Source organism: Xenopus laevis, chromosome 6S, assembly GCF_017654675.1.
Source record: "Xenopus laevis strain J_2021 chromosome 6S, Xenopus_laevis_v10.1, whole genome shotgun sequence".
Taxonomy (NCBI): Eukaryota; Metazoa; Chordata; class Amphibia; order Anura; family Pipidae; genus Xenopus; species Xenopus laevis.
The window spans coordinates 95,164,394-95,287,263 of NC_054382.1; the positions used below are offsets into that span (position 1 = coordinate 95,164,394).

General features: G+C 38.9%; 2 protein-coding genes across 7 annotated transcripts; one reads left to right on the forward strand and one right to left on the reverse strand.

Moving 5' to 3' along the window:
* Window positions 1–13,394: 13,394 nt before the first annotated feature.
* Window positions 13,395–69,204, forward strand: ttc39c.S (tetratricopeptide repeat domain 39C S homeolog). Of its 2 annotated transcripts, XM_018223671.2 has the most exons (14): window positions 13,398–13,718; window positions 45,151–45,199; window positions 47,326–47,451; window positions 49,019–49,133; window positions 51,107–51,452; window positions 53,290–53,458; window positions 57,264–57,357; window positions 57,746–57,853; window positions 58,701–58,810; window positions 60,514–60,637; window positions 60,843–60,940; window positions 62,863–62,967; window positions 64,334–64,372; window positions 65,695–69,204. In XM_018223671.2, the coding sequence occupies exons 1-14, from the start codon at window positions 13,582–13,584 to the stop codon at window positions 65,782–65,784; spliced, it is 1,710 nt and encodes a 569-aa protein (XP_018079160.1). In that variant the 5' UTR covers window positions 13,398–13,581; the 3' UTR covers window positions 65,785–69,204. The 2 variants fall into 2 exon arrangements, with proteins under 2 accessions (XP_018079162.1, XP_018079160.1); XM_018223673.2 differs by lacking the exons at window positions 62,863–62,967; window positions 64,334–64,372; window positions 65,695–69,204 and adding an exon at window positions 61,222–62,111 and having other exon boundaries at window positions 13,395–13,718.
* Window positions 69,205–72,711: 3,507 nt separating this feature from the next.
* On the reverse strand, window positions 72,712–114,346 carry LOC108719724 (oxysterol-binding protein-related protein 1-like). Of its 5 annotated transcripts, XM_041567851.1 has the most exons (15): window positions 114,102–114,345; window positions 109,161–109,297; window positions 104,468–104,624; window positions 91,918–92,021; window positions 91,544–91,619; window positions 88,108–88,242; window positions 85,354–85,451; window positions 84,268–84,450; window positions 81,881–81,988; window positions 81,707–81,796; window positions 80,956–81,082; window positions 77,852–77,968; window positions 76,791–76,914; window positions 75,991–76,081; window positions 72,712–73,896 (listed from the first exon to the last, which is right to left on the reverse strand). In XM_041567851.1, exons 5-15 carry the CDS (start codon window positions 91,598–91,600, stop codon window positions 73,794–73,796), a joined length of 1,233 nt encoding a protein of 410 aa, XP_041423785.1. In that variant the 5' UTR covers window positions 91,601–91,619; window positions 91,918–92,021; window positions 104,468–104,624; window positions 109,161–109,297; window positions 114,102–114,345; the 3' UTR covers window positions 72,712–73,793. The 5 variants fall into 5 exon arrangements, with proteins under 5 accessions (XP_041423785.1, XP_041423784.1, XP_041423782.1 ...); XM_041567850.1 differs by lacking the exon at window positions 91,918–92,021 and having other exon boundaries at window positions 114,102–114,346; XM_041567848.1 differs by lacking the exon at window positions 91,918–92,021 and having other exon boundaries at window positions 109,132–109,297.
* Between the last annotated feature and the right edge of the window lie 8,524 nt (window positions 114,347–122,870).

Genomic DNA, 122,870 nt, shown 5'->3' on the forward strand with positions numbered 1-122,870 from the left:
TGCCCGTGTATGGCTACCTTTAGTTTGGATCAAACAGATTAAAAGGATATCTTTTTAAAAAATTTGGATTACTTGGATAAAATGGAATCTATTAGAGATGGCCTTTCTGTAATTTCTGGATAATGGGTTTCCAGAAAACGGATCCCATACCTGTGCTTTGCATTTTCCACATAGGATTCTTAATGAATGTTCTATCTTTCACATTTATAGCAAGCCGGAAACAAAATGATGTGCAGCTGGAAGTTGACAAGCAGTCAAAACAATCTGTCGTGCCTAGCTCTTTAACTCACAGCAACCCTGATGCTCGGTTATTGTTTTGCTGCCTTCCAAGTAATTTTATTGCTGACACTTAACTTGCCCTTTAAGAATTTTGTCCGTTTTTTGTGATCTATAATCTGGGACAATACAGGGAGTCCTCAAATTACATACACCATGCTCGGTTATTTATTGGCGGCCTTCCAGGTAATTTTATTGCTGACACTTAACTTACCCTTTAAGAAGTTTGTCAGTTTTTAGTGATCTATAATCTGGGACAATACAGGGAGTCCTTGAATTACATACACCCCACTTACATACAACTCATACTTACATACAGAGGCTGTTATAGTAATGTACTGTGGTTTTCTTGGCCTTTATTAGCATTTAGCTTTAATAAACCACCTGCCCCAATCCCCTCTGGTGTGTGTTGTCTACTGCAGAACACAGAAAAGTAAAAATAAATATGCACAGAAAGGTAAAAATAAATAACATGTTTCAACTTACATACAAATTCAACGTGAGAACAAACCTACAGACCCTATCTTGTACGTAACCTGGGGACTGCCTGTACTCATATTAAATAGAAATATTTAATTTCCTTCTGACAATCAATTCCATTCCCAGTACAATAACATTATGTGTATGCTTAATACAAAAAGAAAACATCTCTCACCTGCTTTTTTTTCCCTTTTCCGCCAATTAGGAATTTACATACTAACTTGAGCAAAGTTTTTCCAGCCCAACTAAACTAAAGCAACCATCGTTTGTTTACTTAAACAGAGTTGTATCAGTAAAATATGCTGATTGGTTGCTTAGAGTAACATAGGCATATGTCACCCATATTACAACTAACAAGGAAAGTCTCTAAATGTATTAGAACCAGTGTTCAGTGCCTCCAATCATTGCAGTGCTTGGGTCCCCAATCTGATTCCAATGAGGGCACTATCTGCAAGTTGCATGGTCTCCCCTTATCTGTGTGGTGTTCCAGCCACACTCCAAAAATATACAGGCAACTTAATTGGCTCCTAATAAAACTGATATATATATAAAACTGAAATGTTGTGTGTGAATATAATAGAGACATTAGATTGTAATCTCCAATGGGGCAGGGACTGATGAATAATGTATTATTTACTCCAGTCTGGCTGTTCTCTGTACTAAGTACCAGATTGGAAATCCAGCGACCTACCATAGTTAAGTTCAGGGCACTATTGTAGCCTGCTCACACCATTGCTCCCTAACTTGGGGTGGGGTTGGGGACTCGTATGTGCCTGTAGAAATATGATACAGCTCAGAAGAAAGCTGGCAGTGTTGTGTTTGTGGGGCGCATGCAGGTCTCTGTGCTTCTTTTTGTGGCAATTCAGTGCAGGGTAGTGTGCAATAAACATGGCGGTTGGAATCTGCATTTTGCACTTTGCACCCTGCCCTGCACTTTTTCACAAACTATTATATGGTATTCTATTATAGGTAATCAAACTATTATAGGTAATCTGTGTAATGCATTTAAATATGTCAGTGCTAAAGAAACTGCTATATTGTTTTCAAGTCTATGGGATACAAGAAAACAAATAAAATAGGCTACTTATTGATCACTGCAGTGGATGATTTAAATGCACAGTATTAACAGTTGTCTGTCTGTTGCAGATGCTTTGGTAGTGCCACAGCTCCCTGTGAAGACTCCGTATGTTGGCTGCATGAAAAACATGAAAGTCGATGACAAAAATCATTAACTTCAGTAAAATGTCTACATTTTCTGGTGCTGTAAGTCTTAGCAGATGTCCTGCTGTTTAGTAGACATGTCTCGCATCACGTATTCATCCCTTAGCTAAATACGATCGATATGGAAACGCAGATCCCTGCTGCTGTGTTATAAAGGATAAGTACACCTTTAAAACAAGTGAATATAAAATTGATGAGAGTGCTATTCTAAGCACTTTTGTAATGTACATTCATTGTTTATTTTTCTTTAATGACAAGATATTAAGGGTTACATGTGTGGTGTATTTTGTTCTAACAGCACCAGCTGGTCATTTTCCCACCAGTCTGACCAGCAAGTAGTCAAGGAAGTTGTCAGGCGAAAGAAAGAGGCTGCTCTGATGTTTTTCTGCTTAGGAAAAAAAATATATAAACCTTTCTCACATCTTTCCTAAGCAGAAGAACATCAGAGCAGCCTCTCTCTTTCTCCTGACAACTTCCTTGACTACTTGGTGGTCAGACTGGTGGGAAAATGACCAGCGGGTATTGCTGTTGTAACAAAATTAATTTATATTAACAGTAAATATATCCCTTAATATCTTGGGAAAAAAAACAAACTAAATAATGAATGTAAATGTAAGTGTGCTTAGAATAGCACAATCATCAATTTTACATTAACTTATTTTAAAGGTTTACTTAACCTTTTATGGATTTTATTGTACAAGGATTAACAATAGCAATTAGACTTGTCATTTGACACAGAAATGGTGCTTGTTTTTAAAGACTTATATGTATATACAGTATAACATCTCAGCTCTGCATCTCACTATCCAACCTGGACTGAAGTATCATATTAAGGCAACTTCAAGCAATAAAGATCACTTCTACTGTTATACAGTAACTCCTCTTAGCCTCACTGCACAAATGCAACAGTGCTTTCATTTAGTTCCATCATATAGATATATAGAGAGAGAAAAAGAAGGAATTATTTCCTAAGATCCTTTGGTTATCTAGAATATATATTTTGTGTCATGGCTGACAATCTTAATCAGTCACAGATGCATAAACTCCTTAGGTCATGTATTGTTATTTTGTATAAAGAGGGACTCCTGGTAAGAAACGGATGTATCCTGTGCATCCTGCAGTCTCATTTGGAAGCTGTGCGTCTCCATTAATTAGTGCAATTAATAGATGACATGCTGTTAACTAAACATGTTTAATGTTCTCCTGCACTGAGCACAGAACCTTACAATTTCACATAAACACAATTAATAACAAAATATATCAAGTCACAGATGTTGGTAGGGATGAGAGTAGCTAGGAGTCAACAAAGCAAAATCATTCCATTCTCCCTGTAGGCATTTCTTATAGCCCTTGGGCTGTAGTAATGTCCTTTATGATATCCAGATAGCAGCATAGTCACATTTCTGTTTGTGTTTTTGCTGACAGCCCCTCATATCTCTTATTAACTTTAACTTTTTATACCCATGTTCATAATGGGGAACAGGTGACAGAACCCCATTGTTTAGGGCAGTGCTCCCCAACCAGTAGCTTGTGAGAAACATGTTGCTCACCAACCCCTTGTATGTTGCTTCCAGTGGCCTCAAAGCAGGTGCTTATTTTTAAATTCCTGGTTTGGAGGCAAGTTTTGGTTGCATAAAAACCATGTGTATTGCCAAACAGAGTCCACAGAGTCCACATATGGACTACTAAATAGCCAATCAGCAGGGCCGCTCCTGCCATGAGGCAAGGTGAGACCCATGCCTCAGGTGGCAGTGAGCCGGCAGTTACAAAGGGGGCAGCAAAAAGCCACCTCTTGTAACTTTAATAGCCGAATTTCCGTGCTTTAACCCGGAAATTCGGCTCCGCTAGTGCAGAGAGCGCAATTGTGCTCAATGCACTAGCGATGCTGCCCCCTTTTTACCTGCTCCAACACTGATTTTTAAGCGCGGAGCAGGAGGGGGCGACATCTGGGCTGCAGCCCCAGGATCGCCGCTGCCAATCAGAGCTCATAATTGGCACCCCTGGAACTTTTTCATGTTTGTGTTGCTCCCCAACTCTTTTTACACTTGAATGTGGCTCATGGGTAAGAAAGGTTGGGGACTGTTTTTTGTAGAATCTTATAGGAATTGATGGAAAGGTCCCTGTATTGTGGATGGTCTATTAGTAGGAGTATAACAATACAGCCACATGGTTATTAGTTATCTCCATTTAGAAGCACATTTGCCAATAGATATGTAATACAGAGCAGGTTGTTACACCTGTGGGAGGATTGCCATCTGCTGGAAAGATCCTTTGGTGTTTGTGTGGCAGATAATAGTACCTTACGTGCAACTTAGAGTTAGTCTCTGCTGATAAAGCATTGGAGCCATAAAGGTTTGTTCTGCTCATCTAAAGCCTCTAGTTTGTGGTTTTAATAGTTGTAGGGTGCAGGTGCCCTTTTTAGGTTCAATATTTACTGAAGTTCAGCATATGAAAAACATATGAGCAATTCAGCCTTACTTGTTTTAAGATTTGAAACCACAGAAAAGTGCCCACCCCTATCACTCCCTAGCTGAGCTTTATCATGGAACCAGGAGTATCTGTTGTCCCCAAATCTCACTCAGTCACTGGTTAGAGACCTTAAATAGATCTTAACTTTTTTTGCCATATTTTAATAAATAATTAGTGTTGTATCTTACCTGGTAGGGGCAACTACAGTAGTATAGTATGGGGGATGACTATTGAGCATCGCAGGAGCACTGTGTGTCCTCCTGAACTTCTTTTCCCCATTTTATTGATGAAATGTGTTGTTTGTGAATGTGGTAGATAGAGTTCAGCCATTAGATTTCTTGGCTTATGACATTTTATATTGATATAATTCTATGCTTAGTCTATTGGCCAAGACAGAATGGGCTATTCTTTTTCTTGTAAACATATGCAACAATTATAGATTATATGAGAATGATAAACAGGTAAAGATCAACAACTAAATATATATTTATAACTACCTTTATTTGAGTTCAGTTTTTAGTCGGTCAGGATTTTAGTAGACAGGATTTTTTCTACATTATTGTTATAATGGTAACTACTAAAATAAAGCACTTGTGCAATGAGAGAAAAATACAATTTTTGTAGTTGAGCATGTAGCATTCCATTATGCTAAAGCCTACAGGGCTAGAGACAAAGATCTCAGTGGTTGAATAGAGGTCATTTTGGGGTATTCAGAGACAGGAGCTACAGGAACAAATAGTGCTCACGTTTCTCATTTTTCCAAACTAACAGCATCCAAGGTGATGACAATATCATTTAATGGCCACTCTATAGAAAGCACACAAACCACTTTCACTATAATGGCTACTGGTCAACAAGAACTTCACAAATGGGAAATGATATGAATGTTAGAAGGTGGTTGCTACCTGTACATTTATACATATTATTGGCCATTAGTTATAACTGAGGAATGAACAGTGTCACAGTTGTGACATATGGGGATGTATAGCAAAACATTACAATTTTTACAGGAAGATTAAAGAACAAGGAAAAGCTTAATCAGTTAAGATTCCCCTAGTGATTATAATCACAAACCTCCTGGTTGGCTGGCCCAAAATACAACTCTATTGGGTGTTGAGCTTTCAGCCCCGGGATCCTCTTGGCTATGTACATGTGCAGTAGGGCAAGAGTTTGCCCAGGCCCAGACCAGCTGCAAGGGTTACATGGGAGACCAAAGATGGCAGCACTGGACTCACTAGAATAATACACTGGCAAATATATATAAATAATACAAAGCAGCATAGCATATTGGGCCCCCTACGAAAAAGGGTTAAAAAAATAAACACTTATGTGTCTTTAATTCTTATCCCATTGAATAAAGTAACATTTCATCTTTGATTCTGTTCCGCCTCGTTTCTGTGAAACCAGCCTTGCAATTGTGTGTGAAAGAGTACACAATGTATTTTTTGTGTAAATGCAATTAGACTTCCAGAGGAGCCAAAACTGCCAAAAAGACAGGAATGGGTATAAAATGGGTAAAAAAGCTATGATATGACCTCAGAAAAAATGTCTAGTCTCACCACAATACAATTATAACAGATATCAAGATTCTTTAATTATATGCAAAAATTCTGTACAATTAGCCATATGTTTTACACACAATGCAACATTGTTTAAAAACCTGTTTCATGCAGGTATAGGATTCTTGTATGCCTGCTCCAACAATCCTATGTTAGAGTTGTGCATCGGGTCAGGTACCTGCGGGTAGGATTTTTGAGTACAAGTATAGATGCTAGTCTGCAGGTCGGGTTGCAGATCTCATCTATATTTGTTATCTTATGTTTTATATTAATATATTGTCTATATTTTATCCTTCACTTCTGGGTTGCAGCAACAGCACTTCCTGTTTAATGGTGGTAGGCCGGTTGCGGACTGGGCCAGGGAACAGATCCAAGCGGGTAAATATGCAGATTGTGGTTCGGGTTGTGTGCTGCGGGTTCGGGTCAGTTCCAAGTCTCAAAAATTGGTTCCACACATGACTTTATCCTATTTACCCGAGCATGGCTTTTTGGTTAAAAATGTAAAGTTTCTAGTCCCTAATGAAAGCTCAACAACCAGGTAACTGGATGGGAATGACCTACCTCTTCCTGACAGCCAATGCAACCCATCAACCCTGGATGCCAAATAGCATGATTACTACAATAGAGAGAGAGAAAGAGAGAAAGAGAGAGAGAGAGAGAGAGAGAGAGAGAGAGAGAGAGAGAGAGAGAGAGATAAATCCTTCCTACAAACAATGAATGTTCTATTCTACAGAGTTAAACGTGTGGGTTGTTTCCAGTGAGAGGGATTTTGAAATTGAATGCCCATGTGATCATAGCATACGTATATGGAATAATGTCCTTTGCATTTATTTAACCACTATAATTTTCTAAACACAAGTGTTAGCAGATCCAGTGCGTAATAACAACTCATCTTGACAATTTATTGGGTGATTCACGTGTTCAGTGCTTTAGGCAGAGAACAAGCGGAACAACAAATGGAGTAGAACAGAACTCCGGATTCAGTGCAAACACAAGTAAATACATGCAGCATTTTAAATTAAAACATAAAGATACATTATTATTGCAAAATAGTTCCATATTTCTTTAATACTATGGCTACTTTGTTACTGGTTCAGATATGATGTAGTTAGATAATTCAACCAGAGCTCCTCGGGCTCATATATGAACACAAGCGGAACTATAGATTCACAAAATGCAGAACTGACTGTGTATTGAGGCTAATCAGAAAGATAACCATCCATACATGCTCTATAGCAACGTAAGGTAAGTGCCAATGTGCCCCTTACAGCATGCTCTGATGAATAAAGCACAAATATACACAAGGGAACTCTTGAATTACAGTCAGTCCGGGCCTGACAGGTCTTCAATTAACCATCTATAAGAAACAGCACACAGGGCCATTTTGAGTGTTTTTGTCAGGGGCATTACGGCTCCAGAAACAGAGAAGTCTGGACCAAGCAGGGAGCACTTGCCAGGAAATCCAATTCACGGTAGCCAAAGGATTAGGGAATAAACGTGATCGGGTTCAGGCAAAAGTTCAAAGGCAGGCAGCACAGGATCAAGGTCAGAGTCAAAGCTAGGGTCAGAAAGTCCAGAGATCAATTAGTTATGAATTTAGGAACACCAATATTTGAGACCTCTAATTGGGCATTAAACCGGCGTCCTTACCATCCTTTTATTTTCAATTTTCACCCCAAGCGTGGCATCAGGACGCCGTCACACAGAAGGGGGGCTGACAGTAACAAGCAGTGACACAGAAGGGGGGCTGACAGTAACAAGCAGTGACACAGAAGGAGGGCTGACAGCAACAACCAGGGACACAGAAGGAGGGCTGACAGTAACAAGCAGTGACACAGAAGGAGGGCTGACAGCAACAAACAGGGACACAGAAGGGGGGCTGACAGCAACAAGCACTGAGGGGATGGGAGGGCTGAGCAGCAAACATGGAGGGAAAGGGAGTGTGTTTAAACTTTCATAAGCAGCCAAATTTTGTAAACTTAATATGGTAATTAGGAGGTGTGGTCAAAAAATGGGCGTGGCCAAAAAAATGTGTCCCTCTTTCTTATTCTGAAATGTTGGGAGGTATGCTGGCTAATGTTTGACTACATATGTTCTAGCACCCGTTAATTTAACGGGCTTAATGTCTAGTATAATATAAAACACAGGTTTGCAGAAGACCCAAATGTCACATCATCTACTGAACAGTAAATGTTCTATGACTTGTATGTAGAGTTAATCACCATGGCAAATTTATAATCTGCCCTCTTTCAAAAGCTGGTGGCAGAAGGTGATATTTCTGTAGTGAGAGCAATTCTATATTAGTGTAAGGACAAGTGATATTAATACTGTTATTGGTACTGATGGCCTGTGTGTGATAGACAGGCCACCCTGCAAGTCATACAACAACCTCTCAAACATATTTTCAGTTCAGATTGCCCCATTCTGATCTCATTGGTTAGTACGTTGGACAAGGATGGATTGCAGTGATCATCGAATAATGTCAAACAGTTCATACAAGTTGGCCTTGTAACTGGAAAGGGTCAGAATGTCAGTCACATAATGTTATTACTTGTTTAATATGAAAATCAAATAAAACATTTTCAAAATAAAAAAAAAAAAAAAAGAATGTCAGTCAGCTGGGCCCTGTTCCTGATGATGGGAGACAAGGGTGCTACTCCCATGGGGTGAGTTGAGAAACACATCTCAGGCAGCAGCAGCCCCATATATACCAGGGGTGGCAAAAAAATGCTCCTGGTAACTTTAAAGGAATTGTTCAGTATAAAAACTGGCTGTGCAAAATAAAAAATGTTTCTAATATAGTTAGTTAGCCAAAAATGTATAAAGGCTGGAGTGACTGGATGTCTAACATAATAACCAGAACACTACTTCCTGCTTTGCAGTTCTCTTGGTTCCCACTGATTGGTTACAAGGCAGTAACCAATCAGAGACTTGAGGGGGGGTCACATGGGTCATAACTGTTGCTTTTGAATCTGAGGTGAATGCTGAGGATCAATTGCAAAATCACTGAACAGTTATGTCCCATGTGGGCCCCCTTAAAGCCACTAACTGAAAAACAGGAAGTTGTGTTCTGTTCTGTTAGACATCCAGTCACTCCAGTATTTATACATTACATTTTTGGCTAACTAACTATATTAGAATTTTTTTTATTTTGTACAGCCTATCTATTTACCCAGTTTTAATTTTTACACTGAACTTATTTTAAGAGCCGAGTTTCCAGTTATTAAACTGCAGAGAGAGCTCAATTGTGCTCCAAGCACTAGTGATGCAGCCCCCCCCCCCCCCGGGATCTGCTCCTATGCAAGAATTGTAAGCACTGGGGAGAGAGGGGGAGGCATCACAGAAAACATCTCAGACAGCAAGGGGCAGAGAATCACCCCTTGGGGTATGTGGGGTTGTATGTACTAGCTACTGTTTTAATGTGAATTACAATAAATTAATATTTTTTGTTTGAAGAGGCCTGGGACTTATATCGTTTTTGATATAAAAATTTTTTGTAAGAGAATCACCCCTGACAGGAGGGTAAACCTCTTTAATATGGTCATTGCTTTTCAATTGTCTCATCTGTACAGAAAAAACAACAAAACCTAAATCACTTGGGTGCCAATTTATTAGCAACTACCTAATAACTAGAAGTATAAATCTTTTATCACAGTTCACATGCCTGTTCTTTAAATAACTGGCCCAGGGTTCTTTTTGTGCATGTGCCCAGCATTAATTGGTACAAGGGAGGGGATATCAGGGACCAGTCACAGCATGGTGATCTGAGCACAACAGGAATAGTATCCATGGACCAGTTTATTTAAATGTAAAGGCACAATGGCTCAATATAAATAGGGAGACATATGAAAACGATCCCCTACTCTTCTTGGCATTACATATATGAACCCTTTATTATTGATACCTTTAGAACAAGAAGATCTGACAATATGTTATAGCAATAATATATATACCCATACAACATTGCAAGAAACCCAGTCGCCATATATATATATATAATACACAAAAGCCTTGAATATCCTGTAAATTATATCCTTATAAACGGTGAGTTCTGATGTCATCAGTTATAAACGGTGAGTTCTGATGTCATTTCTGTCACATGACTCACTGAAACTTGTGTATTATAATAAATAAAGTACCCCCAGTTGCAAAATATGAGGATATTAGAAGTTACCTCGGAGTTCCATGACCTGTATAAAAACACTCGGCCTTTGGCCTCGTGTTTTTATATGGTCATGAAACTCCTCGGTAACTTATAATATCCTTATATTTTACAATAGGGGGTACTTTATTCACTATAAATATATATATATATATATATATATATATATATATATATATATATATATTTAGATATTTGTTTATCTATTTTTATTTCTCTTTTCTTTACCTTTTTATGGTTTGTTTTTCTTTTTTTTATATGCTTATGTAAGCTTATCCTATATGTTTGAAAAAAATGAACAAAACGTTTCAGTGTTAAAAAAAAATAAAAAGGGAGAGTTTTAAAGCTAAATTGCCCCTCTTGTTGTTGTGACTATGGCCTTGTACCAGATACAGGTACAGCTGACTGGACCCCACTGCTGGGACTACAAGTCAGATGAAATTTCCCACTATACAGTCCTGCTCTACCTTCAAGGACAACGTTGTAGTTATTATGGCTTATTCTTCCGCTTCTTATTCTTAGTGCCCCCATTTTTCTAAATGCTACTCCTCCTCTTTCAGTTTTAGGGGTACAACACCCAAACTCTCCACATTTCTATCTATAGTGGAGCAGTTTTTTTGGGGCACACTCCAAACACCCCTATTTTTCCATTGATAATTGACAGGGAAGATTTTCAAACTGCTGCCAATCTAATGGCTTTGAAGCTACACTCACCAAACTTGAATCACATAGTCACGGGGTCACCCTAAATGAAACAGCAACATTTGTTGGATGCCCAAAAGTGGGAGGAGCCAACAACAGGCAATCATATTTCACCCATTGACTTTGAATGGGGACATTTAAATTGGTTTTGAGACTACACTCACCAAACTCGAATCACATAGTTATGAGGTGAACCGAAATGAAGAGTTGATATTGGTTTGATGCCCAAAAGTGGGAGGAGCCAACAACAGCATTAACTTTGAATTGGGAAATTTAAACTGCTACCATTCTTACATGTTTGATGCCATGTCTGCAAACTGTACACAGTTGGTCACTGGGGGACTAACGTTAAAATTCACAAAAAGTGGGAGGAGTCAATCAGATTTCATTGAGTGACTTCACATGTTTTTTCAAACCAACATGAAGTTTGCTCTGAAACTTCCCTTTCTAGTTGTGACTGCAACGGTCCATCAAAATGAGATCAGCAGTTCATTTGTGTCCTATATGATTTCATTTGCAAAGTAGTCTGCTGGTTTTTCTGATGATGTGAGGGTGAAAAACGCAAGTGTTGTTGTCACTAAACTCATATGCTGGAATAGAGGCATCATTCCCAATTGTAATATATGAATGAAATGGTGATACCCTGCTGCCAGGTGTAGGAAGGAGGGGAATATGTTTTGTAGAAAAGGTGGTAAATGTTCATGTCCAGAGCAGGATTCAGAGGAGGAGGCCCCAGTAATATAGGAAGGCTCATTGGCAGGTCAAGATTCTGTACATTGGACATGTCTAACCTTCCATTCCCCAGCAGCTGCTCTACTTCTACTAGTCTCACTGGTGGTGGCTGGATTTCAACAACAGCTTCAGGCTGGACACCCCTGATAAAAGTATTTTGAAACTATAATATGTCCTTATAGCTAGAGCAGGGGTGTCCAAACTGCGGCCCAGGATGGATATGAATGCGGCCCAGCTTGAAGAAGAGAGAAAAGGAAGGGAAGGGAAAAAAGAAAGAAATTAAAAAATAAATATATGGAAATACAGAGAAAACGAGAGTGAAATAACACTTAGGGACAGATTTATCAAGGGTCGAATTTCAAAGTGGAAAATACTTTGAAATTCGACCATCGAATAGAATCCTCCGACATTCGAATTTGAAGCCGGAGGATTTTATTCATCGTACGATCGTATTCCGATCGTACTCCGATCGTACTTCAAATCGTACGATTTTATCGTATGATTTTCCTTTGAATATATAAAAATTGCTCTGGAAGGTCCCCATAGGCTAACATAGCACTTCGGCAGTTTTAAGTTGGCGAAGTATTGAAGTTTAAGTTTTTTTTAAAGAGACAGTACTTCGATTATCGAATGGTTGAATGGTCAAATAGTCGAACGATTTTTACTTCGAAACGAAGTAAATTTGAAATAGTAGTATCCTATTCGATGGTCGAAGTATTCAAAAAATTACTTTGAAATTCAAACATTTTGCATACCAACATTTTGGAAGTAAAAAGAGGGACAAAAATTTTTTTCCCGCATGTAGCGCAGCAATTTTTTGACCACACCACTTTCTGTGGCCACACCCCCTAATTACCATGTTTGTTTTACAAAATTTGGCAGGTTATGAAAATGTGAAAATATTTCTCCTTATCTAAACTGTGTTTTTGTGTCTCAAAATTGTTACAAAGTATCTTATTTGCACCTGTTAGCTGTTCTGGGCTCTCTGCTAAAAGCCAATTAAGTGAGAAACTTTGTTTCTTTTTCTGGCTGTTCAGTGCAGAGAAAAGAGGGACTTTCCAGTACAAATGAGGGACTGCGGGTTGAGCTGTCAAAAGAGGGACTGTCCCTCCGAAAAAGGGACAGTTGGGAGGTATGCATTTTGTACTTCGAAAATTCACTCGAACCTTAGTAAATCTCCCTAAGTGCTCTCTAAGTCCAGACACATTAACCACCTCAGTCTGTCGTCTTGTTAGGAACAGGCTAACTATGCCAGGTTGTAACAATTATTAGTAATAATAATATAACAATAATAAGTCTGTTTAATATCCAGGTGTACCATGTAGCTCCATCTGGTTACCCAACTGGTATTGTAGTTCTGTTCTGTGTTTATTCTTTACTTTTACTAATCAAAAGTGTTTGTGTATTTCATGTGTGGTCCCAGACAATTTTTCTTTTTCCAGTATGGCCCAGGGAAGCCAAAAGGTTGGACACCCCTGAGCTAGAGTGTCCCCCTCAAGGATCCCTAGCAACCAGGAGCCGAGCCATGTTATACCCCCCAGACAAGGCAGAATGTTATAAATAGGAAGCAGCAAACTGAGTCTGACTGAGGCAGGTACATAACTAGAGGCTCAGTGTGGAGATAAACAGGCTGCTCATGCCAAGAGGCAACTATAACCTCATCAATTGCATTCAGCCCTTCCTGTAGGAACCTCGCCAGTCGCCATCAAAGCCAGAGACGAGCTGAGGCAACAGTCTGACACACAGAGAAGAGCAGCGACAAAGAGAACTACAACCGGCACCGCCCCTTCCTGCCCCTCCCCCACCCAATCAGGAGCTGCGCTTAAACCTGTCAGGGAGTCACAACGAGTGCGGCTGTCAACTCGCGGGAGGATAACAAAGAGCGCAGGGGGCTCCTCCTATAGCGGGGCTGTCACTGGCTCACACGTACCGGCACCACAAGCAGCTCATCCACCGAGAGCCCGTGCCAGCCCCTGCACCATGGCCGAGCAGCACCTGCAGCACTCGCACGGGGAACGACTGGATCCCACAGAGGATGCGGAACTGGCGCTAGTGGGGATCAATATGCTCTTAAATAATGGCTTCAAAGAGTCCGACCAGCTGTTCCGGAAATACAGGTGAGACACAACCTGGCGAGGATCCTCATTACAGCCCTGTCACTATTATGTGCACTCATTGTCTCCTGCGACTCTGTCCTGTCACTCCTTTCCTCCGTGTCATTACTACTACCCCCCACCCTCCCGCGCGCTTTGGTACAGCCGAGCCCCGGCCCTGCTGCGCCTGACCTTTATGTAGCGACTAGCGACCTGTGCAGCAGAGCATTGCGCCTCCGCTCATTACTAAGGCGGCCTGCATCTGCAGCAACTACAGTCCTGTGTCGCCTGGTATTTATACCGATGAGCCGGTCCAGTAATACATCTTGTATTTACACTTAGTGCTAATAAGCCGTATGGCTCCACTGCTCCCATTCATGCCCATTATTCCTGTACTTATTATTCCTGTACTTATTCCCAACCAGCCTGTAGATCTGTATGTATGGATCTGTAGCTATTACTAGTTAGTCCAGCATTTATATTTATACCCTCTAAATCTGCGCTGATCTCTATTTCCCATTCATGCACATTATCCCTGTAGTTTTGACTGACCAGCCATGCAGCCTGCATCTGTAGTACTTAACCAGCCATGCAGCCTGCACCAGTAGTTATTAACCAGCCATGCAGCCTGCATCTGTAGTAATTAACCAGCCACGCAGCCTGTATCTGTAGTAGTTAACCAGCCACGCAGCCTGCAACTGTAGTAGTTAACCAGCCACGCAGCCTGCATCGGTAGTAGTTAACCAGCCACGCAGACTGCATCGGTAGTAGTTAACCAGCCACGCAGCCTGCATCGGTAGTAATTAACCAGCCATGCATCCTGCATCGGTAGTAGTTAACCAGCCGTGCAGCCTGCAGCTGTAGTAATTAACCAGCCATTCAGCCTGCATCTGTATTAATTAAACAGCCATACAGGCTGCATCTGTAGTAGATAACCAGCCATGCAGGCTGCATCTGTAGTAGTTAACCAGCCATGCAGCCTGCATCGGTAGTAATTAACCAGCCGTGCAGCCTGCATCGGTAGTAGTTAACCAGCCGTGCAGCCTGCAGCTGTAGTAGTTAACCAGCCGTGCAGCCTGCAGCTGTAGTAGTTAACCAGCCGTGCAGCCTGCAGCTGTAGTAGTTAACCAGCCGTGCAGCCTGCAGCTGTAGTAGTTAACCAGCCGTGCAGCCTGCAGCTGTAGTAGTTAACCAGCCGTGCAGCCTGCAGCTGTAGTAGTTAACCAGCCGTGCAGCCTGCAGCTGTAGTAGTTAACCAGCCGTGCAGCCTGCAGCTGTAGTAGTTAACCAGCCGTGCAGCCTGCAGCTGTAGTAGCTAACCAGCCGTGCAGCCTGCAGCTGTAGTAGCTAACCAGCCGTGCAGCCTGCAGCTGTAGTAGCTAACCAGCCGTGCAGCCTGCAGCTGTAGTAGCTAACCAGCCGTGCAGCCTGCAGCTGTAGTAGTTAACCAGCCGTGCAGCCTGCAGCTGTAGTAGCTAACCAGCCGTGCAGCCTGCATCGGTAGTAATTAACCAGCCACGCAGCCTGCATCGGTAGTAATTAACCAGCCATGCAGCCTGCATCGGTAGTAATTAACCAGCCTAGCAGCAGCCTGCATCTGTAGTAATTAACCAGCCATTCAGCCTGCATCTGTATTAATTAAACAGCCATACAGGCTGCATCTGTAGTAGATAACTAGCCATGCAGGCTGCATCTGTAGTAGTTAACCAGCCATGCAGCCTGCATCGGTAGTAATTAACCAGCCATGCAGCCTGCATCGGTAGTAATTAACCAGCCATGCATCCTGCATCTGTAGTAATTAACCAGCCGTGCAGCCTGCAGCTGTAGTAGTTAACCAGCCGTGCAGCCTGCAGCTGTAGTAGTTAACCAGCCGTGCAGCCTGCAGCTGTAGTAGTTAACCAGCCGTGCAGCCTGCAGCTGTAGTAGTTAACCAGCCGTGCAGCCTGCAGCTGTAGTAGCTAACCAGCCGTGCAGCCTGCATCGGTAGTAATTAACCAGCCACGCAGCCTGCATCGGTAGTAATTAACCAGCCATGCAGCCTGCATCGGTAGTAATTAACCAGCCTAGCAGCAGCCTGCATCTGTATTAATTAAACAGCCATACAGGCTGCATCTGTAGTAGATAACTAGCCATGCAGGCTGCATCTGTAGTAGTTAACCAGCCATGCAGCCTGCATCGGTAGTAATTAACCAGCCATGCAGCCTGCATCGGTAGTAATTAACCAGCCATGCAGCCTGCATCGGTAGTAATTAACCAGCCATGCATCCTGCATCTGTAGTAATTAACCAGCCGTGCAGCCTGCATCGGTAGTAGTTAACCAGCCGTGCAGCCTTCAACGGTAGTAGTTAACCAGCCGTGCAGCCTGCAACGGTAGTAGTTAACCAGCCGTGCAGCCTGCAGCTGTAGTAATTAACCAGCCATTCAGCCTGCATCTGTATTAATTAAACAGCCATACAGGCTGCATCTGTAGTAGATAACTAGCCATGCAGGCTGCATCTGTAGTAGTTAACCAGCCATGCAGCCTGCATCGGTAGTAATTAACCAGCCATGCAGCCTGCATCGGTAGTAATTAACCAGCCATGCATCCTGCATCTGTAGTAATTAACCAGCCGTGCAGCCTGCATCGGTAGTAGTTAACCAGCCGTGCAGCCTTCAACGGTAGTAGTTAACCAGCCGTGCAGCCTGCAACGGTAGTAGTTAACCAGCCGTGCAGCCTGCAGCTGTAGTAATTAACCAGCCATTCAGCCTGCATCTGTATTAATTAAACAGCCATACAGGCTGCATCTGTAGTAGATAACTAGCCATGCAGGCTGCATCTGTAGTAGTTAACCAGCCATGCAGCCTGCATCGGTAGTAATTAACCAGCCGTGCAGCCTGCATCGGTAGTAGTTAACCAGCCGTGCAGCCTGCAGCTGTAGTAGTTAACCAGCCGTGCAGCCTGCAGCTGTAGTAGTTAACCAGCCGTGCAGCCTGCAGCTGTAGTAATTAACCAGCCTAGCAGCAGCCTGCATCGGTAGTAATTAACCAGCCATGCAGCTTGCATCTCCAGTTATTGCTAACTAGCTCTGTATATCTTATTTATAGCTATTACTAACCATTGCAGGTTTTAGCTATACATTTGCCAGACTTATAGCCAAGCCATGCAGTTTATATTTGTAGTATTTACCAACCAGCCATGCAGCTTTCATCCTCTGGTATGACTAACTAGCTCTGTATAATGTATCTGTAATTATTACATAGTTGGTTAGGTTGAAAAAAATACTATCTAATGTATAAGCCTGCATGACTGATTCAGGAAGAGAATGCCACATCTTCACAGCTCTCACTGTAAAAACCCCTTCCAAATATTTAGACTGAACCTCCTTTCTTCTAATCGGAATGGGTGACCTCACGTCAGCTCGAAAGACCTACTGGTAAATATTAGAGAGATTATTATGTGATCCCCTTATATATTTATACATAGTTATCATATCACCCCTTAAGCGCCTCTTCTCCAGCGTGAACATCCCCAACTTGGCCAGTCTTTCCTCATAGCTAAGATTTTCCATACCTTTTACCAGCTTAGTTGCCCTTCTCTGCACCCTTTCTAATTCAGTAATGCCCCATTTGAGAGCTGGAGACCAAAACTGTACTGCATATTCTAGATGGGGTCTTACAGCCATCCTTGCAGCTTTCCACTTCAGCTATTACTATGCAGCCCAGTATCCAGCCATGCCCTAATATTTGTAGTAATTACTAAATAGCTGTGCAGCTTGCATTCATTCCCATGCAGATTGCTTCGGCAGCTATTAGGGCTCTTGTACACAGGAGTTTTTTTCTGTGTTTTTCACACAAATTCTGAGCATAAAAATATGCATATACCGTGTTTAAACACTTTTTTTTAAAACGTATTTATTTGGTCCATTTCACATTAAACCCTCTCTTCTTTTAATAACTGAACACACATCAATGCCAAGAAAATGCAGCATGCTGCGTCTATACAAATACAGCGAAACACAAATGGAGTAAAATGCAACACCGAACGATCATGAGTACAACCAGGCGGACTATAATGGAATCAATTAGTGAATGTGTTTAGTAGTGCACAAACCTGCGTTAAACGCTGTTACTAGCCAACTAGTAGATGAGTCTGAGGCTATTAAAGGAAAACTATACCACCAAAATGAATACTTAAGCAACAGATAGTTTATATCAAATTGAATGACATATTAAAGAATCTTACCAAACTGGAATATATATTTACATAAATACTGTCTTTTTACATCTCTTGCCTTGAACCACCATTTCGTGACTCTATCTGTGCTGTCTCAGAGATCACCTGACCAGAAATACTACAACACTAACTGTAACAGGAAGAAGTGAGGAAGCAAAAGGCAGAAAACTGTGTCTGTTAATTGGCTCATGTGACCTTACATGTGGTTTGTATGTGTGCACAGTGAATCGTACGATCTCAGGGGACGGCCTTTATTTTTTAAAATGGCAGTTTTCTATTTATGATTACCCAATGGCACATACTACTAAAAAAGTATATTATTATGATAATGGTTCATTTACATGAAGCAGGGTTTTACACATGAGCTGTTTTACTCAGTATCTTTTAATAGAGACCTACATTGTTTGGGGGTATAGTTTTCCTTTAAGGTAAAACTCCATGAGGGCTTTTATGGTTCAGCTTTTATCTGATCCACCATGCAACAGCACAAGATTTTGTAGGATGCTACAAAATCTGATCCCCCATGGGCTAGAAGATAAAGGGGTCTGTTTACTAAAGTGCGGTAAATCTGACTTTAAGTTTCCGCATGTTATCGCTGAGAATATTTTTACGCCAGAATATTCGCAGCGACTAAGTTTACTAAACAGCGATGCGCTCAGAAGTCATTGCGATCACTTGCGGTAACTACGTTAAGGAACCAGCTTACGTTAGCGGTAATTTTAGCGAGTTGCGAATTTTCTGGCGAAAAATTACGTTTTTGCGAATATTTATGCTATAAAATAGTCTTGTTTTATGGCGGTTATTATGGCAATTTTTACTGTGACATTTATGGCCAGAAATGCATCTTCAAAACTCATAAACTTTATTGACTGATGATTATACCATCCAACAACATTACCAGAGTAACACCAATCAAACATGTCTGCATCATATAAACCCTTCTGCCAATAGAATCATATGAACAATAAATCATACCAGTCAATCTCTTTGCATCATATAAATGCACAGTTTAATGTAGCCAATCACAATGAAACCAAAAAAGTGTAGAGGCTGACGAATCCTTGGACTGTGATGCCGCTGCCAATAATACACCTCTGAGCTGAAACTGCTGCTGTTGCACCAGATAGAAGCAGAAGCCAAAACATCCTGTCAGCAATAGCTACAGATCTGTCTCCTGTCAGCAAAGAATGATGGGTAAAAAAAAAAACATTATTATGGGATATTTCCTGCCCCTTGAGAATTTTCTGGCGGAAAAAATACTTTTACGCCACTTCATAGGTGGCGGTAAAAGTTTGCGAATATTCTGGCGTTAATTTTGTCTTTAGCACATTTCGCTGTTTAGTAAACCATGCGTTAATGTGTACGTAGCGTTATTTTCAGCGAATGCGATAACTGGCGAACAATTATTCTTGCGCAAGAAAATTCGCAAATTTATATTTACCGCAGGTTAGTAAACTGGCGATAACATATTTGGCGAAAATTCTGTCTATATATTGTGCGAATATTTTTAACGCACTTTAGTAAACGGACCCCAAAGTCAGATGAAGTCCTTTCTTCATGTGATTACATCGGACAGTCAATATATTTCAATGAGAAAATAAAGTCTTTCCAATACCAGCATTACATTTTTTCCAATGGGGCTGTACTCACACAGGCGCGTGTAGGCGCCGAATGCAGATTGAGACGCAACATGCTGCATTTTTCCTGCGTTCGGCGCCTACACGCGCCTGTGTGAGTACAGCCCCATTGGAAAAAATGTAATGCGTCTATTCCTGCGCTCCCCTGTGGCTGAACGCAGAAAAATGGAACGCAGGGGAGCGCAGGTAAAAACGCTAGCCAGTTAGAGCCCTAAAGCTATGATAATTACTGATCAGTCATGCAGCGTGTAGCTATAATGGTTACTGCTCAGCCATACTGCTTGTAGCCACAATGGTTACTGATCAGCCAAGCAGCGTGTAAGCTACATTGATTACTGATCAGCCATGCTGCTTACAAGTGTAAGGACACATTTCCTTAGTGAAAGGGTGATGAACACATCAGGTAGCCTTGTGGTGCAGATGTGAAATGTAAACATTTAGGACATCGATAAAGAACAATTATACACATGTAATCCCAAATAAAACAAAGCATTTAGCAGGCATACATGATGAAAGAACTGGTTCTATGCTGCCTATAATTAAGTGCCTGTGTACACGAAACACACACACCCACGCAGCATTCATCTGTATTAACTGCTAAATAGCATCTCTGCTTGAATGTGTAGTGATAACTAGTAGCGATTATTTACCAATCAACAAAAGTGTAGTTATTACTAACCAGGAAAGCAGAAGGTGTTACTAACCATCCACCTTGCCACACATTATACATGTGGAGCAATTACTACAGCTTTACAATATGCTTCTTTACTTATTACTAATGAAACATACAGCACATTAATTATATGTACAGATTTGCCTTCTGGGTTCTATCTGTTCAAATTGATAAGCTGGAGAGCTACAGATAGGAGGCCCAGGTGTTTTTGTTCTGTTCTAAATCTGGCCTAAACATATGAACACCATACCTTTGGGCAGGTCCGGACTGAAAATTAAAATAGGTCCTGGCACTTCAGGTACATAGAGGCCCAATCAGCCCACTTAATACTGACTTTCTATGGCACCTTATAGCAGCCCCTCTGGCATTTGCCAGAACCCACAGATTGCCAGTCTGGGCCTGCCATTGGGCTTTATATGTGCATTGCACCTTTGCGTTGTTTTGATTATTCAGGCCGCATGCACTGCACTGCTGCCCTAAAATGCTGTAAGCTGGCTGACATATTCCTTGGACAAAAAACAGACATGGTAGTACAGGTATGAGATCCATTATCTGGAAACCCGTTATCCAGAAAGTTCCGAAATATGTAACGAACATCGCCCAAAGACTACATTATAAACAAATAATCCAACATTTTCACAAGGATTCACTTTTTTCTCTGTAATAATATAACAGTATCTTGTACTTGATATAATTAATCCTCATTGGAAGCAAAACCAGCTTATTGGGTTTATTTAATGTTTACATGATTTTCTAGTAGACTTAAGGTATGAAGATCCAAATTACAGAAAGATCTATTATCCGAAGAAATCCAGATCCCGAGCATTCTGGATAACCTGTACTATGCTGGCATCTAAATGGTCAGCAAGTGTGATGTGGGGTCCAGACGTACATGCTGTAGACCTTCAGAAAAGGGTGGTTAACCAATAACTAGATTAGGCATTCATTAAATCCCACATGCCCAAGCACAGTAAAAAGATTTTGGTAGGGTACAGCCTTACGTATTTGGTGACATGTTTCACCTAATCACAGGACAATGATTAAGTGCAGTATAGCAGCAAACACAAAAGACTATTTGTACTTTCTAAAAATGTGGCTAGATCATGCCTGTGAGTGTCCGTTCAACATCTGGCTATTGGCTAATTTACTAATATAGGTGCTAAATAGCACCAATGCAGATATCCATAGCAACCAGTCAGCAATTATGTTGGTTTTGGTAACCAGGCAGTGTAGCACTGTTAATGAAGATATCATCCCTGTTGCTCAGTGGGCACTATATTAGAGATCCCATTGCTTATCATGTATTACAGCTTTTCCTTTTTCAATTTGTGATTCCTCAACGCATCAAGAGATTGGCTCTGTTAGCTGCCCAGTGTGACAGTCCTCCCATGCATGATTTAATTGTGATCACAAGTATTCATTTTAATTGGTTTCACCCCTCACCAGTATGGGCCACTGTATCTTAAAGGAATGCACTGTCCTCTTCCATTCTTATTTCAATTTTCGAGTCATATAAATGAGAGAAGTCTATCTGGCGGGTGCATCCATGTAATGTCATTAGAGACTGGTCACATGCTGTGTGTAATAACTACTAGCCGAAATGTGCAAGTGGCTAGAACTTTAATTCCATGGATGAACCCTAAGGCTAATGGCACACCACTCAGCCCTATGTGTTCTTAGCCTAAAAGCAGATTTTTTGCACCCAGTTGTTATTAATTCTTGCCCATTGGGGCTGCAACTTACTAAAGGTAAAATGGCAAATCACATCATTTGTATCTAATGACTTGCTGCTGAAATTCTGTCTTAAAAGCAAAGGTTCCTTTTATTTTAGTTGTGCCAAGCAGTGTTCGACTGATCATTAAAGGAGACCTAAACCCTAAAAACTAATATGGCTAAAAATGCCATATTTTATATATTGACCTTATTGCACCAGCCTAAAGTTTCAGCTTGTCAATAGCAGCAATAATACAGGATTTCAAATTTGTCACAGGGGGTCACCATCTTGGAAAGTGTCTGCAACACTCACATGCTCAGTGGGCTCTGTTGAGAAACTAAGCTTAGGGGTTGTTGCAAATTATCCAGCAGAAAAATGAGATTGGCCTGTTCTATAAACTGATGCTACAGGGTTGATGCAATTCTGATGCCAGTTGCACTGGTTTCTGTGCGGTCATGTAGTTATTATTTGTATTAATTACTAATCAGCTTACATTGTGCCATATACAGTATATTCTTTGTGTACTGTATATTGTCAGTGGGTCCCTAAGCTCAGTAGGTGACAGCAGCACAGAACATGTGCAGTGAATCAGCAGAAAAGAAGATGGGGAGCTACTGGGGCATCTTTGGAGACACAGAACTTCCCTGCTAAAGGGTTGTGGTTGCCTTGGGCTGGCACTGGAGCCAATAATATAATGTACAACATTTCTAGCATACTTCTTTAGCTAAGCTTTAGTTCTCCTTTAAGCAGCCTCATCTACTGTGAGTTATTTGTGTTTTGAGGTGTAAGGGTTGAATTTGTCAATGTAATTGATCATTATGAGGAACCATGTAATATATATATGGTTATAGAAGGCTGGGGACCCCTGTATTAAAAGGATTGTTCACCTTTGAATTAACTTTTTATATGGACTAGAGTGTGATATTCTAAGATAACTTGCAGTTGGTTTTAATTTTTCAGTATTTGTTGTTTTTGGGTTATTTAGCTTTTTATTCTATTAGCAATCTGAAAGCTTTTTATTCTATCAGCAATCGGTTGCTAGGGTGCAAATTACCCTAGCAACCATGCATTGAATTAGAGAGTGAAATATAGAGACATCCTGAACACAAAGTAGCAATAACAATACACGTGTAGCATTACAGGGCATTTGTTTTTTAGATGGAGTTTGTGACCCCCATTTGAAAGCTGTAAAGAGTCCTAAGAAAAAGGCAAATAATAACGAGAACCACCCTTTTAAGTTAAAAAGCAGTGCTGGGAACAGTCATGTTTGTGTTTACATAAAGCTTAGCACACATGAGCCAATGTAATCCGCCTTTGGCTATTATTTGTTTTTCTGTTTTTTTTTTACCAAACTGCTTAATAATTTTTTTAGGGAAATCGGTACATTTCTTCTTGAATCGATTGGGCGTCGGCATTCCTGCAGTGCCAAGGGTCTTCTCTTTTATGGCAGAGCCCTTGCATTGGTCACATTAGTCCCCACCAAGAAGTCCAAGAATCCTGTGCCACTAGATGAACAGATTTCCCCAAAAGGGAATATACCATCATTTCTTCTTCATTAACATGTAATATATTGATGTGCCCTCTGTGCAATGCCCCTAAAGCTGGCATACAGAATGCCTTCCACAGAGTCAGTAATACTTTGTCTTATCGTCGGTGTGCTGCTATCTCTGCCACTATCATTCCCATTACATATGGACATACTTTACCCACTAAAGATAAGAGTGGCTGTCATAAAAGTGACAAATGCCTACGGTAATTAATTAATTGTATAGGGAAAATTAGCAGACACAAGATTATTGCCAGATGTAATAAATAAACTAGATATCGTCATGCCTATATAGAAGAGAATTATGGTAGGTTTGATCAGTGGAATTACACAAACAAGTAGATTTTTTGGGTGTACTGTTATCACATGCTAGATTTCTCATCAGTATAAACCAGGAGATATTCTGATATGGCAGAGTGTCAGACACATAATCCTGCAGCTGGTTTTACACACTGCCTGTGACTCAGATAACCCTATTGTATTAGAAAAACATTTATTACATTGTCATACCTATCATGTAAGGTTAATAACATGTTTGTGGTCTATCATATTTTCAGAGGTCCCACACATCAACGTTGAAGATTTTGCTTTTTTTTTTTAACCCAATTTTAATGGAGTGGAAAATGTGTGACCAAATTTGGTTGTTGCTGTATTATGACCCATATGAGTCCTAGTTGGTTGTCCCTTCATATATTCTGTGTTTTTTGAATTATGCATGTATATATGTGCAAGAAAATACAACTTTATGCACACCTGCCCATACATTGGAAAAGGCCAAAAATCTTTAGTGAAAGGATAATGTTGGATTTACATAGCTTACTGTCAAATATCAAATGTATGTTGTATTTATGCATATACTATGGGAGTTTTTTTCGTGGATTCCATGACGGCCTCAAGGATCACTGTTTAATGTATGTAGATCTACGTCATTAAGGCGAAAGAAGAGCTTGCTCTACTTTCACCCTGTAATAAATCTCTATTTCCTCTTCCTTGACATTAAAATGCCAGTAGATAGAGATCGGTTGACATTTCCACTGGCAGTGTGTAGTGATTCTTGATTCATTCTTTGCTAAATCTCTTGCCAGTGCTCTTTCCAGTTGAATGCATGGTTGTTGAAGCAGGATTCTGTCATTTGTATCAGCAATGCAGAGAACGTAGAGAAATGGACTGCTAGTTTCCAGCCAACTATGACCTCATTTCAGTTGCAGAATCACTCTTTCTGTTTCTTAGTCTCTGCCCCCAGTACATCTTCTGTAAGGCTGGAATTGCTGATGCTATAGCCCAGTGATCCCCAACCAGTGGTTTATGAGTAACATGTTGCTCACCAATCCCTTGGATGTTGCTCCCAGTGAGCTCAAGGCAGGTGCTTATTTTTGAATCTCAGGCTTGGAGACAAGTTTTGGTTGTATAAAAACCAGATGTACTGCCATACAGAGCCCCCTTATGCTGCCAGTCCACATAGGGGCTATCAAATAGCCAACCACAGGCCATATCTAGCACCCACAGGAAATTTGTCATGCTTGTTTTGCTACCCATTTTTTTGTATTTGAATGTGGCTCACTGGTAAAAAAGGTTGGGGACCCCTGCTATAGACTATAGTTATGCATTGGAAGCAGCATTACCTGTTACTTGCGTATTCCTTTAGGGAACGTAGTGGTGTTAAAGGAACAGTAACACCAAGAAATAAAAGTGTTGTAAAGGAATGACAATATAATCTAGTGTTGCCTTTCACTGGTAAAACTGGTGTGTTTGCTTCAGAAACACAACTATAGTTTATATAAACAAGCTACTGTGTAGTCATCGGGGCAGCCATTCAAGCACAGAATACACAGTAGATAACAGATAAGTTCTGAAGAATCCAATTCTATACTACAGGGCTTAAGTTATCTGCTGTGTATCCTGCACTTCCCCCCCCCCCTTTTTCCAGCTTGAATGGCTGCCCCCATGGCTACACAGCAGCTTGTTTATATAAACTATAGTTGTGTTTCTGAAGCAAACACACCAGTTGTAGCAGTGAAGGGAAACGCTACATTATATTTTCATTATTTTAAAACACTGTAATTTTTTGGTGTTACTGTTACTTTAAATAACTAGCCTTCCTAGCCAACTCATAATGGGGGTCATCAGTATTGTGAGGAACACTGGGGGAATTCTATATTAAGCCTACTCCTATGTTTAACTGTGAATGACAATATATAGTTCATCACGATAGATAATGTGACAGCTAGATGTAATTGCCATTGACAGCTCCCATGCTATAGCTAAAAAGGGTAAACCTTCAGGGGAATGACAGATTCTTCCTGGCTATGTAACGTGTTTATATTTGCTGCTTTAACTCGTGATGTGCAGTATCCTTGTTTCACTGACAGGCCCTTCTTTCTGCTCGGTTTTGGGCCTTCTGACTCGTATGGTTCATCTGATAGGACTGATAATCACTGATAAGGACTGACATTTTCTTGTTGACCTTGCAGTACTCTGATAAGTCATAAAGTATAAATCACATGTTGCTCAATACATTTACATTTATGTTTTTATGATTACATTTGTGTTTTTGTATTGAAATTTCTTAAATTTTTATGGGGACCAAATATGGACAGCATCAACCTTGCACATCAGCTTCTGTAGCTCTGTAAAAAAGACGTTCACCTAGAATACAGTATGTTGTATATAGATAGCATACTGATTTCTATAATTACCATATATAATTATTTTTTTCTGCAAAACTCTTCAATTGTAATAAAACAATGTTACAATTAATATATAAAATATTAAAGAGAAATAGTATATATGTGTGTGTGTGTGTATATATGTATGTGTATGTATGTGTGTGTGTGTGTGTATATATATATATATATATATATATATATATATATATATATATATATATATATATATATATATATATATATATATATATATGTGTGTGTATATGTATATATATATATAATGTGTGTATATATATATATATATATATATATATATGTGTATGTATGTGTATGTGTGTGTATATATATATATATATATATATATATATATATATATATATATATATATATATATATATATATATATATATATATATATATAAAGTCCAAAGGTTTACACGCACACCGATGTTAATATAAATGTTACTTTATTAGGAAGTCATTAATTATATTGCATCAACGTTTCGGTTCGGAATCTAGAACCTTTCTCAAGATGCTTTTCCCTCTAACAAGATGTATTCCAGTTTACAAAATTTAAAACTTACTTACTCCGCCCAGGTACTGACATGGCAGCTCCTGATAGGAGCAGTGTGATTTAGCAATAGTTAAAGTGCTCAATACATATATATACATGAAATCAAAATAAGAAAACAAAAAGAAACAAATAATTCACACTAAATAAACACCATGTATCATATTTTGGAGGACAAAAAGGTGTTAAGGATACAGAGAACTATCGTTTATCAAGAAAGCAATTGAATGAACAATATTCATTTAACCCTCGTGGTGCTAGTGTATCTAAAGTTTTAATCCAAAAGCATTCACGCTGCAGCAACAACCGTGAGCGATCTCCTCCCCTACGTGGCATGGAGACATGATCAATCCCCATATACTTAAAGGTGGGCAAACCATGCCCCATTTCAAGGAAATGTTTAGCAACAGGCTTGGAAGTTTTATTGTCCCTGAACGCCGTATTGATGGCCGACCTGTGGCCATCCATATGGAGCCTCAGCGTCATGTCTGTCTTGCCGACATACGACAATCCACAAGGACAAGTAATCAAATAAATCACGTGAGTAGTGGTACACGTGATATGATGGCGAATCAAATACCGCCGTCCCGTATGAGGGTGAACAAAACTTTTACCTGGGGTCATATATCGGCAAGACAGACATGTAGGACACTTAAAACAACCTAATGTTTTTGAAGGAAGCCAAGTAGGATCAACATTTTGTGTAGAGTAACATTGTACTGGGTTACTTAAGACTAACAAGTCTCTCAAATTTTTTCCCCTGCGATAACCAAACATCGGGGGCTTAGGACTTATTTTATCGAGTTTAGGGTCTGCTTTGATTATCTTCCAATTTGAGCGCATAGCTCGACAAATTGAAGGTGACAGGCCATTGAATTGAGTAGATAATATTAAACTATTGTTATCCCCTTGGTTAGTATTCACTGAGGAAACTCTCTGTCTAGCAAGACTAAGGGCTTTATCCAAATCTTTTTTATTATAGCCTCTTTCATGGAACCGTTCTGTCATTTGTGACAGTTGTATCTCACATTTACTGGAATCAGAGTTGTTTCTTAACACTCTACAATATTGTGATAATGGCAAAGATCGTTTTAAGGCTGGAGCATGACAGCTCGAGGCATGTAATAAAGTGTTACGATCTGTTTTTTTTCGAAACAACGTGTATTCCAGACGAGATCCATGTAAGGACAAGAACAAGTCCAGAAATTCCAGTTCACTACCACATTTGGATGTAAATTTGATAGTATCTGAACATACATTAAGTTCACTTATCATATTATCAAAACTCTCTGTGTTACCCCTCCAAATCAACACAATATCATCGATGAAACGTTTGTACATGACGATATTATGATGAAATTTAGACAAAATGTGGGTCACCTCAAATTGAAACATGAATAAATTTGCATATGCGGGGGCCATTGGGGCCCCCATCGCTGTGCCAGATATTTGTTGGAAAAATTTTTCTTCAAATCGGAAATAATTGTAATTTAGGCACATATTCAACAATTCAATGACAAACTCTATCGGTGGACCCACATAATTGTCTACCTCTTTCAATGTTTTTTCGACCGCAGCGAGACCCTCTTGATGCGGTATGCTTGTATACAAGCTGACCACATCAACAGTGGCCAACAACAGGGACTCATCATCTGGAAAAGTCAGAGAATTGATATAAGCAAGAAAATGGGGTGTGTCCCTTAGATAAGATTGTGTCGACTGTACAATAGGTTGTAACACCTGATCAATATAAATCCCTAGTGGGTGTAGTAAACTATTTCTCGCAGACACTATAGGCCTCCCCGGGGGTGACACCAAACTTTTGTGCACCTTGGGGAGGGCATATAGGATTGGACAAATTGGAAAGTCCTGTTTTAGAAATTCATACAATGGCAAAGTGATCCAACCATTATTGAGAGCAATAGAAAGATAATTATCAACGACCTTCTTAAACAACTTAACAGGATCTGAATCTAGGCGTTTATATATTCGATCATCGGAGAGCTGTTTTAAAATTTCCTCTCTGTAATCATTATAATTGAGGATCACAATTCCTCCGCCTTTATCCGCAGGGCGGATTACTATAGATTTATCTTGACTTAATGTATTAATCGCCAAAGATTCAGCCCTAGTTAGATTGTTATAAGACTTGTTATGCCCAACACTTAATTGATCCACTTCTTGATCAATCGGCTGTTTGAATAATTTAATTGCCACATTCTGCGACGACGAGTGCGGACCTTAATGGTGGATATATATATATATATATATATATATATATATATATATATATATATATATATATATATATATATATATATATATATAATATATATATATATATATACACATTATATATATATATATATATATATATATATATATATATATATATATATATATATATATATATATATATATATATATATATATATATAGTCCGCTCAAAAAAAACCGCATCAACCAGGTCTTAGTATGAAAAATCAAATATTCAAAATTTTATTGTCAACGTTTCGGCTCCATAGATTGAGCCGTCTTCAGCTGTCCTGAAGACGGCTCAATCTATGGAGCCGAAACGTTGACAATAAAATTTTGAATATTTGATTTTCATACTAAGACCTGGTTGATGCGGTTTTTTTTGAGCGGACTATGTGATTGTTGTAAACCAGCACACAGGCATTGGACTATTTGCCGTGTGCACCAGCTACACAGTATATATATATATATATATATATATATATATATATATATATATATATATATATATATATATATAAATAATATGGGAATATCGGCATGACAAAACCAAAATTGCGGTGACTGGGTGCAGTGTTCAATTAGATCCATAAACACATTTTCAGAAGAAACCGCACACTCAGGGCTTATAAAAAATGTAAGTATAGCTTTATTTGGCACATACTAACGTTTCGGCTGCTATCCCAGCCTTTCTCAAAGTACAAATGAGTGTATACATCCACCATGTTAAATACCTGGTTTGGTGCAAACCTACGGTGACCTAACTAACGTACGTGACGGTGTATCTCCGTGTAATTCCCCTCATCCGACGCTGATTACTGCAATCTCCCGTGTTTGTGCAGTGAATTACCAATCAGCTCTACAAAAGCCTGTGAAAATCAAAGCCGCCCCTCTGTATGACTAAATAACGTCTGGCTACTATAGTGAGGCTACAAAGTGCCAGAGTGTTGTGCGTATAGCCTTAGCAACTAGAGACCGGTGTCTGTGTTACATGTTCGGCAATTAACATAATTGCGTTCTCGTCATTAAATTATTATAAATAAACTCTTTTATACTGTACATCACCGACCTATAGTGCAACATTGTATCAGTGTCTTGTGTTAAAGGTTTACAGTGACTAATGTGCAATCCGTCCAGTAATAGGTCATCCTTTAATGATATAAATTTAAGTGTTCCGCTACCTAATGTGTATCCCCATCATGTGTCTCACGCTCCCCCATGCTCGTTAAAAGACACATCAAATAAATAGATACATCTATATTCCCCGAACATTATCAGTGTCAGTGCTTATTTTCAGCTTCTCAATAATACACCTAATCAAATGTAGGATCCATACAGTCATAAAATATAGCAAACGAAAAAAAGAAAGAAGGGAAAAATTAGGAATTCACAGACAGAATAAAAAAGTTTTTTGAAACAAGAATATCAGAGAGAGAAAAAGCTCTCGCCTCTAGAGATCATTTAGACAGGTGTGTAAGTGGCAGATTAGATTTGTTTCCCTTCAATAGTTTACTCAATATTCTCATTTTATCTATTACTATTCCAATCCTATCATTATCAGCACTTTCTATTTTCTATTAATTGTCTGTTTCTATTACGGATCTCTGAACGGTTTTCACAGGTAATATTTAACAGGGGAATAATTATCCTTGTATTACGCTGTGAGGTGACGGTAACTGGAACACATTCAACGGGGTGCTCTCCACCACTCTATCGGCAAACTAGTAGTTGCCATAGCAACCCCGCAACCTATTCCCCTGTCTCCGGGATGTGCTGTGCTCCGGGGCTCCTATCGGTGTCCAGTTCACCTCAATAATCTGGCACTAGGGACTGGTCCACTCAGGTGGTATATCCACCCTCTATACAGGGTTACTCACCAACCTGGTGTTCCTAGATATGTCTCCTTGAGTGCCCGTCATCATGACGCAATCTTGGTTCATCCGAGCCCATAAGAACCCTGTGGATTTTTTCTCTGCTTTAAAGGTCGCTTACTGCTTTAGTGCTGCCCAAGTATCCATAGTCAGACTGGCATCAACTGATTGATTGGAAACTAAAAAATCATTAGTGAAAATGCATAGCCTTCATCGATAAAATTTTCAGTGTATAAAGAAAATCCATAGAGTGGTGGTCCTCCCTCAATCACGAGCGAGAGCCATTCTGTGCAGAACCAACTCAAGGGAAACAGATGTAGAAAAAGGAAAAAGCCTATGAGGGTAGATCAAGAAATAATATAAAGAATGCAGATTGAGAATTATTAGTGGCACTAGATCATACTGGCATCACAGATCAGTAGTAACAATGAAAAACAAAAAGTTCCTTATGATCCACTATAATTATATCAAAAAAGAAAAAAAGGGGAAAAGGGAAAACAGACGAATAATAAAGTAAAAGAAGGTAACTTATGGTGAAATAAAAAGCATTTTTATTGTAAGCGCTCCAGCTGTGTTTTATCTGCCCAATAAAAAAAACCCAGCCGATTACAATAAAAATTATTTCACTGTAAGTCCTGCGAGTGCTGCAACCATCCGAGTTTTTATATCTCTCTCTCTCTCTCTCTCTCTCTCTCTCTCTCTCTCTCTCTCTCTCTCTCTCTCTCTCTCTCTCTCTCTCTCTCTCTCTCTCTCTCTCTCTCTCTCTCTCTCTCTCTCTCTCTCTCTCTCTCTCTCTCTCTATCTATATATATCCACTCAAATTTTTCTTCAAGTGATTTATTTTATTTCATCGACGTTTCGATCCCCAGGGGGATCTTTATCAAGATATCTTGATAAATATCCCCCTGGGGATCGAAACGTTGATGAAATAAAATAAATCACTTGAAGAAAAATCCTGGTGTGCGTCAGCATATTTGAGTGGATATACAATTTTTCTGTTCAGCACCCAGGTATTTGTACTTGCAGTGTGTGCCCAAGCCTGTGTATATGTGTGTGTATATGTGTGTGTGTGTATATATATATATATATATATATATATATATATATATATATATATATATATATATATATATATATATATATATATATATAGTAAAGGGGGCTATAAAAACGTAATAACATTATGTTAATGTCTATAACCTTTGACCTCTTGCAGACTTGGGAGCACTGCTGGGACTTAGATCACAAAATTAAAGGGGAAAATGACAATTTAATGTAAGCTCCTCATACTGAAGTAAGAAACTTTCTAAATACAATGAAAATACCAATGAAAAATTCTGCATTGTTTCTGAAATAATCAAGTTTATATTCACTATTCCTCTCTCCGCATCTGTTTCTCTTCATTCTCTCTTCCTGCAACAGTTGGGTGTCAAATGAATGATCCAATATATCTTATAGGGGGCTCCCTTTCCTAGCAGATGAATTAGAGCTCACTAAAATAACTGATTTCAGTACAATCAAAATCTAACAAATTAACTGCCTTTTGCACATATTCTGTCGAGAGACAGGATTATTCGGAGCTTTTAATAGAGTGAGCCCCAATACATCTTCTAGGCAAAAGAAGATCCCCCTATAAGATATATTGGATCATTCATAGGACACCCAACTCCTAAATGAAGACAGAATGAGGACAAACAGATGCTGAGAGAGGAATAGTGAAGATCAACTTGATTATTTCAGAAACGGTACAGAATTTTTAATCGATTGTATTTAGAAAGTTTATTTTTTACAGTATGCTGAAGCTAATATTCCATTTTCATTTTCGCGATAGTTCCCCTTTAAAAAATAAGCCAATCATGAAAAATTTGTTTAAGGAAAGACTGACACGTGGGAGGGGCTTAGTAGACAAAGACTGATAACCATATGATTGCATGCATGCCAGCATTCACCTTTAAACAGACATGAAAATTGCATGGTGCATGGCTGGACTGAAATCTGTGCAGCAACTTATTTGGCATGGTCCAACAAGTTTACCTAATTCAGGTGTTTGGAAGGAGAACTCTCTGCAAGAAGACAGGGACACTTCAGCCTTAAGATTAACTATGTTGAATATAATAGTATGTGCGTGATTGCCTTCTATTTTGAATTAGTATTACTTGTGTATATATTGCAGGTGCCGCATACTCTTTACTTGCTACCATGTGTTTGGCAGTGCCCGTGAGTTTGTGGCTGGAGACTTCTAGCTGAGTACTGTGGTGCCGGCAATATATGCCCTGAAAGCTCAGCTGCAACTTCTGCAGCCTCTTATGGGAAGCACAGTTTTAATTCATGTATTGATCTCTTTAGTATTCAGAAAGTGAATAATTCAGAAGAGCCTTTAGCACAGGCACTGCTGTCAGCTCTTTTGATCAGCTAAAATGCTGCTAAGGTTTTTATGATAGTCGTAAGTGGAAAATATCACTATGAAAATATGAGCTGCCAGTCAAGGCTCATAACATATTCTGTCTGGACATTTTGCAAAAATATGAAAAATATGCTGACGTTGCAGGCCTATTGCCTTATGGTGAGGGCATGGGTGTGTGCTAATGACTTGCCTGGCAGGCTCTTGCCCACTTGTTTGCTCTCTCTCTCTGGACTTCAGAATAGTATAATGATGTGTTTTATGATGGGATAATGAGCTTTTTGCAGAAGTTGGTTAGAAATGGTTGCTATCTTTAGTTATATTTTAATCAGGTCAGAAGATGGAAGAAAGCACATTTAAACCCTTATGAACCTAAATGTAATAGCAAATAATTGAAATACAATCCTGATTGGTGTCTTTGTCACTCCTTCTATGAAACTGATTGCTCCTAACTGCTCTTTTTTTTTAACCAAAAACAGTTCACAGAATTTGTTGGAAAAGCAGTTTTGGCTCTTTAAATATATTCCAAGCATTCCTTATTGAAACACAATGCATATTTTTCATACCGTAAACAATTAGAAAGGGTCTTTCAATAACTTTAATAAGAAGCTTCCTAGTAGCTGGAACAAGTGTTACCAGCTACTAAAACAAAACCACCCCAGTTCTGACAACAATAAAAGGAAAGAGCAATTCACCCTTTCTTGGTCCTCAGCCTGAAGAGAAGAGTCTGGTAGGTAACGTCTGATGACATAAGGAAATGTCACACAGAGAAATGCCTCCAGCCAATCGTAATTCATCCTCTTAGGGTACTAGCACACAGGTGTTTTATCTGCTGCTGAAATCCATTGGGGAAAAAATAGCCTTTCCTTATAGAATGGTTAAATACGCCCTGGGCACTGTGTACTCTTGTACATATTTATAAAGGTGACGTGATAATTCTGATAAAACTCCATATAATAAAGCTCATGAAGATAACGCTATGTTTTCCCCTTTTGTTACACCACCTGCTACATACGGTAATATGTATTTGAACAACCGAGTATAATACGGCCTATGGCATACAGAGCAAATGTCGGCTGTTTTCATTGGTGCATTTTTATAGCTCCAGGTAATTCATTGTCAAAACCACAAATTGTCCCATACTGCCTTCCTGTGGGGATCCCGTGAGAGCACTAATTTGGGCGCTTTCACTGAATTTCTATTGAGTGAGGTAGAGGGGATTTTGGGTGTTTTGACAGCTGAGCAACAGAAGAAATACTTTTTTTCAGTTCTTTTCAGGTTGTTCCCCAGAAAAAAAGACTTTTTTTCAATTACTTTCCATTATTTATTTATTTTTTACAGTTTTTTCAAAAAAAGTTTAATGTTCGTATCTCTGGTGTTTGAGTCTGGCAGCTCAGTAGAGATGTACGTTTGGGCCGACTTCGCACGCTTTGTCGCGGGCTCCCCCTGCCCTCCACTGTCAAATGCCAGCTTCCGACTTGCGTGCGCCGAAAGAGACAGAAATTGCCAAAGGGGAGAAAGAAGACACGAAGTTCTGACTGTCGGATGAAGACGCTGCTTTCTGCGTCCACATCTGGCAGTCGTGTTGCGTCGGATGTAATGTAATTGTTACCTCCGACTTTTCATTCAGTCCAATTAGAATCTTGACCCCTGCGTCTCCATCCGACTTTTCACGTGCCTTTTGTCGTGCCTTTTGTCTCTTCTAAATACCCTTTATTAAGATTATCAGATCAATTAATTTATATATGAAACTAATGCAAAAACCCGACAGGATACAGTTAACAGTCGAACAGCTGCTTCTGCCCTTAGGGCTCTTACACACGGCCGTTCCGACCTGCGTTCCGTTTTTTGGCGTTCAGCCGCAGGGGAGCGCAGGAATAGACGCAAGTCATTATTTGAAATGGGGCTGTACTCACTCACTCAGGCGCGTGTAGGCGCAGAACGCAGGTTCAGACGCAACATGCTGCATTTTTCCTGCGTTTGGCGCCTACACGTGCCTGAGTGAGTACAGCCCCATTTCAAATAATGACTTGCGTCTATTCCTGCGCTCCCCTGCGGCTGAACGCCAAAAAACGGAACGCAGGGGAGCGCAGGTCGGAACGGCCGTGTGTAAGAGCCCTTACAGTAATTCTGGAGAAACAACTTTTGCAGTTCAGAATGCAGACGCTCAAAACTCCATTGTAGCCCTTCCAACTTTGCATATTACTAGCAGAGCAAATGTTAGAAAACTGTGTCTCACAGAGAGGGGCACTAGCCTTAGGTTTTAATTGGTTGCCGTTTGATCCATTGAGACCCATGCATGCTTACTCCCATTGCTTGGAAGGCACACTTGTGTCAGCCATTCTTTTTTTTATATATATATATATATATATATATATATATATATATATATATATATATATATATATATATATATATATATATATATATATATATATATATATATATATATATATATATATATATATATAATATTTAGGCCTCTGAACTTAAAGGGATCCTGTCATCGGAAAACCATGTTTTTTGCAAAACGCATCAGTTAATAGTGCTGCAGAATTCTGCACTGAAATCCATTTCTCAAAAGAGTAAACAGATTTTTTTTATATTCAATTTTGAAATCTGACATGGGGCTAGACATTTTGTCAATTTCCCAGCTGCTCCCAGTCATGTCATGACAATATGTCAAGCCCCATGTCAGATTTCAAAATTGAATATAAAAAAATCTGTTTGCTCTTTTGAGAAATGGATTTCAGTGCAGAATTCTGCTGGAGCAGCACTATTAACTGATTCATTTTGAAAAAAATGTTTTTTCCCATGACAGTATCCCTTTAACTTCCCTGTCTTCTTGTGACCATTACTTACAGCTCCTGGCAAAAGACACTGGTTAAGGCAATTCAGGTATAATAGACACCTGTTTTGCATTTACATGAGTACCGGTTCCACTTGTTTCAGCCATTCTTCAGAATATTATGGGTGTGTGCCAGTTTGAAGTCTATTTTTAACTTTAAACTTTCTTTACAATTAGCAGACAAACGGCACAATGATGTATGTAATGATAGTGTCTGTACTTGTTAGAAATTACAATGAAATTTAACTTATGTTATTTAAGATAATAGAAGACTTGTGTAGGAAGTTGCTTTTGTTAGGTCCTGAAACTTCTGAAAAATGTGTTGGGCACATAAGAACAGCAGTAATTAGCATTGATTAGTGAGTCGTGCAGGCAGGCGGAACGGTAGGGAGCCTTTTCATAGCGTAACATTGCATCGTGGTCTCTTAAACACCTGCACAGTGATGTGTGTTCCGACTCCCCGCAGAGAGCATCAGTATGGACAGCGCTGGCTGAAAGGTCAGAGACTCAGATGGTATTTTCAGATGTCTGAACCTCTTATTTTAAGCTCATTAGAGCTAATTACAAATGTTCTGAAAGTTGTATGTTACTCCTGATGTATCTCTGGCAGCATGTGGCTGTGTCCTTATACTCCATTCAATGCAATACAGTCTTATTTCTTATTTTTTATACATATACAGCATATATAAAAGGAACAGTAATATCTAAAAATTTAATTTTTTATAAATTAATGGAAATCTAATGTAGTGTTGCCCTGCACTGGTACAACTGATGTGTTTGGGTTAGAAACTCTTCTATAGTAATAGAATAATAATAATAGTCATTCAAAGCTAAAAAAGGAGAGAAGGCACGGGATACACAGCAGATAACAGATAAGCTCTGTAGTATACAATGGGATTCTTCAGACTGATTCATTATCTACCAATTTTACCTTTTAAACACTTTAATTTTCTGATGTTACTATCCCTTTAAATAGTCTGGTAAAAAGACTTGTACTGTATAAGAGCTTAAATAGCACAACGCTGCTAGTATTATTGATTTTGATTAACAATTGCAAGTACAACTCGTTTATTTAATCAAGAGTGAATTTCAGTTACTAATGAGTAGGATGTGAGTGAGGTGTCAATCTGTACTTAATTATTCTCTTATCAATAAATAGTTCCTGTGTGATCTTCTTTGGCGTGAGGAATTGCATCCAGTCTAGCCAGTTTCAGTAATCAAGTACTTTGGCCCTTGAGCTTTCACATGTATTGACAGAGGTCACTGTATTTGATAGTTCAAGCAATCATATTAGATTAGAGAAAAAATGTCTTTGCCTGTTTACATTCATGTATAGGGCATATTTGTTTCCCACTCTTTCATTTTTTATGTTAAAGGATGTTAAATAAGGATTGTTAAAGGGTGTGATTGGATCTATTAAAATAACACGATTATGAACCAGTACTGTTTTATTTAATGTAATGGGGTTTAAAGGAAATATCAACCCAAAAAATAGTTTTTGCCTAATTTAAAAAAAAAACGTACATAATCTACATTCATTACGAATGTTTTTTAATTTACAGATATCTGTGCCTTAATTGTAATTATGGTAGTGCAGTTTGCTGGTTGTTGCTACGATGAGCAAGTGAGATGAGACTAAGCACCTCCGGGTTAATGACAGGGGTAGGTTTGCAAGTGGTGCATCAGGATCCATTGTGAAGAATATATAATGATTAGCATGAGGCTTGCAAAACATCTATTATATACACCAATGGTTTTAAAAAACACAATTTAATCAGATTGGGGACAAATATGAAAACGTTGAGCTAAAATCCAAATCGTACGATTTTTTGAGTTTTCCCCTGAATTGCTATTTTTTTTTTTTTTTCAGATTTTTGTCCGAAATAGACAGCCTAATTTTCGGGCTAATTCCATCACATTTCACAGAAACTTCAAAATAGAATAGGGATTTCTCCCATTGACTTATATACAACCTCGGTAGGTCTGAGATGCCGGATTTTCAAATTTGGACATTTTCCATCTTCAGGGTATAATAAATCTAAAAAAAAATTCTATTTTTTTCCCCACTAAATATTTGGATTCTAAATAAAAAAAAAAACTTAATTTTGAGCTTTAATAAATAACCCCTAAGTCTATTAAAAAATTCTTTAAACATGAATTAAACCCAATAAGATTATTTTGCCTCCAATAAGGTTTAATTATATCTTATTGTCAAGTGCAAGGTACTGTTTTATTATTGCAGAAAAAAAGGGAAAAAAATGCAAATTATGTGATTTAAATAGTCTATGGGAGATGGCCTTCCCGTAATTCAGAGCTTTCCAGATAATGGATTCCATTTGCATCTCTTTCATAGAAAGCTACTTTTTTTTAAAACTTGTTTGTCATTTACTACAGGCAAATATATATTCAAATAAATGGTATTTATATAGAAAGAATGATATTTTCAGATATTTCCGCAGTCTGGCCCAAATGCCTGTTTTGTGACCAAAATGCTTTTGGATATACATTACCCAATGGGTTCTTTAGAAACCTTTTTTTTTTTTTTTAATAATATGAATTTGTATTTTATATTTTTCTGCTCTGGAAGTTTCCCATTGAATTGTCCATTTTGTAATATGCAGCCTTTATATCCCTCCCAGAAGTGGAAGTTGGCAGCGGCTATAAGAGGCCTTTGGCAGCATTAGGAAATTAACCCTTCAGTGTCTCTGAGTATTATTATGGTTTATATCAACAAGGTCATACAAGATTAACTATGATACATGTGAGGATTAGCGTGCGTAGTACTGAAAGGAATGCACGTCGGCAGTTACCGGAATATTTTGCTGAAGTTAGCACTAAATCGTAGATTTTGGGCTGCAGTTTTTGGTAAACCGCAAAAGGTTCCCCCTTTTAAACATGCTTAAAGGAAAACTATACCCCCAAAATGAATACTTAAGCAACAGATAGTTTATATCATATTAAGTGGCATATTAAAAGAAAAAATACCAAACTGGAATATATATTTACCGGTAAGTAAATATTGGCCTTTTACATCTCTTGCCTTGAACCTCCATTTCATGATAGTCCTCTCTTTTGTCTCAAAGATCCCCTGACCAGAAGTACTGCTAACTGTAACAGGGAAAAGCATGGCAGCATAAGACAGAACTCTGTCTGTTAATTGGCTCATGTGACCTGAAATGTATGGTTGGTTTGTTTGTGTGCACCTTGAATCCTAGGATCCCAGGGGGCAGCCCTTATTTTTTAAAATGGCAATTTTCTATTTACGATTACCCAATGACATATGCTACTAAAAAAAGTATATTATTATGAAAATGGTTTATTTACATGAAGCAGGGTTTTACATATGAGCTGTTTTATGCAATATATTTTTATGGAGACCTACATTGTTCAGGGGGTATAGCTTTCCTTTAAGATCGTGAGGATCCAGAGCCGGAACGATCAAAACAGTTCGACTTTTTTGCAGCCTGTCATATAGACGTCCATATTGATTTCAGTTTTCTCATGTTCTTAACTTAGTCTAAGTCTGAGCGGTGACTGAAACCATCAGACGTGCGACAGTAATGGATTAATAATGAAGGGGATAATAGCTTGTCTTTCCATGCATATTTATTTAAAGGTATTTTAAAGAAATAAGTGCATGGTTGGTAAATATAGATCATTCAGGGCAATTTGTGGGCTGCCGGCTCTGAGCAGGTAGTGACTCATTCGTTATTCTAATGTGGTGACTTTCCATAGGTGGTTGGTGACAGTGCGTGCCTTTCTATAGCCTTTCACGTGTTTCTAAAAGTCATTGATATGTTCACAGCTTATTCCCACACTAGAGTCCTGCGCGGGTCCATTTTTTGGAACCCCCTGAACCCGCAACCCGCATTCTTACCCGCTTGGACCCGCTACCCGACCCGCAAGTACCTCATCCGCAACCCGAACCTGCAACCTGCTGACCATCAAGAATAAGGAAGTGCTGTCATTGTAAACCGGAAGTGACATCATCGGAAGTAGGCGTGATCAGAAAAAAGGAGGAAAAATCGATATTGAGAAGACCCGCGGCCGGACCCCCAGAACCGCCGACCTGTGTCCATACCCGCACCCGGAAATTCAACCCGCAGGGTACTGCATGTTTTTGCAGGTAACCCGCGGGTACCCCACCCGCTGCAGGACTTTATCCCACACTAAGCCTGATTGCCAATTCTCACAAATATTACAACTATATGCCTTATTTGCTGGATTTCTCTATCATGTATCCATGACAAAGCACTCAAAAGTACCTCCCCATCCATTAAGATTGGAATCACTACATGTAAAATAGTGTAATTGCACAAAAATGACTGCTGTCACTTTTTTTATTACTCCAATGCATGAGGTGGTATTTTCTGACATTTTGTCACTCACCAAAGAGGGGATTTCCAGCGGGCAACGAAGTGTCTTGTGTAGGGTTGTCGCCTTTTGGCCTGGTTGAATCCGGGCAGGGGGCAGGGCTGTTACGCTGTAGGGGTGTGTTGTGAAAACAGGGGCAGGGCTATGATGTGGTGAATGGAGATTGGTTGATCACCACCTCAATTATAGGGAATCCTGTCCAGTTCTCCTGATTTGGAAAACCAGGCAGACAGTTTTGACCTGGGCAGCCCTTTAAAAACCAGGCTGTCCGGGTCAAAACCTGGACAGGTGGCAACTCTTGTGATCCCTCAACCTAAAAGAAATGAGGGCAACTAATGGATTGTACAACAGCTTAGAAAATCAGTAGCCTGAGCTGCTACACTTATAGGATCCATTATCTGGAATGCTTTGGACCCAGGGTTTTCCAGATAAGGAACATACCATACCGTAAATCTGCTAAAAATACTTAAACATTAAACAATATGGATTTCTCGGTCTAGTTACAGAGAAAAATCAATTTTAAAAATTAGACTTTATAGTATATGGGCTTCATTTAATTCTGGATATCTGGTTTCTGGATAAGGGATCCCATACCTGTACTAGAAAACATGGGAATTCAAAATGAATTGATTTCTGAAATAGAAAGCAGTACAAAAGTAGTCACATATGGTGTATAGTTGTATTATGATACTGAATATCATAGAATGGGGATGAAATATCATTATGGGCAGGACCCCATCTTGTCGAGAAACACAAATCCGTATGAAATAAATGCTGGCTTTGCTTGTCACAAGTACCTCTGGGAACAGCATTTCACCAAAATCTTTGTTTTGCATTGTAACCTTGACCTTGTTCTGTGCGTATATTTGATATGCATAAATCTAATGTATCCTGGCCTTGCAGGATGCTGATGTTTGTACTCACTGCTCTGCTGTTTCTATCGCTAGATAAATAGGCAATTCATTTATAGAGCAATAAAATTCTCGTTAATACCACATAGATGGGTGGAATAAGAAATGTGCAAAACTACAGCAATAAAATCCAGCACAATCCATGTTTGCAAAGCTATTGGGAATGAACTGGCTACTCTTTCAGTGGGTAACTTTCCTACTACAGGTATAGGACCTGTTCTTCAAACTGCTCTGGACCTAGGGTTTTCTGGATAACAGATCTTTCCATAATTTGGATATTTATACAGTATCTTTCCTCTACTAAAGGATCATGTAAACATTAAATAAACCCAATAGGTTGGTTTTGCTTCCAATAAGGAATAATTGCATCTTTGTATTATTACAGAGAAAAGGAAACAGTTAAAAAAAAATGGATTATTTTATAAAATGGAATCTATTGGAGACGACATTTCCGTAATTTGGATTTTTCTGGATAATGGGTTTCCAGATAACAGATCACATACCTGTATATAATAACTAAATAATCCTGTTGGTTTCAAACATAAAATTGGCTGCTGAAAATTTATTTTGCCCAGGAAATATGCAGGCTGCCTTTAGTGTATCTCCCATAGGGGGTGTATGGGGGCAAATTGTTGTGTCTCAGAGGTGGCAGCAGGTGCATTATGATCACACAGGCAGCTTTTACTGAATTGCTCATATTATAAGGTGTATGGTGGGCAAAGGCTTGACTAAGCATTAAGGATGCTCTGAATACACTATTTTAGATTCAGCTGAACCCCCGAATCCTTTGTGAAAGATTCAGCCGAATACCGAATCCTAATTTGCATATGCAAATAAGGGGTGGGAAGTGGAAAACATTTTACGTTGATTCGGACGATCGGATCTTTGCGTCTATGGCCGGCTTAATACTTGAGACACAATGAGCACCTGAAGCTGATCCATGTTAGATGTTAACCAAGTGAAATAGAAGCGTTAACTTTTGTTAGCATGCCTCTATGGCCAGGCTTCAGATTCCTGTGTATATATTTCAGATGTTCTTCTTCTGCAACACTATTGTACAACACATAGAGCCACATCAGTGTATTGAGTCATGACCATGATCGCTAAAAGAGAAGGAAAAGCTAAAATTAAGTAAGCTTAAGGTATGTTAAAGCATTCTGCAGAATAAATATAGTGTTATAGCTTGCACTATTGTGGCTAATCTATTGGCAATAAACTGCTTCGGTAGCTTTCCTTCTCCTTTAAAGCCACTGATACTGATTTATCTGGTGTCGCCTGCTCAGCAGTGGTGTTGCGGTAGGGTAGGATATCACTGTTGACACGTCAGTTCCATAAGTTATTGAGCAGACAGTGGTTTTATCTTGTGACAGTCATGGGTAAGTGCTGAGCAGGTCATAATGAATAAAAAACAGACCTAAAGTGACCTGCAGTGTGTGCAACTGTTATTCTGAGCTGAACCTGCTCTAAAACCAGGGGCGCTCCGCCAATGAGGCGAGCTGAGCCGCTCGCCTCAGGCGGCAGCGCCAGACAGGATTCCAGGGGCGGCAAAAAACCGCTCCTGCACCTTTAAGAGACGAATTTCCGGTTTTTAAACCGGAAATTCGGCTGCGCTATTGCGAGAGAGCGCAATTGCGCTCTCCGCAATCGTGTTCCTGCCTCCCCTCGCCGACAGGTAAGTCGGTGCGGGGGCGGCAATGCCTCAGGCGGCTCCTTCCCCAGAAACGGCGCTGTCTAAAACTGATGGTCAAATCAACGTATTGATTATAGATTAAAGGCTAAAGGGAAGGTCACTATCAAAGTATGATGGTTGGTGGATAAATGCAATCCTATACGGAAAGCATTTTAGGACATCCTACAGCGAAATACCTGTCCTTCATGCGATGTCCTATGCCTTCGGAATGGTGCCTCCCTTTTCAGCTGTCAGTCATACGAACTCAGCCTTCTGCCCTCAGCCTTCCGCTGTCAGACCTCCATCCTCCTCCCTCCACCCTCCACCCTTAGTCCTCTTCCTTCCGCCCTCGCTCACCACTTTAGAATCTTAGGGACAAGACTGTCGGCTGAAAAGAGAGATCTGAGCGGGGAGTGCTGAAGAAAGAGGGTGGAGGGCTGAGCAGGGAGGGGGCGGAAGGAAGAGGACTGAATTGAAGAGGACTGAAGGCGGAAGGCAGAGGACTAAGGGTGGAGGACTGAGGGCGGAGTTTGTATGACTGACAGCTCAGAAGGGAGAGTAGAGGACGGAGGTGTGATTGCAGATTTGGACGATGAGTGACGGTAAAAGCAACCGATGCGCCATAACGAAGGCATAAGACATCGCATGAAAGACATGTTTCGCTACAGGATGTCCTAAAATGCGTTCTGTAAACCTATATACAAATGTAATTACATTTACAACTAAATAAACAAGTAGTACAAAACAGTATCCCCCTAACCCTCTAATAAGTGGGAAAAGTTGCACTATAGTTTGTGTCAGTGCAGTGTATAGGATTATTAGTAGGGAGGTAGAGATACACTTGTATGGAAATTTGATTTGTGATACTGTTTCTGTATAATCTATTGATATTACATATACATTTGTAAGGCCACCAGTATGGTAGCATCCACTCAAAGAATTATAAGAAATCTGCAGATAAGACAGCCTGGAAAGAAGAACCTGTTGTGGTGATGCCTAACCATAAAATCAGAGCTAATTCTGAGAACCTATAATCTTTTACAGTTACCTGGTGCTTGAGTGCTACTAAACTACTGTACATCTCGTATAACTGTTGACTGGATGGTCTTATTAATAAGCAGCTGGCGGGCTCCAGAAACCTAAGCCCTCATTTACTAAAATAGAGTAGAGTTGCAAAAAATAGGCACAAATTGTCTTATTTGCTCTTTGCACATTGTTCCACAGGTTGCATTTGGTGGCAGAGTAACATTTATTAAGTCAATCCATTGTTGAAGTGTGGGAGCGTTGGGGCTCATCCATCTCATAATTAACAACTTTTTTGCATAGAACATTATAGAGTTTAATAATGTTCTAGTTCTTTGTAAGGGCACTAATTCATCTATTACACCAAACAAACAAGATTTCGGTAATAGTGACTCCAGGGAGAGACAGATGTTCATTACTATATTGTTACCTCTTTACAATATGATATTACGCTAGGACTTGGCCAGGATTTTTAGTGAGGCAGAGCACTGACTATTGCAGTTTTTGCTAGATGCTGTTAGTAGTCAGTCAATTTCCATACCTCCCAACTGTCCCGTTTTTCGCGGGGCAGTCCCAATTTTGACAGCTCAACCCACAGTCCTGGATTGTTACTGAAATGTCCCAGCTTTCTCTTTGATCTCATGCACTGAACAGCCAGAAAAAGATACAAAACTTCTAAAACTTAATTAGCTTTTGGCAGAGAGCCCATCAAACATGTTACACTAGGATATTTTTGTAACAATTTAAGATAAGCAAAGAAACAATTGTAATTTAGATAAGCAGGTCTCTTGGGGAAACTGTGACTTGAAGCTTAAAGGGAAATTCATCTTCATTAGCAAAACTGTAATAACACATACAAACCACAGAAATGTGTTCAAGGTTTCATAACCTGCCAAATTTTGTAAGATGAACATGGTAATTAGGGGGGGTCCAGAAAATGGGCATGGTCAAAAAGTTTTCAATGTGGCAAATGATTTTGTCCCTCTTTCTGTTTCCAAAATGTTGGGAGGTGTGCACCATGCATCTGACTTCTTCCCGTACTGTAGAATGCAATAACCATGGAATCATTCTTTTTATTTGCAGGAATAGCAGTCCACTGATGAGCTTTGGCGCTAGTTTTGTCAGCTTTTTGGTAAGTACCTGTAAATATACTTTATTTGTAACGTCTGCTGTTATTTAAAGGTCACATTATGTATGTCTCTTTATTGCATTGTGGGGATCCCTCCCAATTGAACAAGCAGGAGGAAGAAATATACATAATACAGATAATCTGATTTGTCATAACCGTGTCCACTTAAATGTATTTGCTAGTTATTTCACACACAACTATAAATCAGTTCTACCCAGTATAGTAGGAGTAGAGTAAATTAAGACAAATGGCTGGTACCAATCAAAGTGAATCCCTTCCAAGCGCTTCCATTTCATGGGACTATATTTGCATGCATTATAGAAGAAGTGTTTGGGAAAGAGAGAGGACAGTCTCGGTGACACACATTGCCTTTGATTTGCGTGCTGTCACTTCTGCTGATGTGCCTCGGTGCCTATCCATGCTGATTGTAGGCAAATAAGTGCTTGAGGAACGAGGCAGGATCATATATATATATATATATATATATATATATATATATATATATATATATATATATATATATATATATACACACACACACATACAAAGTAAGCTTGCAATTTAAAATAGTAATACATACATACATACATATCTCTATCTCTCTCTCTCTCTCTCTCTCTCTCTCTCTCTCTCTCTCTCACATTGGCAGACAGCCATCTGGGTTGGGTCAAACACTATGTTATATTCCATGTAGTATTAGTAGTAGACAGTGCTATCCCATAATGACCAATGTTCTCAAGACATTTTTATTGAATTATTTTGTAAATAAAAAGCTGCAAACTGCATATACATAAAGAGAATTGGTTCAGTTATGTGCTGTTGAATGATCACAGCAAAGTCCCTGCTCCCAATGGTTTATCTTCAGACCACAGCCGTGACCTTGAGTCGCTCTACTTATTGGCACGGCTAAAGATAGCTGGAGGAGTCGGCATCTTACTAAATGCCAGCTGCACTGAATCATGCTGAGGAACAGCACTGCACTAGGGGGCTTAGAACCAGCTCTCGCTTTACATTCACAGCTCTGTGTGTTTGCTGTTCTTGCTTTTTGTAGCTATGATTAAAGATGGAAAAAAAAGCTCCGCAAAGAATTAAGCTAAAATATAAGCTGCAGACTCCGTCCCTTCAGGTTTGCTGGGCAGACACGTCACACTAAGCGGTTTGTTGGCTGCATTACAGCTGCCAGTCGCTGGCTCTGCCCCACACTTACGATAGTCATCACTTCTCCCTCCCTGCAGCAGAACAATGCTATGTTACTATTAATGTTCTCTGTAAAGAACCTTGCACTACATGACAGCTAGAACCACAGTGGGGGCCTATAAAACATGTCTGATTAGTGCTTTGTGTCTGCGCTTAGGTAGTGATCACTTGGGTAGGAGCATTTTTGTTATCCACATAACATGGTTGCTGGCTGCACTCACAAGTAGTATTTCACATACAATGGTGTTGGCTCTATAGCTCGCCATTGCACTTATCTTACTTTCAGAAGAATAAGAATAAATCCCTTGCTTGGCTTGTTGCCTTACATAGGAGCCTCTCATTACCAACTTGAAAGTACAAAAAAATATGTATTTGACTTTCTACACAAACATTAGACCATTTAGACTAATGCTGCTCTTGCAAGTAGAACCACTGAGATGAAAATACCCGTTCTCTTGGGCAGAATCTTCCCATCATCTGGAAGGCAAATATTATTAAATCATAGTTCAGTTCTGTGTACTGAGGATGCAGTTCTACTGAGGTATGCAGAAATACACACAGGCTGAAGTATAGTAACAAGCATTCTTCTGCTGCTGGTGCCTTTTCCACTAGCATCACTGCATGCTTGTTTGTCTGGGCACACAGAGGCTTGTCTCCTGCATTAGTTGATCTTACTTTGATTAGTCTAATGTACAAGTTGATCTCATTTATTGTATACTGGTCTATTTTGTGATATATAATGTCACATTGAATGTTACCTAGGGTTAATCATTTTCTATGGGATGTACTGACCACCCTTTCATGGGCAAATACAGTTCCTAGAGCCCATGTGATTTACTGTATAAAAGATTGTCTGGGTTTAATGGGTACACGAAGAGCTTATTTTGGCAAAGAATGTGTCTGTATTACTATCTCTCTCTTTCTCTCTCTAGAATGCTATGATGACTTTTGAAGAAGAAAAAATGCAACTGGCATGTGATGATTTAAAAATGACTGAAAAGCTGTGTGAAAGTGATGAAGGAGTCATAGAAACCATAAAGAACAAAATAAAGAAAAATGTAAGTAGGCAAAGTGTGGTTCGGGTACCTAAACCAAACTGGGTTAAAGTTCCAGGGTCAGCTGCCTATGAGCTTGGGCAAATCTTCTTTTTTTATTTATATACACATGGGGTAGCACATGAATTCTAGAAACTGTATATGTGTATGTATATGGGGGTATTCAAAGAGCTTGTAATACACAGATATATAGTGTACATATGAAATGTATTTCCTGTTACTTGTCTTGACTTGATCTGCTTTCTTTTTGCTGAAAAACAGAAGTAAATTGTTGCTTTATGTCTGAAATCCTAGTTAATGAATCAAAGCCTTAGGACGGGATAGCGGGATGTCAAAAGCCACTTATTTTATTTACACTATTCTTTAATGAAATAATAAAAAATAATAAAAAAATAATTAAAAAATAATTAAAGCAAGGACTCCACACCTTGTCAAATTTACTGGCTGTACCACTAGCTTCATGTGTGAGTTTGATCATGGGTATTAGATAATAGGTTAATCCAGTAGTTCCGTGTGGGAGGGGTGGGCCCCATCCAGTGCATAATACATTTTTTGGCACAGAATAATAAAGCTTGAAACCTCAACCTTGCATGGTTGTTTGGTACTATTTGGTTCACTACACCCAGTAGACATACAGTAGGTGAAAGTATCAGTGGAACGTCAAGGGGACCAGAAGGTACGTATAGTTGGGCAGGCCCAGATCATGTATAAAAAGTTAGCTGCAGGGAGTTTTAATATGGATATTTTGAACGTTCTGTAAAGCAATCTTTGCTCACCTGAATGTTTTCATGTAACTGAAACATTGTTCTTTGAGCTGTGTGGTTCTGCATCTAGGGTTTTTCCCCTTAAATGCAGACATTGGTCAAGTCATCTCATTTTCTGTGCTAGTCTCCATTGTTTTGGGTACTGAGCTATAGAGTGCAGTCCTGCTATGACTCCTACATGCCCAATTGTTAATAGGTAGAAAGCTGACCGGGGAATAACGGTAGAGGTGCACTCACTTCATAAACCTTCCATGAATATTGTAAGTTTTTATATTATATATATGTGTGTGTGTGAACATCATAAAATACATTTAAAGTCCACATGTATTTGTGTCTAAGGTGTCGGTCTGAGAGTCAATGTCTTCTCTTTTGGCTTGGTACATTCACACTGTTGACACTCCCATCATGTAAACATCGACAAAGTTTGCTTGGTGTGGCTCCCATTAAGCCCCAGCACACATTGTAAATAACAAGCACAAACTTTAAGCCTTTTTTTACACAGAAGAAATATCCGTCTGCAGCTAAGATCTTTCTTACATGGTTTCTGCATTACATTACTTTTACAAAAAAAGTAATCAGAAATAACCAAAAAGTAATGGGCGCTGCTGATTGGTTGCTAGGGATGTGTAGGCCTAGGCAAAGTTTGTCCCTGTTATTACATTCCCAGTTTGTGCAGCATTTGGTGACGTAATGATCTGTTGCAAGTCATGACTGCTAATTGGTTGCTTTGAGATGTTGGATCTAGGTAGATATATTTGTTAATTAACCTATATGCTTTTGATATATATGCTTTCTTCTTTAAACAGGTTGACGTTAGAAAGTCTTCTCAGTCCATGGTTGATCGGCTGCAGAGGCAGATAATTGTTGCAGACTGTCAGGTTTACATTGCGGTTCTGTCCTTTGTTAAGCAGGAACTGTCAGGTGGGTTATTAACACAAAGTTATTCTTGAAAGACATGATTTATGCAAAGTGAACTTTTTAGCCTTCAAGTGCCCAGTGTGCCATAACCCAAAAGAAACAAAGGACATTAAATGGGCAACTTTACAATGGGGAGTCCAGCCAATGGAGCTTCAGCTGTTTTTAGAATCTTACTGGGGCGCAAGAGAGAGCTAGGCCAGTACCAGCTGAGGGTGTCCACTGTAAAGAGCATTAATTAATATCAGAACCACAAAGGGTGTCCTAGTTAGAGGACATGCACCTATGGAGAGCCATTATTCCATGTAAAATAGCCCCTGTGAACTGAAAATGAAATGAGTAAAGTGTTCCAAGATGCTAGGAATTCAAGTTGTAGATTCGTGAGTGAGTGATATAGCTATGAAATCTGTTCTCCAGAATGCTCAGGATCTAGGATTTTCCAGTTTAGGGAATCTTTCCTTAATTTGGATCTCCGTACCTTTTAAAACCACATCATAAAAATCATGACAGAATCCCTTTTATTCTAAATTACACTGTTTACACAGCAAATAATTTACTCTACCATATAAAATGTAATTCCTGAACCAGCAAGTGTATTTTTTTCAAGTTGTAATATTGGTGTGTAGGCAGCCATCTCTGGTCATTTTGCCTGTCATGTGCTTTTCAGAGTCAGCACTTTAAGATTGAACTGCTTTCTGGCAGGCTGTTGTTTCTCCTACCTAATGTAACTGAATGTGTCACAGTGGGACCTGGATTTTACTATTGATTGCTGTACTTATATCTACCAGGAAGCTGTTATCTTTTGTTAGGGAGCTGCTATCTGGTTAACTTCCCATTGTTCTGTTGTTAGGCTGCTGGGGGTGATATCCATGGCCGGGCCAAGGTATTTTGGTTTCAATCAGTGCCCCCCCACCCGGTCCTGCATTACCATTTTACCATTCGTATTGCCCCATGTACCTGTGCCAGCAGCCATCATGTTGCCCCATTTACCTGTGCCAGCACCTATCATATTGCCCCCATTTGTACCTGTGCCAATGGCAGCCAATCTCTCAGATTGCCCTCAATCTGTACCTGTGCCAGCATAAACCAACAAATTCATCATATTGTTACCCCCAATCTGTACCAATGCCAGCAGGAGCCAAAAATCCATCATATTGCCCCAAACATCTGTGTACTTGTGCCAGCAGCTACCATATTGCCCCATGTACCTGAGCCAGCAGCAGCCAATTCCTCATATTGCCCCCAATCTGTAGGATGCCAGAATATAGTAGAGAGGCATTAATGGTGGAGCTCACCCGCACAGAAGCCTCACCTCATCCGTTGCTGCTATCGCGGAATGTCGGTAGCTTCGTCCGATACTTTGTATGCACAGAAATGTTACCCACTCGCAGCGCTACAGACTTATCCACAGGAGGCCATTTTGATACTTTTAAACTGCGGCTTTATTAAAGCAATACACGGTGGTACAGTTGTGGTGGGTGTACAGCAACCTAACGCGTTTCGTGCCCCAAACGCCGGGCACTTCCTCAAAGTTCTTTGAGGAAGTGCCCGGTATTTGGGGCAGCACTATTAACTGATATGTTTTGTAAAAATAATTTTTTCCATGACAGTATCCCTTTAAGCCTGCTAAAAAATAATTTAAACATTAATTAAACCCAATAGGATTGTTTTGCCCCCAATAAGGATCATTATATGGTAGCTGGGATCAAGTATATGGTACTGTTTTATTATTACAGACTAAAAGAAATTTAATGTTTTCAAATTTGAATTCTTTGGTCAAAATGGAGTCTATGGTAGATGGTCTTCTTGTAATTCAAAGCTTTCTGGATAACAGGTTTCTACTTAACAGATCCTATACCGTGTAGGAGCTTGGCTAGCACTGTGAAAAAGCTGTAAAAGTCGGCCATATTATTAGTTTAAGTAAAACATGATAGTGTTTGTTATAAATAGATGGTCAACTTTTCTCCCCCTTTTTCTAGCTTATATAAAAGGTGGGTGGATCTTGCGCAAAGCCTGGAAAATATACAACAAGTGCTATGTGGACATAAATACCCTTCAGGAAATGTATCAGAAGAAGATCTCTCAGGAGTCTGATGCGGCAAATGATAATCACATTGACGCTGAAGGTGTCACCGAGGAATCTCTTAACAGGCTGAAAGGTGCTGTGAGCTTTGGCTACGGACTTTTTCACCTTTGCATATCCATGGTGCCCCCAAACCTGCTCAAAATCATCAACTTGCTGGGTTTTCCGGGAGACCGTCTGCAGGGGCTTTCTTCACTGATGTATGCAAGTGAAAGTAAGGACATGAAGGCCCCTTTAGCTACGTGAGTAGCTGCATTCCAATGCTTTAGTAGATAATGTAGATTTGACAGTAAGTGGTATTCAAAGGCAAAGCCAGTACAAACATGGTGACCTGGAAACAGCTACTGAGCCCCTATAGCATGTGCCGTATTTGCAACTAACAGGCTGTATGTATGTTGGTCTATAAGCAAGGGTGGGCTAGAGACCCAGGGACTTAATTGCAGGCATTGCTGATGGACTCAGAATAAGAAGATGACTAACAGGCAGTCTGCTACCAACACTGAGACTGAGCACACTCATCATAATGTAATAACCAAAGCAAAGTCCCATAGCAACCAGTTAGGCTTTTACTTTAAAAGAGGACACCAGGAAATACTATGTGGTGCTGTGGGTAATAGAAAGCAGTACATTTTGCACCTGTTATTACATTATAAATGTTATTTCTAAAACAGGCAAGTGGAATATTATCCTAGCCATTTTACTGAAACCAGTATGTCAACTCACACTCACTTGTGCACTTGGCCCCATTGGGGTTATTGCTGTCTGACCATAGCAACAGAGAGAGCAATATCTTATTATTTCTCCACTGTATCCCTTTGGATAACTACTTTCTTCAGTGCTGTCGTTTGTGATGAAATAGGCATAAAATAGAAAAGTTTTGCATAAAACCGTAGCTTGGGTGAATACAAAAACATGGTATTTGCATATATATATATATATATATATATATATATATATATATATATATATATACACACATACATACACACACACATACACACACACATACACACACACATACACACACACATACACACACACATACACACACACACACACACACACACACACACACACACACACACACACACACACACACACACACACACACACACACACACACACACACACACACACACACACACACACACACACACACACACACACACACACACACACACACACACACACACATATTAAATTCACCTAGCATATTGAGGATCTCTGTAATAAATATATGTAATAATAATAGGGCAAGAGAGCTTAAAGGTACAAACTGTATGGGAAGGACGGGTTTAGACTAGATGACTAAATCAACAAACAAGAACCCGGCTGAACCCCTGCATTGGTTTGTTCCTTGCACTAAATAGTGGTTGTGGTTGGGTATGGGAAGGGCACTGCACTACCTGGGGACCACATGCATTTACAGTGATCTTGTGCCTCTAGGAACGTCGCCATCTAGAGGTAGCACTGGAGTATCAAATCAAATTCTGCATAATTATTCCTTATACTTTCTGCAGCTGCACCAGGAATATGGAACCATGACAGATTCATTTCACTCATACTGTTTAACTGAATCATTTTCTTTGTTAATAAAAGGGCCCAGAACAGCGGTCCCCCACCCTTTTTCGCACCAAGGACCAGTTTCAAGCAAAACAGTATTTTACAAGGACCGGGGTGGGGGGGATGTAGATCCATGGGTACATTTCAGGCTTACCAAAAAAACTGTCCAAACAGTATTTTGTTCCTTATCGCGATCACTAGAAAGCTTCCTGGGCTTTGCACTGCTGTTGTCATGGCAATGGCGCATCAGGGAGCTGGGGTTGCAGGTAATTAGGGCCTTTTTCATTGTTTTTGCAGCTATTATAGACTTCAGCTGGGACCCCAGTTTGGCATAGCCTGCCCCTGGTCCTTGGCCCAGCCTAGAATGTTTCATAACAATAACATCCGTGCTGCAGTGGGTATCATTACTTTTCTGTTTACACATATTCATCATTTATGTATGTGACTCTGTCAGCAATCATTTTCTATGGCTTTTTTTACAGATAATTACAATGTGCTCATTATACTTTCCCCCAGGTTGGCATTGCTATGGTATCACACCGTAGTCCGCCCATTCTTTGCACTGGATGGCAGTGATAGCCAAGGAGGACTGAAAGAGGCCAAAGAGATTCTTAAAAAGAAGGAATCCGCCTACCCCAACTCTTCTCTATTTATGTTCTTTAAGGGAAGAATACAGAGATTAGAGGTATCTGCACTGCTTTATTTCTGTACAATGGAAGATCATTTACACAGAACCATCTTGGGATACATTTACATAATTCACTTCTCCTTGTCTGCTCTGATATTTTATCTTTCACTAAGCTTTCATTATGTAGACTATTGGATAGGAAAGAATTATACTTATTATAAAAACAGAATATTCCTTTTTTGCACATTGGTCTCTTGGATATGACAATACTGTGTGAGGCATTTTTTCATGCACAACAATAGACAGTATGGCCAGTAGGCAAATTGATGGAATATTGGTGACTTTTAGTCATAATCTTTTAGGAGCAGATTTATTAAGGTTCAAATGGTAAATTCAAATTAAAATTTTCGAGTTGATTGGGAATAATCCAAATTCGAATTAGAGATTTATCATACCTTGACCCTGGAAGTAACTCAAATTAGATTTGCTGACACCTTAAACCTGCCGAGTTCATGTAGAAGTCAGCGGTAATATTCATTTGAATTTTAGACATTCTATTTTTAACTTAAATAAGAGACCATTCCAGTTTCAAGGTCATTTGAGGTAAAAAAATAAAAACTCTATCTCTTGACCTTTAAAAAAACTGCCCCTTAATGTATACAGTCTCAGACTATAAGCATACCTAGCCATTGGCACGAAGTAAGCTATATCCACATATTCACACTTGCTCCATGGAAGAGGAATGCACTGTATATATTCCTTCTTTATAGCAAATTATAGCTTTGCATGACCATGTACAGCTTATGTGTATTGGTTTGGGACCTGTTATCCACAATGCTCGGGACATGGGGTTTATAATCAAGGAAATATTTTTTATAAATGTGTTTTTAGCAGAAACCAGCATTTTCATTTGAGTGAAGTGTTTTTTCTGGCAGTATAGTTCATGTATTCTGTATTTTGGAAGCTAATCAGTGGCTTAACAATAAATGCAAAGGAAATCTTAAAATCACATTGTCCCTCCAACTCCAAAGCAAGGCTAAGCTGAAATATCTGCAGAGTCAGAGGTCATTTTTACATTCACACTTAAAGGGATACTAACTTCACCAAATCCCAGCAGTTGCAACCTCTGCTATGGGAAATGGCCTTAATTTCCAGTATACAAAGACAGGAATTTGGCTCTTAAAATTACTAGGGGAATCTCACCTTGACTCATGGCACCCGTGTCCCCATTCAAGTGAATTAGCAGATGAGGGGGCATATTGGATGCTTCTTGTCTTCACTCCAGTGATAGAAATTAAGTGATGATGTCACTTTGTTGCCCTAGTAATGTTTTTCTGCTTCACTGGTTGGTCTAACAAAGGGGCGTACCCCAAAACATTACATCTTTTCCACAAATAAACACTCAGGCTTTGCAATTGCCGCAAAGCAATTTTTTCATGTACCACTCACCAGGTCTGATGTCACTCATGTGTCCCTAGCCTAGGTTTCATTTATTCACAGATTAGGAGTATACCAGCGATATCCTTAATGCCTTAAAGTAACTAATTCATTGTAGTTGCTACGTGGGAGCATTAGAAACCAGTCAGAGCTAATATCCACTGTGGCTCTTATAGCAATGATGTTAGTTGAAGTTGCATTAATTAATTATTTAATTAATTATAAGAGCTCAAGGCATAGGCAGCACCTCCAAGGTAAAAAAGATATTTGCCATGATCTTGAGATAGATCTGCAGTTCCACAGTCACAGGAAACAATTGTTTCCCCCACCGGGGCAAATTCAAAAGGCTTCAACATGCTCCGGATCAGCTACCAGTGAGATAGGTACTTGATGTCTATTTTCAACCTTATCTGCTACTTTACTATTTTTTTATTTAAAGAAACAGTAACACCAAAAAAAATTAAAATATTTTTAAGGAATGACCATATAATGCACTGGTAAAACTGTTGTTTTTACTTCAGAAACAGTAGTATAGTTTATATAAAGAAAGTGCTGTGTAGCCATGGGGGCAGCCCTTCAAGCACAAGGCACATAGTAGATAACAGATAGGTTCTGAAGAATCCCATTGAGCTTATCTGTTACCTGCTGTGTATCCTCTGCCTTTTCTCTTTTTTTGAATGGCTGCCCCTATGACTACACAGTAACTTTTTATATAAACTATAGTTGTGTCTCTAAAGCAAATACACCAGTTTTACCAGTGCAGGGCAACACTACATTATATTGTCATTCCTTTCATGCACTTTAATTTTTTGGTGTTACTGTTCGTTTAACATAGAAAAACACCTCCCCATATAGTGGGAACAGAGTCACATGCACACTGTGTAGCCCACAATAGACTAAATTATACTTGTATGTGTGTCTTTATCTTATCTGCCAAATGCCTTCAGCCTGTATTTACTTGTGTTTCTCTCTGTACAGCAACATTTGCTCCCATCCCCACAATGCTGTGAGTCAGTTAACCTCACATAGGACTAATTAGCTGTCCCATAAGGAACCAACAGACACACGCAAGTGGGCAGTCTAACCATAGCAATGCTTCATAAAGGTCATAACGATTGGTTAATCATTTACGGTGCTCATTTTCCTGCTTTGTCCCTACAGCCCAGGTGCACATGTGACTCAGCTTGTCCCACTGATGCATGCACCATACACACTTACACTATTCATACTAATTATCAAGCACTACTAAATCTCCAACATAGTTCAGAGTGCTGTGCGTTTATATTTATAAGGAGACTGTGATATCCAGACTTGATAGAAAAACAGACCTGCTGTACATTTGGGGAGTGAGCAGAATGAGGTAGAATATATAACTCAATAGCACATGTGTGACTTGCACACCACAGGCCTCTGTAGCTACAGTTATTGCTTGGAGGAATACAAGCCCTGCATTTTTATTACAGAGTGTGCAAAAGGAGGAAAGGGTCCTGCCAAAAAGAGATTACAATTCTTTTTATGCTACAGTAAGCAATCTACTGACATTACATTATCTTTACTTTATCCTCACTGCACTAAACACACTTGTGTAGGATGCCAGTATCTTCTTTACCTGCAAGTTGGTGGGTAATGTTTTACTGCAATTTTGAACCCTAGTGCCTGTTTTATTTTCTTTTAAAAGGGTTGTTCAACTTTAAATTAACTTTTAGTATGATGTACAAAGCTATATTCTGAGACAATTTGCAATTGGTTTTAATTTTTTATTATTTGCAGTTTTCAGGTTATTTAGCAAGAAGTAAGATTTTTCAATGGACTGTGGGTCTGTGGAATGCTGTAGGCACCATGGAAATTCTGTCTCTATCAGTTTTAGTTTTCATATTAACCCATTAAAACTGTAACCTAGTAATGCCCCCACATCACCATGTGCTTTTGTTAAAAGACTTTGTAACAATATTCACAGGGCACTTTAGAGCCCCGCATAAGGCTTTCCCTAGTCTAGAATTGCAGCAGGCAAATTGTGTAATTGCATGTACAGTAAATACCTGCAAAGACATTTTTATTATCTTTTAAGACTTGAGTCTGTACCAGGTCTTGACATCAATGCCAGGAAGGTCAGAAGAAGCTCCGAGTAATCAAGGTGGTCTTCTCTTTTTATTTCTTTACTTGGCTATTTGGGAATTGTTATCCTAATGCTGCTTTATTGCTGAAGGTTGTCAAAAGGACAGAAAATGAGTAGTGATGAAATATACTGCCTGTATGTATTTATTGTATTTATTGTTCCTCTCAGTAGTTAGGATTTTGGCAGGACAGTTCCTAGCTGTGGACCCCAAAAGTGGGTATGGGTTTTGACATATGGACATAGCTGTTGATGGGCTAGATCCAGGAGTAGTGAAATTGGCTTTAACTTTGTTCTATCTTTTTCTTACAGTGTCAAATAAACAGTGCCTTGACTTCTTTCCACACTGCTCTGGAACTGGCAAAGGACCAGAGGGAGATCCAGCATGTTTGTCTGTATGAAATAGGTAGGTTTCAGATTGGATACAAGCATTGGCCTTTTGCTTCACTAACAAAAGAAAGGAAACCCAGGTAATCACTGAGCTGCTATATGGTGCCCTTGCAAGCCAGCATGTGGTACACTGGGCTGCTTAATGGGAATTGCCAGTGTAGTTGGCTAGATTTTCTGACTGTTGCTCAATCCAAGATTGATTCCTTCCTGAGATTCTTTCCATCCAGAAAAGCATGGTGACCCCAGCAATTGCAGAAATTACACCATCCCTAATCATGTGTGTCACTACTCACAGGCCCAACATCAATAATTGTATAGTGAGGTACCACAGTATCCAGAAAATAGCCTTCCATAACGGCATTAAACTGTATCTGTGTGTTTTTGTTGTTGTGTTGCTACTTTAGGTTGGTGCAGCATGATAGAAATGAACTACAAGGATGCCTTCCAATCGTTTGAGAGATTAAAGAATGAATCACGGTGGTCCCAGTGCTATTATGCTTATTTGACTGCAGGTTGGTATCAGGTAGAAGATATTTCCAAGAATAGGACAAGGATCACCATACCAGAGGCCACCCCTTTAGACTAGAAGAAAAGAACTTTCATTTGAAGCAACGTAGGGGGTTCTTCACAGTCAGGACAGTGAGGTTGTGGAATGCACTGCCGGGTGATGTTGTGATGGCTGATTCAGTTAATGCCTTTAAGAATGGCTTGGATGATTTTTTGGACAGACATAATATCAACGGCTATTGTGATACTAAGCTCTATAGTTAGTATAGGTATGGGTATATAGAATGTAATTAAAAGTAGGGATGGGGTGTATGTATGAATGCTGGGTTTTCATTTGGAGGGGTTGAACTTGATGGACTTTGTCTTTTTTCAACCCAATTTAACTATGTAACTATGTAAGGAGACATTATATTTTCATGATGGAATTCTTCACTACAAGTGTTATTATATCGGTATTCAGAAAATGTTATAAGAAATTATATATACATAATAGGAAATAAGAAATAAAAGTATGGGACCTAGTATCCAGAATGCTCAGGACCTGGGGTTTTCCGGATAATGGGTCTTTCCATAATTTGGATCTTCATAAATCATGTAAACATTAAATAACCCCCATAGGCTGGTTTTGCCTCCAATAAGGATTAATTATATCTTCGTTTTGATCAAGCACAATTAACTGTTTTATTATTACAAATCATTGGTAAAAATTTGGATTATTTGATTATAATGAAATCTATGGGAGACGGCCTTTTCATAATTCGGAACTTTCTAGATATTGTGTTTCCGGATAACGGATCCCAAACCTGTATATATATTTATATATATTAATACTGTGATGTATGCTGTTTGCAGTGTGTCAGGGGGCCAACGGGGATGTGGATGGAGCACATGATGTATTTAAAGACGTCCAGAAACTTTTCAAAAGAAAGAACAACCAGATTGAGCTATTCTCTGTTAAAAAGGTTGGTATGATTTAGGGAAACACAATTTTGGTTAGGGATAAACAAAAAGAACACCAAGAGCCCCAATAGTGTAATATGTATTGGTAAGGAATAATGAAATAAGAGGAGATAACATATACTCACAAACCAGGGTTACCAATAGGCAACCACTGTAAAGGCAGGTGGGGAGATTGTCCTGACCCCACTCAGGATTAAGAAGTCGCTCTCTGTAGATAGAAAAAGGGTATCAACCCTCCACCCAGGGTGGACTTAGTATTGTATAAAAAGAACAGAGGCGCCAAAAGAATAAAAGGATATAAACGAGTTAAAAAAAACAACTTGGTAATCAGAGGAGGCAGTAGTGGACTTACCTCCTCCAAGCAGACACAAAACGACTGTAATTAAGCAGTCAGAATTTATTAACGAACTCCAATCAGCCCGTGAAACGCGTTGTACTGATTGGAGTTCGTTAATAAATTTTGACTGCTTAATTACAGTCGTTTTGTGTCTGCTTGGAGGAGGTAAGTCCACTACTGCCTCCTCTGATTACCAAGTTTTTGTTTTTTAACTCGTTTATATCCTTTTATTCTTTTGGCCCTCAGTTCTTTTTATACAATTTTGGTTAGATCAGTCAGCCTGCTGCAGTGTAGTTTAGTAGTCTGGGCTTAGTTTGTGTAGTAACAAAAGCACAACCTCAAATGGCCTTAGTCTTACCATAACTGGCACATAGAAATGTCAGCATCAGCAGCATTACAGTAAAGCAGTTTTCTCTCTATTTATAATTATTCACTTAGCCAAGTGCATATGGAATGCACAACCATAAGCCTGGGTGCTAGTCCATAAGTAAAAGAATAACAATGCGAAAGCGGCAGCAGTCCAAGGAATTTTTTACCACTGTTTCGTGTCAAACAAAAAACAGGTTTATTATCTTATGAGAAATGAATCATGGGTGACCTATGTTTCTCACCTTTAGTCAGAACAAATGCACTGCCCAATGGAAATGATGCAAAAAGAAAATAGAGTGTCTGTTAAATGATACATATAATACTTATGCCAGACCGTAAATGTGGAGTGGCGTTTGCTGCAGTCCAGTAACCTATAGCAACCAGCAGTTTTCTCTGTAGATAAGGGTTGGGAAACCTAGGCCCTCTAGGTGCTGTTTCATATTTAAGGACTGGTAAAATGGTATAAATCCCTCTACACATTTATAACTGAACCTCACTCAAGCTTTCCAGTGTCCTGTAGTGGTACAATGTACAACTGAGCAATGAGTTTTGTGGCTCCTTGTGTGGCAGCCTATTTTGGTGATTAGAAATTTTCTATAGTTACGACTATGAAGATTTTCATTCATCCAGGTCATGGTATATCTAGTATAGGTAATTCTAAAACAACTGGACTTGCTGAGTGATCAATGAAGACATTTCACTACTCATCCGAGCAGCTTCTTCAGTTCACTTCTCTGAAGAGTTACAATTGCCACTGTGATTGGATTAGTGGAAGTGTTTATATGCCGAGTACTTTCCATACCTGTCAGTTGAACTGAAGTAGCTGCTCGGATGATTAGTGAAACTTCTTCAATGATTATTCAGCAAGTCCAGTTGCTCTAGAATTACTTATACTAGATATTTCTATAGTTACGTTTCAAGGGAACACTGACAATACAAGGGAGTCCTGTGCTCATCACCTGATACTCACGCTAGCAAACCAGTTCTATTTGTTTCCAGAGTGAAAGATTTAAAAAGCAAAGTCCAACCAAAGAGCTGTGTGTTCTGGCTGCTATCGAGGTGCTGTATCTGTGGAAGGCTATTCCCAACTGTTCCCTCTCTAACCTCCAGCACATGAGCCAAGGTAATACTGTTATATAGCATATGAAGATGTTTTTTTTTTTTTAAACACACAGTGGATGGGGGGGAGGGGTTATAATATATATCTCTATGCCTGACACATTAGAAGCACTTTATTGATATGCAGAGCACACACAGTAGAGCTGATTAGTAATAAAACTCTGTGTCTTGCCATGGAATAACCCCCTTTCCTGTTCTTACCCTTAAAGCTTGCCATGAAGTGCTGGATCCATCTGTTGTGGGTTTGCGGAGTTTGCTCCTTGGTGCAATACATAAATGTCTTGGGAACACGGAAGATGCTGTTCAGGTACAGAATACTCTTTAAGTAACACAGTGACAGAGCCACTAAGTTATTGTCTGTATGAAGTATGGGAAATGTTTCCTTCTGCACAGCTGAAATTTTAGTATCAGGGCAAAAAGCAGTAGAATATTTTTTTCTCCAACATCACATTTGTAACACTGCCCTACAGGAGGCAGAGATTGTTATGGAAGAATTTTCTGTTTCACAGCTGAAAAATCCTTTAGCGATTGGTCTCTGTGTGACGGGAAGGAAAATGATTCTAAATCTAATATATTCATCATCCACAGTTGTCTGTAAGTTGCCAGCAAGTGGTGATCCCTGCAAAGGAAGATGCAAAGAAAAGCATTCTTTGTTAGCGTCTCTCTACCTTATGCCATACAGGACAAGAGGTGCCAGTGGTGCTACAGTCTCGTTATTAGGAACCTTATGTAGTGAATGGTACCTTTAGACGCACAGATGAGCTCTGTGGGTTCTGGTGTTCACCGACGCCCTTTTGGGGCCCCGGGCTTTCTGCTGCAGAAGCCAACGAGGAAGTGCATAGCAAGAGCATAAATGAGGTACCAGCAGGGACAAAGAGAAGGTGGAGTCAGGCGAAGAGTTTAAGGTAGGCGGCAATAATTGTAGTCAAAGATCAGGCAGAAGTCAAAACCAGGATATCAATAAACAGGATAAACGCTTAAGCAGGAACAGATAAACTGAAGCCAGCTTGGGCATTTCCGAAATGGAGGAGTAGCCTTTTAAGGAAGATTTGGCTCCAAAATTCAAATCCGGCACCCCTTGGTGACGTCTTGATGCAGGCGTCAAGACGCTCGGCGTCAAACGCCAGCGCCAATCAGCACCGGGAACGGAAGTGCGCACCGCCAGTCTAGAAGAGACACCGGGAGCCAATGGATTTTAACAATCTCCCGTGGCGTCTTTCAGGTGCTCAAGAATAACGTATTCCTGGCTCTAAACATCTGTTAAAGGGATGCTTCACCTTTAAGTTATCTCTTATTATGTTATAGAATGGCCTGTTCTAAACAACTTTTTAATTGGTCTTTATGATGTATTTTTTATTGCACTCTTCTTTCCTCATCTAAAAAAACTCTGTTCTGTAATGATACCCATTTATTATTATTGCTACTTTGTATTATTCATCTTTCTATTCATGCCTCTCCAATTCATATTCCAAGTCAAAGCCCACAAACAATAAAAAATGAAAACAAGTTGCAAATTGTCTCAGATCACTCTCTACGTCAGGGGTCCCCAACCTTTCTCATCTGTGAGCAACATTTAGATATAAAAAGAGTTGGGGAGCAACACAAGCATGAAACAAATTCCTGGGGTGAAAAATAAGGACTGTGATTGGCTATTGATGGCCCCTGTGTGGACTGGCAGCCTACATGAGGCTCTGTTTGGCAGTACATCTGGGTTTTTATACAACCTAAACTTGCCTCCAAGACAGGAATTTAAAAATAAGCACCTGCCTTGAGGCCACTGGGAGCAACATCCAAGGGATTGGGGAGCAACATGTTGCTCACAAGCTACTGGTTGGGGATCACTGCTCTACGTCATGCTAAAAGTTATCTGAAAGGAGAACAACCCCTTTAAGTCACATAATAATGAGTGGGGGCGCAAGTAAAGCTCTGCAGGAGATGATGGCTTCATATAAAAAAAGAACAAGGAAGCACTGATATATATATTATAAATTGTGTTGATCTTATAATTAGTATTGTGCCCTACAGGTACACAGTGATGAAAATATTGTGTTTGGGAGTCATTATACATATCAAAGGGCATATCGGACACTTGTCTACCCCAAAGATAAGGAAAGCGTGACTCACAGAATCTCTTACAAACAACTAATTTGTTACCACAGAAATGTATTTTCTCTTGTTGAGTTTCTCTATAATTTTTTTTTTTATAATTAAGCAAAAACTTTGTTTCAGTTTTTCCAACGCGCTGTTAAAGATGAAATAGGCCGTCAGTTGAACCTGTATGTTCAACCGTATGCTTGCTATGAACTGGGCTGCCTTTTGTTGGACAATCCAGAGGTAAGAGGCTCTGCATATGGTCAGTATGATGTAAATACAGCTATAGGATCTAGAATATGGAATACTCTAGCCCTGGAGTTTTCCCAGATAAGGGATCTTTCTATAATTAGGATTGCTACACCTTACGTCTTAAAAATCATTTATTTGGGTAAATATACCCAAAAGGATTGTTTTACCTCCAAAAAGGATTACATATATCTTAGTTTGGATCAAGCACAAGGTACAGTTTTATTATTTATCATTTTTAAAAAGTAGCCTTATTTAGCAACAGTGTTTAGTGATGTAACTTCTGTACCATGAGACTTACATAAACATGTAATATTACAAAAAATAAAACTGTTCTATATTAGAAGTCACCTTCGAGTTCCATGGCCTTTATACAACCACTCTGCCTTGTGCTTTTATATAGTCATGGAACTCCTTAGTGAATCATAATATCCTTATTGTCATGAGGGCCCGATGGCGCGGCTCTCCCCTTCCACGTCGGATCCAAGATGGAGGCGCCCACGATCTCCACGTGGGTAGCGGGGGCGCAGACGGTTCAATGCCCGTTCATAGGAATGGTTTGGTGCATTCCTGGGTGCTTTGTAATTCAAGTTTTGACTATTTCTTGACTATTGACCCTTGAATCTGAATCTTGACCTTATAAGTCCAAAACAAATTTGAGTACCAAAATGTCAATTGTGTTCACAATCCTTATCCGGCTCGCACTATCCCCTCAAGCCCGAAACACAGGCGCCATAGGCGCTGGCTCTTTTTCTCTAGGTTCTGTGAATCTTGACCTTGCTGTTATTTTGCCTGCCTTCTGAACATTTGCCTTGATTTGGACTTCGACTTCGCCTGACCCCTATTTGTACCACAAACTCGGACTTTGACCCCTGGGCTTCCTCCTTGGTCCTGACTACTACCGCTGGGAGCCGATAGGCCCCTGACATTTATATTTTACAATAGGGAGTACTTTATATCTCCAATCCAGAAAGGCCGAGGTCCCCTACCAATTCTTGCCATGCCCTTGCTCGACCTTTCACTTACTGTGTTCAGCTGAACAAAACAGGCACAAGCCTGAACACAAAAGCACTAGGTTCTGGTTAGAGTCTTTATCATATACTGACATTTGAAATCCACTGAAGGACATTAGGTACTACATACATATATATTATATGAAATGAAACACAATAAGCATTCATTTGAAATCATTTCAGGACAACATCAGAAAATAATAGAAAGCTCTGCAACTGTAGGGAAATAAAAATGAATTATTTCCATATGATTACCGAAGGAACAGGATACGTACAGTGCCAGTTTTATTGATGACCGTAATGATTTGTATGCACTTTTAACTGCTTATTTCTGTCTTCTTTTGTAGACTGTGGCAAAAGGGAAAACGTTACTTTTTCAGGCAAAGGTAAGTACAATTGTAGTTGTGTTTTCAAGTCCAACCAAGTTATAATGGGAGATACATTTTGCACATGTTCTATTAGTTACAAGTGAAAACTGAGCTTTTTATTTAAAGGTCAAGGAAAGTGTAATGATAAATCTGAATTCATGAAAAAGCATACCTGAATGCTCTTTAATAGTGCTTCTAAAAATAAGAAATAATTTAGTCTTTGGATATGGTGATATGGATCAGTTGTATGGTACTACAGAGACTGTTCTTTGCATTTAACCACAAAACACAACTTACCTGTACTGCAGTTTGCCTTTAAGGAACAGTTTAGTGTAAAAATAAAAACTGGGTAAATAGATAGGCTGTGCAAAATAAAAAACATTTCTAATATAGTTAGTTAGCTAAAAACGTAATGTATAAAGGCTGGAGTGACTAGACATCTAACATAACCAAACAGAACACAACTTCCTGCTTTTCAGCTCTCTAACTCTGAGTTAGTCAGTGACTTGAAGGGGAGCCACATGGGACATAAATGTTCAGTGAGTTTGTAATTGCAGGATTAATCTTACCTTAGAGGCCACTGCCTAAAGCTGGCCATAGACATGCAAATTTACCACTGCACGCCACTAACCATTCAGATCAAATAAAGTAGAAAAAAACAGATCAGACTATTTTCTGCCCCTGACAGCAATCGTAAGAAAGTTATGTCCGACAAAAGCTGGTGACAGTCTCCCACTGAATATGGTCAGATGGGCAATACATGCAGAGATATTATCGGTAGCCGACAAATTCTTTAACCTGTCTGAACCACTGATCACCATGGCACGAAAAATGTCAGGACAGTCCACACACAGCCAAAAATCGTACGAAATGGACATTAATAAGATCAAATCTTTGCTTCTATGACCAGCTTTAGGAATTTATCTGCTAAGACATATTCAAAGCCAGTGTTGGATTTACCATCCTCAGGCCCACAAAGTAAATCCAGGCTTATCTTTCAAACACACACAACAAATTGTCCTGTGGTGGAAATAAGTCAGGGCTGATGGGAATATCTCACGGCTTGGGTTCATTAGGGCCCAATGGAAGATCCTTTGTTACTTGGGCAGGCCAATCCGACCCAGGTACTTTTAACTTCATTTTAGACCAAAATGTTGTCCCCTCTACATGATTAGCAAGAAAGAATAATAACAACGGGTGTATTTGGGTCAACCGTGTTTGAACAGTATTTTTATTTTGAAACCAAGAAGTGTAGCAAATCCGTTGAGCTGTCCTGGTCCATTGCAGTCAAGTTGCGTTTGTAGCTAAATAATAAGCTTTCTCTCTCTCTGCTCCTTTAGGAAGAATACACCGGCTATGACTTTGAGAACAGATTGCACGTACGGATACATGCAGCCTTCGCTTCTCTCAGAGAAGTGGTCCCTCAATGACGCAGGGTCTATCTTACACTGGTTTCTGCACTTTAATGAGAAGCAGAGGATCAAAAAGACTGGGCAAAATAGAGGAACCTGCATTGTTCCAAAAAAAAAAAAAAAAAAATGTGCCAGAACCAAGCACAGAATTGGCATTGTTTGCCAGAAATGGAATTCACTTTTTTTTTATTAACCTAACCTAGGTGATAAGCAAGAGTACCATGTAATAAAGCCTATTCCTCTGCTAGGTTGGTAGACAAGTAGTTTGGCTGCAGCACACACTAATACTGAGCAGCAGCTCCATCTACTGGACACATTACACAACTGTATAAGCACTCTTTTTAATTAGCGTAAAGGAAAATAACTTTAACAATGGACACCATTAAACTCCAGAGGATAATATTCACTGTAGTTGTGAAACTGTAGCTATTGCTGCTGTTCTGCCAACATTTACATGGTGTGATTCTGCCATGCAACTCCCGTGCTGAAACTATACAAAATGATAGTGCTTAATGAAGGACTTTCCAGCCAGCACATTGGTCCATTCACTGAACTGCTGCAAAGAAATTCCCAGTATAAAGGGACACTGTCATGCAGCTAAGACTTAGGAGAGACACACACAGTACCGCCGTGCCCTTTCTCTCCATCACAACCCATGCTGCCATCTTGTACTGTCAGCTTTCACTAAAATTTATATGGGAGCACTGGAAACAGTCCTATAGTACCGTAGTTTTTATGGTTGAGCTTATTAGCTGAGGGAAACATATCCAATCATATTTGTGGATTTTGTTTTTTGGTTAATGGTAATATCCCCACATTCCTTAGCTGCAGTTCATCTATTATTTGTGGGCCATGGGAAAGTGCTTGTTTGTTTTTTCTGGCATTTTTTGTATAGGCTTCTAGGTATATGACATTTTGAGAGAACTGACTGGTTTGCAGTATTTTACTGGATCAATGTAAAACAAAAGGTTGGGATACCTTAGCAGCTCCTTACCTTAGCACTGTTTTAATTAATTTGCAACTCCACAGAAAATATACAGGCAGCATCTATGTTTAAGTATAAAAATGGCTGACTTATGTGAAACCTCAATGTCACTTTTAGGTATCTGGTCCTTTATTCCAGAAACTCGATGGTAACTAAACTGCATGAATCTGTATTAGTAGCAAAACAATCCTAGTGGATTTATTTAAGGTTCACATGCATAACTTAACCATGAAATATTGATTAACGCAAGGGTATTAAGGGACTTGTTTCTTGTGCTGCTACTGCATTGAACCATAGGGTTCCCTTGCACAACTGCCACTTAAAAACATGGCAGTCCATCCATGCGTTAGGCAGGTGCACTGTACTTGTAGTTGCTTTTTATAAACTCTGATGTGTTGACTTTACAACTGGTGGGATATCTCTGCACTAAGCAAGTAAAGCTGCTCTGATTTACAGGTGTGGATAGAAGAATGTTAAATGACATCCATCTATACACTGACTTGTCAAATAGAGGTATGAGCTGTGGTACAGCAAGGGGGCAGCATAAATGTTTTTTTATTGATCCAGTAAAATCTGAATACCAAATGTCCAATCGTTTTTTTTTTTGTTTGTTTTTTCAAGAACTTGATAACAGTGAAAGGCAATACAGTAAAGAATCTGTAGCACCTGTGCTTCTCTTTAGTACTTGAAAACATTCTTTATGTTCAACTTCAGGGATCTTTTCAATGATCTTCATGGCAGACAAATCACTATATGTGTAGTGTGAGCTTGTCCTTACAATGAGCAGTAAGGGATGCAGTTGGTAGGTAAGACTTTCCCTTTGGTGTATGGAAACCTTCTTTGTGCAGCCCTGAGCTATTGTTTCTCTAAGACCTACAGATGTAGCCTTCATGTGTAGTGCAGTAACTTCTCTATCTTCAGTACAAACCCACCAAAACATTTGGGCTGCCCAGCCTTCAGTCCATCAACCATCTGAAGTTGTTACATTAATTGTGTATGAATGTAACATTATGCCATAGGGGGAAATTCCACTTACTAGACCAAGGGTTGTCCAAGGAGCTGGCTTCCAGCTCTTAGCTCTAAAAATTGGAGATATGTAAAAACCACCAAAAACTACAAAAAACTAATAAAAAATGTTGGCAAGTAAAAGCAGTTGAGTTCCCATAGAAGTTGAAGGGATCTGCGCTTTCCCAGTTGCATCATTTTTAATCCGTTCTGACTGTTGGAGGTTTTCAAATTTTTTTTTTTTTTGCCAGTAATTGGCTGAAAATTGTTTTGCAGATTGTTCATCGTTTTCTTTTTTGTCATTTGTGCTTTTTCCTATTTAGATCCATATCTTTCTATTTAATGACTTTCATGGCATTCGTGTTTTAAAGAGTTTAGTGAGTTTAATTTTGGTTTCAAAAAGTACACAAGCCTGGATTTTGATATATGGGCCTCCCCGAGTCTGCATCTAAACAGAAGTCTGATTCTGAAGTTACTGCAGTTAGAATGTTTAGTTCCCTTGCTGTTTGTTACTTGCACTCCTGCTTCTTCCTTGAGTGGCTTCAGCAACCAGTTGCTTCCATTAGGCAGAAAGCATATTGTGCCACTAATATTGATATGTACCTCATACGCCTATGGGATAACGGCAGCATTCCCTGCAACTAGCAGGTCAGCCCGTTCATTTTAAGCCGTGAAAATGGATTCTGACTGCAACGACAATTGCAGTAGCTGCTATAGTCCCATGTCCCTCTAATGTACAGCATTTTCTGCCTCTAAAGCAAACCCGTCTCTTCGTTCTCTCTTTCAATTGCCCAGTCACAAAAGCACTGCTGGGGTTCAGCTTGATCCTTGCTTTACAATGATTTTAGGCAGCATACATTTTCAATAATTCATAGTTGGGAAAATGTGAATTGTAGGCAGAATCTGGTAACATCTTGGCCATTTGTGATCTGATTCTGTTGGACTGAACCACAGTCACATTGATTATCCTTATAGGAATTCTTTAAATCATTTCCATCACTTGCACACAAGAAGGAAGCTGTTCTATTGACTCTCTCGGCCTCATTGGCTCTCTCCAACTGGATCTCATTGCCGCTGGCTGCAGACAGTGCTCTAAAAAAAGAATAACCAATCCATTTATTCACTTCATACATAGAGGTCTGGCAGAAATGTTACACAAGTATTGTTTACATTAGATTTTGCCTGTGATGAGGACTGTATTGTAGTCGCTGAAGGATTCTACTCGGAGGCATGGTCTATGAGCAATAAAGGGACTGTGTGTGGATCATGCAGGTGAACCTGTCTATGGCTTGTCCATCATTTATTGTATTTAGTTGGTTTCTATTATTTGCAGATTAGAAAATAATAATAGATGTTACCAAAAAGCCTAGAGTAGAATATTTATTGTAGTGTAATGTTACCGAATACACTTTTATATTTCCTTAAAGACAATAAAAGGAAAGATGTTTTATTGTGTCCTGTGGTTATTTCTGTATTATACATATACTATTAACACAATGCACAGAGCCCTACACTTATGAACGCTAAGGTTTCCTTCAATGTATTTGTGATAACAGTTCTAATTAATATATATAAAATATTTCATTTATTTGCCTGGAGACAGATTAAGGAAAGAAGGGTCTCATTCTCCGTGAGAAGAACTCTTTGTTTGAAGTATTGGGGAGCAGATGCAGCATCGAAGGTCAGTCTCTGTAATTTACTCTTACAAGGAGGTTGTCTTTTTGACCCTGGTATGGATGATGTGATCTCTAAAGCCTCTGGGGACAAGAGTCTTTTTCTTCCAAAGGAAAAGAAGAAGCCAACGAATCCCCCTTATAAGTCTGTTTTTTCAAGGCATGCCAAAAATTCCATACACTCTAGAGCTTCCACAAGATTTTTCCCTTGGAGAGGAAGTCAGCCCACGTTGCTCAAGGATTCCAAGGCAAAGCCTTCCCAACAACCCAAAAAGTCAGCATGACTATATGGACGGTCTAGGCTCCCAGATGGGAGTCCTTCCTATTGAATTTTTTTCCAATTTGGGAATTATCCATAAAGGATCAATTTTCTTCAGTTCCAGAACAAGATTTTTTTCTCTCTTATATTATTCCAAAAAGGTGGAAGAAAAAGGCAATATGTCCAGCTTCTGCAACAACAAGTTGTGATTCCTGTTCCGAGGAAACAACAGAGGAAGAGAGTTTATTCTTTACTTTTCTTAGTTAGGAAAGCCTCAGGGGGCTGGCGACTAGTTTTGGACCTAAAGAAGGTCAACTTGTTCATAAAACCTTGCAAGTTCAAGATGGAGTCTCAGTCTAACAATACAATCATCTCAGTAGTACAAAAAGGGGACTGGCCTCTGTCGAAAGACCTCAGAGACATCTATCTTCATGTGCCGATAGCCCCTCACCATTTAAATTTTTTTGCATTTTGCAATACAGAAGAGACATTACCAGTTCAAAGCTTAACTGTTCATGCTTTCAACATTGCCTTGGACTTATACAAAAGTTGTGGTGATGCTAATAGCAAAACTCAGGAAACAGGGGCTGTTCATTTGGCATTATCTGGATGACATTCTCCAGAAACACACACACACACACACAAAATGCTTGTGTATCTAATACAAGTGATTAGCAAAACAACTGGACTTGCTGAGTAATTATTGAAGACGTTTCGCTACTCATCCGAGCAGCTTCTTCAGTTCAACTGAAGTTCTCGGCATATAAATTCTTCCACTAATCCAATCACAATGGCACATTGTAACTCTTCAAAGAGGTGATATCTGAAATTCACAGAGGTGTTGATTCTGTGTAGTTACTGTGATAGGATTACCGAGGAAGAGTCTATATGCTGAGAACTTCCCGCACCTGTCAGTTGAACTGAAGAAGCTGCTTGGATAAGTAGTGCAATGTCTTCAATAATTACTCAGCGAGTCCAGTTGTTTTTTTTAACCACTTGTATTAGATACACGAGCATTGTGTGTGTGTGTTGTGTCTGCTTCTTTATCCAGAAAGAAAAATGTATACATCACTGCCACTCATGCAAAGTCAGAGGTAAAGTGCCACACTCACACAACTCACTGTTTGCAGTCTCGGGTGCACGCTGAACTCCTCTGTGCACAGGTTCTCTACATGTAGATAAACAATTGCAGCAGCACTCTGATATGTGAAAAAAACTTTTTATTCGTGCAACAACGGCAACGTTTCGGACTATTCCAGTCCTTTATCAAGCCAAATAAAGGACTGGAATAGTCCGAAACGTTGCCGTTGTTGCACGAATAAAAAATTTTTTTCACATATCGGAGTGCTGCTGCAATTGTTTATCACTGCCACTCATGGGCACTTTTGGCAAGGGTGGTACTGTATATTAGATATACCATGACCTGGATGAATCAAAATGTTCATAGTCACAATGCTCATGGTTTTCTCCTTGTGTTTATGTTACTGTTTGGGATTCTGTTTCATTAGTGGGATAGAGTCAGGGTGTCTTTTTCCTAACCATCTCTCTCCTGCCTCATTTTTCTTGTGGCTTTGTCTCATCCCATGATCACTTGTGTGCCCCTACCCAAAAAGTGCCAATTCTCTTTCTTTCCTGTGCTTCTTACTCTTCCACTCCCTCTTTCTCCATTCCACCTCACTATCTGCTGCATTTTGTTATGTACACTTCCCATTCAAATCTGTATTATTTATTTTCCTCAAAGTTACATTCATCCATAGACATAAGTCCTGTTTGCAACCGAAATCCCTACAATTCATAACCAATATGTCACCTGGTAGGATCATTTAGGTATTGTATATATGCCCCTCTGAAAAACAAATGAATTGATGAATATGGCCATGAAATGGTAGCTCATTGGTATTAGAGCTGCTGTAGTTTATGAGAATTAAATGTATAATGTACATAGACATAAAATTGACAAGCTCACAGCCCTTAGCTTATTGGAATCCCGGATATTGGTCACAAATACAAATGTAGATTAATCTGACAATATCCATCTGCAAATAAGATGTTGTTGGTCACACTCACTCATCTGCAAAAAGGCTGTGTGGGCTCCTAAGCAGGCATTTCATCTCTAGATGTACTGAGTTATCCACCAGTGGTAGCACAGAGGATAGCATGGAGCTGCAGTATTGTATGGGCCACCAGCTGGATGAGTCAACTTTTCAGGTGACCAAATTGCATATTATCTGCCTGACAGGTTTTGATATCCTGGGATTATTGGACAGCCTTAACAATCGCTTGTGTGCTTAGCTTTAGATCTAGAACTTCCTTATGGAGCTGATGAATGGACACCATAGTCCTGCTGCCTTTTTCTTATGCTGACCTGAAGACAGTAAGGAACAGATGAAAGCAGCTCCAGCTAAAATATATATATATCTCATATCCACAAACTACAGGAATACAGATATGTGACCTGTTATTTAGACAGCTCAGGACCTGGGGCTTTCCGGATAAAGTATCTCTTCGTAATTAAAGATTACTTATATCTAAGCTTGGATCATGTACAAGGTACTGTTTTATTATTATTATAGAGAAAAAGGATTTTTTTTTTAAAAAAAAAAAAAAGTGCATTGTTTGGATAAAATAAAGTCTCTGGGAGATAGAATTTCCCTAATTCGGAGCTTTCTGTATAACAGGTTTCCATATAACGGATCTCACTTAAAAACACATTTTTGAGTGCACAAGATGTCTCAAATATATTGATAATGGGTTGAATGCAGAGGACTTCTTGTATTTGTCCTCTGTATTTGTGGTCACAGCCTCATTGCACCCCCACTTATCGGTTTAAAAATTATTGGTGAGCACAACTTTTCCCTTTATTTATTTATATATATATTTATATATATATATATATATTTATATATATATATATATTATATATATATATATATATATTTATATATATATATATATATATATATATATATATATATATATAACATTTGCAGAAATAACAAATGAAACAAAACCCCCAAAACATATTTTCAGAGCTATTTAAATGCTTTATTTAGCAGCACTTGATAAATTAAGGTTATTTTATTATACGCTAAACAATTATTAGAATTCTACTGCTTTTCCACATTGCTTTGTGCCAATGGACAAATACTTCTAGAACCTGTAGGGAAAAGAGGGATACAAAAATATACATGTGTGTACACTATAGGAAGTGGAATCCCCGATGTATGTCAGTGAAAAGATGACGCAGGCTTCAGTGTCGGATGCTCGCAGTCTATACTGCTGCACTGTCATTAAGTTTTGGTACAGGCTGAAAATCGGGGAGTTAGCGTTGTATCCCTGAATATACGCTGCACATATATTGTTGTTATACAGCTTCTCTGTGCTCCTTAAAAATGAATTCTCAGAATATAGTTTTAAGCAATGGTTTCCAATCCAGCGTCATCTTATTACACATAAGTTATTAGCTACTATATGAAAAGTGACAAAGCGGAGTAAATATCTTTCAGAACATTAGTTCCTTCCTGACAGCAGGTTTTGCCAACTTTGTCCTATATATTAATAACATCTACAGTTTCATACCATGTATAGCAGATTTTATACCTAGAAATAAGTGTCAATATGATAAATAAAATAAAATAGAAATGTAAACCCCATAATTAAAGGAATAAAAACAAGGCTGACCTGATAAAACAATGGGTAATAACATCCTGCATATTAATCTAACACATTCAGTGCTTAATTGTGCTTAGTATTTCTCAAAAATATATCAAACCTTCAGTATAACCAGCGAGGAGAGCACCCAATATTTCAAACAATGATGCCCTGTCTCTGGATCACAGAATTTCACTGTCTTTAATAAATAGCTGCCAGCAAAAGTTCCAAGCTTAACCCCCTACCATCACTATAATGCTGAACACTGATCCTAGAAATATTGCTTGGCTGTCTCTTTCTTACAAATAAATGTCCACTAATCCAGTTGGAATGCTTAAATGAAGTTCTAGAATTAGAGTGCTATAAAGGTGCATTTTTTTTTTTTTTTGGAAGAGTCAAACACACAAATCTACATTGGATACAGCTGGAAACAGGTCTGTCCTATGAGGCAGTTTTAATAAATATCTGGCAGTTTGGAATAGTTCCTGTCCCAGTAGTTTCCAGAGTAAAGCCAGTCCTGTGAACCATTGTAGGGGTTGGGGCCTTGGTGGAACCATCTGTTGACATGATAAACACATATGAGATTATCAGTTGCTGCAAAATATGCAGTACAGGTTTGTATTGGTCGGATGTTCAATCACAGTATAACATTTACATAACATTTTGCATAAAATTTTACATAACATTAGCAAAGAAGTAGCTTTAGGGCATTAGATCTACAATTTGAGGTTTAAAAAGTGGGCCATATTAGGGATTTAGACCTGTAACGGAGAGAAGATGGGGAATTAGGCATCTCCTGAAATATTTGCAAACTTCCTCTGTTGCTGAAGTAGCTCAGTTGAACATTCTATCAACACATGTTAAGTAGATTAGTTCTGCACAGCTAAAACTCAACAACTCAACAACTCAGTATTAAGTGTTGTGACATTCTGTTTCAATGAAAGCAGTTGTGTATTGAGTTGTTGGTCTTTGTCGGGGAGGAGGCTGAATGTAAGCACTTAAATTAACTTGGCATTTTGCAAGTCACTAAAAGTCATACACATCATAAGGGGCCATACATGACATGGCCAACTTGTAATTGTTTTGTTCTTTCAGGTAAAGAGTCCAAATATTTAAAAGAGCAGGCACTCATCTGAAAATGCACCATAAACTGGCAGATATGGTACACTGGCAGATTACGAAAACTGCCAGATTGCCAAGCAAACGGATATCCATGGTACATCTGTGCAGCAAACAGTTCATTTTGTACACTATGTGCTGAACTCTATGGCCAGCTTAATATTTGAATATTTTGATTTTCTGCCTTATTATTAATAAGCATAAAAGGGGAAATATTTGACGGACACTACTGTGATCCTGTTATCCAGGGGATCCTGCTAAATTAATGTGCAAGCCACTAAAAGTAGGTACAGTCATCTTCAGGGAAATTGGATTTACAAATGAGTCTGCTTAAAGCCGCCCAAAAGAAGCGCAGAAGAAATTTTCACTGAGCATCAGAAATCATTATTCTCAAAGGGAGCGACATGGCTCCCAGTGCTCAGTGAGGATTCAGCGCGGAGGACAACGGACTGACATATAACAATTATGAGAATATTTTTTATCATGCAAACCTTTGATTTGAATTAATGCCAATACTGCAGTGGAGCGTAAACATTTGTGGACCTTTTTGAATATTTCTGCATAAACATGACCTAAAAGTGATCTGTTTTTCGTGCAAGTCCTACAACTACATAATGAGTACCCAATTAAACATATGAGTTACAACATAATACTTGTTCATTTATTTATTGAGGAAAAATCCACTTGTGTGTTTATGGTCTTGCTGCATGAACTGCCTTCTCTTCGATCTCAGGTTATGGATAGATACCATGACATTTTTCTTTCGGATATTGCTGGTAAAATTAATAGTTCCATCAATTATGGCAAACCAGAGGCAGCAAAGAAGGCCCGAACCTTAATACTGCCAGCACCATGTTTCACGGATGGGAAAAGGCTGTTATGCTGGAATGAAGCGTTTGCCTTTCATTCCAACATTCTTCCAATAGCCGTCTAACTTATCCATATGGCAAACTCTACTTGGGCAGCAATGATCCTTTTTGGATAGCAGTGGCTTTCTCTTTTTAACCCTGATATGCACATTATTTTTGTACAGGGTTCTCCTGATGGTGGCCTCATGAACACTTACATAGATCATTGCAATAAAGAAGCCTTTAGCTCTTCAGGCTTTAGCTTGTAGACCTGTCAGATTTCCCAGAGTATTAAACACCTTGCTCTGGGTTGTTGAGAGCAGACTTGAATAGAGAAGATCTTGATCTTTAAATAAGTCAAGGTCTCCCACACTCACATTGAATATCATCCCATTCCTTCAACACTTATTCAACACTAATTTCTCCCTCAAATCAATAGAGAATCCTAGAGGTTTACACACTTTCACATTTTTCTCAACAAATAAATGAACAGGCATTATGGTTTTGACTCCTTTGTTTAATTGGGTTCCCACTATCTAGTTTTAGAACTTGCATGAAAAACAACACAATTTGGGTCAGAATTATATAGAGATACAGCAAGTCCAAATTTGTTTGCAATATATATGTTTTATACTTTGTTAGAATTAGACAATTTTTTGAGGGCTCTGGACTTCTTGCACACACCTGGTTTTCCAATCCTCGTCAGTTTTGGAACGACTCTTCCGAGCAGCTCTTTGCTTCTCTTCTAATCTTTTCTTTTCCTCACTGGCTGAGTCTAAAAACAAGCACAATCATAAGCAGTTTCAATTAAATAAAGGGATATGTAACAGTTTTTTCCCTTTGTTTATTATTCTAACAGTGATTCTTTTTCCCCAGCTACATAATAAATAGGTATTTGAAACTGCATTTTGGCACTTTCTATATGACATAGTCCCTTAGGTGCCAATACTGAAACATGGCTCTGTTATTTAAAAACATCAAGCATCAGTCTGCATAATGGTCATCAATGACCCTGGCAACTAAGCTAACAGCAGAAAAAAAGGCTAATGATTAAAAAAAAACAGCAAATTGTCTCAAAATTAGGGATGCACCGAATCCACTATTTTGGATTCGGCCAAACCCCAGAATCCTTCGTGAAAGATTCGGCCGAATCCTTTTTTAGCACATGCAAATTAGGGGTGGGAAGGGGAAAACATTTTTTACTTTGTTGTTTTGTGACAAAAAGTCACGCAATTTCCCTCTCCGCCCTAATTTGCATATGCAAATTAGGATTCGGTTTGGCCGGGCAGAAGGATTCGCTGAAAAATGACGAATCCTAGCCGATTCCCGAACCGAATCCTGGATTGGGTGCATCTCTACTCAAAATATCAGCATCTCAATCACACAGTTAAAAAGTCCGTTCTAGGATCCCTTCCCCTATAATTTTATTTATTTACAGCTTGCAAGAGTACTAGTAAAATTCCCAACACAGTTCTCTATATTACCAATTTCTCCATTTTCCATAGCTCTTATATCCGGACGCAGTCTACAGTCTGTTTTAGGGATTACACTTTCCATGTCCTTATCAGACTCATTTAAGGCTAGTGCAAAGTTAGTAAAGTTGTACATCTGAAAGAGTTAAAAAATGAAGACAGTTAAGGAGCTATTATAGTCAGATTAACACAATTACAAGATACAAACATGTTAAACAAGCACAGGATCTCAGAGATCGCTATGAATAAGTCTTGCAGAATGGCTGGGCAGCACTTGTCGCTAGTTACTGTTACCAACTTATCTTAAGAAAGTGCTATGTCCAAAGAGCAGGAGGGTAAATTAATATTTATGCAAGGTACTGTGGCATCCAAACCTGGTTGTGCATATTTAAGTATTTATGTGTACTAACAAGCAAGGAGGAAGATATTAAAAAGAAGAATGAAATAGTGGGGATGAGGCCAAAATCTCTGCCAGAATACGTAGGGTAAGGGCACACCTGGAGATTCGGTGAGATTTAGTCGCTGGCGACTAATCGCCTCTTCTTTGGGTCGACTAATCTCCCCAAACTGCTTCGCCTGTGCTAATGCACTTGGGGCGCTTCGATTTCCGAAGTTTCCTCACGAGTAAACTTTGGACGACTTCGGAAATCAAAGCAACGCGAGTGCATTGGCGCAGGCTTTTTTACATTGAAGCAGATGGAAGACACAGGGAAGCAGTTCGGGGAGATTAGTCGACCCAAAGAAGAGGCGATCTCTCCCCCAATCTCCAGGTGTGCCCTTACCCTAAGGGTAAACTAGTATCAAACTAGTTTCAAAAAACAGCCACATCAGCCACAATTGACATCTATGGGAACTGCCTGATAACCACTGGATTAAAAAAGTGATGCCAATGTTATTCAAAGGCAATAAAGAGACAGATAGCAGGGCTGCAAGATGGAAAGTAGCAGCAGCAATTTCCCTACAACACTGGTGGATTTAACCCGACTGAATTTGTGAGGATGCAATGGGGGCACCGTGGAAGGGAGATAATCCATATACATATATTTCATAGATTATATTCACTGAACATATACCTGCGCAGAATTGGAAGGTCTAGGTGCTATTCTCCACAACTGTGTGCTGCCCGGAATAACCTGTACACTTTCTGAAACAGGCAATGGCATTTCATCAGGTTCCTCTGTACTTCCAGCCTGTAGAATTGATTTACATGTAAGTTCACTCATATAATGACAAAGTGCAATACCCAAATAATACAATATGCATTGCTTGATGAAAATGGATATTCTAATGACTACGTTTCTGAGCATTTGCAAACTACCTTTTCATGATTTACCATTTCACTGCTGGCCTTAAAGGGGAACTTTTGCGAAAATGAGAATTTAATATAAGCTGCATAATACTGAAATAAGAAACTTTCTAAATACGATCAATTAAATATTCTGTATTGTTTCTGAAATAATCACGTTTATCTTCACTATTCCTCTTTCAGCATCTGTTTCTCTTCATTCTCTCTTCATGCGGCAGTTGGGTGTCAGATGAATGATCCAATATATCTTATGGGGGGGCTTCCATTTCTAGCAGCTCACTCAGATAACAGATTCCAGTACAAACAAAATCGAACAAAATAACCGCCTTTTGCACAAATCCTGCATGTAGAGAGACATGATGTCTGGTGATTTTTATAGAGTGATCTCTAATACATCTTCCAGGCAAAAGGAGCCCCCCCTATAAGGTATATTGAATCTAACTGTCAATGATTATCTGACACCCAACTGCTGCATGAAGAGAAACAGATGCTGAGAGAGGAATAGTGAATATAAACTTGATTATTTCAGAAAACGGTACAGATATTTAATTGATTGTATTTAGAAAGTTTCATATTTCAGTGTGATGAGGCTTATATTAAATTTTCATTATCATGATAGTTCCCCTTTAACTGATCTTGTAGCACTGTGTGTTGCCAGTTAACACGACTCATAGATCAGGAAATGTGAATTCTATAGTGTCAGCACTTAGATCCCTGACAGCTAGGTAGGTGGCTAAGCCTCAATAACTCAGCTGAGTTTCATAGTAGTTGAGGCTGATCCTGACACTGAGTCAATGATTATCTGACACCCAACTCCTGCATGAAGCCAGAATGACAGATGCTGAGAGAGGAACAGAGAAGATGAACTTGATTGTTTCAGAAACGGTACCGAATATTTAATAGGTTATATTTAGAATGTTTTTTATTTCAGTATGCTGAAGCTTATATTAAATTTTCATTTTTGCGATAGTTCCCCTTTAATATATGTCACCTTGAGGTTTCTTCCTCACACAAAAGGCATCCAAGTCACTAATCTGGCTTCCTGTAAAATTAAAAATATTTCTAATATAGTTAGTTAGCAAAAATGTAATGAATAAAGGCTGGAGTGACTGGATGTCTAATATAAAAGCCAAAATCTAACTTCCCGCTTTTCAGCTCTCTAACTCTGAGTTAGAGAGCTGAGCTGAGAGTTGAGTTAAGAGGGGCCAGCGGAAACCAAGGAAGCTAAAAAGCAGGAAGTAGTGTTCTGGCTATTATGTTACACATCCAGTCTTTATACATTACATTTTTGGCTAACTAAATTATATTAGAAACATTTTTTATTTTGCACAGCCTATTTACCCAGTTTTTATTTTTTATACTGAACAATTCCTTTAATCATTTATAAATCGCTTATGACATATAGTATAACCATATGAACACATTCATCAAATGGTCTTTATTTCAGAAGCCCTAAGGCACAATGAAAGCTCAACAAGAAACACACTGCTTCAATATTATTTAACTGTAATACCAGGCCCTGGCAACATATTTGTAGATTCTTATGATCCTCTTACGGGTAATTATAAAAATACTCCGGCCCAGACTCTGATATCCTCATATACCCTAAGGTAATTATTTTGATACCCTTTCAAGGATTAAGAGACCCTCTCAATGTCACAGATGGTATCAGGTTAAATGCATTTAATCATTTATAGGAATGAACAGAAGCTATAGATGTCATAGAATCCTCTTGTAGTCAATGTAAGGATCAATAAAATCAGCTCTGTAAATTATCTTCTGCCAAAAAAAACCTTCCTATTTCCTGTTAGGGTGGTACCACACTGGGAGATTAGTCACCCAGTGACAAATCTTCTCTACTGTAGGTGACTAATCTCCCCAAAATGCCGGCAGGATGGCATACAAATCGATTTGGATTTGCGGCAACTTCGGGTGGCTTCAGAAATCTGAAGCAATTTAAATGACATCCCGCCGGTGAATCGTATTCTTGCCGACGGGAAGGCATTTTGGGGAGATTAGTGGCCTGCTGTAGAGAAGATTTGGCACTGGGCAACTAATCTCTCCATCTACCATCACCACCAGGCGGAAGGCAGGGGCACACGGGCAGATTCGGTGAGATTTAGTCGCCTTCTGCCTGTTATAATGAGAAAACACCAGCGCAATGGCACTCGTGGCACTTCGATTTCCGAAGTCGCCCGAAGTTTCCTCACGAGGAATACAGCTTGAATAAAATGAATTATCTTTATCATAGATGTTAACATATCTGGAAGATGGCTTAGTCAATTTGTTTTCAAAAGTTTTCATTAGTGGATAATCATGTAATTAGAAAAAAAAAGGTTCCTGATTGGTTGCAAAGAGTTTTCCTCTGGAGTCCTCTGATGTCATGCTGAAACAAGTGGGGTGCATCCCACCTTGCTAATGGTGAATGGTGAATTGGTGATGGTGAATGTGGCAAAATAAGCATAGAATACATGTAGAGTCAACAATATTGACATGTGAAAGCTCATTACACAAAAGATAACAAGGAGACTGCCACACCGTTTGCGTTGATTATGGATTCTTTGGGATGTTACATGCTTCCAAAGACATTTTAGCTTTCAGAATGTATGCACTAAGGTTGTCATTTACTTTGCTACTTGTGCTCTATTTTACTTCATTTTTTTCCAACTTTGTTCAATCCAGTCTGGCTTTTATCCTCTCTCTAGATATCACTACCGCTTTGGTATGTAAGCTTCAGCTATGAATCTAAGGGAGAGCCTTTTCCGCAGGCATCACTCCTTAAGGAGGGGCAAATAGGCACTTGCAGAAGAGCTCACAACAAGCACAGTTACTTGCACCTCTCAAATCATCTGGGGGTAGTTGAACAGTTACCTGTTTAGAATTCTTCTTTTCTTCTACTTCCTTCTTGTCATTCTTTTTAAATGCATTAAATGTAGCTGGATCTGTGGTATACAAGCATTCTGTCCACTTCCCATACAAAGCACACAGCTTCTTTTTGCTGGAAAAAGTAATTAAAAGCACAAATGATGGACAATAAAGTGCATAGAGCCTATGACTAAGGGATACATTCCCGAAACACGTTAGGTGTCTAACAGCGGCAACCCTAATAAACCACATTCCAGAAGTGCCGTCTGTCTGTCTGAGTTACATAGTCCAGTTCATGTGAGCAGAATAACTGAATTAAGGAATAGAGGGACTTCCTGGGAAAACAGATGCTTCAAATCATCATCCCACTTGTACAATATTTATTTACTAAATATACATTAGCTATTCCCATTTATCTTCAGTGATATTTTCTGTCCAAGAAGTGTCTAACTACTCACTGATTCCTGTGGCTGATGAACTATTGCACATGAAACAGCTACGGGCTGGCAGAGCTTGCAGAAAGCCATGTTTGACAGCACATAGGGGTCACTGCTTAATGCTTTGCTAAATGCCTGTATAATTCAAGACTCAGCAGTATTGGGCTTACACGTAACGTTTGTTTCTCCTCAGTTTATCAAAAACAGAATATTCTTCTAGTCTGGGCAGTTTGGTTTTCGCATGTACCAAGAACACTTCCCATATGCACAGAGGCTGATTCCATCCTAAATACTATTTATCCATGTGCGGAAAATGTTACCTTTTATCTTGAATGTATCCTTCTACTTTGTGCAGTTCTTTATCGAAAAGCTTCGATGGCTTAAAATTCAAGATGCACTTTTCCCCAGTTCTAGTAAAAAAAAAAAGATTTAATTTTACTTCCAAAGCCATTCAAGCCTAAGAAAAACACAAGCATCCATCCCCCAGCACTTACTTGTGATTGGTTATCTCCATATTGCCATACTGCTCTATCCAGAGTTTGCCCACTATTATATTATGTATACAGCAAGTAGGATTTGTCCATGTGTAGGATTCCTTATGTCTGAAAAAACAATATAAAGAATTGCAATATAATACTATTTACTGTTACTGCATATTTTTACATACATTTTACCAATGATTACAAAGAGCTAAGCTTGTCATATATGTGCATTAGGCAGCATGATACCCATAGATAGTGATGGGCGAATGTGACCCGTTTCTCCATGCCAAAAAATCATTTGCAAACTAAATATCTGTGACACGCTATTTTTGGCTTCATTGCAGCAAAGGTCAAAATGTCCCATGTGGTTTACACTTTACAGGAGCAGGAAATTTAAAATGACTGCCGGAGTTTTAAATGTTAAAGGGATACTGTCATGGGAAAAAATTTTTTTCCCAAAATGAATCAGTTAATAGTGCTGCTCCAGCAGAATTCTGCACTGAAATCCATTTCTCAAAAGAGCAAACGGATTTTTTTATATTCAATTTTGAAATCTGACATGGGGCTAGACATATTGTCAATTTCCCAGCTGCCCCAAGTCATGTGACTTATGCTCTGATAAACTTCAAACACTCTTTACTGCTGTACTGCAAGTTGGAGTGATATCACCCCCTCCCTTTTTCCCCCCAGCAGCCAAACAAAAGAACAATGGGAAGGTAACCAGATAGCAGCTCCCTAACACAAGATAAAAGCTGCCTGGTAGATCTAAGAACAACACTTAATAGTAAAAACCCATGTCTCACTGAGACACATTCAGTTACATTGAGAAGGAAAAACAGCAGCCTGCCAGAAAGCATTTCTCTCCTGAAGTGCAGGCACACGTCACATGACTTGGGGCAGCTGGGAAATTGACAAAATGTCTAGCCCCATGTCAGATTTTAAAATTAAATATAAAAAAATCTGTTTGCTCTTTTGAGAAATGGATTTCAGCACAGAATTCTGCTGGAACAGCACTATTAACTGATTCATTTCGAAAAAACTTTTTTTTCCCATGACAGTATCCCTTTAAACACTCCCCACGGATATAAATAGCATATCTGATACCCCAGTCTGGTGCTCCTGTTAGCAGCAACCTGCACAGACTAGGGGTACTTTTGTGTGAGCACCATGGAGTGATCTTTTACTATGGCTTATTTTTTCCTCTGTTGTGCAGGGTCAAGCAAACACCGCATTTATTTCCATCTATTGTGTAAACATGGATTTCTGTATCAGACTTCCTGTTTTGAGCATAAACCTTCAGGGCTAGGGCTTGAGCATGCTCGGTTTGCTCCAAACTCCCTCTCCCCCTACCTTTTCCCCCTCCCTTCTCCCTTCCCTGCTGTAATCTGAGCTATGAGTGAGCAGGGAGAGACTCAGGCAGGAAGTGATGTCACACCAAGCTAATATGGCAGCTGCTATCCTAAACAAACAGAGAGAGCTTCTAGAGCTGTTTACTCAGGTATGGTAAAGCATTCTGCAGAATAAATATAGTGTTATAGCTTGCACTATTGTGGCTAATCTGTTGGCAACAAAATGCTTCGGTAGCACTTTAGTAGTTTTTCACTATACTGAGCATGTGCACCTGGCGTGAAGATGTAGATTCTGGTTCTGTGGTGCTTGCACAAAAGTACCCTGGCTCTCTGCAGTTTTCTAACAGAAGCCCTGGCCCAGGGTTTTAGGCAAGTGATTATTATCACCGGGAGCTGCCTTCATTTTAAAGTCTGTGTGACAATTCCTGGATTGTAGAGGACTTGTTTAAATGGCCATTGGCCCATCACTGAAACCAAACAAGGAAATATTCCAATAGCGAAATAAAGCAGCCACAACTCCAGACCACAGCACCTATAGGTGCTGCTCAGAGTTTTATTAATGGGACATTAAGTCAAAAAATAAAATCACATTATCAGGCAAACTGCACTGAAAAATAAATGTATCTTAAATATACTTTAATTTAAAAATCGGTACAGTTTTTATTACAAAACATGATCTTCTGCACTTCAGTTCCCTCTTCACTTCCAATGACTACAGACTGCACCCATCTTTAGATTGATGATGGCTGCAGTACTAATCAGAGTTGTTCCGAGTTCTAAAAGGCAGAGAAGCAGTGTGTAGGTTGTTGATCAATGAGGTTAAAATGTCCCCACACAATGCTCTTCTTCCCTTTATAACTTGTAATAGCACTGATTGTTTTAAAGTACTTTGAAGTCGCTCCTACAAACCTAAACAGATATCTAACAAATGTGAAATATCCAAGCAACCCATAAGGTATGCAATTCAATGACAATGCCCTAACCCTTAGCACTGAGTGGGGGTTTGCACCATAAAACACTGAAAAGACACTGAAAGACATTGTGACTCACTTGAGAAGCTCCAGAGTTATAATTCCTTTTGGTTCAGCTTCCAAACTCTTACCCCAGAACTTGAGTTTAGGGTAAATGGACCCATGGAACACGAAGTCATTGTTTATCCCCTCAGCATGGAATGCACTGATGGGAGGGTGATGACTAACTTGTTCTGAAATTAATCTAAACCCGAGATCCTCACTAAAGGAAAGAATCATAAACAGAATTATTTAAAATTCATACTTAGGACTATGTACATCCCAGGCATTTTCTAGACATTTTAGGTGATTGGAGTGAATGAAGCTTCATACTGTACTGATGTTATAGTGAGGAGAAATGTAATAAACATGTAATACAATGGGAAATTGCTTATGAAACATTATGGAAATCATTTCTTGCATATTGTACAGCATTAGAGTTTGCTACTACCACATACATCGTTTAAAGGGGAACTCCACAAAAACATAACTTACTTTTTGAAAGGTAAACATAATTTCAAGCAACTTTGCAATATACATCATTTAAAAAATATGCAGACTTTTCATGATTTCTAATGGTTTCTGACAGTTCCCTAAGCCTCCCCCCTGCTCTTCTGCTGATCTCTCTGACTACTTTGCTGAGCTGGCTGACTACTGTTACTTTGTATCAACAGGCAGCTGTCCTTAGCCTACATCCTCCAAACCCCACAATTCCCTGCACACGTGATTTCAATAAGGAACGGAATATCACAGTGCAATGCATTGTGGGGTGTGTAGTTCCTTCATGCTGTCTGTAAGCTGTGGAGAAGTTGTTAAAATTTTTAATATCAGTGTTTTAGACCCTTATTCCCTGCCAGGATTTCAAATGATGCAGAAAGAGAATAACTGTTAAACAGCTGGATTTCAGCAGAGAAAATGGCATTTATTCATACTTTTTGAAGAAACAGGTAACTCTGATGGGTATATTAGGAGTTTTTCTCTGTTATGTGGGCCTCTTTATCAAATTTGTTTGGAAGCCAGAGTTCCCCTTTAAGAACTATACATAATGCTCCACTCCAGTATGTACGTATATACAGTACATACAATGCAAGTTTGTTACATTGTGTTTCTGTTTTCAATGACCTACCGAACTAATTCATATGTTTCACCAAGCAGTGGATTGAAAGGCTTCCCTGTTCGCTCCCATTGGGAAGCAACCGCCGACACTGCAAAAGCAGCGACACACTGCAAGACAAACAGAAAGTAGACAAAGAGTTATGACTCTGTATTTAACAGAGTTTCCCAGTTGCCCAGTTTCAGTCAGCAATGAATTGTGGTGCTATACTGCATTTTGTGGCTCATTGAAAGGCTTATTTCTAGCTCCGATCCTCATGAAGCATAAATGTGCAATTATACATTATTTTATGGCTTCTAATAAATATAATAATTTCCTCTTCGCTATTCTGATTTTAGCCTAGAGTATTATGGTGTATAATCCTGTTATGAGAAGTAAACCAACCTACCTGCCATGTTTTGTCCTGCCATGTCACTTTAGCTAAACTTGTGCTGTATTTACAGTATATTAGAATCTCTCCATTGCTTCTTCCTTTAATACCCGCTATAGCTCTGCAGCTACAGACAATGGCAGTTGTTGGTTAATAATACTGAATCCCACATGCCTATGAATTATATATTTGAGGGGCAGTGAAATGGAGATGTTTGAGTTGCCTGCATCTCTACAGTAAAATGATGACATGCAAAGTTTGGGGCGTAGGGCTTACTGCAATGTGGATCACCATATCTTATGTCTGCTACAAACACCTAAAAGGGTTGTTTTGCACCAACATGGATTTATACATCTTAGCTACCATCAAGTACAAGGTATGGTCTTAGAAATAAAGAGATAAAATAAGAATTGCTTGCTTAAGTGTGGGTATGGGATCCATTATCCGGAAATCAGTTATACAGAAAGCTCCAAAATACAGAAAGGATGACTCCTGTAGATTCCGTTTTACCTAAATAACCACATTTTCCACATTTTAAAAAATGATTTTCTTTTTCTTTGTAATAATAAAATTCAAACTAAGATAGGATTAATCTTGATTAGAAGCAAACCCAGCCTATTGGGTTTATATAAAGTTTACATGATTTTCTAATCCAAATTACAGAAAGATCTGTTATTCAGAAACCCCAGGTCCCCAGATTTCTGGATAATAGGTCCCACACCTGAATTGATTTGGCCCATAGCCAATCCAGGGACTTTTTTCATGCTTGTGTTGCTCCCCAACTCTTTTTACATTTGAATGTAACTCACAGGTTGAAAAAGGTTGAGGACCCCTGGTTTAGATGGATCTACTGTAAGCAAATTTTCATTTTGTGAAAAGGGCAACCAGGAATATATATCATGGGAGCCACTTTGAAGCTCTTGTGAGCTGTGCTACTGAAAACTGTGTTGTAACTTAGGGAGGTGAATGATGAAACCAGTGTGATTGGATCCTTTGCAAAGATGAGAAATTGGTCCCATTTGGAAAACACAAGCTGCATAGTGCAATAGACTCCATCCAAAAGATCCCACCTCTATAGCAGATTCCAGATTATAATGAATAACAAGACATGGTTTACTTTTTAATCTCACTATAGAAACCCCCCAATAAGACATCAAATTCAAAACAACCAGTTCCAAGTTCAGCCCCCTGCACCACATAATTAATAGCATTTGCAGAAAACACGCTATTATTTATTTATAACCCCACCAGTAACACTGCAAAAAAAATTACGTTTGCCAGCATTTTAGACACATTTATGGAAATCTGAAATCCATGGGTCAACACATTTATTCATAGGGAGCTATTTATTAATTGAATGTTATTGAATTTATTGAATTTTTCCCATTATATTCAAAATCAAAGGGGTTTAACTGTTTATTAAGTGGCTCTACACTTTGCAGTTTCAGCAATCTGGTTGCTAAGGTCCAAATTACCATGCACTGATTTGAAAAAGAGACTGGAATATGAATGTGAGAGGCCTGAACAGAAAGATAAGTAACACAAAGTAGCAATAACAATACATTTGTAGCCTTAAAGAGCATTTGTTTTTTAGATTGGATCAGTGACCCCCATTCCAAAGCTAGAAAGAGTCAGCAGAAGGAAATTAATTAAAAAAACTATACAAAATAAAACATGAATTGCTTAGACTTAACCATACTATAAGATACTAAAAGTTAACTTAAAGGTGAACCTCCCCTTTAAAATTCAGCCCAACTCCCAACCATAATTGGGCTTAATTTACCAAAAATTTGGATTAAAAAGTTGTGCATGCAGGAAAAGGCTAGACAAAATTGCGCAACAATTCGAATCATGCGACTTTTGAATTGTCGCCTGAAAAAATTTAATCTACCAGATTATTGAATGAAAACCAGCATCAAACAGCCTGAAACTGTTTTACAAATGTTCCAATTGTAAAAGGGACCATCTGCCAGTGACTCTTCGACAGGTTTTTGGATTTTTTTCCTATAAAAATTTGAATTTTTCCCCTTAAAAACTCCACCAGAAAAATTGAAAAATAGAAGAAAAATGTTTAATTGGTCTACACAATTCAAGCATTGCATTTTCATTTACAAATAGAAGTAATTTCTTTTTGAACGTCTTTTGGCACAGATCATGAATATGTAAAAGACTACTAATAAGTAGTAATAATAAGTAATCATAAGAGTACAATAGTTTCTTTGTGACTCTACGTGGCAACCGAAGACTGAAAAAGCTCCATTACTTTGTACAAGTATCTACTAAGCAAGTTAATAAAGGACAGGCATCTATACCAGTGCACTGCTCGTCAGTATAAATATCTCCTCCTCTATATGAACAGATTTGCATCACTTGTGGGTGCTGCCTGGATACATCACCTGCATCCGCTCCACTGTATCTGAGCACTGGTTTGCCTTGTGGATGAGATACGTATGCTCCATGTATTCAGAGAGGCGTTGTAGAAAGCTTAGTGGCTCATTACAAATAACAGGCATTGTGATTTTGGACAATTCCTGTTTGTAAATAGAAATAAGTAACAACATGAGAAAAAAAATACATCACAGGTAGGCTTAACAAGGTTTTTAGATGCTATACTGTAATTAAGAAACATTACAAGATTTTTAAATGTAAAATATTCCATTATAGAAATTTTCATTAATTTAATCCCCCCGCCCTGTGGTCAACAGATATGACCACAGGTATGAAATGTGTACCTCAAAAAAAACTTTGCATATTGGTATTTACACAAAATAGTGGGAGCTGCCATTTTATATCTGCCTTGGCTTGTGTGACTGTCTAACAATATCACAATGATTTAATTTCTACTGGGTGCAATGTTTTTTTTTCTAATTTCTGTGGCTATGTGCACAATAATGATCCAGAAGGTTGAAATTTGTATGAGCTACCGCCAGCGAACAGCTTGAACGGGTGGGTCCCCCTTCGCCGAAGCTAGGGAGGGTCCACCATCCCCGCCCCCCCGAAGGGGTTTGGGGGCGTTTGGACTCCCCTTTGCCGAAGCTAGGGGGAGTCCCGTCTACCCTGGGTTCTGCCGAAGCTTCCCCCAGGGCGTGTCATGGCCTGCGTGTCCAGCCAAAAGACCGTGACCCCATCCAGGGTGCTCAAACCAGACACAAAAAAGGTGCTGGAGTGGGCGGTGCAAGGCCATTGGTTGCCTTTTGCAAGGCTCTGGTTGGCAGCCAGAAAAAGAAAAGACTTCCCGCCCACCTAATGGTAAGAGCAAAGGAAGTGAAGCTTGATTAAGCATGGGTGCATGTGCATCTCCCCTGACTCAAAACGCAAGTCAGGGGCTTCCCTCATGGGAGCGTAGCGACCCAGCTTTCATCAAGCTTCCGCTTGTCAGCCTAGTCCAGAGGACCCGATATGACTATTGATACTGATGATTATGAAAAAACTTATTTCTAACTAAACAGGGCAAACAGGGAAATACACGCTACCCCATGTTTGGTCATTGTGAGGCAGATAATTAGATTCCCAGTGTTCAAATAAACGCCTTGCATAATGGACTCCTGCTAATAAACCAGCCAAAACAAGGAGAGAAGGGCAGAGATTGTATCATAACTATTTCTCAATGTCTCAAGGTCAAGGTTCAATTTCTCTGTTTGCCCCATTTAGCCCAATAAATAAAAGAAAATGTTTTTAATTTAAAAATCAAAACAATAGGCAAAAAGTATCCTTAACACAAGCTCTATTCTTGCCCTCATGCTGAACAATGGGGTATATTTCCCCCCTGGAAAAATGCTCAAATAGGTGTCTATATAATACTCAAAATATAGTCCTTAAAGCAGATGCCCACCCTTTTCCCTTTATTTTGGGACTTGCTGGCAAGATTCCCTTTAAGAAAATAGCCTGTTAAAAATAGTAAATATTATACAGAATATACTTTTCCATTAGTATACTGTATTAATCGTCACACCATTAACTGATGGAGAAGGGACACGGTTCTGCTGCAGCAACAATTTGTTCCATTAATTTTTTTGCTACAAATGTAGATTCAGGGGCACATTTACTATTGGTCGAATATCGAGGGTTAATTAACCTTCGATATTCGACCCCCGAAGTTAAATCCTTCGACTTCGAATATTGAAGTTGAAGGATTTACCGCAATTCCTTCGATCACAGGATTAAATCCTTTGAATCGAACGATTCGAAGGATTTTAATCCATCGATCGAACAATTTTCCTTCGATCCCAAATTGCCTAGAAAGCCTATGGGGACCTTCCCCATAGGCTAACTTTGGTGCTCGGTAGGTTTTAGGTGGCGAAGTAGGTGGTTGAAGTTTATATTTAAAGAGACAGTACTTCAACTATCGAATGGTCAAATAGTCGAACGTTTTTTAGTTTGAATCGTTCGATTCGAAGTCGTAGTCGAAGGTCGAAGTAGCCAAAGAAAGACTTCGAAATTTTAAGTATTTTTCCTTGTAATCCTTCACTCGAGCTAAGTAAATGTGTCCCTTAATGTTGCTGGCAGTTAAAGAATTAAAAACTGATAAACTTTACAGACTGAGTGGCTGGTTCGATCTGTTTTAGGGTAGAACTCCAAGGGCGATTTTAAGTGTGATAGCTTCCATTCCGACGGCTGAGATGAATCACCAGTGTCACATCGGATGCACCAAATCTAAGGTAAGTATAATTTATAATATTGAAGTGTAAAGTTTAATTTTTCACCTTCTAAATCAGCTCTGGGGGGGGGGGGTTGCTGACTCTTTAACTGTTCTAAATTGATACATTTAGTTGATACATTTGTTCTTTTTCCCTGCTGAGCAGAATCCCTGAGCTTCATGAAAGAGAAGGGGGGGGGTCTATGTATGGGTAGGGTTTGCAGGGTTTTATTATTAAGAGTTTGTTTCTCCTTTAAAGGCAGCTGTTAGAATTGATACAATAGTTGCTAATACTCCAGAGATGGTGCCGAGAAATGTATCAACTAATGTAGCAACTAAATGTAGCAAATTGTAACAGTTCAGAATGTTTCTGGATCACTGAGCGCCAGACTGTAACACCAGAGACAGGAACATTAAACTTTAAAGGGGAACTCCGGCTTCCAAACCAAAAATTGATAAAGAGGCCACATAACACAGAAACCCCTAATATACCCATCAGAGTTACCTGTTTCTTCAAAAAAAATATATGAATAAATGCCATTTTCTATGCTGAAATCCAGGTGTTTAACAGTTCTTCTCTTTCTGCGTCATTTGAAATCCTGGCAGGGAAGGAGGGACTAAACACTGATGTTACAAATTGTAACAACTTCTCCACAGCTTACAGACAGCATGCAGGAACTACATAACCCACAATGCATTGCACTGTGATGTTCCTTTCCTTATTGAAATCACGTGTGCAGGGAATTGTGGGGTTTGGAGAATGCAGGCTAAGGACAGATTGCTGCTGATACAAAGTAACAGTAGTAAACCAGCTCAGCAAAGTAGTCAGACAGATCAGCAGGGGGCTGTTTGAACTGTTTCAAACCGTTAAAAATCATGAAAAGACTGCATATTTTCTAATTAATGTATATTGCAAAGTTGCTTGAAATTATGTTTACCTTTCAAAAAGCTCAAGTTATGTTTGTGTAGAGTTCCCCTTTACACTTCAGTTTTGGGAAAACAGTAAAAAATAAAAGATCTAAAGAAATTGAAAAAAGTCTGTTTATGGTGAACAATCTGAAAACAACTAAACTGAAACACGTTTTTGGAAGGCGAGCAGCCCCTTTAACTGATGCAAGAATGAAAAAGAAAAAATTAAAAATAGAGAAAGGATCTGTCATTCTGAACAAAGTGTATATAAAGCCATTTGTTCTTACCATTCCAATGCATTTTCTCAAAATACTCCAAATACTGAAATCATTTCTGGAAAACATTGGAGAAGGCAAGCTGGTTCTGAGAAAAGAAATAAACATGGTCAGGCCTTTAAATAGCAGAAGAGAGATGTAAATACACACAAATTTGGATACTAGTAACCCAATCCAAATTTTAAAGGGAAATATGATGAAACTATATTCATCAGGGGCCCAGACTACATGAAGTGAAAAAAGGAAAGTCTGAGATATTACATACAAATATAAATTATTGTTATAATTTACACTTCACTTTACTCTTTTATGTGCATTGTATTAACAACATAAAGGCCATAGGGGTGTATGATAACTGTCAGCCAATAAAAATGATCAAAACTGACCTTTATGTGCCTAAAAGTTGGCATAGCTGCTGTGGATCTGCTGGGAAAGAAACACTACTTTTTGCAGTGGGGATTCTTCTGTAAATCGGGGTTTTAAAATTGAGCTGCAATACATCCACCAAACAAAGGCTGATAAAGTACATCTGCCCATCAAACAACTTGGAGCAACACACATCCTCATGCAAACATTAGGGGAATATTACAGCAGAATCATGTTCAGTGTCTGTTTAGTACAGATAGCAGTCAATACACATCACTGAACACGAGTGTTCAAGCCTCCACTTTACCATTTATTTTTTCTGTTTTTGCTTTGTGAAAATAAATGGAAAGCACAAACAGTGAATAAGTTATATGTTAATCCCACATAACATAATATAGATTTTTTTTAAAGAAGAAACAATCCTACAGGTGTGTAACAAATGTTTTCTGCCTATTATTATATTTTACTCTTACTTTCTGCTTCTGGTTTATTTAATGTTTACATTATTTTTTTAGTAGACTTGAGGTATGAAGATCCAAATTACGAAAGATCCGTTATCTGGAAAACCCTAGGTCCCGAGCATTCATGATTACAGGTCCCATACCTGTACTGAAAGGATATGAGCACAGGAGTCAGTTTTACTTTGAAATACAATATTTACTATGTTAATAACAAGGGGTTAAGCATTGCAGCATTAATTTTACATTATGGGGGGCATGTGCAAGGCCTCGTTATCAGTTACATACACAACCTAAACCAATAAGTGATTGGTGCATGACTGTATGAGGGGCAGACAAATAGGAATTGACTATATACAGACAGAACCATGGCAAAATATTCATCTGGTTAGTATGTTAAACCTCTTTATTTCCCTAATATTAATATTTACAGAGGACAAACAGCAATTTTTGGGAATATCATGACATGCACCCATTGAAATGCATTAGAAATTGGTGGGACCTCAAATAAAAAATGTAAAATGCGCGGAAAACTTAAAATCAGGGTACTTAAAATCAAGGTTTCACTATATTTACTGAAGATGCAACAACCTTCCCAGATATTAAAAGAATAGAGGTTCTTCTTGTCTTGTCCATGGCTCTTTATCAGAGCTGTGCCTTTAAACGTGCACCATTTTTTACTGCTTATTCACAGCACAAAGGGGTGTTTCCACCACGAGGAAGGGCAAGAACCTTGCCTCAGATGGCAGCATCCCACAAGAGGTGACAAAAAACTGCTGCTGGCTACTTTAAGAGACGAATTCCCAGTTATAAAACCCAGAAATTCTACTACAGAGAGCACAGGAAAAGGTACCACTGGGAAGGAGGTGTTTGCAGCATTAGAAGAGTCTCTTCAGAGCAGCTGATAGGCTAGAATTGCCCCGTAAGCCAGGGTCGGAAACCAAGGGTAGCCAGAAAAGGCACTTGTTTCGGGCGTGGGATGGCCACCAGTCACGTACCTTTACTGTCACATACCCCTAGTTTGGATCTCTGTCCCCACACCTCTGGTACATTGTTTAGCTCCTCAGCACATGCTCTAGGCTGTCAGCTGCCTAATTTTAGGGGCCGCTATAATATATACATTTTATATTTTAAAATTCACTATATATGGCTAATTAGTACTTAATCCTAACATATTACCTAGCAGCTCAGAAGCATTTTGCTTAGAATTGATTGAACTATGACTACTCTAACCAAATATCTGCTAAGGTTTTGATCATTTCAGACCCCCTTAGCTTAGTATTGCAATAGCAGCCCAGAGAATACCGAGAATATTAGGAGCCACTGAAGGCCTAACAGGATGAGAAGATGGCTAATCATGATATGGTGTTTTCTCTTCTGTACAGAAGGTTGCTAAGCAATAGTCCCATGCAGCTCTTGGGAGTTAATTTTTCCTTCTGTGATACTAACTACACAAGCTTATTATCCTCATTAGTAATTTGTTAACACTCTTTAATTAGACTGAGCCTCATTGGGTAAAGATTTCTCACCAGAAGGAAAGGTGAAATGACAGGTGCACAGAAACTCTAACACATTGGCGAATGTTATTCTGGGAAGAGTGCCAGCATTAGTCTACATGTTCTGGAACCAGACTGCTTATGAAGTCCTTCAACAAGATAATCCAATTCAATCTATATCCAAATTCTAGGGCCCTCATTGGCAATTTCAGGTGGCAGTAGGGGAATATTAAATGGAGAAAAGGGGAGCAGTTGATTGGATGGCAATATTGCTTTGTCTGGTACCCAGTCTGTCCAAGAGCCAGAAAAGAACCACATGGGTGTTGGAAAAGAGGGCTCACAGCTATCACTTTACAACAGTATATAGATCTTCACAAGACAGCATGAGCAACACATTACAAAATTCATGGGTGGCAACAACAACCTTATTGCAATAACTATATATAAAGCAGCCTTCATCTTATAATGGGAATTACGTACAAAAAGCTATGCACCTACCCACAGGAACAAATTAGCAGGTGACAATGTGTCAGATCACAAGAAGAATCACACAAGAACTGTAAGTACAGATGAATGACATAGGTTTACCCTTTCAATTCCCTCATCAGCACCTCAGGAACAGCTATGGGGTCTCTTACTGTATAGCAGCACTAAAAATAGGAAAGGATATGGATACCCCTACAGGTCTTTAAGCACATTGACACTATTCTCTTCCCCTTTATCTGGGCAAACAAACCCCCTACAGTCAACAAATTAACACTCCTGGTTCCATTGGACAAGGGGGGACTAGCTCTTCCACACCTACAAATGTACTACTATGCAAGTCAACTACCACTCATACATAACAGGCTTTACCCTGACCCCGAAAAACTTGCTTACAGCGCTGCATACCACTTTGGCGGGCTCCCTTGAAGCAATTAGGAACGCGCCCTATAGGAAAGCCAAGGACACCCCTGCACTGCCCCCTACATTAAGCTGCCCACAAAAGGCCTGGGCACTAGCCACCAACTTTCTCTCAAAAGCTGTGAGTCCACCTTCCCCTTTGGAGAAAATCCAATCTGCAGCACCTGCTACACCTACTGGACTTCAACTACTGGCCAAAATTAGGGGTAAGACACTGATCTTTTAGTAGACAATATCTTTCTGACCCTTATCCAATTAGCAACCAAATTGAACCACACAAACATAGCATGGCACAGATACTTCCAGCTCAGGCATGCTTTTGCGGCCCAATTTGGCCAATTTTACCACCAAAACTCAACCATATGAACATAGGTTGTTGGATAAGCGTAGCTGTTAATAAACTACATAGTACATATACAAGTGTTTTGTAGCTGTTAATAAACTACATTGTAGCAGATATTCTGCCTTGGATTGCTCTCTTCATTCTACTGGCTATGCTTATACTGAAGACTCGCGGTGAAGTCTTAGTGTGCTGAAGTAATCTATTACAGTGATGTGGGATCCAAATTCATAAAATCTGGTCTCTGGGCTGTACAAGACACTGATATCCACCATCAATAGCCCATTTAACAAAGCTAAAACTAAATGTAACAATATTATTCCTGCCCTAGATGGTGATACATGGGAAGATGCAACAGGGGAACTGTACAGCTTCTTAATTTCTATAAAATATAAGATGGTACAATTTTGCATCATGCATTGCACATACATTACTTCAATTAGGCTCAAAGCCATGGGCAGAAGCCCCGATGGAAACTGTCCCAAATACCAACACCCAGACACTAGGGTTTTCCATCTGCTATGGTCATGCCCCCTGATACAAAAGTTCTGGGCCAAAGTAATAGCCTACCTACTAATGAAATCCTGCTCCCCGGAGCACTAACACCAGAGCAGTGCCTACTGGGATTGGTGAATGAGCTGGCATCCCTGACCAAAACGAGATGCCTACTATGAACCCGCAAATGGATGAGCCCTCAACCCCCCACAGTAGAGCAATGGGAACAATTGGTCAATAATAAGCTCCCAATGATAAAGTTAAAAATACATAGCCAGACATTGCCAGGCTAGAAGTTTGTCCTGAAGCAGATACGGAGATTTAATAAATGCAAACATACGAGATAGTATATGTAAATAATATAGTGAATAAAGTACCCCCTTTTGTAAAATATAAGGATATTATAAGTTACCGAGGAGTTTCATGACCATATAAAAACACGAGGCCGAAGGCCGATTGTTTTTATACAAGTCAGGAAACTCCGAGGTAACTTCTAATATCCTCATATTTTACAACTGGGGGTACTTTATTTATTATAATACACAAATTTCAGTGAGTCATGTGACAGAAATGACATCAGAACTCACCGTTTATAACTGATGACATCAGAACTCACCGTTTATAAGGATATAATTTACAGGATATTCATGGCTTTTGTGTATTATATGTGTATACCTTCCTCAATAAATGATGTCCTGTCTAAGTATGCTCAAGTCCTGTGAGAACAGATGTAATGTAATGTACACATGGATCTAATATGTAGCATACTTTATGCTCCAAATGTATAACTGAATGTCTTAATCTTATAAACTGGGGTCCTATGAAACTAACTGCACTGTCTTTACACCAACAATGCCTGCTTTGTTTGTTGTTAACTCTGCGCTGTTTGTCTAAAACGCAAAATAAAAACCTTTTAAAAATAGGAAAGGATATCCACCAAGTATCATGACAATAAAAATAGGGCATACAAATATATATACTTTATGAGTGGGCAGGCAGGAATAACACATTTCTTTCTGACAGCAATTAAAGGGGATAATATATTTAAACTTGAAAATGTGTTTCTTTGGCAAGGTCACCAAGTAAACAGACCTCTGCCCAGTTTGGTAGTGTGCCATATCAGACTGGTGGGATTGTTTGGTGTCTGGGCTAAAATAGGTGTAGGTGGGCTAATAAAGGATTACAGTAGAGGCCTATGCAGACACATGAGGACATAACAGAATCAAAATCCCAATACAGTACTCAACCGAGATTTTAAAAAAAAACGTGCCCACTAGACATTTGGTAGGTGATCAGACAGCTATCAGTCGTGCAGGTAATCATTTTTGGTCCCTTAATGCTGCCTTGTGTATGGCAACCTTTACTGTTCTTGGCAATTAGACCGGGATTATCTATTGCTGGCCCAAATGAAAAGTTAATGTGTGTGTATGATATATTTTTATAAAACGCCACGTGTGGCTTGAAACATTGCTGTTATACCTTACAAAACAAAATTAGACTTTATAATTTAACCATGAAACTTGGTACTGTTCCAGTTTACTGCAGTGTATCAGATGCTATCACAACAGTACTCAGGTAATTAATTAAAAAAATGTATTAGTACAATAAAGGTATGGAATTCCTTATCCAGAAACCTATCCGTTATAATGAAGGGCATCTACCATGGAGTCCATTTTAAGCAATTTTTAAACACAGTAACATTGCACTGAATTGAATTAAAACATGTCCATCAAGTTCAAACTTTAATGTGTATATATTTAAAACCTGCCTAACTGCTAGTGGATGCAAAGAAAGGGAAAACACATCTGAAGCCTAATTTGCCTCAGAAAAGGGAAATATCCTGCACTGATCACAACTCAGACTGTCAGTACCCAAATTGTTCAAACCTCAGTCTGTAGGAGAAGGACTGGCATTAAAGTGATCCATGTCTCCTACCCTGCTCTACTCAGACTCTACCAGTGTGTGCCATATTCCTCCTGCCCTACTCTGCTTGGGTGTGCCATACTCTACCTGCCCTACTCTACCTGTGTATGCCATATTCTGCCTGCCCTACTCTGCCTGTGTGTGCCATTCTCTAACTGCCCTACTCTGCCTGTGTTTGCCATATTCTGCCTGCCCTACTCTGCCTGTGTGTGTCATACTCTACCTGCCCTACACTGCTTGTGTGTGCCCTACTCTGTCTGTGTGTACCATACTCTAACTATGGAAGATGACCCTAGTGGGGTTATTTTAGCACCTGGAAATACTTATTAGGGGGTCCCCAGGGCCATAATTATATTAATGCACCGAGGGCCTGTGCTTAGGGCGGCTTTTGGGGGTGCGGCCCCCGGGTGCCTATAAATAATTTTTTTGAAATGAAAAAAAATATTGCCCAGCCTCTTCTACGGATTTCCATTGGAAATCCGTAGAAGGGTAGGGTGCCAGGCTGGTTTGCGGAAGTGTGATATCACGCTCACAACACGCTGTCACATGCACAACGTAGGGGTTGTATTTAGGTCTGATGCCTAGAGCAAAAAAACCGTGGTCCCAAGCTTTATTTATGAATAATAGCCCTTATATTTGTACTGATGTTTCAATCGGCTGAATATGTTGTTTGTTTCATTTATGGCTTACTAATGCATATGTATGTATAACATACCCTAGTGTTAGACATATTGAATAATGTAAACCCTTTTATACAGTATAAGGATATTATAAGTCACACAGGAGTTCCATGATCATATAAAAAGCACAAGGTGTCTTCCAATATCCTCCTATCTAACAACAGAGGGTACTTTATTATAATACACAGTTTTACTGACAACATCATTAAGCACCTAGTATAACTGATAAAAGTGATTATAAGGATATGATTTACAGGGATATGTTTTTACTTTGCTTACTCTTTGCTTAATCTTGCTTTGAGATATAGAGATACATGAAGGACAAATTCAGTTTTGTATGTTAAGTTTATACAGTAAGACCTAGAATCCACCCTGAAACTTGTGTGATAAACAGACTAAGAGAAATTTAAATGTACTATTTAAATAATCCTTTTTTTCTGGGACAGGCAAAACAGTCTGAGGCCCTATAAATATATTCATTTGTTTTAGTGAGGGGTATCCATGTGCCTCCACTTCCTTGTGCAGAATTTATCTTTCATACCATAGGTACAGAGTTTTGCTTGACAGTGCTGGGCTCAAAGAATGGGTGGGGGCAGGGATAATTGTGGATAAAAAAACACACAGAGACATTTTTTGTTTACTATAAAATAACTTACTGTAGCACCATCAGTATGAGTAAAAGCTAGGGATGCACTGAATCCAAGATTCGTTTCGGCCAGGATTCTGGCTTTTTCAGCAGGATTCGGGTTCGGCCAAATCCTTCTGTCCTGCTGAACCGAATCCTAATTTGCATATGCGAATTAGGGGCAGGGAGGGAAATCAAGTGACTTTTTGTAACAAAACAAGGAAGTAGAAAATGTTTTCCCCTTCACACCCCTAATTTGCATATGCAAATTAGGATTTGGATTTGGTTCGGTATTCGGCTGAATCTTTCCCAAAGGTTTCGAGGGTTCGGCCGAATCCAAAATAGTGGATTCGGTGCATCCCTAGTAAAAGCAGACAGTGAGTGTTAACATGCACCCATACTGATCAGTTCATATCAGGCCTTTATGGCAACAACTTTGGGTCAGGACTAAAGACCCATAGCTGGGAAAGAGTATTGTTATTACCCCACATTGTTTGAAGAAGGAAATGATTTATGAAATACAGTCACTGTTAAAGAGCCTCACAGAAGCAGCAACCAGAGTAACCACACTGCTATGTGTGCATCCCAGTGCTGCAGACCAGTAGAGCTATGTTTAGTGAGCAATTTCAGACACAATTTGCCAAGTTTTTTTTATCCAGAATGCAGCAGTTTTTCCCATATTTTCAGCGTAATTGTGACTGAACTACAAATTCATAATATAGGCCTGTATTAATAATTTTGGTGTCAATTCCAGCATAAAATTGCCATGATATGTTTATGTGGCTGCACTCCAGAGCATTTACAAACAGAAAAAGTATCAAAGGGCAACCCTGCCTTATTTTTAAAATGATTAGGTTAAATTTGCACCAATTTTTTATAATTTTCTTTTGGTATGAAATAAATATGTACTGAAAATTGTACTATATAGGGGCACACTATATAGTACATATAGACACATTGAAACACATGACTTCATGAATGCAGAAGAATGTATTTAAATTTTTTTTTTAAAAAAAGCCTTACACGTTTTGTGTGTAAATATGGAGAATTAATCCTAGGCACAAAATGCATAAGGCTTTTTTTCCTATTATATCTCTAAATGGATTTTACTGTGTGTGTGTCTGCCTGTTTATGTAGAAATTTCAGTAGCTGCTCCCTAAGCTGTAAGGACTGGGGCAAGTGCACCATGACCTTAAACGAGAAACAAACCCTTATTAAAAAAAACCCTACCCCCCTACCAGGTCGGGACTGGGACTCAAAGCGAAACTCGCAAAAATTGTTGAAGCGCCATTCTCATTCCGAAGATTAACGAAGCAGCTGAAGATAGCACCCGTGAACTCCGCTGGACAGAATCTGCACGGAGGGGTAAGTAAAGACTTAGTGGCATTTGCCAAGGGTGGCAGCTAGGCGGGGGGGGGGTCTATGTAGGGTTGGGGGTAGGGTTTTCTTTATTAAGGGTTTGTTTCTCCTTTAACATTCACCTATATGACTTTTACTTTAATTTCTGTATACTACAGGTAAGGGATTGATTATTCGAAAAACCGTTATCTAGAGAGCTCCGAATTATAGAATCCTATAGACTTCATTTTATCCAAATAATCCAGATTTTTAAAAAAAAGATCCAAACCAAGATATTATTAATCCTTATTGCAAGCAAAATCAGTCTATTGGGTTTATGTAATGTTTGCATGATTTTCTAGCAGACTTAAGGAATGAAGATCCAAATTACGGAAAGATTCGTTATCTGGAAAGCCCTGAACATTTTGGATAACAGGTCCCATACCTGTATTGTGGATTGGATTCCATGAAATAAATATGCCTTTTTTTAAATCATTGGCAGCTGCTAGAGGATATTAGGTTGGTCACCAGCAAAATGATATCATGTATCATCCATCAGTTTTAAATATTTAATTTTGGTATTCAAGAAGTTAATCAAGGATTACTTGGAATCCACAATGAACAACTGGAACTTGATTCTAAATAAAAATAATATTTTGTATTTAAAGGAGAAGGAAAGGCTAACATTAAGTAAGTTTTATCAAAAAGATCTATATAAATACACCAGAAAACCCTCAAAGTAACGTTGCTTTGAATCAAAAGAAACACTGCATTTATTTCCCTTATTATGTACACATGGGCTTCTGTATCAGACTTCCTGTTTTCAGCTTAAACCTCCAGGGCTTGGGCTTCAGCATGCTCAGTTGGCTCCTCTCTCCCTCTCCCCATCCCTTTCCCCTCCTTCCTGCTCCTTCCAGAGCTATGAGTGAGCAGGGAGAGACTCAGGCAGGAAGTGATGTCACATTAAGCTAATATGGCAGCTGCTGTCCTAAACAAACAGAGAGAGCTTCTAGAGCTGTTTACTCAGGTATGGTAAAGCATTTTGCAGAATAAATATGGTGTTATAGCTTGCACTACTGTGGCTAATCGTTGGCAATAAATTGCTTAGACAGCTTTCCTTCTCCTTTAACACATTTTTTTGGGTGAGAGTTATACATGTAGTGGTGTGTGTGGCACAAGTTTCAATGTTTTGCCTTTAGCTAACAGCACTGTAAAAGTGAATCAATATTACTGACCCCAAATGTTATTTCCGTGTTTCAAGCAGTTCTTAAATCATGGAGAATGGTGGAGTACATTTCATGTCACCAGATCAGAGTACATGCCACATGCTTCTCTTGTTGCTCTCAGGGTCTTATTTAGAAGAAAATATACCAGCCGAGAATGGGACTTCTCTATATTTGAATCTAACACAAGATGACTATGCTAAAGACTGAGCCTTAAAACAAATGTGAACAGTATTCTCTGAGCTGGCTGCGGAACTTGTTATTCCATCTACAGAAGCAACGAAGGGATCAAGTGACTGGAAACTAAAAAGCAATAGGAGCTACATAAATAAATAATGTTTAATTAAAAGGAAGGAAGGTTCAATTAAATAGAACAAAATATTGTAAACAAGCAAATCCATAAGTCAATTTTACTGTCAAGAGTTTAATTTATTGAAACCCCCATCAAGCTACTTTATATGCACATTTCAAAGAGAATGACTATATGAGCTGCCAGTTGATGTTAGCCCATGGGTTTATCATGGAACACAAGTATGTGATCTATTATCCAAAATGCTTGGGACCTCTGGTTTTCTGGGTAAGGAGTTTTTCCATAACTTAGAACATCATACCTTAAGTTGACTAAAAATAATTTAAACATTAAATAAACCAATAGGATTGTTTTGCCACTAATATGGATTCATGCAACTTAGTTACCATTACGTACAAGGTACTGCTTTATTATTACAGTGAGAAAAGGATTAATTATTAAAATTGTAAATTATTTGCTAAAAATTGACTGTATGGTAAAAAAAAAACTTCTCCTAATTCAGAGCATCCTTGATAGCTGGTCTCCTGATTGCATGCCTGTATATTATACAATATATAAACATATAGCTACATTTTATTCTTTACATGCGGTACATAAACATAAAATATAATTCCAGGTTAGCATTTCCTCGTACAATTTTAGGATTAACTACAGCAAATAACAAATCCAATTAAATGGATTAAATGCAGAATGAGCTGGTAGTAACAAGGAAATCCACGCACATTCACAATTAAGAACAAGACAGAATGCAACACTACAATCCCATCAATTAAAAAATCTAAAAAACTACCAAACCCACAAAAATCCGAAATGTCTATAGGACTGTGCTGATATAGAGATCACAATGATATTATAAAAAATGTATGAATAGACACAGGAGCCTTTGAATGTCACACTGAACATATTTTACACCATTAAGTGGGACTGGAATCCTGTGGACGTTTAGGAATTTGACAATACAACAAATCCGATAGACTTCTATCCACCTTTCAGTTATTTCACTTACACTGAATATGCTGTGTGCTATTTAAGGGAAGATGAATTTGTTCCGTAAGCAAGTTCATGAGGCAAGCTCAGCACAGGAGAGTGGCACACAGCTCTGGGCACCTATTTCACATCTCTCTCACTTAATTACTAAACATAGCTGACAGTTTCTGATGTTTGTAATAAGTGGAGCTCTCCAGGCACAAAGTGCTAGTAAAGCTTTGAGGAAGAAGTACTGAAGAAAAGGAATTCCACTGGCAACAATTACAGCTTCCCTGACATTTTCTTTCTCTGATTTCTTTTTTCTAATTGTTTTTTATTTGAATTTTAACATATCAAGAGAGATAAGTAGTTCTAACATTTATTTAATAGCATGAAATATTTGCATAGAGAAAAGGAATGGGGAGAGAGAACAGAGTGGTTTCTGCGAGGTCCCTTAAATACCATAATATAGAACAATAATGCAATGGACTTACAGTTGGAGGAATTACCTGACGTATGATTATTACGTATTACTTATTCTAGATCTGAAAAATTCAAAGTGTTGCCTACATATGGGGGCCCATTTACTTAGTTCGAGTGACGGAATAGAGGAAAAATAGTTCGAATTTCGAATGTTTTTTTTTGGCTACTTCGACCATCGAATGGGCTACTTCGACCATCGACTTCGACTTTGAATCGAACGATTTTAAACTAAAAATCGTTCGACTATTCGACCATTCGACCATTCGATAGTCGAAGTACTGTCTCTTTAAAAAATTCTTCGACCCCCTAGTTCGCACCTAAAACCTACCGAGGCCAATGTTAGCCTATGGGGAAGGTTCTCATAGGCTTCCTAACAGTTTTCTGATCGAAGGAATATCCTTCGATCAATGGATTAAAATCCTTCGAATCGTTTGATTCAAAGGATTTAATTGTTCGTTCAGTCGAACGATTGTTCCTTCGATCGTTCGATCGAAGGAATATCACAAAATCCTTCAACTTCGATATTCGAAGTTGAAGGATTTTACTTCGACGGTCGAATATCGAGGGTTAATTAACCCTCCATATTCGACCCTAGGTAAATCTGCCCCATGATGTTATCATATAGTGCTTACAAAAGGATCGAAGTGGTTCCTGTCCTCTGATTTCTTTTCAAAAGATATGAACTGTTGCATGAATGGGGCAAATAGAGACTGGCCATTAAATAATGCAGGGGAAAAACTCCAACATTATGCATGTAAATGTAAACAGCAAACTGTCCCTTTCCATAAACTGCAAGGTACAGTAAATACAAATAATACAACAAATGACTAAAAATGATAGCTCTGAACATACATAAGCCCTTAAAGGGGTTGTCCACCTTTGAAATAACTTTTAGTATGATGTAGAGAGTGATATTCTGACACAATTTGCAATTGATTTTAATATTTTATCATTTGTGGTTTTTGCATTATTTAGCTTTTTATCAGCAGCTCTCTAGTTTCAGCAATTTCAGCATTCTGGTTGCTAGAGTCCAAATTATTCTAGCAACCATGCACTAATTTGAATTAGAGACTGGGATATGATAAGGAGAGGCCTGAATAGAAAAATGAGTAATAACAAGTAGCAGTAACAATACATTTGTTTTTTAGTGTCATAAGAAGAAGGTAAATAATTCAAAAACTATAAAAAAAATACATAACGAAGACCAATTGAAAAACTGCTTAGATCTGGCCATTCTATAACATACTAGAAATTAACTTTAAGGTGAACCCCCCCTTTAAGAACTGCATTAGAGCTCCTCGGTAGCAGGCTTGGTCCAGCCATGGCTCACCTGTGCTTTTTAATGCCATTAGATGTGGAGCCGCCTCCTCCGGGTTTCTTTTCTTCAGACATGCTGACTTGCTGATTGTAACTCAAATTTAAACTCCCGTCTGGAGATGAACTTGTAACAGTTTCAAATCCGCTTTAGGAATGATCAGAGTCGGAATCTACAGGAAGCAAAAATGTGTTAATGAGACTGCAAATTCTAACCTTCACTGTAACAACGGCAATCTTCTCACATTTACTCAGCTCAGAAACCCGAGCTGCTTATTTTGTTCCACTGCCAGGCTCTATCCAGTAACGGATGAGCCTCTTTCAGCTAGGGACATGTAAATGCAAAAGCAGAAATATTATAAAATGTATTTTAATATAATAAAAGACATATCTAGTTTTGCAGTATAGGGTTGTATGGATGGACTGCTTTAAACACAAAATTCAATGTTAACTCTCCCCACTGGCAGTTTTGGCTTTTTTTCATGCCTTGCAGGAAAACAATAATGTCTGCTGCTTAAAAAATAATGAGTGATGGTATATATCGTTTCAACTGTATCGTTTTGATATGGGCAACTGTACACAGGGCAATTTGGGGTATTTTGTCCCCTTTTCTAGCAGTCAAAACAATAGTACCAAAAGCTTGAAAGCATACAGTGACGCTCCCTCCTGTTATGGGTGTTTTGATCCAGAGTCTAAAACAAACACAGTGTGCAAAGCCGGTGTGCCATTGATGCTGCCATTTAGAAAGCAGCCCATGAGCAGAAACAATAGTAGTTTAAGGAGAAAAAGTCACATTTTTATGGGCATAAAACACTGAGAATCCATGATAGTAGTTTTGCTTAGGGTATGACTTGAGAATACTTCTGCTCTGACTTTCTTTAGAAGTTAGAAGAAAACATTCGGTGGGGAACTTACAAATACTTTAAAAAAAAAAAAAAAAAATATATATATATATATATATATATATATGCAACTATAAGAAAAAAAATAATAACACCAAGGGGCCGATTCATCAAGCTCGAGTGAAGGATTCGAAGTAAAAAAACTTCGAATTTCAAAGTGTTTTTTGGGCTACTTCGACCATCGAATGGGCTACTTCGACCTTCGACTACGACTACGACTTCGAATCGAAGGATTCAAACTAAAAATCGTTCGACTATTCGACCATTCGATAGTCGAAGTACTGCCTCTTTAAAAAAAACTTCGACCCCCTACTTCGGCAGCTAAAAGCTACCGAAGTCAATGTTAGCCTATGGGGAAGGTCCCCATAGGCTTGCCTACGTTTTTTTGATCGAAGGATATTCCTTCGATCGTTGGATTAAAATCCTTTGAATCGTTCGATTCAAAGGATTTAATCGTTCGATTCGAAGGATTTAATCGTTCGATCGAAGGAATAATCCTTCGATCGCAGCATTTGCGCTAAATCCTTCGACTTCGATATTCGAAGTCGAAGGATTTTAGTTCCTAGTCGAATATCGAGGGTTAATTAACCCTCGATATTCGACCCTTGATGAATCGGCCCCCAAATGTATTAGTGACCGTTTGTTGATTTTATTTTATAATAGCAACAGTTCCTCTTTTAATAATCCATGTTTATTTTGCAAACAGTGTACTTGCTATATCAAACATACATAATTCCTACAACAATGACACCAACGGTAGCTCACTGGAGGTATTTAATTATGTTTAATGAATATCACCAATTTTGCTTGGAGTTCTTTTTGCCCAATACAAAGAACAATAAAACCGCAACAGTAGCGGAAATTTGGCTTGATGCCTTTATTACAGAGATGCCACAGTATCTCAATAAAGTTTGGCACAAAATGGATTAAAATATAGACTGCTCACTCTGTAATAAGAAAAATTATTCACAACAGTATGTTTGCCAAGTCTTTTCTTTGGTGGATAAATATAACAACAAACCCAAAATATAAATAAATTAATATACAGTTTGGCATACTTATACATACTGTATAGGCATTTATAAGCTTGTGAACAAGTTTCCTTTTTAATAATTTCTATGCAAACTGCTGTATAAATACAGCAGATAACACAAGCAATGACTGCTGGGTGATATTGAACCCCAATCTGTCTTGCTTTCTTTTTAAGGAACAGTAACACCAAAAAATAAAAGTCTTTTAAAGTAATGAAAATATATGGTACTGTTGGTCCAGACTGGTAAAACTGGTGTATTTGCTTCAGAAACTCTACTATAGTTTATATAAACAAGCTGATGTATATCCATGGGGACAGCCATTCAAAGCTGAAAAAGGAGAAAAGGCACAGGATACACAGCAGATAACAGATAAGCCCTGTAGAATACAATGAGATTCTTCAGAACTTCTCTGATATCTACTGTGTATCCTGTGCTTGAATGGCAGCCCCCCCCCCTCCATGGCTACATAGCAGCTTGTTTAGTGTTTCTAAAACAAATACACCAGTTTTCCCAGTGCCGGTCAACTGTACATTATATTGTCATTCCTTTTAAAACACTTCTTTTTGTGTTACTGTCTCTTTAAACATATTATAACTGTGCAAATTGTATTCAGTATTGTGCTAATGGTTACTTTTCATCCATTGAGAAGCAACATAATCTGGAGCACTTTAAATACATTAAACATCATTATTATCAGTCCTTGCACAGTGGAGATTCCAATTTGTATACATACAAGTATAAAAAGCTACTAAAAGATTAGGTATGTAGATTCACTATCAGGCACATTTTTTGTTTGTATCTTTGCAGGTAAAGTGAGTTTCCAGCGATGCAAACTTTGCACATTCCTTTGGGTATATACTAAGTTGCATGAATGCTTCCATTTTGCTCTACTTTTCTTTAAGCAGAGATGTCCAAGGCAGAATTTGTCTACTAAGGCACAATCTAGAATAAACACCTCTACAATCTGTGTATAAAAAGAAGGTAGTCTAGGCTGACTGATTTGATTAAAAAAGAAAAAATACAGACAGTGACGGAACTACCGGGGGAGCAGGGGGTGCTAGCGGACCAGGGCCCGCACCCCCTCAGGGCCCTCCGGCAGCGCTGCACGCCACTAAAATCCCTGCAATTCGGGCCGTACAGAGGGGGGTTGGGGGCCCGGCTGCGCGTCATGCACCAGGGCCCGTCCCCCTCTAGTTACGGTACTGCTTCTTCAGCACAATAAAGTCACATATATCCACATGTGACAATAGTTCCAGGTGCGCTGACCTCAAAATTTGTGTGCAAGAATTCTAAACACAGGACTTTGCCAGTACAAGTAGTAACAAGTTTGGCAGTTTTCAATCCTATTTAACTGGTTACAAATATGAAGAAAGTTGATCTACAGTTGACATTAACATTATGCCTGCATAAAGGAGAAGGAAAGGTACCGAAGCAGTTTGTCAATAGATTAGCTAAATAGTGCAACAGTAGGGATGGGCAAATTTGACCCGTTTTGTTTCGCCAAGAATTTGCCGCCGGTGAAATGTCGCCGACGCCCATTAAAGTCTATGGGTGTCAAAAAAATGTTGTCGCAAAATTTTTTTTGACGCGTGTCTTTTCTTTTTTTTGACGAACAACGCCATACAAGTCTATTGGCGTCATTTTTGCGGCGAAACAAGGCAAAAAATGTGCCCATCCCTAAGTGCAAGCTATAACACTATTTATTCTGTAGAATGCTTTACCATACCTGAGTAAACAGCTCTAGAAGCTCTCTCTGTTTGTTTAGGATAGCAGCTGCTATCCTTACAGTGACTTCTGCCAGAACTTACTTACACAGGTCTGAAGCAGTGTAAAATAACAGTGGCTATTCCAACACACCCTCTATTTTAAACAGCTTTTTGCAACATTTTTTTCATTGAATTTTGTTTTACACAGCATAGTAAATAGGCCCCTAAAAGTAAATCGGGCTTGTTTCAGTTGGTTATACACATCAGCATTCTATCACTTTAAATGAATGACCACTTTGTATCTATCCTGTACATGACAGTTTCATGTACAGTTATCCTGTACAGACAACTTTCTAGGAGCAGATAGGGAATGTACATGAAGGCATGCCTGGCACTAGATACCACCATACATATACGCATGACCTGTACAAAGAGAGAGTAAATGGATGGGAGTTATAACCTTTCACACTTCATGGGGCTCATTTATAAACACTGGGCAAATTGGCACCTGGGCAGAATCTTGTATTTACCAATCAGTAATCAGCTTTTCTCAACAAGCTGCAGGTAGAACACTGAAAGTATACATCAGATTTGATGCCATGGGTTACTGTCCAGGTGCAAATCTGACCCATCTTTATAAATGACCCTTATCTGATTGTTCAGTACAGTGTAAACAAGGGTTCTCTCAAAGGTAGGAGACCAAAACAAATTCCTCAGCTGCTGTAAAAGCAAATTCTGCTAGAAATACCCCAAGTATTTTGAGGAAATTTGGTAGCAGTTCTGCATGTCTAGCAGAGAGAGTTCTGCACTGCTGTGTGTGCAGAAAAATTAACAGGTTAATATATTCACATAATGTCTTTAGTTCAAGAGGGCAGAGTGATTTCTTTTACGTTTTTTGCCTAAGGTAGGTTAGTGATGCTGTTGTCTTTTTGTCAACCATAATTAACTATCTAGTTGGCTGTCAAAAATAATGCCGGAAATTTGTCTAGCCTAATAAATAAAATGCCATTGTTTTTGCGGTAGATCCTGTATCCTTACCTGAAACAGCATCATAGATCTCATCATACCTGAGAATTGTGTGAAGGGGAGGTGTTTCTTTAACAAATGACTTTTCCAACTAGTGGTGCTCTGTAGCCAGTGTTTGCTTTGCCCCGGATAAGATCGTATTTTTCTCTTGTTCGTGTTCTAGTTTCAAATTCCTTACCTATAGGGCAATATATATCATATATTAAATTCAGTTTTAGCCAGACCACCTTTTTTTATACTTATCAAGAGCTAAAGTGACTGGCATAAAGCCAGTGTTTTTTCTTTTGAAAGCGTTTTGACAGGGACCTAACAAATCTGTAAAAACGATTCTGCATTGTTCCAATAGCGAAAAAACACTGAAAAATAATTCTGAAACCTCAAATTATTCATGTTACGAATTGTTACATTATCTTTGGGCCTACAGCACAAAATACATGATAGTTGGCAAAAAAACCATAACAAACCTATTTCTTTTTAGACAGTAGCTACTTCTGTCTTCTAAACAACTCAGCTGTAATGGCACGTTATTTGATACAATCCCTGATATATAAATGCACAAGAACATTTACAACATAGCAGAATTTAAGAACATAGCAGAACAACCCTTTTAATGGCTACTGCAAATGGTGCAACAACAAACCATACCGATCCTACGGTAACAATATACAGCTGCTTGCTATTCTGCACTGAAAGATAATCCAAAGTAGCTGCAATAGATCCAGTAACACAATTAGACACCGGATAATGAGTAGGACTGTATAAAGAGTGTGCCACAAGGAGCAAGAAGGCTGTGTAGTTAATGTACACATACACTCTCTAAAAGAACTCCTAACTGTGGGGGATTTATCGCAAGCAGTCTATTACCACAGTGACAACAACGGTTAAAGCCAAGTTAGAGTACATGAAAATCGAAAATTAATTCAGTCACATCATGGATACCTGCTAAGACTGATTTGGTGTAAAATATATTTTCACCTATTATCACATCCATACTTTGTCAGGTATGTTGCAGGTCTACCCTCAAAAACATTGCCTCACAATACACAATACCACTGTCACCAGTTTGTATTGTCAGCTATAGTGTTGCATTAATGTAAATGTAAATATTGTCTAGTGAGTAGGATGAGATATAATTTCTTTATCATGACCAATACGTACAGTATAACAATACATAGGGTTATCAACAAATATGGGGTATATTTATCAAAGAGTGAAGTTAATAGTGAAGTTCCGCCACTAGAGTGAAATTCCGCCACTCTCCATTCATTTCTATGGGATTTTTATAGGCGTATTTATCAAAGGGTGAACTTCCACTTTCACCCATTGATAAATACGCCTTTCAAAATCCCATAGAAATGAAGTGGCGGAACTTCACTCTTTGATAAATTTACCCCTATATGTCTAACAATTGTAGAGCCAAGTAGCCAGTACATGTACAGTACTAGGCCCAAGAAGGACTCTTTTGACTTTTTGTTGCTATTGGTGTTGGTACCTCAATGCTCAGAAAAAAAACTAAATCCGACCTTATAAATTGGTGGACAGTGATGTCATATGACTCACTAAAACTTTGTATTCTAAGAAAAAAAATACAACGTGCCCTATGTTGTAAAATATGAGGATATTAGAATTCCCTTCCTTTTAGCCACATGGCTATGGTCATGGAGCTCACCAGAGATGTATCCTTATACTTTATACTAGGAGGTACATTTAGGGGCCCATTTACTTAGCTCGAGTGAAGTAATGAATACAAAAAAATTCGAATTTCGAATGTTTTTTTTGGCTACTTCGACCTTCGACTACGACTTCAACTTCGAATCGAACGATTCAAACTAAAAATCGTTCGACTATTCGACCATTCAATAGTAGAAGTACTGTCTCTTTAAAAAAAAAACTTTGAACCCCTAGTTTGCCACCTAAAACCTACCAAAGTCAATGTTAGCCTATGGGGAAGGTCCCCATAGGCTTTCTAAGTATTTTTTGGTCGAAGAAAAATAATTCGATTGATGGATTAAAATCCTTCGAATCGAACGGTACGAAGGATTTAATCGTTTGATCGAACGATTTTTCCTTCGATCGACCGATTGAGCGAATAGCGCGAAATCCTTCGACTTCGATATTCGAAGTCGAAGGATTTAACAGTCGATAGTCGACCTTAAGTAAATTTGCCCCTTAATGTCTGATGTACAGAAACCATTTAAATGCTGCATCAGGCTATTAATCTGACCATATAAAAATGCAAGGCCAGTGGCTTCTTTTAAAGGACCAATAACACCAAAACATTCAAGTATTTTAAAGTAATGAAAATATCATGTACTGGTGCCCTGCACTGGTAAAACTGATCTGTTTGGTTCAGAAACACTACAATAGTTCATATAAACAAGCTGCTGTGGAGCAATGGCGGAAATTGAAAAACGGCTATATGGCACAGGTTAAATAGTGGATAACAGATCACACCATTAGACAGACAGAGCTTATCTGCTATCTGCTGTGTAACCTGAGCCTTTTCTCCTTTGAATGGCTGCCCCCATTGCTACACAGCAGCTTATTTATATAAACAATAGTAGTGTTTCTTAAGCAAACACAGCAGTTTTACCAGTGCAGGGCAACACTGCATTATATTTTCATTACTTTAAAACACATTTATTTTTTGACGTTACTGTTCCTTTAAGTAGTGGACAGTTTGCAGTTCCTAAATATATCAATTATTTAAATAAATTATATAAAAGTACAGTCAAAGTCAAGCCCCCATTTTACAGTTTTTAGGGGACCAGAAAATAAAGGTATAACATTTGGGAAAACATAACATCAGCAAAATGCATTATACATGATATAATGGTGGACCCACAAAAAAATGGTAAAAATGCGGGAAAACGTAAAATCAGGATATGTCAAATTGAGGTTTCACTGTTATTGTGTTGCCTTGCTCGTTTCTCTTAATGACTGCTAATTAATCCACTTAAGGGATCAACCCTGCATTAATGTAAACATTGGGTTTCAAATAAGACACTGACCAGTGGTGTGAAGCTAAAACTTTTACCATAAAAGAGCTGCTACTTTATGAGACAAATTAACACACTTCCAGGAAAGCAAATGTGATTATAGTTTTCCAGATGATTCTACTGCACTGATAGGCAGACATTTTACAAGCATAGATATCACAGTCAAACCTAACATCCCAAGGATTTTTATCCACATTATGTACTTATTAGAACTTACATATACCTGTGGCAAGACTGTATAAGGCATTCTTCCAACACCACAATTATAAAGTTATAAAACTTAAGTTGAACAACAAATCATTTTGTTTCTACAAATAATGATGTAATCGTGGTGTACCACCATAAGTATCAATGATAAGTTCCTATTTATTATAAATCAGTCCAAAATAAACCTTAAAGGGGTGGTTCACCTTTGAAATAACTGTTATCTCAAACTGCCGATTCACTAACTTCGAGTGAAGGATTCGAAGTAAAAAAACTTAGAATTTCAAAGGTTTTTTTGGGCTACTTCGACCATCGAATGGGCTACTTCGACCTTCGACTATGACTTCGAATCGAAGGATTCGGAGTAAAAATCGTTTGACTATTCGACCATTCGATAGTCGAAGTACTGTCTCTTTAAAAAAAACTTCGACCCCCTAGTTCGGTATCTAAAAGCTACCGAAGTCAATGTTAGCCTATGGGGAAGGTCCCCATAGGCTTGGCTAACTTTTTTTGATCGAAGGATATTCCTTCGATCGTTGGATTTGAATCCTTCGAAGCGTTCGATTCGAAGGATTTAATCGTTCGATCATTCAATCAAATTATCTGCGCTAAATCCTTCGACTTCGATATTCGAAGTCGAAGGATTTCAATTCCTAGTCGAATATCGAGGGTTAATTAACCCTCGATATTCGACCCTTAGTGAATCAGCTCCTTAGTATGGTGTAGAGAGGGATATTCTGAGACAATTTGCAATTGGTTTTTATTATTTAGGGATTTTGAGTTATTTAGCTTTTTATTCAGCAGCTCTTCAATTTGCATTATAAGCAATCTGGTAGCTCGGGTCCAAATTACCTTAGCAACCATGCATTGATTTGAATAAAAGACTGGAATATGAATAGGAGAGGGCCTGAATAGAGAGAAGAGTAATAAAAAGTAGCAATAATAATACATTTGTAGCCTTACAGAGCATTTGTTTTTTAGATGGGGTCAGCGACGCTCATTTGAAAGCTGCAAAGAGTCAGAAGAAAATGGCAAATAATTATAAAATTATAAAAAATAAATAATGAAGACCAATTGAAACGTTGCTTAGAATTGGCCATTCTATAACATACTAAAAGTTAACTGAAAGTTGAACCACCCCTTTAAGTCAGTCACTGTTTAGTGTAATGGAGGGCACTGTGCCATCAACTGGGATGTGGGAATAATAAAAGACGTTTGGATTCCAGCAGTATAAAGTTTCCATTACAAGACGCCAAGCATTACTCTGTGCCCAGTGTTAGGGATAACCCAAGCTTCAAGGATAGGAGAGCACTGGCACGTGTGCGAGGCAAAGCTAATCTCAAGAGATTTCTAATTATTGCTGATCTTGGCTAAAATCCTTCATACTAGCAAGGTAAGGCAAGCGACTAGTGAACAGCCCTGGGCCTACATAAAATATTCAAGGTTCCAAGATGGTGTATTATCCCACAGCATCTGCATCTAAATAAGTCTGTTATGCATGCAAATGCTGTAGCAAAAAAATGCATGAAAAAAAAAAATAATTCCCAGCAACCCCAAACATAATAAATGCCTTGATTTACAGCATTAGATAAGTTTAGCCTTGTCTCTTATCTGAACATGCATTAAAATTCCATTACAAACATGACAAGAGACTATGATATGAATAGAAAGGTAAAAGCTCAGCTTGGCAACCTTCACATATCTGCACAAAACACCGGCACTTGCAGCTATTTACATGCACCACCGGCTAACCCTGGAAGGCAAGCACACAAATGGTACCTTTCTCCTGGGAAGTGATGTTACTTTAATTTGTTGGTGATGTCTCCTCCAGTCAGCTGTGCATCATGTTTCCACAAGCAATAACCTATGCAGCGGCTCCGTCAGTACACGTCTCCCATGGCTAGCCCTCCCTCCCCCTGTTCCTCCTCTAATTCTTCACCTCAGCAAAATCCCTTCCACAGTACACAAGCACCGGCACTTAAAGGTACCACAACATTCTTCATTGCTATGCAATGGCAACCTGTAAGACCTAGCACCAGCTGCACTGCCCAAGTTAAACTGCCTCCCACAGTTCTCAGTAATTAGGCATTGTATTTACCCATTATGAAGACCTTCCTTGTTCTCATTGCTACGCCTATTGATGCTGGCATCCTTACATCAGAATACATTACATTATTCTTTCGCAAACTCTCACATCCTGCTCTGGACGGTGCTAACATTTGAAGAAGCAATTTAACTTGCAATTATTCGTTCACCAAGGATCTGTAGAAAAGTTGAGCTAGAAAACCTGAGCTACCAGAAATATAAAAATGTGTTCTTGTATCGTTGTGCTTGACACACCCGCAATGCTTAGACACTTTCAAAACTGCTGCAGCCTGAAGTGAGGCATTTAAACATAATAAAAACAGTAGGCTGAAAAATTAGACACACAAGGGCAGATTTACTAAAGTGTGAAGTGGCCGTCGCTATTGAAAAATTTGTGGAAAGTCCACCAAGGCCCAGGCCTAGGGTGGCAGGATTTTAGGGGGAGGCATGAAACCAACCACGCCAGCATTCGTTCAGAAGCTCTGTGGCTGATCATGAGATTCAATAATTTTTTTAAATTTCCATTGCCAGTGCTCCTGACCTGATGAGGAAAATTTGTGCATCTGCACAAATGAAGGGGAGGGAGGGGACAGGGGTGATGAATGGCAGTGGACCTAGGGGTACCCGCTATGTAAATCCAGCCCTGTTTGCAAGAAATCTCATCCGCAGGTACCTCACCAATTTACCAACAGGCGTAGAGGACAATTTGCTAGTCGCTATCGCAGTTTCTTGCCCTATTGCCAGGCGAATTTTCGCTCAGGCGAGCCAACATTACTCTTCACTTAAGTGTGAATCTTACAGAACATTACCTCTTTCGCCAGAGTTTCCTTCACCACCTTAGACCAGGCGAACTGATAATATGAAGCAACATCCTCCTCAATCTTATGTCAATATTATTTTTTCATATTTTAAAGCGGGATTGCCTTAAAAAATTCTAACTATTAAAGATTTTTATGTTAACATTTTTTTCGAACCATTCGAGGGGCATGTGACATTTGTTTTAGGGTGGGCTCATGTCTAAAGACGTCTATATGACCTACTGTATATGTACCCGCCCTATTCAAATTTACCTAAGCGTAAGAGTACTAACAAAGTTTCACTAGGCAGAATTGAACTCTAGAGAAAGGTCGCTAAGAAATGCTTGCTCTGACAAATTAACGCAAGTGAAACTTCACTTCACCAGCGTTCGGCTGCTGATAAAAATTTTTTTTATGTAAACAAGGCTCCAGGGCCTGATGGCATACACCCCCAAGGTTCTAAGAGAGCTTAGTTCAGTTTTAGACCAGCCCCTATTTCTGATTTTCTCAGATTCGCTTTCATCTGGTATGGTGCCTATGGAATGGAGAAAAGCTGATTTTATTCCTATATTTAAAAAGGGATTACGATTTCAGCCTGGCAATTATAGGCCAGTAAATTTGACATCTGTGGTGGGCAAATTATTTGAAGGCTTGTTAAGGGATCACAATCAAAATTTTGTCCTAGTGAATGGCATTATGAGCAGCAATCAGCATGGCTTTATGAAGAATAGGTCATGTCAGACAAATTTGATTGCTTTTTTTGATAAAGTAAGTAAGATGCTGGACAGTGGGGGGGCAGTAGATGTGATCTATTTGGATTTTGCCAAAGCGTTTGATACTGTGCCCCACAAACGACTGCTTTCTAAACTAAGGTCTGTTGGGCTTAATGAAGTCGTTTGCACATGGATAGGAAACTGACTAGTCCAATTGCCATTTTGGAGTCAGGAAGGAATTTTTTCCCCTCTGAGGCAAATTGGAGAGGCTTCAGATGGGTTTTTTTTGCCTTCCTCTGGATCAACTAGCAGTTAGGCAGATAAAAAAAAACAAAAAACTAAAAGGTTGAACTTGATGGACATGTGTCTTTTTGCAACCTTACTTACTATGAGACGCAACTTCGCATTTTAGTGAATTAGCGTGAATTTATGCCTGGCAAAGTTGCACAAAGTTTGGCGGAGCATTCACTGGCGATGCGAAAATTCATCCTTTAGTGAATTTGCCCCTATGGCTTGTGTTGAAACTACAACTCCTAAACCCCCTTCTGTTGTTAAAAGCTGGAGGCCCTCTGGTTTGACAGTATTTTATTAGCACAACATTATTTTCATGCAGGCAAATGATACAGAATAGGTCCTTGGCAGAAAGGTAATGTTATCTCCCGCCAGTGATGCGACCCGGAGGAAGCTGCAATATATGTTTTCTGTGCACCAAAGAGCAAAGCTCATGACAGTATTCATTTCGCTCCCCAAACCTCCACATCCTGGCCAGAAATATTACTATTAGCCCTTTAAAAACCCTACTGAGGTCAATGCACTTCCTCTCAAAAAAAGAAAACCAAATACAGTAAAAGGGCCAATGCCTTGAAATATACCGAATTGTCATACTAGAATAATGAAAAAGCAGTGGCATATTCAGCACCCTGGCAGCAGAGAATATTTGATATTTTGACTACAGATTTGTTCTTGATTTGTTGCCATATTACATTGGAAGCACTATAGAAACCCTGGTGCTGTTCTCACTAATCTATGACTGAACAGTAAATGATTTGGGAAGCAGGGGGTTAACTGTAAGGGTTTCTGATACTTTATGGTTTGTTGTTAATTATTTCTCTGATCACTGAGATGGGAATGTGAGAATGTATAAATGTCACTGAGCAGGTTTGCTGTTTCAGCATCAAGCGCGTACAGTAGTTCCACAAGGTGACAGAAATGCTGTTTTGAATTTGGACACTGAGCCATTAACTGCACCACACAAATCCCTTTGATTTCTGAAAAATGCAAGAGATCATTTCAGTCCGGCAGCAATGTAAGAATGCAGTGTAGGGCAGCAGATGGGGAGACTGGTAGGATGCAGCGGCAGAGTAATGATGCAGCGCTCACTACACAGGGAAGCTCAAATTAGATCTGTTGTGGCAGAAGGGCAAGAAGATGCTGCAAGATTCATATTGTACATAACCAGGCCAAATGTGTATATCAGGTCAGCAGTTGAATGAAGTAATCCAATGCCAAGCATTATACAGCTGGATAATTTTGGATGTCCTCCTTCTTCATTTGACACAGCATCTGTAAAAGGCTTTCTAAAGCATCTTCATCTCATCCAGCATAATATAAACTGCTTTCAGCAAACAAAATAATTACCCTATAACTTTAAAATAAATAATAATAAATGAAAATACAAATTTTATTCAGAATTTCAAGTTTAACGGATATACGTACAGACACCGTGGTGCCTTATGTGTTTTATACCCTCTGGCAATTGCCAGTACCACGGAGTCTGTTATTTGTTGCAAGATCTCAGTGGTCACATTTGTATAAATTATTACTTTTTATCTTACCCCTGTCACTGTCAATGACAAACTACCATGATTGTATCATTGGTTTGATTATCAGGACATTGTATTCGTTTCCTAAATACTGTTTTTTGGTTTGACTGCTCAGCAATAAGATGATTTTCGTGATATTTTACCATTTTGTGTGATTTAGAATGCTTAGAGATATATACTAATACTAGAGAGGAATGAAGACAGATAACATTTAGCAAGTACAGATATATTGTTGACCTCTTTAGCAGATTCCCATAATAAGAAAATTCATTATAAAATGAAATGGGTGGTTCACCTTTGAGTTAACTTTTGGGGGCCGATTCACTAACTTCGAGTGAAGGATTCGAAGTAAAAAAACTTCGAATTTCAAAGTTTTTTTGGGCTACTTCGACCATCGAATGGGCTACTTCGACCTTCGACTACGACTTCGAATCGAAGGATTCGAACTAAAAATCATTCGACTATTCGACCATTCGATAGTCGAAGTACTGTCTCTTTAAAAAAAACTTTGACCCCCTAGTTCGCCAATGTTAGCCTATGGGGAAGGTCCCCATAGGCTTGGCTAACTTTTTTTGATCGAAGGATATTCCTTCGATCGTTGGATTTAAATCCTTCGAATCCTTCGATTCGAAGGATTTAATCGTTCGATCGAAGGAATAATCCTTTGATCGTACGATCGCACTACTTGCGCTAAATCCTTCGATATTCGAAGTCGAAGGATTTCAATTCCCAGTCAAATATCGAGGGTTAATTAACCCTCGATATTCGACCCTTACTGAATCAGCCCCTTAGTATGTTATAGAATGGTCAATTCTAAGCAAATGTTCAATTGGTCTTTGTTATTTTTTTTTATAGCTTTAAATCATTCTTCTTCTGACTCCAGCTTTCAAATGGGGGCAATTGACCCAATTTTAAAAAAACAAATGTTCTGTAAGGCTACAAATGCATTTTGCAGCTGCTTCTGTTTCTTGTCTGGGTCTGGCACATCTATTGGACACTACTATTTGTCTGTGGACTAGGATGGACCTTGGCTAGTTTAATGTACTTGCATATTTGCATGTCCTGATGTCAGAATAAGTTCTGCTATACTTTCTTTTAAAGCAGTCCCATCACACTCTGATATGTGCTTCTCAGCAAATGGGCTCTAGTTTGACTTTTCTCAACCTGCCTTTGCAGACTGCCAGTGTTATCAGCTAATCTTATTCCACTGCTGTATTATAATTCATCAGCCCAACATACATATGGTCATATAAGATACCTTACCTGTAAAATCACACACACACACTCTGCCATTTTTTATAAAAAAAATAAAATTAGAAATATGAATGAGGTTTTTAAAGGTAAAAACAAATGTATTATTTTTACATCTGCATTATTTTTATATTCTGACAGAACTCCATAATCATTTTCTGTTATAGGCCATAACCAAGGGTGCTTTTAATAAGACACCTGTTTTTATTGATCTCCCACTTAATCTTCACCTCCGAAATGCTAAAACAAATCCTGACTAGTTGACTTAAATAATATACACATCCATATGTAAATGTGTAAGAGCCTTTATGTCCGTGTGCTGTCTCAAATGAGAACCATGGAGATTAGAATTCCACACTGCCCACTTTGCCTCACTAGTCTACTGCTACAACAGCTTCATGAAGCCAAGTACTTTTGTAAGGTAATCAAATAAAAGGTTTATCCTCAGAGGATTAGTATAAATTTCTCTTCACAGAGATTGAGGTCATCAATTCACAGCCTGGCAAAGCTACTTTTCAGCCAAGCTGTACAAATTAGTTACAGTCTCTGTCCACAAATACTATAATATGGACAGGCCTTACAGGGGCTAATAATAGGATTAAATCTCTGTTCTGAATGACAGCTGTTGCCTGTATGAATTCCACAATCTATTTCTTGAATCTAAACTCACACTGTAAATCTGACAGTAATCCTGAGTACATTATTACAGAATTACTACCAGAATTACTACACCAACATACTGTACATGGATTCTTAGTTGCCAATGAAAATGATTCCTTGGCCACCAGAATGCCACAGTGTTTATCTATCACAGTGTGGAAATCATAAATATGTATTAGCCATTTCTTTTTGTTGTAAAAATTCTCCATTGAGAGCAAAATAAATCATATTATCAATTTCAAATTGATGTGCTGTAACAGTTTACAGAGACTTATGTACACAACAGAAATGGGACTATAACTCCCTGCCCATGTGACCCCCAACTGCTCAATTGTAAATAAACGCTTCAAATATATAAAAGGCAATATTTATTGTTCAACACTATGCCATGTATCAAGTTAAAACCAATTAAAACCAAACTAAGCAGCGTTGCATGTACAAAGGGATCCCTTGTAATAATCTCTAAATATATCACAGCATAAATAGCAATTAATATGCTGTAATATGAAAAGTGGCGTGTCTGGAACCAAACCGTAGCGCTCCAATCTTATGCCACAATCTCAATCTGTTGAGAGAGTAAACAGTCCCAGACCATCCGGTATTAATGTTCAATTGGTTGTGGCCAAAGCGTAATACTGAAAAGTCCCCAGGTCTAAGATGTGCCAAAGTCACCAAATATATGTGAGGCACCCCTCCAGCGTGAATCTCCTCAAGATATCGGTGTACTAACCCCGTTAAGTATTAAGGGGGGATGCACCTGCCGTGTTAGCCGGAACCTTCGCGAGGCACCCAATCAGGTGTGGGTGAATACAGATGTTTGGAATAACCAAAGGACGCCTGAGTGGGGTGTCTGCAGATATTGGTATCTCCCAGCGTGACCCGCTCAATAAATGTAAAAATATTACTGACCATGCGGAAGTCCGAGAGCGGTCCCACTATGAGTCCTTAAGATGACGTGTAGTAACGTCTCCACTGCGGTTCCGTGGTAAACGGTGTGCGACAGTCTTGGCACTTTGGACCTGTATGAAGGGATCCTCACTTGCTCAGCGCGCGCTGCACCTCGACAGCCGTTTCGCCACGAGCGTGGCTTTGTACAGAGACTACCTATCTAAGATAAAAAGTAAGCCCCACTCATGTATCAAGTAAATATAAACAGAAAAGAATATGGGGGCTACTGGGGCATCTTTAGAGGCACAGATCTTCCCTGCTAGAGGGCTGTGGTTGCCTTGAGCTGGTACAGAAGCCCAAAACATAATGTGCAACATTTCTAGCCTATTTCTTTAGTTAAGCTTTAGTTCTCCTTTAAAGAAGGATGAGTCCTCCTTGCCCAGTTTCAATTTCAGCAAAGAGGAATACTTATGTCGAATAAATGAATTAGCATCCCTGCCTCCCATACCCCCAGTAAATAGAACTTTACTTGTCCTTAAATGTTCAATTTACAGGTCAATAGTGATGTTCAACATTACTAATATAAATGTTCAGGTTTTAACACTTGTGCAAAGCAATGTATAACATTCAGAATAGACATAAAAGTACCAGTGGGCCAGTACCATAGATCCTACATTTTGAGGCTTGTCTTTGCTGCATGCTGCTAGAGAAACAGGACACAAAAGGTTAAAGTAAGAGAATATACCCGGATGATTATAAACGGTTTCTTTTTCTGAACACAAACCAAATGTATTTCTCAGGCTGTTGTCTCATGGCATTGTGTTTAGAGCACCCCACTCCCATTTTGTGAGTCCCCCGACGAATAGGGAGACTTCCTTGTCCAGTCTCTGCAGAGACATCTGAGCATTCTGTGAATAGAGGTGAAGTGTATGTGTTCATAAAAAAGAAAGATAGTTCTTCAAAGCCTTTTTACACTCTACATTTGCACAAACAAGTTAAACAGGGAAACAAGTTATATTTACAAATCCTTTAGCTGTTTCCAAAAGAGAAAGAGATTAATTTCTACTTACAAATCAATATTTAAAAAATATCTTTCGTCTTTGCTGTAATTGCAAATGGAATATGTTGTTCAACATTTAGAGGGCTACAGGTTGTCAAAATACCAAACCAATTCACTTTTGGAATTATTTTTAAGTCATTATGCAGTGAATTTTGTTTTTATAACTATGAACCTTTTAAATCCATTTTGGAAAATGTTGCCCTGTATATTTTTTTTATAAAATGGATCACTTTCCAAACATATTCCACCCATCACTATTTAAATGTGCGGTTATATTAAGCAAGATAAAGAAATGAGGACATTTTCTGCATACCATATTCCTTTAACTTTTAACCCTTCCACCATGGGCTATGGGGTTGTATAGTAATAATTGCAGATAAGAACAGCTGCTCAGACAAGTAGAGTGCCCATATACATTTTTAAAAATAAAATATTATAAATACATAACTATGGAGTCAATCAATATGAAAAAAGGATAATTATTATCCATGAACAAAAGCACAAACATAAGTGTTTTGGGCAACATTTCAGATTATTTATTTTCCTTTCTCAAATCCCTTATACAGTATACTAACATAATACAAACTTCAGTTAATAATTACAGAAAAAGAAATATTAAGCCACATGTATGCTATATATATATATTTCTAGCTGGTATTATGGCATCTCCAAACCAACAGCTGAATAGCTCCTAACTCAGGTAAGTAAAAATTCATCATAATTTGATAAAATACAAGTCACATTTTTGAGTGATAGAAACTATTTCTTTATCTCTTCCAAAACCCAAAATTAGCCACGCCACCTGTAAAGTTTATACTGATTGCCTGTTACCCATACTAGAGTCGTTTTACCCATATGAAGCAGGCCTTTATATAAAGATTGCTTAAGTTTATTGCCTGTATTTCTCAAAATGTCTTACTTGAAGGCAAGATGGTGTCTGCTGCATAAATTAAGACTCCACATAGGGGTTGTACAGCCTAAGGTCAATATAATAATAAATAATAATAAATATGCAGGTCAACGCGATGTGAATATACATAGAGATTTTTTTTTCTTATAACTTTTCAGGCCCTGTGTATCTTAAGTATTGATTACCTTTTGGGACATTACTGTTACCCAACCACACCTCCATGTGCACCACCAAATACCAACTCTTGTTATACTAAGGATAGAGGCTCTCTAAGATAATCAATATTCAGTTTAACAATATTCAGGTACATAAACCACAAAATATTTCAGGATGCTAATAATTTGCATGCTGGAGATTCAAA

Bases quoted from the DNA above. Each gene is read 5' to 3' on its own strand.
- LOC108719724 (XM_041567849.1), bottom strand. From the start codon at position 104,529: ATGTCTGAAGAAAAGAAACCCGGAGGAGGCGGCTCCACATCTAATGGC. The intron at 85,452-88,107 runs GTGATGTATCCA...TTTGTCTTGCAG, and splicing joins ATACAGTGGAGCGGATGCAG to TGTGTCGCTGCTTTTGCAGT. The intron at 76,082-76,790 runs GTAATATAGAGA...GCTTGTTTTTAG, and splicing joins TATGGAAAATGGAGAAATTG to ACTCAGCCAGTGAGGAAAAG.
- ttc39c.S (XM_018223671.2), top strand. From the start codon at position 13,582: ATGGCCGAGCAGCACCTGCAGCACTCGCACGGGGAACGACTGGATCCC. The intron at 57,358-57,745 runs GTAGGTTTCAGA...TTGCTACTTTAG, and splicing joins TGTTTGTCTGTATGAAATAG to GTTGGTGCAGCATGATAGAA. The intron at 62,968-64,333 runs GTAAGAGGCTCT...CTTCTTTTGTAG, and splicing joins TTTTGTTGGACAATCCAGAG to ACTGTGGCAAAAGGGAAAAC.